The sequence below is a fragment of the Leucoraja erinacea genome, unplaced genomic scaffold (assembly GCF_028641065.1).
Source record: "Leucoraja erinacea ecotype New England unplaced genomic scaffold, Leri_hhj_1 Leri_446S, whole genome shotgun sequence".
In the NCBI taxonomy this organism is placed as follows: domain Eukaryota; kingdom Metazoa; phylum Chordata; class Chondrichthyes; order Rajiformes; family Rajidae; genus Leucoraja; species Leucoraja erinaceus.
The window spans coordinates 1-116,548 of record NW_026576347.1 but is presented as its reverse complement, the minus strand read 5'-3'; the positions used below and the strand labels follow the sequence as shown (position 1 = coordinate 116,548).

The 116,548-nt window shown below is 48.8% G+C and overlaps 2 protein-coding genes across 13 annotated transcripts; one reads left to right on the top strand and one right to left on the bottom strand.

Moving 5' to 3' along the window:
* Positions 1-3,012: 3,012 nt before the first annotated feature.
* On the bottom strand, positions 3,013-20,345 carry wdr46 (WD repeat domain 46; the record flags this gene model as incomplete). Its single annotated transcript, XM_055630589.1, has 9 exons — positions 20,304-20,345; positions 17,042-17,122; positions 15,801-15,913; positions 14,128-14,215; positions 12,608-12,669; positions 11,486-11,590; positions 8,278-8,428; positions 6,432-6,567; positions 3,013-3,112 (listed from the first exon to the last, which is right to left on the bottom strand). Coding segments are annotated over exons 1-9 (857 nt in total), but the record flags the coding sequence as incomplete, so codon positions are not given.
* A 30,143-nt stretch (positions 20,346-50,488) lies between these two features.
* On the top strand, positions 50,489-93,606 carry LOC129693843 (uncharacterized). 12 transcript variants are annotated; one of them, XM_055630591.1, is made up of 22 exons: positions 50,489-50,561; positions 53,778-53,835; positions 56,484-56,601; positions 60,051-60,172; positions 61,052-61,203; positions 62,450-62,497; positions 62,807-62,839; positions 64,676-64,699; positions 66,266-66,334; positions 67,289-67,321; positions 69,766-69,789; positions 71,372-71,440; positions 72,395-72,427; positions 78,695-78,763; positions 79,718-79,750; positions 81,601-81,633; positions 82,241-82,309; positions 83,264-83,296; positions 85,665-85,688; positions 88,920-88,982; positions 90,232-90,285; positions 92,377-93,606. In XM_055630591.1, the coding sequence occupies exons 1-22, from the start codon at positions 50,497-50,499 to the stop codon at positions 92,423-92,425; spliced, it is 1,275 nt and encodes a 424-aa protein (XP_055486566.1). In that variant the 5' UTR covers positions 50,489-50,496; the 3' UTR covers positions 92,426-93,606. The 12 variants fall into 12 exon arrangements, with proteins under 12 accessions (XP_055486566.1, XP_055486565.1, XP_055486567.1 ...); XM_055630590.1 differs by having other exon boundaries at positions 92,374-93,606; XM_055630592.1 differs by lacking the exon at positions 64,676-64,699 and having other exon boundaries at positions 92,374-93,606.
* The last annotated feature ends 22,942 nt before the right edge of the window (positions 93,607-116,548 follow it).

Sequence of the window (116,548 nt, the reverse complement as noted above, 5' to 3'; positions counted from 1 at the left end):
TCTGTAATCCACAATTTGAGATCTGTAAAGAAAAAAAATCACATGTGGTTTATTGGTTTTTAAAGGTTGCGTCAGATTTTTTAATAAAGGCCATTTTGGTTTCACCATGTAGAAATTACAGCTGTGTTTATACATATTCCCCCTATTTCAGGGCACCATAATGTTTGGGACACATGGCTTCACAGCATTTGTAATTGCTCAGGTGTGTTTAAATGCCTCCTTAATGCAGGTACAAGAGAGCTCTCAGCACCTTGTCTTTCCTCCAGTCTTTCCGTCACCTTTGGAAACTTTTATTGCTGTTTATCAACATGAGGACCAAAGTTGTGCCAATGAAAGTCAAAAAAGCCATTATGAGACTGAGAAACAAGAATAAAACTGTTAGAGACATCAGCTAAACCTTAGACTTACCAAAATCAACTGTTTGGAACATCATTACGAACAAAGAGCACTGGTGAGCTTACTAATCGCAAACGAACTGGCAGGCCAAGGAAGACCTCCACAGCTGATTACAGAAGAATTTTCTCTATAATAAAGAAAAATCCCCAAACATCTGTCCGACAGATCAGAAACACTCTTCAGGAGTCAATGACCACTGTCCGCAGAAGACCTCATGAACAGAAATACAGAGGCTACACTGCAAGATGCAAACCATTGGTTAGCCGCAAAAGAAAAAATAGGATGGCCAGGTTACAGTTTGCCAAGAAGTACTTAAAAGAGGAACCACAGTTCTGGAAAAAGGTCTTGTGGACAGATGAGACGAAGATTAACTTATGTCAGAGTGATGGCAAGAGCAAAGTGTGGAGGAGAGAAGGAACTGCCCAAGATCCAAAGCATACCACCTCATCTGTGAAAGACGGTGGTGGGGGTGTTATGGCCTGGGCATGTATGGCTGCTAAAGGTACTGGCTCACTTATCTTCATTAATGATACAACTGCTGATGGTAGTAGCATGATGAATTCTGAAGTGTATAGACACGTCCTATCTGCTCAATTTTCAAAGCTAAAAATGGTCAATTCTTGAATGGCCAAGTCAATCACCCGACCTGAACCCAATTGAGCACGCCTTTTATAAGCTGAAGAGAAAACTGAAGGGAACTAGCCTCCGAAACATGCATAAGCTAAAGATGGCTGCAATACAGGCCTGGCAGAGCATCACCAGAGAAGACACCCAGCAACTGGTGATGTCCATGAATCACAGACTTCAAGCAGTCATTGCATGCAAAGGATATGCAACAAAATACTAAACATGACTACTTTCATTTACATGACATTGCTGTATCCCAAACATTATGGTGCCCTGAAATGGGGAGACTATGTATAAACGCTGCTGTAATTTCTACACGGTGAAACCAAAATGTATAAAAACGGCCTTTATTTAAATCTGACAATGTGCACTTTAACCATGTGATTTTTTTTCTATTACAAATCTCAAATTGTAGAGTACAGAGGCAAATAAATCAATGACGGGTCTTTGTCCCAAACATTATGGAGGGCACTGATTGGTGATGATCAGCCATGATCACATTGAATGGCGGTGCTGGCTCGAAGGGCCAAATGGCCTCCTCCTGCACCTATTGCCGATTATAGCTCTTGGGGTGAAAGGAATAAAGGGTTAGAAACATAGAAAATAGGTGCAGGAGTAGACCTTGCGACCCTTCGAGCCTGCACCACCAATCAATATGATCATGGCTGATCATCCAACTCAGTATCCTGTACCTGCCTTCTCTCCATACCCCGTGATCCCTTTAGCCACAAGGGCCACATCTAATTCCCTCTTAAATATAGCCAATGAACTGGCCTCAACTACCTTCTGTGCCAGAGAATTCCAGAGATTCACCACTCTCTGTGTGAAAAATGTTTTTCTCATCTCGGTCCTAAAAGATTTCCCCCTTATCCTTAAACTGTAACCCCTTGTTCTGGACTTCCACAACATCGGGAACAATCTTCCTGCATCTAGCCTGTCCAACCCCTTAAGAATTTTGTAAGTTTCTATATAATCCCCTCTCAATCTCCTAAATTCTAGAGAGTATAAACCAAGTCTATCCAGTCTTTCTTCATAAGACAGTCCTGACATCCCAGGAATCAGTCTGGTGAACCTTCTCTGCACTCCCTCTATGGCAATAATGTCCTTCCTCAGATTTGGAGACCAAAACTGTATGCAATACTCCAGGAGTGGTCTCACCAAGACCCTGTACAACTGCAGTAGAACCTCCCTGCTCCTATACTCAAATCCTTTTGCTATGAAAGCTAACATACCATTTGCTTTCTTCACTGCCTGCTGCACCTACATGCCTACTTTCAATGACTGGTGTACCATGACACCCAGGTCTCGCTGCATCTCCCCTTTTCCTAGTGGCCACCATTTAGATAATAGTCTGCTTTCCTGTTTTTGCCACCAAATGGCCTCCTCCTGCACCTATTGCCTATTATAGCTCTTGGGGTGAAAGGAATAAAGGGTTAGAAACATAGAAAATAGGTGCAGGAGTAGAGGCCATTCGACCCTTCGAGCCTGCACCGCCAATCAATATGATCATGGCTGATCATCCAACTCAGTATCCTGTACCTGCCTTCTCTCCATACCCCCTGATCCCTTTAGCTACAAGGGCCACATCTAACACCCTCTTAAATATAGCCAATGAACTGGCCTCAACTACCTTCTGTGCCAGATAATTCCAGAGATTCACCACTCTCTGTGTGAACAATGTTTTTCTCATCTCAGTCCTAAAAGATTTCCCCCTTATCCTTAAACTGTGACCCCTTGTTCTGGACATCCCCAACATCGGGAACAACCTTCCTGCATCCAGCCTGTCCAACCCCTTAAGAATTTTGTAAGTTTCTAAAAGATCTCCCCTCAATCTTCTAAATTCTAGCGAGTACACGCTGAGTCTATCCAGTCTTTCTTCATATGAAAGTCCTGACATCACAGGATATGGGGAGAAAGCAGGAACGGGGTACTGATTTTAGACAATCAGCCAAGATGATATCACTTCCGCCTCTCCCCCCCCCTACTCACAAGCCACTCTTGTCCACTGCGACGGCCCGGACCCCTCCTTTGTGACAAAGCATCTTCACCAGCGGCTCCTTCACATTGGGACTCCACAGCGTCACCGTACCTGGGCAAGGGGGGAGAGGGGGGTTAACGGGGTTAACGTTGAGGTGGGGGGGGGGGGGGGGGGGTTAACTTGAGATGGGGGGGGGGGGGGGGGGGGGGGGGCAGCGGGCGAGTTGCTGCTTCACAGAGACTCGGGTTCGATCCCGACCACGGGTGCTGTCTGTACGGAGTTTGCACGTTGTCCCTACGTGGGTTTCCTCCAGCAGTCCAAAGCCGTGCAGGTGTGAAGGTTAGTTGGTTTGGTGTCAATGTAAAACTTGTCCCTAGTGCGTGTGTAGTGTTAGTGTAGTGTTAGTGTGCGGGGATCACGGGTCAGCACGTACTCGGTGGGCCGAAGGGCCTGTTTCCGCGCTGTATCTCTAAACTGAACTAAACTCTGAAGGGTCTCAACCCGAAACGTCACCTATTCCTTCGCTCCATAAATGCTGCCTCACCCGACCCGCTGAGATTCCCCAGCATTTTTGTCTACCTTAAACTAAATGCCGTGAGGTGGCAACATCGTGAGGGGGGGCAGCGGATGGGGGGGGGGGGGGGGGGGGGGAGGGGACGGGGGGAAAGAGGAGGGGGGGGGGGCAGTCTGGGGTCAGATGGGAGCGGGGAGAGTCGAGGGGTCACTGAGTGGAGGGAGGAGGAATGGGCATCATAGTGATAGTGTGGAAACAGGCCCTTCAGCCCAACTCGCCCACACAGGGCAACATGTCCCAGTTGCACCAATCACACCTATAACCATATAACAATTACAGCACGGAAACAGGCCATCTCGGCCCTACAAGTCCGTGCCGAACAACTTTTTTTCCCTTAGTCCCACCTGCCTGCACTCATACCATAACCCTCCACCTGCGTGCCCTTGGTCCATATCCCTCCACACCTGTCCTGTCCATGTACCTGTCTAAATGTTTCTTAAACATTGGGATAGTCCCAGCCACAACTACCTCCTCTGGCAGCTCGTTCCTTACGCCAACCACCCTCTGTGTGAAAAAGTCACCCTTCAAATTCCTATTAAATCATTTCCCCTTCACCTTGAACCTATGTCCTCTGGTCCTCAATTCCCCTACTCTGGGCAAGAGACTCCGTGCATCTACCCGATCTATTCCTCTCATGATTTTGCACACCTTTATAAGTTCTCCCCTCATCCTCCTGCGCTCCATGGAATAGAGACCCATCATACTCAACCTCTCCCTATAGCTCACACCCTCTAGTCCTGGCAACATCCTCTCTGAACCCTTTCCAGCTTGACAATATCTTTCCTACAACACGGTGCCCAGAACTGAACACAATATTCTAAATGCGGTCTCACCAACGTCTTATACACCTGCAACATGACCTCCCAACTTCTAGGCTCAATATTGGGACTGATGAAGGCCAATGTGCCAAAGCCTTGTTGACCACCTTGTCTACCGGCTACTCGGCCTTCAAGGAACCATGCACCTGTACTCCGAGATCCCTCTGCTCTACAACACTACCCAGAGGCCGACCATTCACTGTGTAGGTCCTGCCCTTGTTCGACGTCCCAAAATGCAACACCTCACACTTCTCTGTATTAAACTCCATCAACCATTCCTCCGCCCACCTGGCCAATCGATCCAGACCCTGCTGCAATCGTTCACAATCGTCTTCACTATCTGCAAAACCACTCACTTCTGTATCATCAGCAAACTTTCTAATCTTGCCCTGTATGTTCTCATCCAAATCATTGATGTAGATGACAGACAGTAACGGGCCCAGCACCCAACCCTGAGGCACACCACTAGTCACAGGCCCCCAGTCTGAGAAGCAACCTTCCACCATCACCCTCTGCTTCCTACCATGGAGCCAATTTTCTATCCATTCAGCTATCTCTCCTTGGATCCCACGCGATCTAACCTTCCAGAGCAGCCGACCATGCGGATCGGAACCTTGTCGAACGCCTCACTGAAGTCCATGTACACCACATCTACATGGTCACATCTTCAATACACAATCAGATTTGTGAGACACGACCTCCCTCGTACAAAAACCATGCTGACTGTCCCTAATCAGCCCTTGCCCATCCAAATGCCCGTACATCCTATCCCTCACAACACTCTCCAGTAACTTTCCAACTACAGAAGTTAAGTTCACCGGCCTATAGTTCCCAGCATTTCCCCTGCAGCCCTTCTTGAAAAGAGGCACAACATTGGCCACCCTCCTGTCTTCCGGCACCTCTCTTGTATTCAAAGAGGGTGGAGGGGTGACATTTGGGGATGAGTGAAGGGAGAGAGGAGAGTGGGGGTGAGTCTAGGGTCAATGAGGGGAGAGAGGAGAGTGGAGGAGAGTCTGGAGTCAATGAGGGGGGAGAGGAGAGTGGAGGAGAGTCTGGAGTCAATGAGGGTAGAGAGGAGAGTCTGGGGTCAATGAGGGGGGAGAGGAGAGGAGAGTGGAGGAGTCTGAAGTAACTGAGGGGGGAGAGGAGAGTCTGGGGTCAATGAGGGGGAGAGGAGAGTCTGGGGTCAATGAGGGGAGAGGAGAGTCTGGGGTCAATGAGGGGGGAGAGGAGAGTCTGGGGTCAATGAGGGGGGAGGAGAGAGAGTCTGGGGTCAATGAGGGGGAGAGGAGAGTGGGGGAGTGTCTGGGGTCAATGAGGAGAGAGAGGAGAGTCTGGGGTCAATGAGGGGGGAGAGAAGAGAGTCTGGGGTCAATGAGGGGGGGAGAGGAGAGTCTGGGGTCAATGAGGGGGGAGAGGAGAGGAGAGTCTGGGGTCAATGAGGGGGGAGAGGAGAGTCTGGGGTCAATGAGGGGGGAGAGAGGAGAATCTGGGGTCAATGAGGGGGGAGTGGAGAGTCTGGGGTCAATGAGGGGGGAGAGGAGAGTCTGGGGTCAATGAGGGGGAGAGGAGAGTCTGGGGTCAATGAGGGGGGGGAGTGGAGAGTCTGGGGGTCAATGAGGGGGGAGAGGAGAGTCTGGGGTCAATGAGGGGGGAGTGGAGAGTCTGGGGTCAATGAGGGGGGAGAGGAGAGTCTGGGGGTCAATGAGGGGGGAGTGGAGAGTCTGGGGTCAATGAGGGGGGAGAGGAGAGAGAAGTCTGGGGTCAATGAGGGGGGGGAGAGGAGAATCTGGGGTCAATGAGGGGGGAGAGGAGAGTGGAGGAGAGTCTGGGGTCAATGAGGGGGGAGAGGAGAGTGGGGAAGGCATTTGAGCGGATGCTTGTGGAAGTGGGGGGGGGTGGGGTGAGGGAGTGCGGTGCCCTCGCTGACCACTGACCACTGCCCAGTACCCACTGTCTGGAGTGACCGGTGCCCGCACTGTACGCAGTGACCAGTGCCCACACTGTCCGGAGTGACTGGTGCCCACCTCCCTCTTACCCTGTGGGTGCCCCAGGTGGACGATGCCGTTGTGAGGGTTGTGGGTCATCACATCCAGTCGACCGGCCTTGGTGCAGATGGCGGCCACCTCCTTGCCCACCGAGATATCCAAGTACTGCAGGAACCCTGGCGCACTCTGCACCATCACGGTGGTGGGGGGGGGGGGGGGGGGGGGGGACAGGATGGGGGCACACAGGGGGCATGGAGCACACGGGCAAGACACACGTGGGGAACAGGGCACAGAGGGATGACGGGACACAGGGCAAGCACGGGATCACACGCAGCACGCACACGGGGGTGGCGCGCGGACAGAGGAATCGTGGGGGATGGGGGGTGCACAGGGAGGGGGTCACGAACACGGACAAGAAGCACACGGGGGGGGGGGGGGAGGGTGGGAGAACAAGCAGGGGGTGGGGGGGACACACACACATACGCGTACACACACACAACGCAAAAAAAAAACCACGCACAAACACGCACAAATCACAAACACACACAAACACGCACAAACACACAAACACGCACAAACACACACATACGATACGGGCAGAGATCCCAAATGCGAAGTTCAGGTGTGGAGGAGAGGAACATGTGTCACACGCAGGGAACACGATGTGGAGAACACGCAGGCAGTCGTATACACACGGAGCACACAGTCCACACACGGGTGGACAACATGGACATGTGGCACAGAACACACACACACACACACACACATGGATGGGGTGAGGGTGGGGAAGAGAGAGACACAGAGAGAACGTTAAATCATTCACCGACCAGCAGGGGACGTACCGTGGGTGAGTGAGTGAGTGAGTGAGTGAGTGAGTGAGTGAGTGAGTGAGTGAGTGAGTGTGAGTGGGTGGGTGAGTGAAGTGAGAGCGGGTGAGTGAAGAGTGAGTGACAGTGAGTGAGTGAGGGAGAGTGAGTGAGTGAGTGGGTGGGTGAGTGAGTGAGTGGGTGAGTGAGAGAGTGAGTGAGTGAGTGCTGCCGCTGCGTGAGTGAGTGAGTGAGTGGGTGAGTGAGTGAGTGAGTGAGTGAGTGGGTGAGTGAGTGAGTGAGTGAGTGGGTGAGTGAGTGAGTGAGTGAGTGAGTGAGTGAGTGAGTGAGTGAGTGAGTGAGTGAGTGAGTGAGTGAGTGAGTGAGTGAGTGAGTGAGTGAGTGAGTGAGGAGTGAGTGAGTGAGTGAGTGAGTGAGTGAGTGAGTGAGTGAGTGGGGGAGTGAGTGAGTGAGTGAGTGAGTGGGTGGGTGAGTGAGTGAGTGAGTGAGTGAGTGAGTGAGTGAGTGAGTGGGTGGGGGAGTGAGTGAGTGAGTGAGTGAGTGAGTGAGTGAGTGAGTGAGTGAGTGAGTGAGTGAGTGAGTGAGTGAGTGAGTGAGTGAGTGAGTGAGTGAGTGGGTGAGTGAGTGAGTGGGTGAGTGAGTGAGTGAGTGGGTGGGTGAGGGAGTGAGTGAGTGAGTGAGTGAGTGAGTGAGTGAGTGAGTGAGTGAGTGAGTGAGTGAGTGAGTGAGTGAGTGAGTGAGTGAGTGAGTGAGTGGGTGAGTGAGTGAGTGAGTGAGTGAGTGAGTGAGTGAGTGAGTGGGTGAGTGGGTGAGTGAGTGAGTAGGTGAGTGAGTGAGTGAGTGAGTGGGTGGGTGAGTGAGTGAGTGAGTGAGTGAGTGAGTGAGTGGGTGGGGGTGAGTGAGTGAGTGAGTGAGTGAGTGAGTGAGTGAGTGAGTGAGTGAGTGAGTGAGTGAGTGAGTGAGTGAGGGAGTGAGTGAGTGAGTGAGTGAGTGAGTGAGTGAGTGAGTGAGTGAGTGAGTGAGTGAGTGAGTGAGTGAGTGAGGGGCAGCGAGGGCTGGAGGAACTCACGCAGGTTGCCAGCAGGAAGTGGTAGGGGAGGAACTCCATGCGGAGGACATCGTTGAACTTCTTCACGCAGTGCAGCTCGATGCCCTGGTTGTCGTAGATGTGCAGCCACTTCTTCTGCGCCACCGCAAACATGGTCTCCGTGTGAAGCCACCTGAGACACACAACACAACGCACAACGTGAGGTGGGTCAGGCACGCACCTGCCAGGGCAGCGGGTGGAGCGCGCACAGGGGGGCAGTTGTCCCACGGAGATAGTCTGATACACTGGACCCACAGATATACAGCAGGGCTCGAAATTAGCTGTTGCCTGGGTGCCAATGGCAATCTACAGTCCCACGGGGCAAACTAAAAGCCATGCCATGCGCCGCCCTGGAGCTAGAGTAACTCCCTGGAGAAACTTGCTTCTTGGTTTCCTGGTCCTCCAAAAATATTCCAAATGGAATTTAAACTGGTGGTCCCACCACCACCAAAGTCCAAACTCTGAAAAATAACAGCCTATTGCATTTTAACTGTTTATTTATTGTGTGTATATATATATGGTCCATATAGACACACTGAACTTTTATCTCCTGTTCTGTATTATGTTTACATATTGTGTTGTGCTGCAGCTAGCAAGAATTTCATTGTCCCATCTGGGACACATGACAATAAAACTCTCTTGACTCTTGACTTGGACTTAAGCAAAAAAGAGCCACCTTAAATGTAGTTGCGTCTGGTTGGGTAACTATAGTAGGGTGAAGACTATTCCATGCTTTAATTGTGCGGGGGAACCCCACGGAGCAGCCAGCATGTCTGGATAGAAGAAATTGGGTGACGTTTCGGGAAGAGACCCTTCTTTAGATTTCCTCTGGTTTTAATGTTTTTAGTTTAATTTAAAGATACAGCGTGGAAACAGGCCCTTCGACCCACCGAGTCCACGCCGACCACCAATCACCCGTACACCAGTTCTATGCCACACATTAGCGACGCAAGTCAAAAGTCAAGAGTGTTTTATTCTCTCACGTTCCAGTTAGAACAATGAAATCCTTACTCGCAGCAGCACAACAGAATATGTAAACATAGTACTGTAAACAATGTTATAAACCAGAAAACTAAACTCCATACAGACAGCACCCATATTCAGGATCATTTACGGGTCACTGACAATTTTAGGCAGCAACTTTATGGCCAATGTACTGCCCCATAGTCTTGAACTGAATTAAAACATACATTAGCAGTAAAGGCGGACATAGCGTCACTTAGAGATTTAGGACTGAAAATGGAGTTTCTTTTTTTTTCAGTAACCAAAGTTATCAACGTATAATTTTGTGTGTGTTGGAAAATAAAATATAGTGGCACAGCAGGTGGCCTTGCTGCCTCACATGCCAGAGATCTGTGTTCGATCCTGTTCTCGGGCACTGTCTGTGTTGGATTTGCACATTCTCCCTGCAAGCGTGTGCGTTTCCTCCCACATCCCAAAGACGCATTGGCTTTCTAGGTTAACTTGTCTCTGTAAAATTGCCCCGAATGTGCAGGGAGTGGGTGAGGAAAGTGGGAGAACAGAACTTGTGTGAATGGGTAGACAAAACTGTTGGAGAAACTCAGCAGGTGAGGCAGCATCTATGGAGTGAAGGGAATAGGCGACGTTTTGGGTCGAGATTCTTCTTCAGACTGATGTGAGGGTGAGGGGGGGAGAGAAAAAAGGAAGAGGCAGAGACAGTGGGCTGAGTGAGACCTGGGAAGCGGAGGAGAAAGCAGGGACTACCTGAAATTGGAGGTCAATGTTCATACTACCCAAGCAAAATATGACATGTTGCTCCAATTTACGAAGGTGGGCATCACTCTGGCCATGGAGGAGGCCCAGGACAGAAAGGTTGGATTCGGAATGGGAGGGGGAGTTGAAGTGCTGAGCCACCGGAAGATCAGGTTGGTTGTTGCAAACCGAGCGGAGGTGTTGGGCGAAGCGATCGCCAAGCCTACGCTTGGTCTCACCGATGTAGGGCAGCTGAGACCTGGAGCAGCGGATGCAATAGATGAGGTTGAAGGAGGTGCAGGTGAACCTCTGCCGCACCTGGAAAGACTGCTTGGGTCCTTGAATGGAGTCAAGGAGAGAGGTAAAGCGACAAGTGTAGCATTCCCTGCGGTTGCAAGGGAAAGTGCCAGGAGAGAGGGTGGTTTGGGTGGGAAGGGACAAATTGACCAGGGAGTTACGGAGGGAGCGGTCTCTGCAGAAAGCCGACAGGGGAGAAGATGGGAAGATGTGGCCATTGGTGGGGATCCCGTTGGTAGACAAAGCTGGAGAAAATCAGCGGGTGAGGCAGCATCTATGGAGCGAAGGAATAGGCGACGTTTCGGGTCGAGACCCTTCTTCAGACTGATGTCGGGAGGGATGGGGGCGGGAAAATGAAAAGAAGAGGCGGAGACAGTAGGCCGTGGGAGAGCTGGGAATGGGAGGGGAAGAAGGGAGAAAGCAAGGACTACCTGAAATTGGAGAAGCCAATGTTCATACCCAAGCAAAATATGAGGTGCTGTTCCTCCAATATGCAGTGGGACTCACTCTGGCCATGGAGGAGGCCCAGGACAGAAAGGTTGGCTTTGGAATGAGAGGAGGGAGTTGGAGTGCTGAGCCACCAGGAGATCAGGTTGGTTATTGCGGACTGAGTGGAGGGGCCTGGGCTTGGTCTCACCGAAGTTGATCATACGCTGAATAATCCAACCAGATTTTTGTTTGGAAGTGGAAAGAGACAATAGAAATTGCATTAATTGCAACGTGTAAAAAGAGTTGAGATACTGTATTGTAATTTTGCTGCATGTCATTGTGGTATATCTCATGTCTTGATTGGTGAATATGTTCAGTTTGCGACTTTATTTGAAGCAGAAATAATATGTGAATGCTTCATTGACCATAATTCCGACTGGTTACTATGCACTTCGTCCGAGCACATTATAGCACGGGTCATGCAAGCTGTCTTAAATGACCACCTAAACTGTCATTTGGCAACCTAAAAAGCTGCCGTGGCTGCCCGGCTGGCAACAGGGAAAAAAAGTTAAGTGAAAGCCCTGTATAGTCCGATACAGTGGACCCACGGAGATACAGACTGCAGTAGTACAGTGTACAACAGGGTGGATGAACTGGACTGCAGTAGTACAGTGTACAACAGGGTGGATGGGAGGGAGGGAGGGAGGGAGGGAGGGAGGGAGGGAGGGAGGGAGGGAGGGAGGGGACATACCGAATGTCGTTGACCCGTTCCATGACGTTCATCTCACACAGCAGTCGTTTGGTGTGCCAGTCTAAAGCCGCCACATGTCCACGACGCCCAGCCAGGAGCAGGTGCCTGGGGAGAGAGAAGAGTGGGAGAGAAAGTGGGGGGGGGGGGGGGGGGGGGGGAAGAGAGACACTCGTTCTAATCAAGAATCTCTCGATCTCTGCTTTAAAAATATCCACTGACGGCCTCCACAGGCAAATAATCCCACAGATTCATCACCACTCTGACTAAAGAAATTCCTCCTCATCTTCCTGAAAACTGCCCAACGCATCACCGGTTCCTCGCTCCCCTCCATTGAGTCTGTCCAAAGCAAGCGATGTCTGCGGAGGACGCTCAGCATCGCCAAGGACCGCTCTCACCCCAACCACAGACCGTTTACCCTCCTCCCATCCGGGAGGCGCTACAGGTCTCTCCGTTGCCGGACCAGCAGGTCCAGGAACAGCTTCTTCCCTGCGGCTGTTACATTACTTAACTCTGCACCTTGGTGATTGACAGTCACCCCCCTCCCCCGGACACTCCTTCCCCCAGAAAAATTGCACTACTGCTAATGTATGTACATATATATATATTTTACTGTTCCATTATTCTATGTTGGCTCTTCTGGGTGAGATGCGAACTGCATTTCGTTGTCTCTGTACTGTACACTGCACAATGACAACAAAGATTGAATCTGAATCTACATCCTTTAATTGTGATGCCGTGCCCTCTGGTCCTGGACTCTCCCAGTGGAAACATCGTCTCCACATCCACTCTGTCCAGGCCTTTCACAGTTCAGCACGTTTCTAACCTCCACGCGAGTGCAGGCCCGCGCCGTCAAACGCTCACCGTACGTCGACCCACCCATTCCCGGGACCGTTCTCACCAACCTCCTCCGTACCCTCTCCGGGGCCAGCACACGACCCTTCCTCGGATGTGGGGCCCAAAACATCTCCACAGTGGCCGGGAGACTTTGGGGAATTCCACCGGCGGTAATCGCTGGCCCCACTCTCCCAGACACTCCTTGTTTATCCCTCTCCACCCCAACACCCAACCCCCCCTTCCCTCCCCCTCCCCCGGCTCAGGTTGCCCCCCCCCCCCAACCCTCACCTTCCGTTCCGAGTGTAGTTTATTCTGTACGGGCCGAACTGAGGAAGGTCCAGGTTGAAGTACTGCGGGCAAAGGCAGGAGGTGAGAGTTATAGGGCGGAAACAGGCACTTCAGCCCACCGGGTCCGCACCGACCAGCGATCCCCGCACACTAACACTATCCTACACACACACACACACACACACACACGGGACAATTTTAAATTTACCAAGCCAATTAATCTATAAAGCCGCACATCTTTGGAGTGTGGGATGAAACCGGAAGATCTTGGAGAAAACCCACACAGGTCACGGGGAGAACATACAAACTCCGTGCAGACAGCACCCGTAGTATGGATCGAACGCGGGTCTCTGGCGCTCTAAGGCAGCAACTCTACATATGATTATTAAGGGACACGCTAGAGGCAGGAAACATGTTCCCAATGTTGGGGGAGTCCAGAACCAGGGGCCATAGTTTAAGAGTAAGTGGTGAGCCATTTAGAACGGTGATGAGGAAACACTTTTTCACACAGAGAGTTGTGAATGTGTGGAATTCTCTGCCTCAGAGGGTGGTGGAGGCTGGGGCTCTGTATGCTTTCAAGATAGAGTTAGATAGAGCTCTTAAAGATAGCGGAGTGAAGGCAGGAACGGGGTACTGATTGTGGATGATCAGCCATGATCACATTGAATGGCGGTGCTGGCACAAAGGGCCGAATGGCCTCTACTCCTGCATCTGTTGTCTATTGTCTACCGCTGCGCCACTGTGCTGGCAAACACTCATCACACGTCACCCCAAGCACCCCCCAGGATCATTCTCATCAACCTCCTCTGGACCCTCTCCAGAGCCAATAGACAATATTGGCTCTGGAGAAGGTCCAGAGGGGGGAGGGGAGGGAAGAGGAGGGGAGGAGGGGGGAGGGGAGGGAGGAAATGGGAGTGAGGGAGGGGTGGGAAGTGAAGGGAGGGAGTGGGGGAGAAGGGGAGGGGGACTGGTGGGGAGTGCGTGAAGTGGTGAGGTGGGGGGGAAGGGAGAGGGGAGGGGGGGGGGGGGGTTTGAGATGAGTGAGACGGGTGGGGAGGTGAGGTGATGGGAAAGGGGAGAGGAGATGAGGTAGGAAGAGGGGAGGGGGAGAGATTGAGGTGGTGAGGAGGGGGAAGGGGAGGGGATGGAGGAGGGGGGGAGATGGTGTCAGGGAAGGGGGAGGGAGGGGGAGTGGAGAAGGGGGGCGAGGGGGGGGAAGGAGGGGAGGGGGGGGTGAGAAGGGGGGAGGGGATGGGTGGGGAGGGGGAAAGGGAGTGGGGACGAAGGGGAGGAGGAGGGGGTAGGGGGGGGGGGGTAGTGGGGGAGGGGAGTGGACGGGTGGGGAGGTGAGGTGAGGGGAAAGGGAGGGGAGAGTGCGGAGAGGAGATGAGGTGGGAAGGGGGAGGGGGAGAGAGATTGGGGTGGCGAGGAGGGGGAGGGGAATGGATGCGTGGGGAGGGGAGTGGAGGAGATAGTGGGAAGGTGAGGGGGTGGGGGGTAGAGGGGGGTGTGAGACCCACCTTGGCACTGCTGGTGATGTCGACCACAGAGGCAATGTCCTGTTGCAGGATCGTGCAAGTGTCCTCACCCTCATCCGCTTCCAGGAACCTGGAGATGGAGGAGCAGAGAGGTGGGGTGAGGGGAGGAGGAACACTCCCTCAGTACCGCCCCTCCCAGTGCTGTACCTACATGCTTACTTTCAGTGACTGATGTACAAGGACACCCAGGTCTCATTGCACTTCCCCTTTTCCTAATCTGACACCATATAACCATATAACAATTACAGCACGGAAACAGGCCATCTCGGCCCTTCAAGTCCGTGCCGAACACTTATTTTCCCCTAGTCCCATCTACCTGCACTCAGACCATAACCCTCCATTCCTTTCCCGTCCATATACCCATCCAATTTATTTTTAAATGATAAAATAGAACCTGCCCCCACCACTTCCACTGGAAGCTCATTCCACACAGCTACCACTCTCTGAGTAAAGTTCCCCCTCATGTTACCCCTAAACTTCTGTCCCTTAATTCTCAAGTCATGTCCTCTTTTTTGAATCTTCCCATCTACTCTCAATGGGAAAAGCTTGTCCACGTCAACTCTGTCTATCCCTCTCATCATTTTAAAGATCTCTATCAAGTCCCCCCTTGATCTTCTGCGCTCCAAAGAATAAAGACCTAACTTGTTCAACCTTTCTCCGTAAATTAGTTGCTGAAACCCAGGCAACATTATAGTAAATCTCCTCTGCACTCTCTCTATTTTGTTGACATCCTTCCTATAATTAGGCGACCAAGATTGTACACCATACTCCAGAATTGGCCTCACCAATGCCTTGTACAATTTTAACATTACACCCCAACTTCTATACTCAAATTCAGATAATAATCTGCCTTCTTGTTCTTGCCACCAAAGTGGATAACCTCACATTTATCCACATTATACTGCATCTTCCCACTCACCCAACCTATCCAAGTCACCCTGCAGCTTCAAAGCATCCTCATTGCAGTTCACACTGACACCCAGCTTTGTGTTATCCACAAACTTGGAAATGTTACACTTAATTGCTTTGTGTAAATCGTTAATATATATATACATAGGTGCACATATATATGTGTACACACTGAACGTTTTGTCTCACATTTATAATATCATTTGCAGTCCACCATGTTTACAGATTCTATTGTGCTGAAGCATGTAAGCATGTCATTATTTTATCTGGGACATCGGCCAATAAAACAACATCTTGCCTCTCACCCGTGTGTGTGTGCGTGTGTGTGTGAGTGAGCACCTGCGTGTGTGTTCATGTGTGTGGTGAGCACCTGCGTGTGTGTTCATGTGTGTGGGTGTGTGAGTGTGTGAGTGAGCGCGTGCGTGTGCATTTTCATATGTGTGGGCATGCAGGTGTGTGTGTGTTGGTGTGAGTGCGTGTGAGTGAGTACGTGTGTATTCATGTGCGTGTGTTCGTGCCTGTGCGTGTGTGTGCGTGTGTGCATGTGTGTGTGTGCGTGCATGTGTGTGTGTGAGGACGTGTGTGTGTGTGAGCGTGTGTGAGTGAGTGTGTGAGTACGTGTGTGTGTTTGCGTGTGCACGCGTGTGTGTGTGTGCGTGTGTGAGTACGTGTGTGTGTGTGAGTGTGTGAGTACGTGTGTGTGTGTGTTTGCGTGTGCACGCGTGTGTGCGTGTGAATGATCTTACCCTGCCTCCTCTGGCAGTAGTTGGTCTGATCGCGCTGCCAGCCTCTGTGCGTACTTGCTCAGCTTGTCCGCCTGCTGCAGCCGGCTCTTCGCCCTGCGGTTCTCCAGCTCGCTCTGCCGGAGGAAGCAACCAGCGGTCAGGCCCGGTTAGAGCCGGCACCGCCCCTACCCCCCCACCGCAGCACCGCGCCACACACCCCCTCATCCTGGCAGCTGAATATCTCCAACGCCCATCCAGAGAAGAAGACAAGTGGTGGTGAGCGAATGCCAGGAAAAACTAGGATTAGAGGTATGTTTGGTGAATGAAATTTATCAAGCACTTGTTAGCAGAGAACGGTGAGGGTGAGAGAAAGAGGAGAAGAGTAGCAAAGGCAGGCCAAGGAACTATAGACCAATGAGCCTAACATCAGTTGTGCAAACGTTTGTGAGAAGAGAGAATTTATCTGCATTTGTTTCGTTTAGAGATACAGCAGGAAAACAGGTCCTTTGGCCCACAGAGTCCGTGCCGACCAGCGATCCCCGCACATTAATGCTCCCCTCCACACACTAGGGATAACTAATGGGGCAATGGGGTCTCAGCCCCGTTTGGGGTTAGCAATGGTGTTAGACAAGGGGGAATTTTGTCCCCAGTCCTTTTTAATCTTTATATGGATGATCTGCCCAAACAATTGAAAGCCTGTAACACTGGGTGCATGATTGGTAATATTTTAGTGAACCATATTATGTATGCAGATGATCTTGTGATCTTTAGTCCATCTAGCGCTGGCCTGTCTCCAGCAGCTCCTTACTATATGTTCTGTGTATGGTGTGGAACATGACATTAAATATAATGCTAGTAAGACTGTAGAACCAAAGATTCTAAAATTCTAAATGTCTAAAATTTCCTGATTTTAAATTGTCTGACAATAATCTTAGTAATAATCTTAGGGGAGAGAGGGAAGGGGGAGAGGGAGAGGGGGAGGAGGGAGAGAGAGAGAGGAGGGGAGAGGGAGTGGAAGAAGGGGATGGGGAAGAGGAATTTGAGGGAGGCAAGTGGATTTGAGAGGGGGAGAAGGGGAATGGGGGGGGAGAAGGGGGTAGGGGGAGAGAGGGGAAAGGGGGGATTTGAGAGGGGGAGGAGGAGAAGGGGGAGGGGAAGAAGAGGAAAAAGGGAAGGGGGTGGGTTAGTGGAAACCCGAGGAAACTCCTCTCCATGCTCCACTGTTGCCTCCCCCCCTCCCCCCCCTCCCGAACACCACTCACCGCCGGGATGTCCCGCCCTCGCTTGTACTTCAGCAGCCGTCCCTCTGGGAGAGTGGCCGGTCGAGAGAAAGGGTCCAACTTCTGAGGAGAGAGCACGGGGTGAGTAGTGAAGTCCGGAGGTGCCCCACTGTACACCCCCTCCCCACCCCTTCACTGAGAGGCGGGAGAGTGCAAGAAATGCCCCCCTCCCTCCTCGAGCCCTTCCGCCCACACCCCTCCCTCACTCCGGCCTTACATTTCACCCCCCGCCCCCATTTCATCTTTCCTCATCTGACAGCCTCGTCTCCTTCTCACCTCCAACCTCCCTTCGTCACTTACTCCACTCACCCGTATCCACCCATCACGTTCACTTTATTTTGCACCAGCCTAGCTTAGAGATAATGCCAAAAGGAACTGCAGCGGGTATACACTGAAGAAAGGCGCAGAGTGCTGGAGTAACTCAGAGGGTCAGGCAGCATCTGTGGAGAACATGGATAGGTGACCTTTCTGGTCAGGTCTGAAGAAGGCTCCCGACCCGAAACGTCACCCATTCCTTCTTCTCCACAGATAGAAACATAGAAAATAGGTGCAGGAGTAGGCCATTTGGCCCTTCAAGCCTGCACCGCAATTCAATATGATCATGGCTGATCATCCAACTCAGTATCCTGTACCTGCCTTCTCTCCATGCCCCCTGATCCCTTTAGCCACAAGGGCCACATCTAACTCCTTCTTAAATATAGCCAATGAACTGGCCTCAACTACATTCTGAGGCAGAAAATTCCACAGATTCACCACTCTCTGTGTGAAAAATGTTTTTCTCATCTCGGTCCTAAAAGACTTCCCCCTTATCCTTAAACTGTGACCCCTTGTTCTGGACTTCCCCAACATCAGGAACAATCTTCCTGCATCTAGCCTGTCCAACCCCATAAGAATTTTAAGGAGATCGAAGATCCCCCCACAATCGTCTAAATTCTAGCGAGTACAAGCCGATGCTGCCTGATCCGCTGAGTTACTCCAGCACTTTGCGTCCATCTTCTACCCATCACCCGCCAGGCCTGATACCATCTGCACCTCTCTTTTCCAGCTTTCTTCCTCCCCCATCTGTCTGCAGATGGACCTCAAACCAAAACGTTGTCTGTCCATTCCCTCCACAGATGCTGCCCGGCCCGCTGAGTTACTCCAGCACTTTGCGTTCAGCTCAAGATACCATCTTACAGGTATCAGAGGTTATGGGGCGATGGGGTTAGGAGGCAGAGATGGATCAGCCACGATTGAATGGCAGAGTAGACTTGATGGGCTGAATGGCCTAATTCTGCTCCTATCACTTATGACCTGCAGTCTCTTGTGTCTCCCTCTACAATTCACTCTCTGTACCCCAATTTCCTCGCCTGTGTCCCCCTCCCCCCCCCCCCTCGGTTCCCCTCTTCCCCCCATTCCCTCAGTGCCCGAGGCGTCTCTACTCACCCCCGACAGTGCCCCCCTGCTGCGGCCCCGGGCCGTCGGTCCCCTAGGAGTCTGGGTGTGGGGGGGTCTGTGAGCGGTGGCCCGTCCCCGAGCCCCCCGCCTCGCCCCCCCGCCACGTCCTGCCGCATCGCCCTTCGTCTCGGGCTCGGCCCCCCAATAGCCCCTCCGCTTCTGAAAGTAACGTGGTAGCATCAGCCTCCCACCCAGTGCCTGCATTCACCCTTCCTCACCCCCCACACCACCCCTCCAAATCCCTTGTCTCCCACTCCTCTTCCTCCAACCCAGCCCTCCTCCTTGTCCCCAATTCCTCCTCTCCCCATCCACCTACTTTCCATCCGTCCTTTCCCTCCTACCCCCACTGTACATAATTCCCACACCCAAGTGCTTTCCCCCTCCCATTTATCCCTTCCCCACCCCATCCTTTTTCTCACCCCTCTCTCCCATCCATCCCCCCTCCTCCACCAACCTCCCAAAACATTTCCCCATCCTCTCCTCTTCCTCATGTCCCTCCTTCTCTCCCATACCCTCCACACTCCCTCACCTCCTTCCCCCAGTCAAGCTCCTTCTCTCTCCACCCACCAGCTCTCCCTCCTGTCTCTCCCTCTCTCTCCTCTGCGTGTGCGTCTCTCCTCCTCTCCCCCTCCCCTGTGTCTCGCCTCTCCTCTCTCACCCTCACCATCCTTCCCTCCCTCCTCTCCCTCCCCCCTTCCCCTCTCATCTTCCCACCCTCTCCCTCTCCCTCCTCATCCTCTCTCTCTCCCCCTCACTCTCCTCTCCCACCTTCCTTTCCCTTCCTCTTCCCTCTTCCCCCTCCCTCCCTCCCCCCTCTCTCTCAATCTCACCACCTTCCCTGTCATTCTCTCTCTCCCTTCCCAACCCCCCCTCTCTTTCCTCTCACCTCCCCTCCCGTGTCTCTCCCCGTCCTCCCTCCCCGTTCCTCTCTCCTCTTTCCTCTCTCACATTCTCCCCCCCCCCTCTCAGTTCTCTCCCCCACCCTCTCTATCCCTCACCTTCTTCCCCCACCCTGTCTCTCTCCCCCTCACCTTGTTTCTCCCCCATACTCTTCTCTCCCAGACTCTCTTCTCTCTCTCCCCCAGACTCTCTCTCTCCCCCACACACACACTCTCTCTCTCTCCCTCTCTCTCACTCTCTCTCCCTCACTTTCTCTCACACCCCCTCCCTCACCCAGACTCTCTCTCTCTCTCTCTCTCCCACATTCCCCCTCTCTCTCTCTCTCTATCTCTCTATCTCTCTCTCTCTCTCTCTCTCTCTCTCTCTCTCTCTCTCTCTCTTTCTCTCTCCCACACACACACTCCCTCTCTCCCCACACACTCCCTCTCTTTCTCTCTCTCCACACACTCCCTCTCTTTCTCTCTCTCCACACACACACTCTCTCACTCACCCCTCTTCCCCTCGCCGCCATCTTGTCCACGCTCTCACCGCGCGGGTCCGCGGCACCAATAAAGTTTGTTGAAGCCTCGGCCTCGTCTCCGGGGCAACGGGGCCTAGACGGCCCGGCTCATCCTCACTACTAGCCGCTCTCTCCCCCTCTCACACTCTCCCTCCAGACTCACATACTCTCTATCTCTCCCAGGCCGCTCTCTCTACGTTCTCCCTCCTCCCCCTCTCTTCTCTCTCCCCACACACTCTCTCTCTCTCTCCCCACTCTCTCTCTCCCCACCATTCTCTCTCTCCCCACACTCTCCCTCACTCCTGTCTCTCTCTCCCCACAGCTCACTAGGGGCTCTCCCCTCTCTTCTCTTTCTCCTATATCTCTCTCTCTCTGCAGCACTCCACACTCTCTCTCTCTCTCACTCACCCCTCTGCCCCTCGCCGCCATCTTGTCCACGCTCTCACCGCGCGGTGTGGTCCGCGGCACCAATAAAGTTTGTTGAAGCCTCGGCCTCGTCTCCGGGGCAACGGGGCCTAGACGGCCCGGCTCATCCTCACTACTAGCCGCTCGGCCCGTCCTCTCACTCCTAGCCCCTGCCCGCGTTGATGAACCCGCCCCGGGGGGGGGGGATGCCCAGGCCGCTCGGCCCGTCCTGTCCCTGCTAGCCCCTGCCCCAGAGGGACGGGTGGGAACCCTGGCCGCTCGGCCAGTCCTGCCTCTACTAGCCCCAGAGCCTTCACCTCGGGGCTGGGATCAAGTACCCTCTGCAGCACCCATGGGTGGGGGTGGGACTGTGTGTGTGGGTGTCTGCAGCACCCAGGGGTGGCGGTGGGACTGTGTGTGTGTCTGCACCCATGGGTGGGAGTGGGACTGTGTGTGTGTGTGTCTGCAGCACCCATGGGTGGGGGAGGGACCATGTGTGTGTGTGTGTGTCTGCAGCACCCATGGGTGGGGGTGGGACCGTGTGTGTGTGTCTGCAGCACCCATGGGTGGGGGGACTGTGGTGTGTGTGTCTGCAGCACCCATGTGTGGGACTGTGTGTGTGTCAGCACCCATGGGTGGGAGAGGGACTGTGTGTGTGTGTCTGCACCAGTGGGTGGGAGAGGGACCGTGTGTGTGTGTGTCTGCAGCACCCATGGGTGGGAGGGGGACCATGTGTGTGTGTGTCTGCAGCACCCATGGGTGGGAGTGGGACCGTGTGTGTGTGTGTGTGTGCAGCACCCATGGGTGGGGGTGGGACCGGTGTGTGAGTGTCTGCAGCAGCACCCATGGGTGGGGGTGGGGACGTGTGTGTGTGTGTGTGTGTGTCTGCAGCACCCATGGGTGGGGGGGGGACTGGTGTGTGTGTGTGTCTGCAGCACCCATAGGTGGGAGAGGGACCGTGTGTGTGTGTGTGTCTGCAGCACCCATAGGGTGGGAGAGGGGTGGGTGGTGGGAGAGGGACCATGTGTGTGTGTGTGTCTGCAGCACCCATGGGTGGGGGTGGGACCATGTATGTGTGTGTGTCTGCAGCACCCATGGGTGGGAGTGGGACCACGTATGTGTGTGTCTGCAGTAAGTGTTCGGGTGTCAGGGGCCACGGCAGGAGAATGGGATTAGCAGGGAGCGATAAATCAGCCATGATTGAATGACGGAGTAGACTCGATGGGCCGAATGGCCTAATTCTGCTGTGTCGGAAGGAACTGCAAATGCTGGTTTACACTGAAGATAGCCACAAAAAGCTGGAGTAACTCAGCGGGACAAGCAGAATCTCTGGACAAAATGGACAGATGACTTTTTGGGTCGAGACCTGTTGTGAGAGAAATGAAACTTTCACTACTCGTAATGAACTTAACTTTATTTAAGCTTTAAGCAACTTATTTCTTTAATGCATAAACTCAGAAACGTCTGGCAAACATGGCTGATTCCGCAGGCTTTTCCCGCCCAAAATACTTCGCACATGCGCACACTCCGGAAATGTCCTGCGCATGCGCACACACTAGAAGAGCTCCGCACATGCGCCCACTTCATTCTCCCGTCCTATTTATAAGTTGAGACGGTCGGGAGGTTTAATACGTCTTGATGACCGTCGCAACACTGGAGCCTCAGGAGATACCGGTGTTTCAATAGCTGGGGGTAGATATATTGCTTGGTCATCAACTTCACTCATATTGTTATTTAGATTTTCAATTTTAAAATTTCTTGTAAAAGTTTCCATAGAGGATGCTGGAAGTATTGGAGGAAATTCCCGATTAGTGTTATCAGGAAGTGACGGAGCTGATGAAGAAGATGGACATGGTGCAAGGTCACGAAGTGAGACAGTTGACTGACGTCCATCTCGATACTTGATAGTTGCATAAGAAGGGTTGACATCAGTCAGTTCAAACTTCACCAACAAAAGGTTCATTCTTATTTAATCGGACATACCGACGAAGCAACACAGGCCCAGGGCTCGTCAACCATGATGGCAGAGAAGTACCACTAGAAGAACGCCGTTTGAAGTTAAAGAACCGCTCGTGTGGAGTAGTATTTTTTTATTTTTATGAAACGACTTTTATTCAAAAAAATAAAATAAACAGAGTATTAACACAATCAAAGACTGCCTATGTTGACAGTTTACAAACAAACGATCATCAAAATAATATAACGTCAACCTTATCAACAAAACACTCGACCTCCAACGGCGACCAGCATTCACGGAAGGCCTCCAAAGTCCCCATGGACACCGCGTGTTTCATCTCCAGGGACAGGCGGGCACGGACGTAGACCCAGAAAAAGCTCAAGCAATTTAAAAAACACTTAAACAAAATTATCAAATTAAAATATTAACATTTTAATCTATAATATATTCAACCTCCTGTGGTGACCAGCGTCCACAGAAGGCCTCCAAAGTCCCCATGGACACCGCGTGCTCCTTTTCTAGGGACACGAGCTCGGACGTAACCCCGGAAACGGGACAGGCAGCCGACCGCTGTGCGGCCATCGACTGCCCGCTGCCTGGACCCGCGAATGGCCATCTTGGCCAGGCCCAGGAGCAGACCAACAGGGAGACTCCCCTCCTCCCTCCCATCCATCGCCCCTCTGTACCGGGTGCCCATAAATTAATAGCGTCGGACTAAAATGTAGTTAAAACTTGAGGAGCAGCCCTTTCAGATACTCGAACAGTGGCTGCAACCTCTCACACTCTATGTACAAATGGAACACGGTCTCTTCCTCACCGCAGAAATGACAAGCAGGGGAAGAGTCCGTGAACCGGCTCAAATACCTATTACAGGCCACGGCTTTGTGCAACTCTCTCCACCCCAGGTCCCCGATGTAAAGGGGGGAGGACTCCCTTGTAGAGAGACCTCCACGGTGGACCGCTCCCCTCGTCAGGTGTTAACACGGAGCGCCAGGGTGTGTCTGGACGGAAGACGAGGGCGAGGAAGTGGAGAGTGTGCAAGAGCAGCCTGTACAGTACGCGCCTCTCCGCGTCACAGAACGGCACGCTGGGCATCTCGGAAAGGCGGCTCATGTTGCATGGGGCCGGCTCTTGGGGGGGGGACCCGGGCCGTGGGCCCTATGAACAATTCCGACTGGGTGGGGGTAAGCTTGTCCGGAATCGCTGCATGCACACGCCTCTCCTCGACACCCACCATCACAGCCACGACACCCCCCTCCCCCTGAGGAGCAGGGCCCTGGCTGAAGGTGACCAAATTCCTGGCCTTCAGGAGGTCACGGTAAAAGCCAGGCAACTCCCGCCTATCCCACCTAGCGCGTCGACTCACGCCCGCTACCGGGAGCCGTGAGCCCTCCTGAAGGCAGCGCCCCTGGCGGAAAAAATACGTCGCCAGCACGTGCCATTTAGGAGGGTAGTCCGAGTAGACGTACCTCCGCAGGGTCCTGAGTCGGAGAGCCGCCACCTGGGTACGAACACAGACCAGCGCCTAACCACCCTCCTCCAACGGGAGACTCAGAACCCCAGCAGAGACCCAGTGGTTCCTCTCACCCCAGAAGAAGTTGACCAATCTCCTCTGTAACATGGTTATAAAACAAGAGGACGGGACCATAGTGGCCATCCGGTACCACAGCAGAGAGGCCACCAGCTGGTTTATAACTACAGCCCTGCCCCGGTAAGAGAGCACACCAAGTAGGCCTGACCAACGTCCCAGTCGGGCGATCACCTTCGCCTCCAGCTCCTGCCAGTTTGCCGGCCACCCCCCCCCCTCATTGGGACTCAGGTAGACCCCCAGAGAGAGGAGGTGCGTGGTACTCCACGCAAAACCTGCCATCTCCTCCGGCAGGGAGTCCACCTGCCACCCACCCACCAAGAGACCAGAACACTTCCCCCAATTGATCTTGGCGGAGGAAGCAGCCGAGAAAACCTGCTGGCACTCACGCATCCTCCGCAGGTCAACAGGGTCGGTGAAGATCAGAATGACATCATCGGCGTAGGCCGAGAGGACCACCTCCATCCCAGGCCCCGGTAAAGCCAGGCCTGTCAACCGCCTCCGGAGAAGGCACAGGAAAGGCTCGACACAGATGGAATAGAAACATAGAAACATAGAAATTAGGTGCAGAAGTAGGCCATTCAGCCCTTCGAGCCTGCACCGCCATTCAATATGATCATGGCTGATCATCCAACTCAGTATCCCGTACCTGCCTTCTCTCCATACCCTCTGATCCCCTTAGCCACAAGGGCCACATCTAACTCCCTCTTAAATATAGCCAGTGAACTGGCCTCGACTACCCTCTGCGGCAGAGAGTTCCAGAGATTCACCACTCTCTGTGTGAAATAAGTTCTTCTCATCTCGGTTTTAAAGGATTTCCCCCTTATCCTTAAGCTGTGACCCCTTGTCCTGGACTTCCCCAACATCGGGAGCAATCTTCCTACATCTAGCTTGTCCAACCCCTTAACAATTTTGTAAGTTTCTATAAGATCCCCCCTCAATCTCCTAAATTCTAGAGAGTATAAACCAAGTCTATCCAGTCTTTCTTCATAAGACAGGCCAACTGGCAGGAATACAGCTGGCCGGACATGGGACATCCCTGATGAACCCCCCTCTCAAAGGGAATGGGGGCCAACAGAGAGCCGTTGACCTTAACAAGGCATTGTGCAGCAGTGTATAAAAGTCGAACCCAGGCCACAAAGTTTGGTCCAAATCCGAACGCCTGCAGAGTCCCCAGAAGGTAGTCGTGCTCCACCCTGTCCAACGCCTTGTCCTGGTCGAGGGAGAGAAAGGCGACTGACTGACCAGTCCCCTGGGTCAGATGGATCAGGTCCTGGACCAGATGAATATTGTCTTGGATGGACCGGCCCGGGACTGTGTACGACTGGTCAGGGTGGATCACCTGGGACAGCACGGGACCCAGGCGATTCGCCAATGCCCGGGCAAAAGCTTTATAGTCCGTGCTGAGGAGAGAGACCGGGCGCCAGTTCTTCAAAAGGCGGAGATCGCCCGTCTTGGGCAGCAGGACAACAACTGCCCTGCGCCACCAGAAGGGCATCTCCCCAGTCGCCAGGCTCTCCCCCAGGACCTTCATATAGTCACCCCCCAGGACATCCCAGAAGGCTCTAAGGTACTCCACAGTCAGCCCATCCAGCCCTGGAGACTTGCCCCCCTTGAGCTGGCGCAGGGCACCAGTCATCTCCTCCAGAGTTAGGGGATCATCCAGGTGTTCAGCCACATCATTGCACACAGCGGGTAAGCCCTCCCACAGGACCTCTTGCGCCTCCCCACTCGATGTGCCTGCCGAGAACAGAGTCTTGTAGAAAGACCCAACCGAGGCACCAATGCTCTCTGGATCTGTGACAGAGGAGCCATCATCCGCAAGCAACTCAACAAGCTGCCTGCGGGCTCCTCGCCCCTTCTCCGGAGAAAAGAAAAAGGGGGAGGCGTGAGTAGTATTGGTAGCAGTTGACAGTAAAGATCTGATGGAGTGTAATGCATCTGGTAGAACACATTCCCACTGCTGATCTGGTATATCAGTTGACTTTAAAGCCAGTTTCCCTGCTTTTCTTCAGACCTGCTCCTATGTCTTATGGTAGGTGCTTTCAAGTTTCCTTATCGTGCGCAGGGAAAGGGGAGGAGAGGGAACTGTGGCGCAGCGGCAGAGTTGCTGCCTCACAGCGCCGGAGACCCGGGTTCGATCCCAACTCCGGGTGCTGTCTGTGCAGAGTTTGTGGGTTCTCCCCAGGACCTCCGAGACCTTCGCTTTCCTCCCACACCCCAAAGACGTATAAGTATGTAAGTTAGTTGGCTTGGTGTATGTGTAAATTATCCCTCGTGCGTGCAGGTTAGTGTTAGTGTGCGGAGATCGCTGGTCGGTGCCAACTCGGTGGGCTGAAGGGCCTGTTTCTGCGGTATCTTTAAACATGTAAAATTCTTAAAGTATTGAGACAGGTTAGATGCAGGAAAAATGTTCCCGATGTTGGGGGATTACAGAACGAAGGATCACAGTTTAAGAATAAGCAGTAGGCCATTTACCATATAACATATAACCATATAACAATTACAGCACGGAAACAGGCCATCTCGGCCCTACAAGTCCGTGCCGAACAAATTTTTTTCCCTTTAGTCCCACCTGCCTGCACTCATACCATAACCCTCCATTCCCTTCTCATCCATATGCCTATCCAATTTATTTTTAAATGATACCAATGAACCTGCCTCCACCACTTCCACTGGGAGCTCATTCCACACCGCTACCACTCTCTGCGTAAAGAAGTTCCCCCTCATATTACCCCTAAACATCTGTCCCTTAATTCTGAAGTAATGTCCTCTTGTTTGAATCTTCCCTATTTAGGACTGAGATGAGGAAAAACTTTATCACCCAGAGAGTTGTGAATCTGTGGAATTTTCTGCCACAGAAGGCGGTGGAGGCCGGTTCTCTGGATACTTTCAAGCGAGAGTTAGATAGAGCTCTTAAGATAAAGATAGCGGGAGTCAGAGGATATGGAGAGAAGGCAGGAACGGGGCACTGATTGTGGATGATCAGCCATGATCACATTGAATCGAAGGGCCGAATGGCCAACTCCTGCACCTATTGTCTATTGTATGTCCTGTCCACATCTGCCCAGCTCACCCGTTCTAAACATCTGTCCACATCTACCTATTCCATATATTCCCGTCATTCCCCCTCCCCACATCTGTGTGGTCGTCACCCACTCCCCCACCTCACACCTGCCAGTCCCATCTCCACATCTGTCCACATCTGGTCCTCACCACCTCCACCTGTTCTCTCCCCGCATCTGCCCACCCCCCCCTCAGCCCGATCTACACATCAGAATAAAGGATGTTTGGATAGGATGAGGAGATGTGTCAAAGAGTGGGAGTCTGAATTCCACAGAAGGTTGGGAGGTCAGCGGGATATTTTTAGGGCAGAGGATAGATAGATTCTAGTACGGTCAGGGTTTATATAACCATATAACCATATAACAATTACAGCACGGAAACAGGCCATCTTGACCCTTCTAGTCCATGCCGAACACATAATCTCCCCTAGTCCCATATACCTGCGCTCAGACCATAACCCTCCATTCCCTTCCCATCCATATAACTATCCAATTTATTTTAAAATGATAAAAACGAACCTGCCTCCACCACCTTCACTGGAAGCTCATTCCACACAGCTACCACTCTCTGAGTAAAGAAGTTCCCCCTCATGTTACCCCTAAACCTCAGTCCCTTAATTCTCAAGTCATGTCCCCTTGTTTGAATCTTCCCTACTCTCAGTGGGAAAAGCTTTCCCACTTTATGGGGAGAAGGCAGGAGAATGGGGTTGGGAGAGAGAGATAGATCAGCCGTGATTGAATGGCGGAATAGACTGATGGGCCGAATGGCCTAATTCTGCCTATCACTTATGAATGGCCCTACATTCTGCAGCCCACTCCTCCTGCACTCCAAAGACTTATTTGTCAATCAATTATGGTACATTGTAAATTGTCCGTGTGTCCACATCTGCGTGTGTGTGTGTGGTGTGTGTGTGTGTGTGTGGTGTGTGTGCACCTCCAAAGACGTACAGTGTTTGTCAATCAATGTGGCTGTTGTGTGTATCATTGTAAATGGTTGTGTGTGTGTGTGTGTGTGTGTGTTGGTGTGGTGGTGTGTGTGTGTGTTGTGTGTGTGTGTGTGTGTGTGTGTGTGTGTGTGTGTGTGTGTGTGTGTGTGTGTGTGTGTGTGTTTGTGTGTGTGTGTTGTGTGTATGTGTGTGTGTGTGTGTGTATGTGTGTGTGTGTGTGTGAGTGTGTGTGTGTGTGTGTGTGTGTGTGTGTGTGTGTGTGTGTGTGTGTGTGTGTGTGTGTGTGTGTGTGTGTGTGTGTGTGTGTGTGTGTGTGTGTGTGTGTGTGTGGTGTTGTGTGTGTGTATGTGGTGTGTGTGTGTGTGTCAAGTTTATTTGTCACATACACATACACATACGAGATGTGCAGTGAAATGAAAAGTGGCAATGCTCGCGGACTTTGTGCAAAAAGACAAACAGACAAACAAACTATGAACACACTACAAACAGAATCACATATTCTTTTACATATTAAATATTGTGGGCGGAAGGAAAAACGTTCAGTAAAGTTAGTCCCCTGGTGAGATAGGAGTTTACAGTCCGAATGGCCTCTGGGAAGAAACTCCTTCTCAACCTCTCCGTTCTCACAGCATGGCAACGGAGGCATTTGCCTGACCGTAGCAGCTGGAACAGTCCGTTGCAGGGGTGGAAGGGGTCTCCCATGATTTTATTGGCTCTGGAGTTGCACCTCCTGATGTATAGTTCCTGCAGGGGGGCGAGTGAAGTTCCCATAGTGCATTCGGCTGAACGCACTACTCTCTACAGAGCCTTCTTGTCCTGGGCAGAGCAATTCCCAAACAAGATGGTAATATTTCCAGACAAGATGCTGCTGAGAGGAAGCACTGGAGGATCCTCGGAGACACTGAATTTCCTCAATTGCCTGAGGTGGTAAAGGCGCTGCCTTGCCTTACTCACGAGTGCTGAGGCGTGTGATGCCCATGTCATATCCTCAGAGATGTGAACTCCCAGGTATTTAAAACAGTTCACCCTATCCACAGGATCCCCATTTATCCTCAATGGAGTGTACGTCCTCGGATGATGTGCCCTCCTAAAGTCCACGATCAGCTCCTTTGTTTTTTTGATGTTCAAGAGGAGGCTGTTGTCCTGGCACCAGAGTGCTAGATCAGCCACCTCCTCCCGGTAGGCCCTCTCATCGTTGTCTGAGATCAGGCCCACCACCACAGTGTCATCAGCAAACTTGTGTGTGTGTGTGTGTGTGTGTGTGTGTGTGTGTGTGTGTGTGTGTGTGTTGTGTGTGTGTGTGTGTGTGTGTGTGTGTGTGTGTGTGTGTGTGTGTGTGTGTGTGTGTGTTGTGTGTGTGTGTGTGTGTGTGTGTTGTGTGTTGTGTGTGTGTGTGTGTGTGTGTGTGTGTGTGTGTGTGTGTGTGTGTGTGTGTGTGTGTGTATGTTGTGTGTGTGTGTGTGTGTCTGAGTCTTTGTGTGTGTGTGTGTGTGTGTGTGTCTTTGTGTGTCTGTGAGTGTGTGTTGTGTGTGTGTGTGTGTGTTGTGCGTGTGTGTGTGTGTTGTGTGTGTGTGTGTGTTTGTATGTTGTGTGTGTGAGTGTGTGTGTTGTGTGTGTGTGTGTGTGTGTTGTGTGTGTATGTTGTGTGTGTGTGTGTGTGTGTTGTGTGTGTGTGTGTGTGTTGTGTGTGTGTGAGTGTGTGTTGTGTGTGTGTGTTGTGTGTCTGTGTGTTTGTGTGTGTATGTCAAGTCAAGTTTATTTGTCACATACACATACGAGATGTGCAGTGAAATGAAAAGTGACAATGCTCGCGGACTTTGTGCAAAAAGACAAACAACAAACAAACAAACTACAAAACAGAATCACATATTCTTTTACATATTAAATATTGTGGGCGGAAGGAAAAGGGTTCAGTAAAGTTAGTCCCTGGTGAGATAGGAGTTTACAGTCCGAATGGCCTCTGGGAAGAAACTCCTTCTCAACCTCTCCGTTCTCACAGCATAGCAACGGAGGCGTTTGCCTGACCCTAGCAGCTGGAACAGTCCGTTGCTGGGGTGGAAGGGGTCTCCCATGATTTTATTGGCTCTGGAGTTGCACCTCCTGATGTATAGTTCCTGCAGGGGGGCGAGTGAAGTTCCCATAGTGCATTCGGCTGAACGCACTACTCTCTACAGAGCCTTCTTGTCCTGGGCAGAGCAATTCCCAAACAAGATGGTAATATTTCCAGACAAGATGCTGCTGAGAGGAAGCACTGGAGGATCCTCGGAGACACTGAATTTCCTCAATTGCCTGAGGTGGTAAAGGCGCTGCCTTGCCTTACTCACGAGTGCTGAGGCGTGTGATGCCCATGTCATATCCTCGGAGATGTGGACTCCCAGGTATTTAAAACAGTTCACCCTATCGACAGTATCCCCATTTATCCTCAATGGTATGTACGTCCTCGGATGATGTGCCCTCCTAAAGTCCACGATCAGCTCCTTTGTTTTTTTGATGTTCAAGAGGAGGCTGTTGTCCTGGCACCAGAGTGCTAGATCAGCCACCTCCTCCCGGTAGGCCTTCTCATCGTTGTCTGAGATCAGGCCCACCACCACAGTGTCATCAGCAAACTTGTGTGTGTGTGTGTGTGTGTGTGTGTGTGTGTGTGTGTGTGTGTGTGTGTGTGTGTGTGTGTGTGTGTGTGTGTTGTGTGTGTGTGTGTGTGTGTGTGTGTGTTGTGTGTGTGTGTGTGTGTGTGTGTGTGTGTGTGTGTGTGTGTGTGTGTGTGTGTGTGTGTGTGTGTGTGTGTGGTTGTGTTTGTGTGTGTGTGTTTGGGTGTGTTGTGTGTGTTTTGTGTGTGTGTGTGTTTGTTGTGTGTGTTGTGTGTTTTTGTGTGTGTGTTTGGTGTGTGTGTGTGTGTGTGTGTGTGTGTGTGTGTGTGTTGTGTGTGTGTGTGTGTGTGTGTGTGTGTGTGTGTGTGTGTGTGTGTGTGTGTGTGTGTGGAGTGTGTGTGTGTGTGTGTGTGTCTGGGGGTGTGTGAGTGTGTGTGTGTGTGTGTGTGTGTGTGTGTGTGTGTGTGTGTGGTGTGTGTGTGTGTGTGCGTGTGTGTGTGTGTGTGTGTGTGTGTGTGGGTGTGTGGTGCGTGTATGTGTGGTGTGTGTATGTGTGTGTGTGTGTACGTGTGTGTATATGTGTGTGTGTGTGTGTGGTGTGGGTGTGTGTGTGTGTGTGTGTGTGTGTGTGTGTGTGTGTGTGTGTGTGTGTGTGTGTGTGTGTGTGTGTGTGTGTGTGTGTGTGTGTGTGTGTGGGTGTGGGTGTGTGTGTGTGTGTGTGTGTGTGTGTGTGTGAGTGTGTGTGTGAGTGTGTGTGTGTGTGTGCGTGCGTGGTGTGTGTGTGTGTGTGTGTGTGTGTGTGTGGTGTGTGTGTGTGTGTGTGTGTGTGTGGTGTGTGTGCGGTGGTCGGCGCGGACCCAGTGGGCCCAAGGGCCTGTTTCCACCCTGTATCTCTAAACTAAACTGAACTATCCATCTACCTGCCTAATTGCTTCTTAAACGTTCTTTAAAAGGTCTCTTTTAAATGTTGTTGTCTGTCTGAAGAAGGGTCCCGACCCAAAAAACTGTCTGTCCATTCCCTCCACAGACGCTATCTGACCTGCTGAGTTTCTCCAGCACTTTGTGTTTTCCTCAAGAGGATTTTCTTTCTCTCTCAGTGAAATTCAAGCATTGGATATCCCTACTGCAGCGAGCTGTGAAAGTGGAGTCGCTGAATATAACAGAACCAGTTCAGTGTGGTTTATTGTCACGTGTACCGAGGTACAGTGAAAAAGCTTTTGTTGCGTGCCATCCAGTCTGCCGTGCTAACCTTCTAACCACAGAGCATTCATTGAAACAAGCCCTTCGGCCCAAGAGACATCAAATACTCATTTACACTAAACGCACATAGACCGCAACAGTTGTTATACTGTTATACTGGGAAAATCAGCTTGGTACTGGACCCCAAGAAGGGGAGTTTGTGGAGTGTCTCAGTGATGGATTACACTTTTTCCACACAGAGAGTTGTGGGTCTGTGGCATTCTCTACCTCAGAGGGCGATGGAAGCCGGTTCTCACGATGCTTTCAAGGGAGAGCTAGATAGGGCTCTTAAAGATAGCGGAGTCAGGGGATATGGGGATATGGGGACAAGGCAGGAACGGGGTACTGATTGGGGATGATCAGCCATGATCACATTGAATGGCGGTGCTGGCTCGAAGGGCCGAATGGCCTGCTTCAGACTGGTTAGAGATCAGGGAAACGAGAGATAATTCATAGAAACATAGACAATAGGTGCAGGAGTAGAGGCCATTCGGCCCTTCGAGCCTGCACTGTCATTCAATATGATCATGGCTGATCATCCAACTCAGTATCCTGTACCTGCCTTCTCTCCATACCTCCTGATCCCTTTAGCCACAAGGGCCACATCTAACTCCTTCTTAAATATAGCCAATGTACTGGCCTCAACTACCTTCTGTGGCAGAGAATTCCACAGATTCACCACCCTCTGTAAAAAATGATTTTCTCATCTCGGTCCTAAAAGACTTCCCCCTTTTCCTTAAACTGTGACCCCTTGTTCTGGACTTCCCCAACATCGGGAACAATCTTCCTGCATCTAGCCTGTCCAACACCTTAAGGATTTTGTAAGTTTCTATAAGATCCCCCCTCAATCTTCTAATGGGGTTAATACCCGGGACTGTCATATGTTGAAAGGATGGAGAAGTCAGTGGATATTTTTAAGCAGAGATGGATAGATTCTTGATTAGAACGGGTGTCAGGGGTTATGGAGAGAAGGCAGGAGAATGGGGTTAGGAGGGAGAGATAGATCAGCCATGATTGAATGGCGGAATAGACTTGATGGGCTGAATGGCCTAATTCTGATCCTATTTATGACCTATGACCTATGACCTATTACTGGGCTTGTATACACTGGATGAGAGGGGATCTTATTGAAACATATAAGATTGTTAAGGGTTTGGACACGCTAGAGGCAAGAAACATGTTCCCGATGTTGGAGGAGTCAAGTCAAGTCACGTCAAGAGAGTTTATTGTCATGTGTCTCAGATAGGACAATGAAATCCTTGCTTGCTGCAGCACAACAGAACATTGTAGGCATTAATACAGAACAGATCAGTGTGTCCATATCCACAACCAATGGCCACAATTTAAAAATAAGGGGTAAGCCATTAAGAATGAAGATGAGGTGAAACCTTTTCACCCAGAGAGTTGTGAATCTGTGGAATTCCCTGTCTCAGAAGGCAGTGGCCAATTCTCTGGATGCTTCCAAAAGAGAGTTAGATAGAACTCCTAAAGATAGCTGTATCTTAAAGATAGCGGAGTCAGGGGATATGGGAAGAAGGCAGGAACGGGGTACTGATTGGGGATGATCAGCCATGATCACATTGAATGGCGGTGCTGGCTCGAAGGGCCAAATGGCCTCTACTCCTGCACCTATTGTCTGTATAGGAAGGAACGGCAGATGCTGGTTTAAACCGAAGATAGACACAAAATGCTGGAGTAACTCAGTGGGACAGGCGGCATCGCTGGAGAGAAGGAATGGGTCGAGACTCTTGTCCTTCCTGGACACATTCCCAACTTTCTGAACCTTCTGAATTTTGTAGTCGGCAGGGCAATACTCTGCATATCGCCAACTTGGACAATTTTACATTTCTTATCAAGCCAATTAACCTACAAACCTGTACGTCTTTGGAGTGTGGGAGGAAACCGAAGATCTCGGAGAAAACCCACGCAGATCACGGGGAGAACGTACAAACTCCATACAGACAGCACCCGTAGTCGGGATCGAACCCGGGTCTCTGCCGCTGCATTTTGCTGTAAGGCAGCTGTCAGAGAAGGTTCACCAGACTGATTCCTGGGATGTCAGGACTTTCATAGGAAGAAAGACTGGATGGACTCGGCTTGTACTCACTATAATTTAGAAGATTGAAGGGGGATCTTATAGAAACTTACAAAATTCATAAGGGGTTGGACAGGCGAGATGCAGGAAGATTGTTCCAGATGTTGGGGAAGTCCAGAACAAGGGGTCACACATAGTTTAAGGATAAGGGGGAAATCTTTTAGGAGCGAGATGAGAAAAAACATTTTTCTTTTCACACAGAGAGTGGTGAATCTGTGGAATTCTCTGCCACAGAAGGTAGTTGAGGCCACAGTTCATTGGCTATATTTAAGAGGGAGTTAGATGTGGCCCTTGTGGCTAAAGGGATCAGGGGGTATGGATGACACTCATTAAACTATGATGAAATAGTTCAGAGATCTACCCTTTCAACATAACCTTATAATTAAGTAATTCAGTTAATAAGCCCATTAGAATTTTTAGGCAGGTATTGCATTAATAAATACCAAAGATAATTGTGCAAGAAAGACACAAGTTACAAGGTTCCAGAGATAATTGATTAAACTAATTGCCTGTTTTTGTATTCAGCCCAATAACACAGGAAGATATATGAGGCTGGAGAAACTCAGCGGGTGCAGCAGCATCTATGGAGCGAAGGAAATAGGCAACGTTTCGGGCCGAAACCTTGGGTTTCGGCCCGAAACGTTGCCTATTTCCTTCTCTCCATAGATGCTGCTGCACCCGCTGAGTTTCTCCAGCTTTTTTGTGTAACCTTCGATTCTCCAGCATCTGCAATTCCTTCTTAAACACAGATATATGAGGCTATTTGGTTTGGTTTAGTGATACAGCGCGGAAACAGGCCCGTTTGGCCCACCAGGTCCGCGCCGACCAGCGACCAGCGATCATATACCCACTAGGGACATTTTTTACATTTACCAAGCCAATTAACCTACAAACCTGTACGTCTTTGGAGCATGGGAGGAAACCGAAGATCTCAGAGAAAACCCACACAGGTCACAGGGAGAATTTATACAAACTCCGTACAGACAGCACCCGTAGCCGGGTCTCGGGCACTGCATTCGCTGTATAAGGCAGGAACTCTACCGCTGCGCCACTGTGCACCCCAAAATGGGACGGTTTGGGCTGAAGAGGGATATGGGCCAAACGCAGGCAGGTGGGACTAGAGTAGATGGGAGCATGTTGGTCAGTTTGGGCCTGTTCCCACACTGTGTGACTATGACTCTACCAGGACAGGCACATGGTTCAGAGAGATATGGACCAAATGCGGGCAAATTCGGGTAAGCCATTTAGAACGGAGACGAGGAAACACTTTTTCACACAGAGAGTTGCGAGTCTGTGGAATTCTCTGCCTCAGAGGGCGGTGGAGGCCGGTTCGCTGGATACTTTCAAAAGAGAGGAGAGTCAGAGGATATGGGGAGTAGGCAGGAACGGGATACTGATTGAGGATGATCAGCCGTGATCACATTGAATGGCAGTGCTGGCTCGAAGGGCCAAATGGCCTACTCCGGCGCCTATTGTCCATTGTCTATTGGATGAGGGTAGATAGGGCATGTTGGTCAGCACGGGCAAGTTGGGCCGAAGGGCCTGTTTCTGTGCTGTACAACTCTATAATTGGAGTGAAGATAGATGCAAAATGCTGGAGTAACTCAGCGGGACAGGCAGCATCTCTGGAGAGAAGGAATGGGTGACGTTTCGGTTTGAGACCCATCTTCAGATTGGTGGTGGTGGTTAGGGAGGATCATTTGCTCCGACCATTTCGCTCCAACCATTGAACGTATTTTTTTGTGGAAGTTCTAGAGACCTTCTGAGGCCAGCTCTGCCAACACCACCACTGTGGTCCTCGTGGTCCTCGATTCACCTATTCTGGGCAAGACATTCCCCTTCACACTCCACCACAGACATATATAACCATATAACAATTACAACACGGAAAACAGGCCATCTCGGCCCTTCTAGTCCGTGCCGAACACTTATTTTCCCCTAGTCCCATCTACCTGCACTCAGACCATAACCCTCCATTCCTTTCCCGCCCATATACCTATCCAATTTATTTTTAAATGATAAAATCGAACCTGCCTCCACCACTTCCACTGGAAGCTCATTCCACACAGCTACCACTCTCTGAGTAAAGAAGTTCCCCTTCATGTTACCCCTAAACTTCTGTCCCTTAATTCTCAAGTCATGTCCTCTTGTTTGAATCTTCCCTACTCTCAATGGGAAAAGCTTATCCACGTCAACTCTGTCTATCCCTCTCATCATTTTAAAGACCTCTATCAAGTCCCCCCTTAACCTTCTGCGCTCCAAAGAATAAAGACCTAACTTGTTCAACCTTTCTCTGTAACTTAGTTGCTGAAACCCAGGCAACATTCTAGTAAATCTCCTCTGCACTCTCTCTATTTTGTTGACATCCTTCCTATAATTAGGCGACCAAAATTGTACACCATACTCCAGAATTGGCCTCACCAATGCCGTGTACAATTTTAACATTCCACATCAGGATGTTTCCATGAGTGGGAGAGTCCAGGGCCAGAGGCCACTGTCAAAGGCAAAAACAGGAAAGCAGACTATTATCTAAATGGTGGCCGATTGGGAAAGGGGGAGATGCAGCGAGCCCTGGGTGTCATGGTACACCAGTCATTGAAGGTAGGCATGCAGGTGCAGCAGGCAGTAAAGAAAGCGAATGGTATGTTAGCTTTCATTGCAAAAGGATTTGAGTATAGGAGCAGAGAGGTTCTAATGCAGTTGTACAGGGTCTTGGTGAAACCACACCTGGAGTATTGCGTACAGTACAGTTTTGGTCTCCAAATCTGAGGAAGGACATTATTGCCATAGAGGGAGTGCAGAGACGGTTCACCAGACTGATTCCTGGGATGTCAGGACTGTCTTATGAAGAAAGACTGGATAGACTTGGTTTATACTCTCTAGAATTTAGAAGATTGAGAGGGGATCTTATAGAAACTTACTGGACAGGCTAGATGCAGGAAGATTGTTCCCGATGTTAGGGAAGTCCAGGACAAGGGGTCACAGCTTAAGGATAAAGGGGAAATCCTTTAAAACCGAGATAAGAAGAACTTTTTTCACGCAGAGAGTGGTGAATCTCTGGAACTCTCTGCCACAGAGGGTAGTTGAGGCCAGTTCATTGGCTATATTTAAGAGGGAGTTAGATGTGGCCCTTGTGGCTAAGGGGATCAGGGGGTATGGAGAGAAGGCAGGTACGGGATACTGAGATAGCTAGAGTGCCGAAAAATCCTCAAAGTTCTCTTCATGTGTTATAATAATCATGTGCTTCGAAGAAGGTTGAAACTGAGCAGCGTAACTGGCAGGTAGACAAAAATGCTGGAGAAACTCAGCGGGTGAGCAGCATCCATGGAGCGAAGGAATAGGTGACGTTTCGGGTCGAGACCATTCTTCGGATGCGTAACTGGCAAGTCAGATTTTCTGTTCTATATTGCCAAAAGACAAATGGCAATCGTAAAACAATAAAATAAGGTTGAAAGGGTAACAGAACCTTGTCTGAAGAAGGGCCTCGACCCGAAACGTCACACATTCCTTCTCTCCAGAGATGCTGCCTGTCCCGCTGAATTACTCCATCTTTTTTGTGCCTTTAAACCAGTAGTTCCTTCCACCACATTTGCTTATCTGTGATGGGTGGAATTGGGCTGTGTTTACTCTGCTGTGTCTTCTGGAGGAGCGCAATGTACTGCAGCAGTCGGTAACCTCTGGCCCCTGGGCCGAAAGCAGCCCGTAACCCGAAATCATAGAAAATAGGTGCAGGAGTAGAGGCCATTCGGTCCTTCGAACCTGCACCGCCATTCAATATGATCATGGTTGATCATCCAACTCAGTATCCTGCACCTGCCTTCTCTCCATACCCCCTGATCCCTTTAGCCACAAGGGCCACATCTAACTCCCTCTTAAATATAGCCAATGAACTGGCCTCAACTACCTTCTGTGGCAGAGAATTCCACAGATTCACCACTCTCTGTGTGTGAAAAAAAATGTTTTTCTCATCTAGGCCTGGTCCTAAAAGATTTCCCCCTGATCGTTAAACTGTGTGTGACCCCTTGTTCTGGACTTCCCCAACATCGGGAATAATCTTCCTGCATCTAGCCTGTCCAACCCCTTAAGAATTTTGTAAGTTTCTATAAGATCCCCCTTCAATTTTCTAAATTCTAGCGAGTACAAGCCGGGTCTATCCACTCTTTCTTCATATGAAAGTCCTGACATCCCAGGAATCAGTCTGGTGAACCTTCTCTGTACTCCCTCTATGGCAAGAATGTCTTTCCTCAGATTAGGTGACCAAAACTGTACGCAATACTCCAGGTGTGGTCTCACCAAGATCTTGTACAACTGCAGCAGAACCTCCCTGCTCCTATACTCAAATACGTTTGCTATGAATGCTAACACACCATTTGCTTTCTTCACTGCCTGCTGCACCTGCATGCCTACTTTCAATGACTGGTGTACCATGACACCCAGGTCTCGTTGCATCTCCCCTTTTCCTAATCGGCCAAATCACCCGACCCGCAGGCGGATTTTTTTTCCCGTAATCATCCGGTCCGTCGAGCGCGGCCGATTGCCGACCTCTGGCCGTACCGCACGCATCCTGCGCAAAGCCGCCAACACGACCACGCACCTTCTGTGAACACGTTTAAGACAGAACTGCAGATGCGGGAAAAATCAAAGGTGGACAAAAATGCTGGAGAAACTCAGCGGGTGAGACATGCAAGAATTGCATGAGGCTGCCTCACCCGCTGAGTTTCTCCAGAGTTTTTGTCTACCTTATGTGAACACGTGACTTGATGCCTGCCATTCGAGCCGGGATCCACGTGTTAGATGTGGCCCCCCCACCCGCTCACAGACATGCGTCCCGGCCCCTATGCAGTACAAGAATGCCCACCCCCTGTGTATATATTTGTTACAAGACCATTTGGAAGAAGGAAATGTTCTTAAAGTGCCCTTTGCAAAGACAAAACATAAAAGGAAAATCTTGAGTAGATGAATCTTTGTTGCACATTCTTCTAGGTTGTTCCCAGTGACACGCTAGAGGCAGGAAACATGTTCCCGATGTTGGGGGAGTCCAGAACCAGGGGCCACACACACAGTTTAAGAATACAGGGTAGGCCATTTAGAACGGAGATGAGGAAACACTTTTTCACCCAGAGAGTTGTGAGTCTGTGGAATTCACTGCCTCAGAGAGCGGTGGAGGCCGGTTCTCTGGATACTTTCAAGAGAGAGCTAGATCGGGCTCTTAAACACAGCTACCAGACTTGGTGCCTCAGGAAGGCCGTCAGCATCGATAAAGACTCTTCACACCCTTGTAATGGACTGTTCGAACTACTTCCCTCCGGCAGGCGTTACAAGGCCTTCTACGCCCGAACCTCCAGACTCAGGAACAGCTTCATTCCCAGAGCTATAGCGGCTCTGAACCGGCCCTGCTGAGTGCCCACCCCCACCCCCCTGGACTGTCTCCCTCGGATGGTCACGTCACACAGACACATCTGCACTTTAGTCTGTTTGAACTGTTTTGACTATTTTACTGTTCTTTTTAAATCATGTTCTCAGGGTATCTAAAATCTAAATCTAAATTATTTATCTAAGTTATTTAAGTTATGACATCGGATGGAAGCTGCATACCAAATCTCGTTGCGTTTATGTGCAATGACAATAAAATATATTATTATTATTATTATTATTATTATTATTATTATTATTATTATTATTATTATAAGAGGTTTTCCCCAGTATAGGGCAGTCGGTTCTTGCGATTATCAACAGCAGCTTGTGTTCTGGGGTTGTCCCCGTAAGTTTTAAACATGCAGTAGTGCAACCACTACTTAAGAAACCTGGCCTGGATCAAACTGTTCTGGCCAATTTTAGACCCATCTCCAAGTTGCCTTTTATTTCTAAAATTCTGGAGAAAGTTGTTTATGCTCAGCTAAAACCTTTCTTGGACGAGCATAATATTTGGGAGGTTTTCCAGTCTGGGTTTGAAACTATGCATAGCACAGAGTCAGCATTGCTAAGGGTTTTTAATGACATCCTCCTAGCTAATGATTCTGGTGATTATGTGGTTCTTGTCCTGCTGGACCTATCTGCCGCCTTTGATACAGTGGACCATGGTATCTTAATATCTCGGTTACAGCACCTAGTGGGCATTTGTGGCAGTGCCCTGGGATGGTTCAGGTCCTATCTGGCAGACAGAACTATGTGTGTAAGCCTTGCTGGTTTTGAATCTTCCTCCGCTCCTCTGTCATATGGGGTTCCACAGGACTCAATTTTAGGGCCCCTGCTTTTCCCACTGTACTTACTTCCTCTGGGTTCCATTCTTAGAAAGCATGGCATCTCTTTTCATTGTTATGCTGATGATAGCCAACTATATATGCCGCTGAGGAAGGAAGATGCATCCTCCGTCAAATCACTTCTGTCTTGTCTTGAGGACATTAAGTCCTGGATGGCCCTAAACTTTCTAGGATTTAATGAAAAGAAGACAGAGGTGATATTGTTTGGTCCCAGTGGCTGCCGTGAACCTCCCCCTGTTGACTTTGGTCCCCTGGCACGGTATGTCAAGCCAACAGTTTTGGACCTGGGTTTTAGGATGGACAGTGATTTTAAATTAGATCATCAAATAGGCGCGGTGGTAAAGTCCAGCTTCTTTCACCTAAGGCAGCTGGCAAAGGTGAAGCCCATTCTTGAGCGGCAGCATTTTGAAACAGTAATCCATGCCTTTATAACATCTAGGCTGGATTACTGTAACGCACTCTATTTTGGAGTTGCTCGATCTTCACTGGCTCATCTCCAGTTGGTTCAAAATGCTGCTGCTCGCCTTTTAACCGGAACTCGAAAGAGGGAGCACATATCGCCAATTCTGGCCTCCCTCCACTAGCTCCCAGTGTACGTTCGAGTTCATTTTAAAATTCTTTTATTTGTTTTTAGATCTTTAAATGGCCTCGCCCCGCCTTACCTCTCTGAGCTGCTCCATCCATACGCTCCTGCCCGGTGCCTCAGGTCAGCTGATCAGCTGCTCCTGGAGGTACCGAGGTCTAAGCGGAAGCTCAGAGGGGATAGAGCCTTTTCTGTTGCTGCTTCGGCGTTATGGAACACCCTGCCGTTGCACATCAGACAGGTCCCCTCACTGCCCATCTTCAAAACCAGTGTTAAAACCCATTTATATTCCTTGGCTTTTGATCCTGTATGAGACTTTGCTCCTGTTTTAGTGTTTTTAATGTTTTTTTAAAATTGTTTTTACTCTCTCTTTTAATGTTTTTATTGTCGTGTAATAATTTCTTGTCCATGATTAGTGATGTACAGCACTTTGTTGCAACAGTGGTTGTTTTTAAAGTGCTCTATAAATAAATTTATTAGTATTATTATTTTTATTATTATTAAAGATAGCGGGGTCAGGGGATATGGGGAGAAGGCAGGAACGGGGTACTGATTGGGGATGATCAGCCATGATCACATTGAATGGCGGTGCTGGCTGGAAGGGCCGAATGGCCTCTACTCCTGCACCTAGTGTCTATTGTTTACTGTAAAGGCCCAGGAACATCCATGATGTTCCCGTGATGAAATAGTCAACATCTGGTGAGCGGAATGGGATTGTACGCTGAAACTGAAGGGATTATCTGCATCCTTTACGCCTCTGCACTCCATTCCTGTGTTATTGGTTAACCGAGGGAAGTACATACTGTACACCTTGAGCAATTCCATGGTGTGATGTCAAAATAACTTAATTAACCTCTTTAGTTTAGAGATACAGCACAGAAATAGGCCCATGGGCCCACTGAGTCCATATTGACCAGCGATCTCCGCACTGACACTATCCAACACACAGGGCTCTCGCTTAACTATTTTCCCCTGTTGCCAGCCGGGCAACCTTGGCAGCTTTTTAGGTTCCCAAATGACAGTTAAGGTGGTTATTTAAGACGGCTTGCATGACGCATGTGATTATGTGCTCGGATGAAGTGCATAGTTACCAGGTAGACAAAAGTGCTGGAGAAACTCAGCGGGTGCAGCAGCATCAATGGAGCGAAGGAAATAGGCAACGTTTCGGGCCTAAACCCTTCTTCAGACCAGTCCGAATTATGGTCAATGAAGCATTCACATATTATTTCTGCTTCAAATAAGTCACAAACTAAACATATTCACCAATCAAGACATGAGATATACCACAATGACATGCAGCAAAATTACAATACAGTATCTCAACTCTTTTTACACGTTGCAATAAATGCAATTTCTATTATCTCTTTCCACTTCCAAACAAAAATCTGGTTGGATTATTCAGCGAGTTGGTCTCCATTCGTCGTTTTTTTGGAATCATATGGTGCAACACAATTGTAAAAAATAACTGTTTCAGGACTGGACGAGGGTTGGTCAAGACTATAAATAATGATCTCCTTTTCTTTTCACTATTTTCTGTCTCAACTTTCTTCATTTACTCGTTTTCTTTCTTCACACACTATATATTTCACATTTTTCTATCCTTTACTATCTAACTTCTTTTTCTTATTCTCATCTTTTTTCAATGTAACAAAAAAAAAAAGAAGTTGTACATAAAATGTATTATGAAAATATATATTAGGCACTTTGGTGCCATATGACTGTGCTTACTTCTAATAAAATAAAATATTTAAAAAAAAAAAGAAAAAAAAAAAAAAAAAAAAAAAAAAAAAAAAAAAAAAAAAAAACATGAAGAATATACCACAACGACATGCAGCAAAATTATAATACAGTATCTCATCTCTTTTCACACGTTGTAATAAATGCAATTCCTATTATTTCTTTGGAGGACCAGGAAATATTGTTGGAGGACTAGGAAACCAGAAGCAAGAGTTACTCCAGGGAGTTACTCCAGGTCCAGGGAGTGATTCTGCGTTGGTTTTCAGCGGCCGGATCTCCCACAATGCAAAGGGAGGGAGAAAATGGCCGACGCCGACCAGTTGCCGTGGTTGCGCGCATGCGCAGGGCGGCCGATGATGCGCTGGCCGTGGTTGTGAACACGTGCAAGGGAAAGGATGTGCAGGCTCGTAGCAGTGTGCATGTGCAAGGTAGCCCGAGACAGAGAGTGACAGAGAGAGAGAGATAGAGAGGGGGGGGCCGCTCAGAGTTGCTTGCCAAGCAGGGCAAAATGGGACGGCTGTTAGGTTGCCCGGTGGCACTTTAGGATGCCATTGGCACCCGGGCAACTGCTAATTTCGAGCCCTGATAACAATGAATAAGAATGGAGCGGCTGGGCTTGTACACTCTGGTGTTTAGAAGGATGAGAGGAGACTGATTGAAACACGGGTTTGGACACGCTAGAGGCGGGAAACATGTTCCCGATGTGTGTGTTTTAATGCCATCCTTTCTGAGGCTGGGCAACCAGAACTGCACATCATACACCACGTGGCATTGAACCGGTAGAGTTACTGCCTTACAGCGTATGCAGCGCCGGAGATCTGGGCTTGATCCCAACTATGGATGCTGTCTGTACGGAGTTTGTACATTCTCCCCGATTTCTCGGAGATCTTCGGTGTCCAGTTTCACTCCAAAGACGTACAGGTTTGCAGGTTAATTGGCTTGGTAAATGTAAAAATTGTCCCTAGCGGGTGTAGGATTGTGTTTGTGTGCGGGGATCGCTGGCCGGCACCGACCCAGTTGGCCGAAGGGCCTATTTCTGTGCTGTATCTCGAAACTAAATTAAACAAAACTAAACCACGTGTGATCTCACAAAAGCCCCATCACAATTGCATTAGGTCTCCTGACTTCTCTGTTCAATCCCTCTTGTAATGAAGCCCAGGACACAATTGCCCAAGCCCCAATTGTTCCTGCCACCTACATGTTCCCCTTCAATGACGTGTGCACACACACCCAGCTCTCTTTCAACATCAACAATTACACAAATTCTTTCCATGCCCAAAGATATTCCTCCTTCCCTTCCGTGTGGATGTTGTGGGACTTCTCCAAACTGGACATTTTGTTACGGTCAGGGTTAGGGTAAGCGTTAGGGTTAGGGTTAGGGTTAGGGTTAGGGTAAGGGTTAGGGTTAGGGTTAGGGTTAGGGTTAGGGTTAGGGTTAGGGTTAGGGTTAGGGTTAGGGTTAGGGTTAGGGTTAGGGTTAGGGTTAGGGTAAGGGTTAGGGTTAGGGTTAGGGTAAGGGTTAGGGTTAGGGCTCTTGTGCACTATCATGTTTTGCGAGTCCTTAAGTTATGTATGTGCTCTGCGAACATGTTTGTAGTCTGTGTGGCGTCAAAGGCTCTTCTGGGTAGGGGGTCCTGGCTGGGATAGGGATGGGTATGGTGTTGTGAACGTGTCAGGGTCGTATGGGGGGATGTTTTGGTTTGTTCGGGGTGTTTTATCTGGGTTAGGGGTGATTCAGTGGTGTCTGCTGTTAGGTTTAGGTTGTAGGGTTAGGGGGGGGTTATCAGTTGTTTGGGGGGTTAGTTTTGGGTTGTTTAGGGATGGTTCGGTGAGGTTAGGGTTAGGTTTAGGGTTAGGGTTAGGGTTAGGGTTAGGGTTTGGGTTAGGGTTAGGGTTAGGGTTGGGTTAGGGTTAGGGTTAGGGTTAGGGTTAGGGTTAGGGTTAGGGTTAGGGTTAGGGTTAGGGTTAGGGTTAGGGTTAGGGTTAGGGTTAGGGTTAGGGTTTAGGGTTAGGGTTAGGGTTAGGGTTAGGGTTAGGGTTAGGGTTAGGGTTAGGGTAAGGGTTAGGTTTAGGGTTAGGGTTAGGGTTAGGGTTAGGGTTAGGGTTAGAGTTAGTTAGGGTTAGGGTTAAGGTTAGGGTTAGGGTTAGGGTTAGGGTAGGGTTAGGGTTAGGGTTAGGGTTAGGGTTAGGGTTAGGGTTAGGGTTAGGGTTAGGGTAAGGGGGTTAGGGTTAGGGGTTAAGGCCATTGGGTTCTCGTGTCTGTAGCGTTTCAATCCATATCCACTCCGCCCCCTTCCGACCAATTGATGTTTGTTTCTAGGCCCATGATCTCCAGGGACTGGATTTGGTTTAGGGTGAGGGCTGTTGTCAGATTGAGGCCCATCGCAAATTGGAGGAACAGCATCTCATATTTCGCTTGGGGCACCTTACACCCCAACGTTGACATCTCTAACTTCAAGTAACCCTTGTCTTCCCTCTCTCTCCATCCATGTCTATGTTCAAATGCCTTGTAAATGTTGTTACAGTATTTGCCTCAACTACCTCCTTTGGTAGCTTGTTCCCACAACACTGTGAAAGTTGCCCCTTGGGTCCCCCCCGTGTGTATAGGAGCAAAGTGGACCGCAGCTATTTACAATTTATATTAATGATCTAGATGAAGGGATTCAAAGTAACATTAGCAAATTTGCAGATGACAGAAAGCTGGGTGGCTGTGTGAACTGTGTGAGGAGGATGCTATGAGGATGCAGGTTGACGGACAGGTTGGGTAAGTGGGCAGATGCACGGCAGATGCAGTTCAATGTGGATACATGTGAGGTTATCCACTTTGGTGTCTAAAACAGAAAGGCAGATTATTATCTAAATGGAGTTGGGTAAAGGGGATTTGGGGGTCCTCGTTCATCAGTCAATGAAAGTAAGCATGCAGGTGCAGCAGGCAGTGAAGAAAGCGAATGGCATGTTGGCTTTCTTAACCAGAGGAGTTGAGTATGGTAGCAAAGAGGTCCTTCTGCAGTTGTACAGGGCCCTGGTGAGACCACATCTGGAGTATTGTGTGCAGTTTTGGCCTCCTAATTTGTGGAAGGACATCTTTGCTATTGAGGCACTGCAGCGTAGGTTCACGAGGTTAATCCCTGGTAAGGCGGGACTGTCATATGAGGAAAGATTGGAAAGAATGGGCTTGTATTCGAATAGAATAGAATAGAATAGTTTCTTTATTGTCATTGTAACATGAACCATGTACAACGAAAATTTAAAAATGTCAGCCAGTCAGTGCACCATTCAAACATTTCTAAAAGCTAACGATACATACAAGGTAAAATATTAAAAGATAAACAACTAAAATAAATATGATGAAAATAGCACGCATAAACACCCAACCCTCCATCCTTCTGTCAATTTCACAGTGTACCACAGTCCCTTAGTATGTCTCGCCCCTGCGTTCCTTGGCGGCTACATTTAGTGCTTTTATAGCAGTGGGGTAAAAACTGTTTTTTAGTCTGTTCGTCCTTGTCCTTGTAGATCTGTACCGTCTGCCTGACGGCAACAGTTCAAACAGGGAGTGTCCGGGGTGGGAAATGTCCTTTATGATGCTCTGGGATTTTTTGGTGCAGCGAGAACTGTGTAAGTCCTCCAAGGTAAGGAGAGGGCAGCCGACAATCCTCTGGGCGTTGTCAATGGCCCTCTGGAGCGCTTTCCTCTGAGCCGCTGTGCAGCTGGTGTACCACACGCATACACAGTATGTTAGTATGCTCTCAATGGAGCACTGATAAAAGGACAGCAGCAGTCACTGAGTGATGTTATTCTTCCTGAGCACCCTCAGGAAGTGCAGTCTCTGCTGGACCTTTTTCAGCAGCGCAGTGGTGTTCACGCTCCACGTCAGGTCCTCCTCAATATGGATTCCCAGGAAGCGGAAATCCGCCACCCTCTCTACACAGTCCCCTCTGATAGTCAATGGTACCATGTCCGTTTTATTCTTCCTGAAGTCTATTATTACTTCCTTTGTCTTTAAGGTGTTGAGGAGCAGGTTATTTTCTTCACACCACACTGTCAGCTGCTCCGCCTCATCCCGGTAGGCGTACTCGTCCCCCCCGGAGATGAGTCCCACCACCGTAGTGTCATCCGCAAATTTGACAATGGTGTTGCTGTGGTGGGCGGGGGTGCAGTCATGTGTGTAGATGGTGTAGAGCAGGGGGCTCAGTACGCAGCCCTGTGGAGAGCCGGTACTGAGGCTGAGGGCCGTGGATGTATGATGGCCCACTCTGACTCTCTGGCTGCGACCCGACAGGAAGCTATTTATCCACGTGCAGGTGGAGTGTGGAAGTCCCATGTCCCCCAGTTTGCTGGAATTTAGGATTAGATTAAATTATAAAAAGGACTGGATGCAGGAAAAATGTTCCCAATGACGAGGGAGTCTAGAACCAGGTGCCAAAGTCTAAGAATAAAGGGGAGGCCATTTAAAACTGCGATAAGAAAACAAAATTTCACCCAGGGAGTTGTGAATTTGTGGAATTCTCTGCCACAAAAGGCAGTAGAGGCCAATTCACTGGATGACATTAGAAGAGAGTTAGATAGAGCTCTAGGGGGTTGCAGAATCAAGGGATATGGGGAGAAGGCAGGCACGGGTTACTGATCAGCCATGATCACAGTGAATGGCGGTGCTGGCTTGAAGGACCAAATGGCCTCCTCCTGCACCTATTTTGTATGTTTCTGTGTTTCACCTTAAACCTCTGTCATATGGTTCTTGATTCCCCTTCTCTGGGCAAGAGACTCTGTGCGTCTACCTGATCTATTCCTCTCATGATTTTGTACATCTCTGTAAGATCACGCCTCATCCTCCTGCAGTCCAAGGAATAAAGTCCTGGCATGCCCAACCTCTCCCTATGGCTCAGTCCCTCGAGTCCTGGCAACATCCTCGTAAATCTTCCATCAACGCTTTCCAGCTTGAGAATATCTTTCTTTCCTATTGATGGTCCTTGAGATATAAGGGGTGTTGGTGAGGTCCCGACCCGAAACATCACCTGTCCATGTTCACCAGAGATGCTGCCTGACACGCTGAGTTACTCCAGCACTCTGTGAAACGTCACCTATCCATGTTCCCCACAGATGCTGCCTGACCCGCTGTGTTACTCCAGCACTCTGTGAAACGTCACCTATCCATGACAGATGCTGCCTGACCCGCTGTGTTACTCCAGCACTCTGTGAAACGTCACCTATCCATGTTCTCCACAGATGCTGCCTGACCCGCTGAGTTACTCCAGCACTCTGTGAAAAGTCACCTATCCATGTTCTCCACAGATGCTGCCTGACCCGCTGAGTTACTCCAGCACTTTGTGAAACGTCACCTATCCATGTTCCCCACAGATGCTGCCTGACCCGTTGAGTTATGGTGCAGCAGCATCTATGGGGCGAAGGAAATAGGCAACGTTTCGGGCCGAAACCCTTCTGGAAATAGGCAACGTTTCGGGCCGAAACCCGGAAGGGTTTCGGCCCGAAACGTTGCCTATTTCCTTAGCTCCGTAGATGCTGCTGCACCCGCTGAGTTACTCCAGCACTCTGTGAAACGTTACCTATCCATGTTCTCCACAGATGCTGCCTGACCCGCTGAGTTACTCCAGCACTCTGTGTCGAGCCAACACAACCCTTGCCCACCTGTCATGGGGAGCGGACATTGTTCTTCATTGGGAGTTTCCAAATGGATGAGTGTTTGTACATCAGGCATCTGGTGGCACAATATCTGAGGTTAGTCATTAAAAATCTTCTGTCGCCATTCCTCACATTCGTTGCGTGTCTCACTAAACCACAACCTTGGTCACCGCTCCATATATAGAGGCCGCTGACAAGTGGAGCTCCAGTACAGTGTGTCAACTGACAGGTAAGGTACCTGCAGGTAGCGGCAATGTACCTGTAGTCTAGGGAGTCAAGTATACAGTGTGTATATCTCTCTGTTTCGTTCTCTCTATCTCCATCTATTTCTATATCACTATCTCTTTCTCCCTCTCCCACTGTCCTCTCTCTCTCTCTCTCTCTTTCTGTTTCGTTCTCTCTATCTCCATCTATTTCTATATCACTGTCTCTTTCTCCCTCTCCCACTGTCCTCTCTCTCTCTCTCTCTCTCTCTCTCTGTTTCGTTCTCTCTATCTCCATCTATTTCTATATCACTGTCCCTTTCTCCCTCTCCCACTTCTTTCACTCCTTCTGTCCTGTCTCTCTGTCCCCTCTCTCTCCCTCTCTCTCTCTGTCTCTCTCTCTCTCTCTCTCTGTTTCGTTCTCTCTATCTCCATCTATTTCTATATCACTGTCTCTTTCTCCCTCTCCCACTGTCCTCTCTCTCTCTCTCTCTCTCTCTCTGTTTCGTTCTCTCTATCTCTATCTATTTCTATATCATTGTCTACTTTCTTCCGCTCACAGTCCCCTCTCTCTCTCTCTCTCTCTCTCTCTCTCTCACTGTTTCGTTCTCTCCATCTATTTCTGTGTCACTGTCTACTTTCTTTCTCTCTCTCTCCCCACTCTCCCCTCTCTCTCTCTCTCTCATTCTCTCTCTCTCTCTCGTTCTCTCTCTCTCTCTATTTCTCTGTTTCTATTCTCTCTATCTCTATTTCTGCTCTCTCTCTCTCTCTCTCCCTCTCTCTCTCTCTCTCTCTCTGTTTCATTCTCTCTATCTCTATTGATTTCTGTGTCACTCTCTACTCTCCCTCTCTCTCTCTCTCTCTCTCTCTCTGTTTCATTCTCTCTATCTCTATTGATTTCTGTGTCACTCTCTCCCTCTCTCTCTCTCTCTCTCTCTCTCTCTGTTTCATTCTCTCTATCTCTATTGATTTCAATGTCACTCTCTAATGTCTTTCTCCTTCTCCCACTCTCCTCTCTCATTCTCTCTCTCTCTGTTTCGTTCACTCTATCTCCATCTATTTCCATATCTCTCTTTCTCTTTCACCCGCCCTCCTTTTGCCTCCCACTCTTCCTTCACTCTCTTCCCTCTCCCTGTTGATGTCAATGGACAATGGAGGACCCGGTGTGGGGGGGACGAGTAAGGGGGGAGGGGAGAACAAAGGGGGACTTGGTGCGGGGATACTTTGTAAGAGCCCTTTATGAGGGGGGATCTTATAGAAACGTACAAAATTCTTAAGGGGTTCGACAGGCTAGATGCAGGAAGATGGTTCCCAATGTTGGCATACACCAGTCATTGAAAGTAGGCATGCAGGTGCAGCAGGCAGTGAAGAAAGCGAATGGTATGTTAGCATTCATAGCAAAAGGATTTGAGTATAGGAGCAGGGAAGTTCTACTGCAGTTGTACAGGGTCTTGGTGAGACCACACCTGGAGTATTGCGTACAGTTTTGGTCTCCAAATCTGAGGAAGGACATTCTAGCCATAGAGGGAATACAGAGAAGGTTCACCAGACTGATTCCTGGGATGTCAGGACTTTTATATGGAGAAAGATTGGATAGACTCGGCTTGTACTCGCTAGAATTTAGAAGATTGAGGGGGGATCTTATAGAAACTTACAAAATTCTTAAGGGGTTGGACAGGCTAGATGCAGGAAGATTGTTCCTGATGTTGGGGAAGTCCAGAACAAGGGGTCACAGTTTAAGGATAAGAGGGAAATCTTTCAGGACCGAGATGAGAAAAACATTTTTCACACAGAGAGTGGTGAATCTGTGGAATTCTCTGCCACAGAAGGTAGTTGAGGCCACACAGTTCATTGGCTATATTTAAGAGGGAGTTAGATGTGGCCCTTGTGGCTAAAGGGATCAGGGGGTATGGAGAGAAGGCAGGGATGGGATACTGAGTTGGATGATCAGCCATGATCATATTGAATGGCGGTGCAGGCTCGAAGGGCTGAATGGCCTCTACTCCTGCACCTATTTTCCATGTTTTTATTTCCGCCTCTACAGCCTTCCGACGAGTTTGTTGGTCTGGGGGTCTGGGGGTCTGCGGGTCTGGGGGTCTGAGGGAGGGGGGATTCGCCAGATGCGGTTGTCTCTGGAGCACACTTCCAGGGGGGGCCAGTGGAGGCAGCAAACCCCGCAATGTTTAACCGCGGCACTGCGGGGGGCTAGCAGGGATACAGTGGGCCGAAGGGCAGTGGTGGCCGTAAGTGGCACCGACTAATGACTTGTCTTTTTGTCCACACACACAGAGACCATGGTGCCTGCGATTCTCCTCTTGCTCACCCTGCTTGCCATCGGAGGCGACTGCGGGAGAAGAAGGTAGGAGCGTCTGCCTGTCTGTCTGTCTGTCTGTGTCTGTGTCTGTGTCTGTGTCTGTCTGTGTCTGTCGATGTGTGAGGTATCCCACCCCCTCCTCGGTCACCCCACACCTCGACACCCCCAGTCTACAGTTCCTCCCCACCCTGGTCCGCTTGAGTTGCCAACTGTCCTATATCAGCCCTTGTCATATAACCATATAACCATATAACAATTACAGCACGGAAACAGGCCATCTCGACCCTTCTAGTCCGTGCTGAACACATATTCTCCCCTAGTCCCATATACCTGCGCTCAGACCATAACCCTCCATTCCCTTCCCATCCATATAACTATCCAATTTATTTTTAACCGCATCATTCGATTGTTCACTTCCAGCCACATCCTTCCTGGGCCCATTTTACATCCTTTAGACTTTAGAGATACAGTGTAGAAACAGGCCCTTCGGCCCACTGTCCACCCCGTACACTAGCACAATTCCAGTACCCTTTGCCAACCTCAATACATCCAGACGTTTGTAGCCCATGTCCTGACCGAGTTTCATCCGCCCATTCTCATCTCCCTAACCGAGACATATTTTGAATTACAAATTTCCTTCATGGTCCCCACCCTCTGGCTCGGTTCCAGCTCCAAATCTCCCCCAAATTTCCAAATTACGCCCAGTCCCGTCCATCATTCCCAAATATTTTTACCTCAGCTGTGACTCTGAACTCCGTTGAGACGTGCTTGTGCATAACCTTTTTTTGTTTATAATGTTGTTTACAGTGTTCTATGTTTACATATTCTGTTGTGCTGCTGCAAATAAGAATTCCATTGTTCTGTTTGGGACAGACGACAGTAAACCACCCTCGACTCTCTCTTTACCTTGCACTATTCCATTTATCCCATATCTGTACTCTGTGCGACAGACCCACTCTCGTCTTCAGGCTGACTGCATAGCACACAACACTTTTCACTGTACCTCAGTACAGGTGATAAACTAAACTGAAGTGACTGCTGTTCTTACTTTAAGATGCTCCTCAACCTGCCCATCAGCACCTGCTCCTCTACCACCTTATTTACCTCAGCCTCAAATTCTCTTTTGAGATCAGTCTTGTCATCCCAACATCCTGTATATTGGGCTAAATCAGTTAGTCCCGTACGGGACTGCCCTTGTCCCGTATTTCACCGCTGCTACTCGGGTCGAGGGGACTGTCGGGTCGGACCCCGCCTCAACCGTCCCGACGTAGTGCAGCCCATGGAGTGCAGCAGCAGCGCCTCGCCCATGGCCCCGCGGTTGGTCGGCAGCCCGGCCAGCTGTCAGTCCGACCTTCGGACCTTCGCTGCCCGCCGACACCACCACCGCCCCTCCTTCTCACGGCCGATCATGAGTTGGGCGGGGCGCCGGACTTTGCATGCGGCCCCCGGGCCAAAACTCCTCAGCTGGCCCACCGGCTGGGCTTTGTGTACAGTCCAGCACCCGGGCCGACTCATCATTCACCCAGACACGGCCCGGTCCGTCAACCGATTGCCGTGGGGAATTTGTCCCGTATTTTGGCCTTTTGTCCCTTGTTTGGGAGTGAGGAAGTTGGCAACCTGACTGGCCCCCCCTCCCCTCCCCCCTCCCCCCCTCCTCCCCCCCCTCCCCCCCATTCTACGCCCCCTCCCCTCCCCTCCTCTCCTTCTCACCCACTCCCCCTCCCCCTCCCCCTCCCCCTCCCCTCGTCCCTTCCCACTGCCCCCCTCCCCTTCCCCGCCTTGGTCCCCCTCCCCGCCCCAGTTCTGGCCCAGAGTGGTTCTCTGTCAGAGGGTCACTGAGCTGGTGTTTATAGCGAGAGTCCCTGTTGTATTGAGGTACGGTGCAAATCACACACTGTACATCTCTCAGCGATGTGTTTCATTTGGTTTAGTTTAGAGATACAGCGCAGATACAGGCCATTCGGCCCACCAAGCCCACGGTGTCCAGCGATCACCCGCACATTAACACTATCCCCACACACACAATTTTACCAAGCCGTTTAACGGGCGGTTCACGGTGGCGCAGCGGTAGAGTTGCTGCCTTACGGCGAATGCAGAGCCCGACACCCGGGTCCAAAGACGTACAGGTTTGTAGGTTAATTGGCTTGGTAAATGTAAAAATTGTCCGTAGTGGGTGCTGCGTTGAGTTAGTGTGCGGGGATTGCTGGTCGGCGCAGACCCAGTGGACTGAAGGAACCTGTTTCCGCGCTATATCTCTAAACTAAACCAATTAACCTTCGAACCCGAACGTCTTTGGAGTGTGGGGGGAAACTGGAGCTCCAGGGGAAAACCCCACGTAGGTCACGGGCAGAAGGTGTAAACTCCGTACAGACAGCGCCCGTAGTCAGGATGGAACCCGGGTCTCTGGCGCTGTGAGGCAGCGACTATGCCGCTGTGCCACCGTGACACTCTCGTGGTACAGGGCAGATCTCAGTGCATCTTTCTTCAATGTAGTACAGGGCAGAGTGGCACAGAGTGGTGCAGCGGTAGAGTTACTGTCTCACCACGCCAGAGACCCGGGTTCCATCCTGACTACGGGTGCTGTCTGTACGGCGTTTGCACGTTCCCCCCTCGTGACCTGTGTGGGCTTTCTCCGGGCGCTCCGGTTTCTTCCCACAATCGAAAGACGTGCAGGCTTGTAGGTTAATTGGTTAATTGTCAGGATAGTGATGGTGGACAGCAGTGGTTCCCAATCTGGGGCCATATTACCCCAAAGGGGCCATGCAAATTTCAGGGGGGCCACAGAAAAATGTTGGGGGCCACAGGTTCAATGAAGGGGGGCCACAGGTTCAATGTTGGGGGCCACAGGTTCAATGAAGGGGGCCACAGAGCTACCACCCTGTTGCCTCCTAAATTTCAGTTCTAATTTTTGTGGAATAGAATAAAAAAGAATATATGTGCAACTAATAGACACTGATATATTTATGGAAGGTATTATAATATTGAAGTACTTTTTTCCGCTAATAATGTCAGGGGGGGCCACAGAAAAATTAATAGATCCCAAGGGGGCCATGAGGTAAAAAGGGTTGGGAACCGCTGGTGTACGGGGATCGCGGGTTAGCACAGACTCGGCGGGCCGAAGGGACTGTTTCCTTGTTGTACATCTCCTCAATGTGTTATTGTGGTATCAGTATGATCACACTGCTCCTCTCTGCAATGTGCATCGTGCCTTACAGCACAGTAGACATTCTACTAACCTGCCTCCCCCCCTGTTTTATCCAGACATGCCTCCCCCCAATGTCTGGAGTTCGACATCCTGTGCAAAGCTGATGATTTTGAGGTAAGGGTCGCACAAGTCTGAAGAAGGGTCTCGACCCGAAACGCCACCCATTCCTTCTCTCCAGAGATGCTGCCTGTCCCGCGGAGTTACTCCAGCATTTTGTCTCTATGGTTTAATCCAGCATCTGCAGTTCCCTCAGACCTATTGAGGGAGTGCAGCGTAGGTTTACAAGGTTAATTCCCCAGATGGCGGGACTGTCATATGCTGAGAGAATGGAGCGGCTGGGCTTGTACACTCTGGAGTTTAGAAGGATTAAAGGGGATCTTATTGAAACATATAAGATTATTAAAGGTTTGGACACGCTAGAGGCAGGGAACATGTTCCCGATGTCGGGGGAGTCCAGAACCAGGGGCCACACACACACAGTTTAAGAATAAGGGGTCGGCCATTTAGAACGGAGACAAGGAAACACTTTTTCTCACAGAGAGTTGTGAGTCTGTGGAATTCTCTGCTTCAGCGGCCGGTGGAGGCCGGTTCACTGGATACTTTCAAGAGAGAGCTAGATAGGGCTCTTAAAGATAGTGGGGTCAGGGGCTATGGGGAGAAGGCAGGAACGGGCTACTGATTGTGGATGATCAGCCATGATCACAGTGAATGGCGGTGCTGGCTGGAAGGGCTGAATGGCCTCTACTCCTGCACCTATTGTCCATTGTCTATATAATAATCAATCACATTCAGTAAAAATCTATCCAGTCAAATCGCAGTGCATAGGAGCACACCGAGCTTATCGCAGGTACAACAGGCAGTGTTTAGTCTGGTTTAGAGACACAGCGTGGAAACAGGCCCTTAGATCCACCAAGTCCTGGCCGACCAACGAGCCCCTCGTACACTAGTTCGATCCAACACAAGTTACAGAGGCCAATCGAACTACACGTCTTTGGAGTGTGGGAGGAAACTGGAGAAAACCCACGCGGTCACAGGGAGAACATGCAAACTCCGTACAGACAGCACCTGTAGTCAGGATCAAACCTGGGCCTCTGGCGCTGTGAGGCAGCAACTCTACCGCTGTGCCATCTTGCCATGCATTATTAATCTGCCACCCAGATAAGCATCCCAGAGTGACTCTTCCCACATTAGGCCGCCCCGGCATTCCCTCTCTCTCTCTCTCTATCCCTCCCTCACCCAAGTCGCACCAGCTTCTTGTTCTCACCCAACAAACAGCTAACAATGGCCTTTTCCTTTTTCAATTTTTTCATATCTTTCATTCATTGTTCTTTATCTCTTCACATCGCCGTCTATGACAATAGATAATAGGTGTAGGAGAAGGCCATTCAGCCCATCCAGCTAGCACCACCATTCACTGTGATCATCCACAATCAGTACCCCGTTCCTGCCTTCTCCCCATCTCCCCTGACTCCGCTATCTTTAAGATACAGCTATCTTTAGGAGTTCTATCTAACTCTCTTTTGAAAGCATCCAGAGAATTGGCCTCCACTACCTTCTGATGCAGGGAATTCCACAGATTCACTACTCTGGGTGAAAAGGTTTCTCCTCATCTTCATTCTAAATGTCTTACCCCTTATTCTTAAATTGTGGCCATTGGTTGTGGATATGGACACACTGATCTGTTCTGTATTAATGCCTACAATATTCTGTTGTGCTGCAGCAAGCAAGGATTTCATTGACTTATCTGGGACACATGACAATAAACTCCCTTGACTTCACTTGACTTGACTCCTCCAACATCGGGAACATGTTTCCTGCCTCTAGCGTGACCAAACCCTTAATAATCTTATATGTTTCAATAAGATCCCCTCTCATCCAGTGTATACAAGCCCAGTCATAGGTCATAAATAGGAGCAGAATTAGGCCATTCGGCCCATCAAGTCTATTCCGCCATTCAATCATGGCTGATCTATCCATCCCCCCTAACCCCATTCTCCTGCCTTCTCTCCATAACCCCTGACACCCGTTCTAATCAAGAATCTATCCATCTCTGCCTTAAAAATATCCACTGACTTCTCCATTCTTTCAACATATGACAGTCCCGGGTATTAACCCCATTAGAAGATTGAGGGGGGGATCTTATAGAAACTTACAAAATTCTTAAGGGGTTGGACAGGCTAGATGCAGGAAGATTGTTCCCGATGTTGGGGAAGTCCAGAACAAGGGGTCACAGTTTAAGGATGAGGGGGAAATCTTTTCGGACCGAGATGAGAAAAACATTTTTTTTTCACACACAGAGAATCTGTGGAATTCTCTGCTACAGAAGGTAGTTGAGGCCACAGTTCATTGGCTATATTTAAGAGGGAGTTAGATGTGGCCCTTGTGGCTAAAGGGATCAGGGGGTATGGAGAGAAGGCAGGTACAGGATACTGAGTTGGATGATCAGCCATGATCATATTGAATGGCGGTGCAGGCTCGAAGGGCCTCTACTCCTGCACCTATTGTCTATGTTTCTATGAATGATCTCTCGTTTCCCTGATCTCTAACCAGTCTGAAGAAGGGTCTCAATCTGAAACATCACCCATTCCTTCTCTCCAGAGATGCTGCCTGCCCCGCTGAGTTGAGTTACTCCAACTTTTTGTGTGTATTTCCCCAGAGTAACTATTATATTTATTTCTGGTCATCCGTCCCCCCTCCCCACCCCCCGACCCGCACCCCACACCTCTCCCCTCCCTCAATGACTCCTCTTCCTCCATTCCCAGGTACGTCGATACAACGAGTCGGTCTGGGTCGGCACGCAGGTGAACGGCAGCAATCGCCGGGCGCTCATAGAGGCCAGGAGAACCTTGAGAAAGTACACAACAGGCTCCAACGTGGAAGGTAGGCCGGAGTGGGCGCAGATTTCCCCTCCCGTACAAAGACACCAAAACGTGCGATCATAGGACCGGTGACGGGATCTAGGGAGCGGGCAGGGCCGAAGATATCCTGGTTGGGTTGCTCCTGGGCCTGACCAAGCTGGCCGTCAACTAGTCACGGCACCAGGCCGGAGAGAACTTTGCCCGAACCGGCTGCCTGGCCCTTAACCGGGGTTATGTCCGTGCCCAGGTGTTGTTAGAGATGGTTGTACGGTAGTTATTTAGTATATTTGTAAGGATTGTAACATAGTGTGTGAATAATTTGGTGTTTTTGTACTATAGTGGTGGGTGTGTTGCCACGGTTGTGTTTTGTATCGTGATAGTAATTCAATACATTATTTTTGATACAAAAAATACACGAGCATGTACGAGGCATTATTAGTAAGTTTGCAGATGACATAAAAGCAGGCGACTCCATTGTCAATGAAGGTAGTTATCAGGAATTGCAGCACGGACTTGATCAGTTGGGCAAGTGGGCTGACGAATGCCGTAAGGGCCTGTCCCACTACAGGCGACTAGGCTGTCACCACATGGTCGCCGTGGTGTCGCCTGTATGGCCGTGAGTCATCTCCTCAGCCGCTCAAACAGTCGAAGGGAATTTCTGGTCGCTGCTGGATTTTGAAATGTTCAAAGATTTTCGGCGACAGAGCGCTTGACGCCAATGAGCGTCGCTTGACTTCTCCTGACGTAGGTCGGAGCTGTCGTAGGTGGTGACTTCGGTGAACTCCATTGGAGACGCCCTACGTCAACCGGCGACAGGTGTCGACGACTGAATTGTCTTCAGTTGTCGCCGACGTTGTCATCGCTTGTCGCGGGTGGACGTAGGTTGTCGTAGGCGTGGTCGTAGGTGGACGTACTAATGGGTCGCCGGTTGTCGGTCGCTTGCATTAGCTTGACGTCCACTAGGCGGGAGCTAGCTATTCTTTACCGCCATATAAATTGTTTCACCTTTCAGATGAGAAAAAGAATTGTCTCTCAACTACTACTACCAACACTGGATTATGCTGATATTGTCTATCAGAATACATTTGATACACCTTCAAATCCAGTGTTAAAACGCATTTGTACTCCCTGGCTTTTGACCTGCCTGAGGCTTTGCTTCTGTTTGTGGTGTTTTTGATGTTTCTTTATTTTACATGTCTTTTCCTACTATTTCTTTTGATTGTTATTTTTCGTGTGCATTAACTTTTTTGTCAATGATTAGTGATGTACAGCACTTTGTTGCAGCTATGTTTGTTTTTAAAGTGCTCTATAAATAAAATTATTATTATTATTATTATTACATCTTCAACCTCTCAATGTAGTTTATGATAGTCTTTGCAGATTTATTTGAAGGTGTCCATATATAACTCACCACTGTTCTATGTACGAAACTCTAAACTGGTTATCCCCCCACGCTCGAAGATGCTACCACTGGTTCCAGTTCATCTTTAAATGCATCCACCTCAATTACCCTCCTTATTTAAAACAAGACCTATTACCATACACACCCTCATATTCACTAAGACATATTCAGCAACCCTTCTTTTTCATTCCAAGAACTAACAAAGAAATTGGGAGACGTGCATTTAAATTCAAAGCTCCTTCTGACTGGAACACTCTGTCTAGTACCATAAGAACTATTAGCTCATTTCGTCTATTTAAAAATACACTTTTACCCTTCCTTATAAAACCATGTAACTGTTTCTAGTATTAGAATCTTCGAGCTCCTTTATCAAGCTTGCTCTGTGTGTGATTTGCGCTGTAACATATAACTGTTATTATTATTGGATATGTAAAGTCAATTAACAATTGTTATAAACTATAACAAGTGGGGATGGAGGGGTTTTGGGATTGGTGTGTGGGTAGGTGGGTCAATGAGAGCCTTTATGTATGTTAACTCTTGTGCTGTATGTTCTATGTTGGACCCCCTCGAAAACGAGATGACTGCCCATCTCAAGGGGTTATCCATGAATAAACTTGTTTCAAACATTGCCATCGGGACGGGTCCAGTCGCCGATTTTTCAGCGACCCGCTACAACTATGACAGTCGCCGCAAAAAAAATCACCTAAGTGGGACAGGCCCTTCATGGAGCTTAATACAGATAATACAGTTAGGAATAATACGGTTAGGAATGATACATATTATATATCAATAAATATTAATGATCTGGACGAGGGAATTGAACACAACATCTCCAAGTTTGCGGATGACACGAAGCTGGGGGGCAGCGTTAGCTGTGAGGAGGATGCTAGGAGACTGCAAGGTGACTTGGATAGGCTGGGTGAGTGAGCAAATGCATGGCAGACGCAGTATAATGTGGATAAATGTGAAGTTATCCGCTGGTGGCAAAAACAGGAAAGTAGACTATTATGTGAATGGTGGCCGATTAGGAAAAGGGGAGATGCAACGAGACCTGGGTGTCATGGTACACCAGTCATTAAAGGTAGGCATGCAGGTGCAGCAGGCAGTGAAGAAAGCGAATGGTATGTTAGCATTCATAGCAAAAGGATTTGAGTATAGGAGCAGGGAGGTTCTGCTGCAGTTGTACAGGGTCTTGGTGAGACCACACCTGGAGTATTGCGTACAGTTTTGGTTTCCTAATCTGAGGAAAGCCATTCTTGCCATAGAGGGAGTACAGAGAAGGTTCACCAGACTGATTCCTGGGATGGCAGGACTTTCATATGAAGAAAGACTGGATAGACTTGGCTTGTACTCGCTAGATTTTAGAAGATTGAGGGAGGATAGAAACTTACAAAATTCTTAAGGGGTTGGACAGGCTAGATGCAGGAAGATTATTCCCGATGTTGGGGAAGTCCAGAACGAGGGGTCACAGTTTAAGGATAAGGGGGAAGTCTTTTAGGACTGAGATGAGAAAAATATTTTTCACACAGAGAGTGGTGAATCTGTGGAATTCTCTGCCACAGGAGGTAGTTGAGGCCACAGTTCATTGGCTATATTTAAGAGGGAGTTAGATGTGGCCCTTGTGGCTAAAGGGATCAGGGGGTATGGAGAGAAGGCAGGTACAGGATACTGAGTTGGATGATCAGCCATGATCATATTGAATGGCGGTGCAGTCTCGAATGGCCTACTCCTGCACCTATTTTCTATGTTTCTATATAATTCCTAACTGTTACTGTATGTCATGTTGTCACTTGCGGGCAGAGCACCAAGGCAAATTCCTTGTATGTGAATAAACGTATGCCAATGCCTTGTATGCCAATAAACATATTCATTCATTAATAAGTGCAAGGTGTAGCACTTTTGCCAAGTCGATTCAGGGTGAATGACAGGGCCCTTTTTACATTTGTTTAATTATACAAATACTGTACTTTCATTCAGAAAACAAAAACAAACATACAAAAGGGTAGCCGGATCAAAACTGCCATTGCAACAGTTTACAAAACAACTGACCTCATTTTTCCTCCCCCCAGGGGCATGGATTGGAAGGACAGGGCAACTGCTTACCTCCGTGGCCGAGAATGGAGAAAGGAACCTGTTCATGCTGCTTCCCACAGAGGAGCAGAACAACCCTCGAACACCCACAGACCCTCAGGTGAGTAGACGCATTGTCCCACAATACAGAAACAGGCCCTTCAGCCCAACCTGCCCATGCCCACCAACATGCCCCATCTACTAGTCCAACCTGTACACCCATCCTGTCCATGGACCTGCCCAAATGCTTTATGATGGTCCCCACCTCAACGACCTCCTCTGGCAGCTCGTTCCCTCTATCCACCACCCTTTGTGTGGAAAAAAAGTTGCTATTGAGGGAGTGCATTGTGGGTTCACCAGGTTAATTCCCGGGATGGAGGGACTGTCATATCCTGAGAGAATGGACTGGCTGGGCTCTGGAGTTGAGAAGGATGAGAGGAGATCTTATTGAAACATATGAGATTATTAATGGTTTGGACACGCAAGAGGCAGGAAATATGTTCCCGATGTTGGGGGAGTCCAGAACCAGGGGCCGCAGTTTAAGAATAAGGGGTAATCCATTTAGAACAGAGATGAGGAAACACTTTTTCACCCGGAGAGTTGTGAGACTGTGGAATTCTCCGCCTCGGAGGGCGGTGGAGGCCGGGTCTCTGGATACTTTCAAGAAAGAGCTAGATAGGGCTCTTAAAGATAGCGGAGTCAGGGGATATGGGGAGAAGGCAGGAACGGGGTACTGTGGATGATCAGCCATGATCACATTGAATGGTGGTGCTGGCTGGAAGGGCCGAATGGCCTACTCCTGCACCTATTGTCTATTGTCTATTGCCTATTATCTGAGGTTCCTATTAAATCTGTCCCCACTCTCACCTTTAACCTGTGGCCTCTGCTTCTCGACTCCCCTACTCTGGGCAAGAGACCCTGAGTGTTTACCTGATCTGTTGCCCAAGTGCCCGGAGAAAGCTGGCGAATGTTCATGTGATCTCTTGTTGCCATCCTCCAGGTGTTTATCCGACGTTTCCCGAGTATGGAGGTGTTCGTCAGGAATCTTGGGTTTGGGAATGCCGAACTGGAAAGCAGTCTCTTTAACCAGACACTCACCGATGAGGGTGCCCAGTTCAATGACACCACCTTCTTTGTATCGTTCTGCAGAAGGTACGTTACATCCTGACGATGACCAGGTAGATGACATCTAACGCCCTCCCCTCATCGATCATCTCTCTCAAATAGAAACACAGAAAATGTGGTGCTGGCTCGAAGGGCCGAATGGCCTACTCCTGCACATATAGAATGGCCTACTCCTGCACAGGAGAAGGCCAGTTGGAGCTTCTAGTCACAATCAACCCGGTCTGTCTGTGGGAATGTTGGGATTAATGATGGGATGTTCCCGATGTTGGGGGAGTCCAGAACCAGGGCCCACAGTTTAAGAATAAGGAGTAAGCCATTTGGAACAGAGACGAGGAAACACTTTTTCACACAGAGAGTTGTGAGTCTGTGGAATTCTCTGCCTCAGAGGGCGGTGGAGGCCGGTTCTCTGGATACTTTCAAGGGAGAGCTAGATAGGGTTCTTAAAGATAGCGGAGTCAGGGGATACGGGGAGAAGGCAGGAACGGGGTACTGATTGTGGATGATCAGCCATGATCACATTGAATGGCGGTGCTGGCTGGAAGGGCCGAATGGCCTACTCCTGCACATATAATCTACTGTCTATTTTCTAAAAACTGCTTACACCTCATGTTCCTCAGAGTAAATATAGAAAGGAGGTGCAGGAGGAGGCCATTCAGCCCTTCAAACCAGCACCACCATTCAATCCAATCATGGCTGATCATCCCCAATCAGTACCCCGTTCCTGCTTTCTCCCCATATCCCTTGATTCCGTTACCCCTAGGAGATAAATCTAACCCCCTCTTAATTTGCATCCCTTGAATTGGCCTCCACTGCCTTCTGTAGCAGAGAATTCCACAGATTCACAACTCTCTGGTTGAAAGTACTTATCCTCATCTCAGTCTCAAATGGCCACCCCTCAGATTCCTATTAAATATTTTCCCCTTCATCTTGAACCAAAGTCCTCTGGTCCTACTGTATGTCTCCTTGTCCTCGATTCCCCTACTCTGGGCAAGAGATTCTGTGCGTCTGTCTACCCGATCTATTCCTCTCATGATTTGATACACCTCTATAAGATCTCCCCTCATCCTCCTGCGCTCCAAGGAATAGAGACACAGCCTACTCAACCTCTCCCTCTAGATCAGACCCTCTAGTCCTGGGGATTTAATCACCTTGATGCTCTCCAAGAGCCCAACGCTTACTATTGATGGCAAGCTGCAGAATGTGTGTGGACTGTATCTCCCAGCGCTCCCGTCCCCACTCCGTACACTCTCTAACTTTGTCTCTTTCCGTTCAGAGGCCGGCGGGGACGTGCAGGACCGAGGATGAAACGTTCATCCAGCGAGTGAGTGGGGTTGGCCCGGTCTGGGGGGGTGTGGATGGGCAGAGAGGGGTTGGGGGTGGGAGAGAGGGGACGGGGCAGAGAGGGTGCGGTGAGGAGTGCGGGGGTGGGAGAGAGGGGACGGGGCAGAGTGGGTACAGTGAGGGGTTGGGGGTGGGAGAAAGGGGACGGGGCAGAGTGGGTACAGTGAGGAGTGGGGTGGGAGGGACGGGGGTGGGAGGGGGGGCGGGGGGTGGGGTGGAGAATTCGAGTGAGGGGCCGCTCGAGGACGAACGTTCGCTAATTCTTTGTCTCCTTCCCCGTCTGGGACAGGAGCAACAGTGACGAAGCATCAGATGCGTCTGGGTGAGTGTGAGCTGGGACGTGGTGTGTGTGTGTGTGTGTGTGTGTGTGTGTGTGTGTGTGTGTGTGTGTGTGTGTGTGTGTGTGTGTGTGTGTGTGTGTGTGTGTGTGTGTGTGTGTGTGTGTGTGTGTGTGTGTGTGTGTGTGTGTGTGTGTGTAAACGGGGGTGGGTAATGGACACAAGGTACCACAGTGTCATCCAACGTAGATCAGTACAGCACGGGAACAGGCCCTTCAGCCCACAATGTCCGTGCTGACCAGGATGCCAAGTTCATCTCCTCTGCCTGCAGGTGATCCATATCTCTCCATTCCCTGCATATCCATGTGCCTATCTCAAAGCCTCTTAAATGCCTCTATCATAACATAGAAACATAGGAAATAGGTGCAGGAGTAGGCCATTCGGCCCTTTGAGCCTGCACCGCCATTCAATATGATCATGGCTGATCATCCAACTCAGTATCCTGTACCTGCCTTCCCTCCATACCCCCTGATCCCTTTAGCCACAAGGGCCACATCTAACTCCCTCTTAAATATAGCCAATGAACTGCCCTCCTCAACTACCTTCTGTAGCAGAGAATTCCACAGATTCACCACTCTCTGTGAAAAAGATCCCCCCTCAATCTTCTAAATTCTACCGAGTACAAGCCGAGTCTATCCAGTCTTTCTTCATATGAAAGTCCTGACATCCCTGGACTCAGTCTGGTGAACCTTCTCTGTACTCCCTCTATGGCATGAATGTCTTTCCTCAGATTAGGTGACCAAAACTACGCAATACTCCAGGTGTGGTCTCACCAAGACCCTGTACAACTGCAGTAGAACCTCCCTGCTCCTATACTCAAATCCTTTTGCTATGAATGCTAACATACCATTTGCTTTCTTCACTCCCTGCTGCATGCCTACTTTCAATGAAAGAAGGGTCTGAAGAAGGGTTTCGGCCCGAAACGTCACCTATTTCCTTCGCTCCATAGATGCTGCTGCACCCGCTGAGTTTCTCCAGCAATTTTGTGTATCTTCTGCCTACTTTCAATGTCTGGTGTACCATGGCACCCAGGTCTCGTTGCATCCTCCTCCTCCACCACCACCCCTGGCAGCACATTCCACGCACTCAGCACCCTCTGTGTCAGAAACATCTGCCCACACATCTCCTTTAAACTTTTCCCCTCTCACCTTAAAACTCTGCACTTTAGACTTTAACATTTCCACCCTGGGGAAAAGGTTCTGTCTATCCCCTCGCACTTTGATGTAATTATATATTTTTATATACTGGTTAGCAAGCAATGAGTCCCTGAAGAAGGGCCTTGAGCCAAAACGTCACCCATTCCTTCTCCCCAGAGATGCTGCCTGTCCCGCTGAGTTACTCCAGCATCTTGTGTCTATCTTCGATTTAAACAGCATCTGCAGTTCTTTACTACAAAATAAAATCTTTTCACCGTAGCTCGAGGGCTTAAGATTAAGGTTGATACAAAATGCTGGAGTAATTTAGGATTTAACAGAAGCCTGAGGGGCATCTGAGGGTCCAGCAATCACGTCTGTCTCCTGTCCCACCCCTCTCCCTCCTCTATTTACTCTGATTATCCCCCTCCCCTCTCCCCACTCAGTCCTGAGGCAGGGACTCAAGCAGAAACGTCGACCATTCCCTTCCCTTCGATGGTGGGGAGGTGAGTGTCCGTGATGGACCGGGCATTGTCTACCCCTCTGTATAGTCTCCCTCCCTCGTTGATGGGCGTTCCAGTCCACGAGTCGGGGGGGGGGGAGGGTAGTGGGCTGGGGAATTCGAGTGAGGGGCCGCTCGAGGACGAACGTTCCCTAATTCTTTGTTTCCTTCCCCGTCTGGGACAGGAGCGACAGTAACGATGCTTCCGGGTGAGTGTGAGCTGGGACGTGGTGTGTGTTTGTGTGACCGGGGTGGGCAATGGACACAAGGTACCGCAGTGTCATCCAACGTAGATCAGTACAGCACGGGAACAGGCCCTTCGGCCCACCATGTCCGCACTGAACACGTGCATGTGATCCATATCCCCCCATTCCCTGTGCCATTGGGCCTGTCCCACTTACGCCGCTCTTTTGGCAACTAACGGCACCCGTCGTAGGTCGCCGAAAATGTTCAACATGTTGAAAATTCAGCGGCGACCAGAAAGACGCCACGATGGGTGACTGAGGAGACGACTCACGACCGTACAGGTGACATGCTGGCTACATGTCGTGGTGTGACACCTGTACGGTCGTTAGTAGTCGCCCAAAGAGTCGTACCTTGTTCTCGTCGCCGCTGAATTTTCGACATGTTGAAAATTTTCGGAGACCTGCTGCGATTATTACGGTCAGTCGCTGAAAAAATCGCGTAAGTGGGACAGGCCCTTATCTCAAAGCCTCTTAAATGCCTCTATCATATCCACCTCCACTGCCTTACAGTCATGGGCGGAAATCGCTATCAGAACATGGGGGGGACACAATGGGGGGCGGATTCCTGATGGCCGGGCGCGCGCGCATGCGCACACGCACACTCACATGCGACATCGGGAGCTGACTTGGTTGGTGACCGACTCCGAATTCCAGCAATAGCAGCTTCGTCCACCCTGAATCGTGGGGCTTGAATCGGCCCGTTAGTGGGACCTTTCATCGCCGGTGCGGCTTAAAATCGGCCGGCGGGGGCTTCAACATCGGAAGCCTCGATCACCTTGATGCAGCAGTTTGATTTTAAGCCGCACCGGACGATGAAAGGCCCCGCGAACGGGCCAATTCAGCTCTTAGAAAGCGTCTGATTCCCGATTAGATCTTTCAAAGACTACAATGTGATAAATAACACTTAAACAAATAAAACTGAAGCAAATAAAGGCAAACAGAAGAACCAACCTTGGAGAGGGGAGAGAGAGAGAGCGATGGGAAAAACATACTAAATAACGTGAGTAACCGTGAATGAGGGATTTACCTGCAAGCCAGCCAGGAAACCCATTCGACCGGATCCCTCAATGACCTAACCCGTTTAAATCCAATACCCGTTTAAATCGTTCCCATCCACCAATACATCCAATGAGTTCAAATGGCAATTGTACCTGCATCAGACAGCTTTAAGAAATTCTCCGTGAATACCTTCAGTAAGACTTGAAGGTGAAAACACAATTGGTGACACATCGTGTTAATACGATGTTAATAGAGACATTTCCCAAGCGCTTAAAGTGACTGCCGCTGTCTGGCGGAAAGCGGAGATTTTAATAGATTTTTTTCACCGAATTTCAAAATCCGGATTACAAAACATGGGGGTGGGGGGGAATTGTCCCCCACCTCTCAAAACATGGGAGGGACGTGTCCCCTGGGATTTCCGCCCCATGCTTACAGTGCTTGCTGCATCGGTGACCCAGTTTTGATCCCGACTACGGGCGCTGTCTGTACAGAGTTAACGTACGTTAACTCTCACTCTGTCTCCCCACTCAGGGACAGCAACTCAGACGAGGAGGACAGACGCAGACGCAGACGCTCGGCCGTGGCACTGAGGGTGGCGAGGTGAGTGGAAGTGACGCGCTGGGTCCGTGCTGTGTGACTGTCACACGCGTGTGAAAGGACATTGGCCACACAGATGTATAGGGTCACACACAGCACAGGGTCACGCATGTGTGTTGGGACTGGACGAAGCTGGAAAGAGTGAAGAGAAGGCCCTTCAGCTCAACTTGGCCACGCCGGCCAACATGTCCCAGCTACACTAGTCCCACCTGTCTGCACTTGGTCCATATCCCTCCAAACCTGCCTTATCCATGTACCTGTCTAACTGTTTCTTAAACGTTGGGATAGTCCCAGCCTCAACTACCTCCTCTGGCAGCTCGTTCCATACACCCACCACCCGTTGTGTGAAAAAGTTACCCCTCAGATTCCTATTAAATCTTTTCCCCTTCATCTTGAACATACAGTATATTCTCTGGTCCTCGATTCCCCTATTCTGGGCAAGAGACTCTGTGCATCTACCCAATCTATTCCTCTCATGATTTTATACACCTCTATAAGATCACCCTCATCCTCCTGCACTCCAAGGAATAGAGACACAGCCTACTCAACCTCTCCCTCTAGTCCTGGGGATTTAATCATCTCAATGCTCTTCAAGAGCCCAACGCCTACTATTGATGGCAAGCTGCTGAATGTGTGTGGACTGTATCTCCCAGCGCTCCCAAAGCTGGAAAGGGTGAAGAGAAGATTTTGTGGTGTAGAGTGATACAGTGTGGAAACAGCCCCTTCAGCCCAACTTGCCCAGGTTTGGTCTCAGAATTCATTCAGGTACCTTTAGGAAGGGGATGAGGAGTAGAGTCTTTAATCAGAGGCTGTTGAATCTGTGGAATTCTTTGCCACAAAAGGCTGTGGAGGCCGTCAGTGGATGTATTTAATGGGAGTGGGCTGGGGAATCCGAGTGAGGGGCCGCTCGAGGACGAACGTTCGCTAATTCTTTGTTTCCTTCCCCGTCTGGGACAGGAGCGACAGTGACGAAGCATCAGATGCGTCCGGGTGAGTGTGAGCTGGGACGTGGTGTGTGTGTGTGTGTGTGTGTGTGTGTGTGTGTGTGTGTGTGTGTGTGTGTGTGTGTGTGTGTGTGTGTGTGTGTGTGTGTGTGTGTGTGTGTGTGTGTGTGTGTGTGTGTGTGTGTGTGTGTGTGTGTGTGTGTGTGTGTGTGTGTGTGTGTGTGTGTGTGTGTGTGTGGGGTGGGTAATGGACACAAGGTACCACAGTGTCATCCAACGTAGATCAGTACAGCACGGGAACAGGCCCTTCAGCCCACAATGTCCGTGCTGACCAGGATGCCAAGTTCATCTCCTCTGCCTGCAGGTGATCCATATCTCTCCATTCCCTGCATATCCATGTGCCTATCTCAAAGCCTCTTAAATGCCTCTATCATATCATAGAAACATAGAAAATAGGTGCAGGAGTAGAGGCCATTCGGCCCTTCGAGCCTGCACCGCCATTCAATATGATCATGGCTGATCATCCAACTCAGTATCCTGTACCTGCCTTCTCTCCATACCCCCTGATCCCTTTAGCCACAAGGGCCACATCTAACTCCCTCTTAAATATAGCCAATGAACTGCCCTCAACTACCTTCTGTGGCAGAGAATTCCACAGATTCACCACTCTCTCTGTCTGAAAAATGTTTTTCTCATCTCGGTCCTAAAAGACTTCCCCCTTATCCTTGAACTGTGACCCCTTGTCCTGGACTTCCCCAACATCGGGAACAATCTTCCTGCATTTAGCCTGTCCAACCCCTTAAGAATTTTGTAAGCTTCTATAAGATCCCCCCTCAATCTTCTAAATTCTACCGAGTACAAGCCGAGTCTATCCACTCTTTCTTCATATGAAAGTCCTGACATCCCAGGACTCAGTCTGGTGAACCTTCTCTGTACTCCCTCTATGGCAAGAATGTCTTTCCTCAGATTAGGTGACCAAAACTACGCAATACTCCAGGTGTGGTCTCACCAAGACCCTGTACAACTGCAGTAGAACCTCCCTGCTCCTATACTCAAATCCTTTTCCTATGAATGCTAACATACCATTTGCTTTCTTCACTCCCTGCTGCACCTGCATGCCTACTTTCAATGAAAGAAGGGTCTGAAGAAGGGTTTCGGCCCGAAACGTCACCTATTTCCTTCGCTCCATAGATGCTGCTGCACCCGCTGAGTTTCTCCAGCAATTTTGTGTACCTTCTGCCTACTTTCAATGACTGGTGTACCATGGCACCCAGGTCTCGTTGCATCTCCCCTTTTCCTAATCGGCCACCATTCAGATAAGAGTCCTGTTTTTGCCACCAAAGTGGTTAACCTCACATTTATCCACATTATACTGCATCTGCCATGCATTTGCCCACTCACCCAGCCTATCCAAGTCACCTTGCAGCCTCCTAGCATCCTCCTCACGGCTAACACTGCCCCCCAGCTTCGTGTCATCCGCAAACTTGGAGATGTTGCATTCAATTCCCTCGTCCAAATCATTAATATATATTGTAAATAGCTGGGGTCCCAGCACTGAGCCTTGCGGTACCCCACTAGCCACTGCCTGCCATTGTGATAAGGACCCGTTTACTCCTACTCTTTGCTTCATCTCCTCTGCCTGCATGTGATCCATATCCCTCCATTCCCTACATATCCATGTGCCTATCTCAAAGCCTCTTAAATGCCTCTATCATATCCTCCTCCACCACCACCCCTGGCAGCACATTCCACGCACTCAGCACCCTCTGTGTCAGAAAAATCTGCCCACACATCTCCTTTAAACTTTTCCCCTCTCACCTTAAAACTCTGCACTTTAGACTTTAACATTTCCACCCTGGGGAAAAGGTTCTGTCTATCCCCTCGCACTTTGATGTAATTATATATTTTTATATACTGGTTAGCAAGCAATGAGTCCCTGAAGAAGGGCCTCGAGCCGAAACGTCACCCATTCCTTCTCCCCAGAGATGCTGCCTGTCCCGCTGAGTTACTCCAGCATCTTGTGTCTATCTTCGATTTAAACAGCATCTGCAGTTCTTTACTACAAAATAAAATCTTTTCACCGTAGCTCGAGGGCTTAAGATTAAGGTTGATACAAAATGCTGGAGTAATTTAGGATTTAATAGAAGCCTGAGGGGCATCTGAGGGTCCAGCAATCACGTCTGTCTCCTGTCCCACCCCTCTCCCTCCTCTATTTACTCTGATTATCCCCCTCCCCTCTCCCCACTCAGTCCTGAGGCAGGGACTCAAGCAGAAACGTCGACCATTCCCTTCCCTTCGATGGTGGGGAGGTGAGTGTCCGTGATGGACCGGGCATTGTCTACCCCTCTGTGTAGTCTCCCTCCCTCGTTGATGGGCGTTCCAGTCCACGAGCCGGGGGGGGGGGGGGGTAGTGGGCTGGGGAATTCGAGTGAGGGGCCGCTCGAGGACGAACGTTCCCTAATTCTTTGTTTCCTTCCCCGTCTGGGACAGGAGCGACAGTAACGATGCTTCCGGGTGAGTGTGAGCTGGGACGTGGTGTGTGTTTGTGTGACCGGGGTGGGCAATGGACACAAGGTACCGCAGTGTCATCCAACGTAGATCAGTACAGCACGGGAACAGGCCCTTCGGCCCACCATGTCCGCACTGAACACGTGCATGTGATCCATATCCCCCCATTCCCTGTGCCATTGGGCCTGTCCCACTTACGCCGCTCTTTTGGCAACTAACGGCACCCGTCGTAGGTCGCCGAAAATGTTCAACATGTTGAAAATTCAGCGGCGACCAGAAAGACGCCACGATGGGTGACTGAGGAGACGACTCACGACCGTACAGGTGACATGCTGGCTACATGTCGTGGTGTGACACCTGTACGGTCGTTAGTAGTCGCCCAAAGAGTCGTACCTTGTTCTCGTCGCCGCTGGATTTTCGACATGTTGAAAATTTTCGGAGACCTGCTGCGATTATTACGGTCAGTCGCTGAAAAAATCGCGTAAGTGGGACAGGCCCTTATCTCAAAGCCTCTTAAATGCCTCTATCATATCCACTTCCACTGCCTTACAGTCATGGGCGGAAATCGCTATCAGAACATGGGGGGGACACAATGGGGGGCGGATTCCTGATGGCCGGGCGCGCGCGCATGCGCACACGCACACCCACACGCGAGGCCCCGGTGGACGGTAACATCGGGAGCTGACTTGGTTGGTGACCGACTCCGAATTCCAGCAATAGCAGCTTCGTCCGCCCTGAATCGTGGGGCTTGAATCGGCCCGTTAGTGGGACCTTTCATCGCCGGTGCGGCTTAAAATCGGCCGGCGGGGGCTTCAACATCGGAAGCCTCGATCACCTTGATGCAGCAGTATGATTTTAAGCCGCACCGGACGATGAAAGGCCCCGCGAACGGGCCAATTCAGCTCTTAGAAAGCGTCTGATTCCCGATTAGATCTTTCAAAGACTACAATGTGATAAATAACACTTAAACAAATAAAACTGAAGCAAATAAAGGCAAACAGAAGAACCAACCTTGGAGGGGGGAGAGAGAGAGCGATGGGAAAAACATACTAAATAACGTGAGTAACCGTGAATGAGGGATTTACCTGCAAGCCAGCCAGGAAACACCTTCGACCGGGTCCCTCAATGACCTAACCCGTTTAAATCCAATACCCGTTTAAATCGTTCCCATCCACCAATACATCCAATGAGTTCAAATGGCAATTGTACCTGCATCAGACAGCTTTAAGAAATTCTCCGTGAATACCTTCAGTAAGACTTGAAGGTGAAAACACAATTGGTGACACATCGTGTTAATACGATGTTAATAGAGACATTTCCCAAGCGCTTAAAGTGACTGCCGCTGTCTGGCGGAAAGCGGAGATTTTAATAGATTTTTTTCACCGAATTTCAAAATCCGGATTACAAAACATGGGGGTGGGGGGGAATTGTCCCCCACCTCTCAAAACATGGGAGGGACGTGTCCCCTGGGATTTCCGCCCCATGCTTACAGTGCTTGCGGCATCGGTGACCCAGTTTTGATCCCGACTACGGGCGCTGTCTGTACAGAGTTAACGTACGTTAACTCTCACTCTGTCTCCCCACTCAGGGACAGCAACTCAGACGAGGAGGACAGACGCAGACGCAGACGCTCGGCCGTGGCACTGAGGGTGGAGAGGTGAGTGGAAGTGACGCGCTGGGTCCGTGCTGTGTGACTGTCACACGCGTGTGAAAGGACATTGGCCACACAGATGTACAGGGTCACACACAGCACAGGGTCACGCATGTGTGTTGGGACTGGACGAAGCTGGAAAGAGTGAAGAGAAGGCCCTTCAGCTCAACTTGGCCACGCCGGCCAACATGTCCCAGCTACACTAGTCCCACCTGTCTGCACTTGGTCCATATCCCTCCAAACCTGCCTTATCCATGTACCTGTCTAACTGTTTCTTAAACGTTGGGATAGTCCCAGCCTCAACTACCTCCTCTGGCAGCTCGTTCCATACACCCACCACCCGTTGTGTGAAAAAGTTACCCCTCAGATTCCTATTAAATCTTTTCCCCTTCATCTTGAACATACAGTATATTCTCTGGTCCTCGATTCCCCTATTCTGGGCAAGAGACTCTGTGCATCTACCCAATCTATTCCTCTCATGATTTTATACACCTCTATAAGATCACCCTCATCCTCCTGCACTCCAAGGAATAGAGACACAGCCTACTCAACCTCTCCCTCTAGTCCTGGGGATTTAATCATCTCAATGCTCTTCAAGAGCCCAACGCCTACTATTGATGGCAAGCTGCTGAATGTGTGTGGACTGTATCTCCCAGCGCTCCCAAAGCTGGAAAGGGTGAAGAGAAGATTTTGTGGTGTAGAGTGATACAGTGTGGAAACAGCCCCTTCAGCCCAACTTGCCCAGGTTTGGTCTCAGAATTCATTCAGGTACCTTTAGGAAGGAGATGAGGAGTAGAGTCTTTAATCAGAGGCTGTTGAATCTGTGGAATTCTTTGCCACAAAAGGCTGTGGAGGCCGTCAGTGGATGTATTTAATGGGAGTGGGCTGGGGAATCCGAGTGAGGGGCCGCTCGAGGACGAACGTTCGCTAATTCTTTGTTTCCTTCCCCGTCTGGGACAGGAGCGACAGTGACGAAGCATCAGATGCGTCCGGGTGAGTGTGAGCTGGGACGTGGTGTGTGTGTGTGTGTGTGTGTGTGTGTGTGTGTGTGTGTGTGTGTGTGTGTGTGTGTGTGTGTGTGTGTGTGTGTGTGTGTGTGTGTGTGTGTGTGTGTGTGTGTGTGTGTGTGTGTGTGTGTGTGTGTGTGTGTGTGTGTGTGTGTGTGTGTGTGTGTGTGTGTAACCGGGGTGGGTAATGGACACAAGGTACCACAGTGTCATCCAACGTAGATCAGTACAGCACGGGAACAGGCCCTTCGACCCACAATGTCCGTGCTGACCAGGATGCCAAGTTCATCTCCTCTGCCTGCAGGTGATCCATATCTCTCCATTCCCTGCATATCCATGTGCCTATCTCAAAGCCTCTTAAATGCCTCTATCATATCATAGAAACATAGAAAATAGGTGCAGGAGTAGAGGCCATTCGGCCCTTCGAGCCTGCACCGCCATTCAATATGATCATGGCTGATCATCCAACTCAGTATCCTGTACCTGCCTTCCCTCCATACCCCCTGATCCCTTTAGCCACAAGGGCCACATCTAACTCCCTCTTAAATATAGCCAATGAACTGCCCTCAACTACCTTCTGTGGCAGAGAATTCCACAGATTCACCACTCTCTGTGAAAAATGTTTTTCTCATCTCGGTCCTAAAAGACTTCCCCCTTATCCTTGAACTGTGACCCCTTGTCCTGGACTTCCCCAACATCGGGAACAATCTTCCTGCATTTAGCCTGTCCAACCCCTTAAGAATTTTGTAAGCTTCTATAAGATCCCCCCTCAATCTTCTAAATTCTACCGAGTACAAGCCGAGTCTATCCAGTCTTTCTTCATATGAAAGTCCTGACATCCCAGGACTCAGTCTGGTGAACCTTCTCTGTACTCCCTCTATGGCATGAATGTCTTTCCTCAGATTAGGTGACCAAAACTACGCAATACTCCAGGTGTGGTCTCACCAAGACCCTGTACAACTGCAGTAGAACCTCCCTGCTCCTATACTCAAATCCTTTTCCTATGAATGCTAACATACCATTTGCTTTCTTCACTCCCTGCTGCACCTGCATGCCTACTTTCAATGAAAGAAGGGTCTGAAGAAGGGTTTCGGCCCGAAACGTCACCTATTTCCTTCGCTCCATAGATGCTGCTGCACCCGCTGAGTTTCTCCAGCAATTTTGTGTACCTTCTGCCTACTTTCAATGACTGGTGTACCATGGCACCCAGGTCTCGTTGCATCTCCCCTTTTCCTAATCGGCCACCATTCAGATAAGAGTCCTGTTTTTGCCACCAAAGTGGTTAACCTCACATTTATCCACATTATACTGCATCTGCCATGCATTTGCCCACTCACCCAGCCTATCCAATTCACCCTGCAGCCTCCTAGCATCCTCCTCACGGCTAACACTGCCCCCCAGCTTCGTGTCATCCGCAAACTTGGAGATGTTGCATTCAATTCCCTCGTCCAAATCATTAATATATATTGTAAATAGCTGGGGTCCCAGCACTGAGCCTTGCGGTACCCCACTAGCCACTGCCTGCCATTGTGATAAGGACCCGTTTACTCCTACTCTTTGCTTCATCTCCTCTGCCTGCACGTGATCCATATCCCTCCATTCCCTACATATCCATGTGCCTATCTCAAAGCCTCTTAAATGCCTCTATCATATCCTCCTCCACCACCACCCCTGGCAGTACATTCCACGCACTCAGCACCCTCTGTGTCAGAAAAATCTGCCCACACATCTCCTTTAAACTTTTCCCCTCTCACCTTAAAACTCTGCACTTTAGACTTTAACATTTCCACCCTGGGGAAAAGGTTCTGTCTATCCCCTCGCACTTTGATGTAATTATATATTTTTATATACTGGTTAGCAAGCAATGAGTCCCTGAAGAAGGGCCTCGAGCCGAAACGTCACCCATTCCTTCTCCCCAGAGATGCTGCCTGTCCCGCTGAGTTACTCCAGCATCTTGTGTCTATCTTCGATTTAAACAGCATCTGCAGTTCTTTACTACAAAATAAAATCTTTTCACCGTAGCTCGAGGGCTTAAGATTAAGGTTGATACAAAATGCTGGAGTAATTTAGGATTTAATAGAAGCCTGAGGGGCATCTGAGGGTCCAGCAATCACGTCTGTCTCCTGTCCCACCCCTCTCCCTCCTCTATTTACTCTGATTATCCCCCTCCCCTCTCCCCACTCAGTCCTGAGGCAGGGACTCAAGCAGAAACGTCGACCATTCCCTTCCCTTCGATGGTGGGGAGGTGAGTGTCCGTGATGGACCGGGCATTGTCTACCCCTCTGTGTAGTCTCCCTCCCTCGTTGAGTGTTCCAGTCCACGACGGGGGGGGGGGGGAGGGTAGTGGGCTGGGGATTCGAACGTAGAGGGGCCGCTCGAGGACGAACGTTCCCTAATTCTTTGTTTCCTTCCCCGTCTGGGACAGGAGCGACAGTATCGATGCTTCTGGGTGATCCATGAGCTGGGACGTGGTGTGTGTTTGTGCCTATCTCAAAGCCTCTTAAATGCCTCTATCGCAGTGTCATAGAAACGTAGAAAAGTAGGTGCAGGAGTAGAGGCCATTCGGCCCTTCGAGCCTGCCACCGCCATTCAACACGATGCATGGCTGATCATATCCCTCAGTATCCTGTACATGGGCTTGTCCCACCATTACCCCCTGATCCCTTTAGCAACTAAGGGCCCCATCTAACTCCCCTTAAATATAAATGTTGATGAACAGCGGCCTCAAAGACCTTCTGTGGCAGAGAAGACGACTCACGATTCACCACTGACATGCTCTCTGTGAAAAATGTTTTTCTCATCTCGGTCCTAAAAGACTTCCCCCTTATCCTAAAACTTTTTGACCCCTTGTTCTGGACTTCCCCAACATCGGGAACAATCTTCCTGCATTTAGCCTGTCCAACCCCTTAAGAATTTTGTAAGCTTCTATAAGATCCCCCTGCATCTTACGGTCAGTCGCCGAAAACAAGCCGTAGTCTATCCAGTCTTTTATCTCAAAGTCCTGACATCCCATGACTCAGTCTGGTGAACCTTCTCTGTACTCCCAGTATGGGCGGAAATGTCTTTCCTCAGATTAGGGGGGGACACAATGGGGACGCAATACTGATGGTGGGCGGTCGCACCAAGACCCTGTACAACTGCAGTAGAACCTCCCTGCTCCTATACTCAAAGCTCCTTTTGCTGATGACTGCTAACATACCATTTGCTTTCTTCACTCCCTGCTGCACCTGCATGCCTACTTTGGGATGAAATCGAAGGGTCTGAAGATCGGTTTCGGGCCGAAACGTCACCTCGATCGCCTTCGCTCCATAGATTTTAAGCCGCACCGCTGCACCAACCCGCTGAGTTTCTCCAGCAATTTGTGTACCTTCTGCCTACTTTCAATGACTGGTGTACCATGGCACCCAGGTCTCGTTGCATCTCCCCCTTTCCCAATCGGCCACCATTTAGATAATAGTCTGCTTTCCCGTTTTTGCCACGAAAATGGTTAACCTCACATTTATCCACATTATACTGCATCTGCCATGCATTTTCCCCACTCACCCAGCCTATCCCAGGAACCCCCTTGCAGCCTCCTAGCATCCTCCTCACGGCTAACACTGCCCCCCAGCTTCGTGTCATCCACAAACTTGGAGATGTTGCATTCAATTCCCTCGTCCAAATCATTAATATATATTGTAAACAGCTGGGATCCCAGCACTGAGCCTTGCGGTACCCCACTAGTCACTGCCTGCCATTATGATAAGGACCCGTTTACTCCTACTCTTTGCTTCCCATCTCCTCTGACCTGCATGTGTGTGATCCATATCCCTCCATTCCCTACATATCCATGTGCCTATCTCAAAGCCTCTTAAATGCCTCTATCATATCCTCCTCTCCACCACCACCCCTGGCAGTACATTCCACGCACTCAGCACCCTCTGTGTCAGAAAATCTGCCCACACATCTCCTTTAAACTTTTCCCCTCTCACCTTAAAACTCTGCACTTTAGACTTTAACATTTCCACCCTGGGGAAAAGGTCTGTCTATCCCCTCGCACTTTGATGTAATTATATATGTTTTATATACTGGTTAGCAAGCAATGAGTCCCTGAAGAAGGGCCTCGAGCCGAAACGTCACCCATTCCTTCTCCCCAGAGATGCTGCCTGTCCCGCTGAGTTACTCCAGCATCTTGTGTCTATCTTCGATTTAACACAGCATCTGCAGTTCTTTACTACTAAATAAAATCTTTTCACCGTAGCTCGAGGGCTTAAGATTAAGGTTGACACAAAATGCTGAGAGTAATTTAGGATTTAATAGAAGCCTGAGGGGCATCTGAGGGTCCAGCAATCACGTCTGTCTCCTGTCCCACCCCTCTCCCTCTCTATTTACTCTGATTATCCCCCCCCTCCCTCTCCCCCACTCAGTCCTGAGGCAGGGACTCAAGCAGAAAAACGTCGACCATTCACCTTCCCTTTCGATGGTGGGGGAGGTGAGTGTCCGTGATGGACCGGGCATTGTCTACCCCTCTGTGTAGTCTCCCTCCCTCGTTGATGGGCGTTCCAGTCCACGAGCCGGGGGGGGGGGGGGAGGGTAGTGGGCTGGGGAATTCGAGTGGGGGGCCGCTCGAGGACGGACGTTCCCTAATTCTTTGTTTCCTTCCCCGTCTGGGACAGGAGCGACAGTGCTCTTCACGATGCTTCCGGGTGAGTGTGAGCTGGGACGTGGTGTGTGTGTGTGTGACCGACCGGGGTGGGCAATGGACACAAGGTACCGCAGTGTCATCCAACGTAGATCAGTACAGCACAGGGAACAGGCCCTTCGGCCCACCATGTCCGCACTGAACACGTGCATGTGATCCATATCCCCCCATTCCCTGTGCCATTGGGCCTGTCCCACTTACGCCGCTCTTTTGGCAACTAACGGCACCCGTCGTAGGTCGCCGAAAATGTTCAACATGTTGAAAATTCAGCGGCGACCAGAAAGACGCCACGATGGGTGACTGAGGAGACGACTCACGACCGTACAGGTGACATGCTGGCTACATGTCGCGGTGTGACACCTGTACGGTCGTTAGTAGTCGCCCAAAGAGTCGTGCCTCGTTCTTGTCGCCGCTGGATTTTCGACATGTTGAAAATTTTCGGAGACCTGCTGCGATTATTACGGTCAGTCGCTGAAAAAATCGCGTAAGTGGGACAGGCCCTTATCTCAAAGCCTCTTAAATGCCTCTATCATATCCACTTCCACTGCCTTACAGTCATGGGCGGAAATCGCTATCAGAACATGGGGGGGACACAATGGGGGCGGATTCCTGATGGCCGGGCGCACGCGCATGCGCACACACACACGCACACGCGACATTGGGAGCTGACTTGGTTGGTGACCGACTCCGATTTCCAGCAATAGCAGCTTCGTCCGCCCTGAATCGTGGGGCTTGAATCGGCCCGTTAGTGGGACCTTTCATCGCCGGTGCGGCTTAAAATCGGCCGGCGGGGGCTTCAACATCGGAAGCCTCGATCACCTTGATGCAGCAGTTTGATTTTAAGCCGCACCGGACGATGAAAGGCCCCGCGAACGGGCCAATTCAGCTCTTAGAAAGCGTCTGATTCCCGATTAGATCTTTCAAAGACTACAATGTGATAAATAACACTTAAACAAATAAAACTGAAGCAAATAAAGGCAAACAGAAGAACCAACCTTGGAGAGGGGAGAGAGAGAGCGATGGGAAAAACATACTAAATAACGTGAGTAACCGTGAATGAGGGATTTACCTGCAAGCCAGCCAGGAAACCCGTTCGACCGGATCCCTCAATGACCTAACCCGTTTAAATCCAATACCCGTTTAAATCTTTCCCATCCACCAATACATCCAATGAGTTCAAATGGCAATTGTACCTGCATCAGACAGCTTTAAGAAATTCTCCGTGAATACCTTCAGTAAGACTTGAAGGTGAAAACACAATTGGTGACACACCGTGTTAATACGATGTTAATAGAGACATTTCCCAAGCGCTTAAAGTGACTGCCGCTGTCTGGCGGAAAGCGGAGATTTTAATAGATATTTTTCACCGAATTTCAAAATCTGGATTACAAAACATGGGGGTGGGGGGGAATTGTCCCCCACCTCTCAAAACATGGGAGGGACGTGTCCCGTGGGATTTCCGCCCCATGCTTACAGTGCTTGCTGCATCGGTGACCCTGTTTTGATCCCGACTACGGGCGCTGTCTGTACAGAGTTAACGTACGTTAACTCTCACTCTGTCTCCCCACTCAGGGACAGCAACTCAGACGAGGAGGACAGACGCAGACGCAGACGCTCGGCCGTGGCTCTCAGGGTGGCGAGGTGAGTGGAAGTGACGCGCTGGGTCCGTGCTGTGTGACTGTCACACGCGTGTGAAAGGACATTGGCCACACAGATGTACAGGGTCACACACAGCACAGGGTCACGCATGTGTGTTGGGACTGGACGAAGCTGGAAAGAGTGAAGAGAAGGCCCTTCAGCTCAACTTGGCCACGCCGGCCAACATGTCCCAGCTACACTAGTCCCACCTGTCTGCACTTGGTCCATATCCCTCCAAACCTGCCTTATCCATGTACCTGTCTAACTGTTTCTTAAACGTTGGGATAGTCCCAGCCTCAACTACCTCCTCTGGCAGCTCGTTCCATACACCCACCACCCGTTGTGTGAAAAAGTTACCCCTCAGATTCCTATTAAATCTTTTCCCCTTCATCTTGAACATACAGTATGTTCTCTGGTCCTCGATTCCCCTATTCTGGGCAAGAGACTCTGTGCATCTACCCAATCTATTCCTCTCATGATTTTATACACCTCTATAAGATCACCCTCATCCTCCTGCACTCCAAGGAATAGAGACACAGCCTACTCAACCTCTCCCTCTAGTCCTGGGGATTTAATCATCTCAATGCTCTTCAAGAGCCCAACCCCTACTATTGATGGCAAGCTGCTGAATGTGTGTGGACTGTATCTCCCAGCGCTCCCAATGCTGGAAAGGGTGAAGAGAAGATTTTGTGGTGTAGAGTGATACAGTGTGGAAACAGCCCCTTCAGCCCAACTTGCCCAGATTTGGTCTCAGAATTCATTCAGGTACCTTTAGGAAGGAGATGAGGAGTAGAGTCTTTAATCAGAGGCTGTTGAATCTGTGGAATTCTTTGCCACAAAAGGCTGTGGAGGCCGTCAGTGGATGTATTTAATGGGAGTGGGCTGGAGAATCCGAGTGAGGGGCCGCTCGAGGACAAACGTTCGCTAATTCTTTGTTTCCTTCCCCGTCTGGGACAGGAGCGACAGTGACGAAGCATCAGATGCGTCCGGGTGAGTGTGTGTGTGTGTGTGTGTGTGTGTGTGTGTGTGTGTGTGTGTGTGTGTGTGTGTGTGTGTGTGTGTGTGTGTGTGTGTGTGTGTGTGTGTGTGTGTGTGTGTCTGTGTGTCTGTGTGTGTGTGTGTGTGTGTGTGTGTGTGTGTGTGTGTGTGTGTGTGTGTGTGTGTGTGTGTGTGTGTGTGTGTGGTGTGTGTGTGTGTGTGTGTGTGTAACCGGGGTGGGTAATGGACACCAGGTACCGCAGTGTCATCCAACGTAGATCAGTACAGCACGGGAACAGGCCCTTCGTGGGGCTTGAATCGGCCCGTTCGCGGGACCTTTCATCGCCGGCGCGGCTTAAAATCAGCCGGCGGGGGTTTCAACATCGGCAGCTTCGATCACCTTGATGCAGCAGTTTGATTTTAAGCCGCACCGGGCGATGAAAGACCCCGTGAACGGGCCAATTCAGCTCTTAGAAAGCGTCTGATTCCCGCATGGATCTTTGAAAAACTACAATGTGATAAATAACACTAAAACAAATAAAACTGAAGCAAATAAAGGCAAACAGAAGAACCAACCTTGGAGGGGGGAGAGAGCGAGAGCGATGGGAAAAACATACTAAATAACGTGAGTAACCGTGAATGAGGGATTTACCTGCAAGCCAGCCAGGAAACCCGATCGACCGGATCCCTTAATGACCTAACCCGTTTAAATCCGATACCCGTTTAAATCGTTCCCATCCACCAATACATACAAATAGTTCCAATGGCAATTGTACCTGCATCAGACAGCTTTAAGAAATTCTCCGTGAATATCTTCAGTAAGACTTGAAGGTGAAAACACAATTGGTGACACATCGTGTTAATACGATGTTAATAGAGACATTTACCAAGCGCTTAAATGTGACTGCCACTGGCTGGCGGAAAGCGGAGATTTTAATTTAAAAATGTCAAAATCCGGATTACAAAACATGACCCCACCTCTCAATTCATTCACGTACCTTTAGGAAGGAGATGAGTGGTAGAGTCTTTAATCAGAGGGTGTTGAATCTGTGGAATTATTTGCCACAGAAGGCTGTGGAGGCCGCCAGTGGATATATTTGATGCAAAGACAAATAGTTTTTTGACTATAATGGGTGTCAGGGGTTATGGGGATAAGGCAGGAGAATGTGGTTGAGAAAGATAGATCAGCCATGATTGAATGCTTGGATCTATGTGATGGGCCGAATGGTCTAATTCTGCTCCTATCACTTATGATCTCATTAACTAGAGGGCATAAGATTAAGGTTGACACAAAATGCTGGTGTAACTCAGCGGGCGAGGCAGCATCTCTGGAGAGAAGGAATGGGCGACGTTTCGGGTCGAGACCCTTCTTCAGATGTAAGATGGGGATGAGAGGCGGAGGATTTAATAGAAGCCTGAGTAGCATCTGAGGGTCCAGCAATAAAATCTTATTACCGTAGCTCGAGGGCTTAAGATTAAGGTTGATACAAAATGCTGGAGTAATTTAAGATTTAATAGAAGCCTGAGGGGCGTCTGAGGGTCCAGCAATCACATCTGTCTCCTGTCCCACCCCTCTCCCTCCTCTATTTACTCTGATTATCCCCCTCCCCTCTCCCCACTCAGTCCTGAGGCAGGGACTCAAGCAGAAACGTCGACCATTCCCTTCCCTTCGATGGTGGGGAGGTGAGTGTCCGTGATGGACCGGGCATTGTCTACCCCTCTGTATAGTCTCCCTCCCACGTTGATGGGCATTCCAGTCCACTAGTCGGGGGAGGGGAGTGGGTGGGGTGGAGAATTCGAGTGAGGGGCCGCTCGAGGACGAACGTTCCCTAATTCTTTGTTTCCTTCCCCGTCTGGGACAGGAGCGACAGTAACGATGCGTCAGATGCGTCCGGGTGAGTGTGAGCTGGGACGTCGTGTGTGTGTGTGTCACCGGGGTGGGCAATGGACACAAGGTACCGCAGTGTCATCCAACGTAGATCAGTACAGCACGGGAACAGTCCCTTCGTGAGGCTTCAATCGGCACGTTCGCGGGACCTTTCATCGCCCGGCGCGGCTTAAAATCGGCCGGCGGGGGCTTCCCATCCACCAATACATCCAAATAGATCAAATGGCAATTGTACCTGCATCAGACAGCTTTAAGAAATTCTTCGTGAATACCTTCAGTAAGACTTGAAGGTGAAAACACAATTGGTGACACATCGTGTTAATACGATGTTAATAGAGACATTTCCCAAGCGCTTAAAGTGACTGCCACTGTCTGGCGGAAAGCGGAGATTTTAATAGATTTTTTTCACCGAATTTCAAACTCCGGATTACAAGACATGGGGGTGGGGGGGAATTGTCCCCCACCTCTCAAAACATGGGAGAGACGTGTCCCCCGGGATTTCCGCCCCATGCTTACAGTGCTTGCTGCATCGGTGACCCAGTTTTGATCCCGACTGCGGGTGCTGTCTGTACAGAGTTAACGTACGTTAACCCTCACTCTGTCTCCCCACTCAGGGACAGCAACTCAGACGAGGAGGGCAGACGCAGACGCAGACGCTCGGCCGTGGCACTCAGGGTGGCGAGGTGAGTGGAAGTGACGCGCTGGGTCCGTGCTGTGTGACTGTCACACGCATGTGAAAGGACATTGGCCACACAGATGTATAGGGTCACACACAGCACAGGGTCACGCATGTGTGTTGGGACTGGACGAAGCTGGAAAGAGTGAAGAGAAGGCCCTTCAGCTCAACTTGGCCACGCCGGCCAACATGTCCCAGCTACACTAGTCCCACCTGTCTGCACTTGGTCCATATCCCTCCAAACCTGCCTTATCCATGTACCTGTCTAACTGTTTCTTAAACGTTGGGATAGTCCCAGCCTCAACTACCTCCTCTGGCAGCTCGTTCCATACACCCACCACCCGTTGTGTGAAAAAGTTACCCCTCAGATTCCTATTAAATCTTTTCCCCTTCATCTTGAACATACAGTATGTTCTCTGGTCCTCGATTCCCCTATTCTGGGCAAGAGACTCTGTGCATCTACCCAATCTATTCCTCTCATGATTTTATACACCTCTATAAGATCACCCTCATCCTCCTGCACTCCAAGGAATAGAGACACAGCCTACTCAACCTCTCCCTCTAGTCCTGGGGATTTAATCATCTCAATGCTCTTCAAGAGCCCAACGCCTACTATTGATGGCAAGCTGCTGAATGTGTGTGGACTGTATCTCCCAGCGCTCCCAAAGCTGGAAAGGGTGAAGAGAAGATTTTGTGGTGTAGAGTGATACAGTGTGGAAACAGCCCCTTCAGCCCAACTTGCCCAGGTTTGGTCTCAGAATTCATTCAGGTACCTTTAGGAAGGGGATGAGGAGTAGAGTCTTTAATCAGAGGCTGTTGAATCTGTGGAATTCTTTGCCACAAAAGGCTGTGGAGGCCGTCAGTGGATGTATTTAATGGGAGTGGGCTGGGGAATCCGAGTGAGGGGCCGCTCGAGGACGAACGTTCCCTAATTCTTTGTTTCCTTCCCCGTCTGGGACAGGAGCGACAGTGACGAAGCATCAGATGCGTCCGGGTGAGTGTGAGCTGGGACGTGGTGTGTGTGTGTGTGTGTGTGTGTGTGTGAGTGTGAGCTGGGACGTCGTGTGTGTGTGTGTGTGTGTGTGTGTGTGTGTGTGTGTGTGTGTAACCGGGGTGGGTAATGGACACAAGGTACCACAGTGTCATCCAACGTAGATCAGTACAGCACGGGAACAGGCGCTTCAGCCCACAATGTCCGTGCTGACCAGGATGCCAAGTTCATCTCCTCTGCCTGCAGGTGATCCATATCTCTCCATTCCCTGCATATCCATGTGCCTATCTCAAAGCCTCTTAAATGCCTCTATCATATCATAGAAACATAGAAAATAGGTGCAGGAGTAGAGGCCATTCGGCCCTTCGAGCCTGCACCGCCATTCAATATGATCATGGCTGATCATCCAACTCAGTATCCTGTACCTGCCTTCCCTCCATACCCCCTGATCCCTTTAGCCACAAGGGCCACATCTAACTCCCTCTTAAATATAGTCAATGAACTGCCCTCAACTACCTTCTGTGGCAGAGAATTCCACAGATTCGCCAATCTCTCTGTCTGAAAAATGTTTTTCTCATCTCGGTCCTAAAAGACTTCCCCCTTATCCTTGAACTGTGACCCCTTGTCCTGGACTTCCCCAACATCGGGAACAATCTTCCTGCATTTAGCCTGTCCAAACCCTTAAGAATTTTGTAAGCTTCTATAAGATCCCCCCTCAATCTTCTAAATTCTACCGAGTACAAGCCGAGTCTATCCAGTCTTTCTTCATATGAAAGTCCTGACATCCCAGGACTCAGTCTGGTGAACCTTCTCTGTACTCCCTCTATGGCATGAATGTCTTTCCTCAGATTAGGTGACCAAAACTACGCAATACTCCAGGTGTGTTCTCACCAAGACCCTGTACAACTGCAGTAGAACCTCCCTGCTCCTATACTCAAATCCTTTTGCTATGAATGCTAACATACCATTTGCTTTCTTCACTCCCTGCTGCACCTGCATGCCTACTTTCAATGAAAGAAGGGTCTGAAGAAGGGTTTCGGCCCGAAACGTCACCTATTTCCTTCGCTCCATAGATGCTGCTGCACCCGCTGAGTTTCTCCAGCAATTTTGTGTACCTTCTGCCTACTTTCAATGACTGGTGTACCATGGCACCCAGGTCTCGTTGCATCTCCCCTTTTCCTAATCGGCCACCATTCAGATAAGAGTCCTGTTTTTGCCACCAAAGTGGTTAACCTCACATTTATCCACATTATACTGCATCTGCCATGCATTTGCCCACTCACCCAGCCTATCCAATTCACCCTGCAGCCTCCTAGCATCCTCCTCACGGCTAACACTGCCCCCCAGCTTCGTGTCATCCGCAAACTTGGAGATGTTGCATTCAATTCCCTCGTCCAAATCGTTAATATATATTGTAAATAGCTGGGGTCCCAGCACTGAGCCTTGCGGTACCCCACTAGCCACTGCCTGCCATTGTGATAAGGACCCGTTTACTCCTACTCTTTGCTTCATCTCCTCTGCCTGCATGTGATCCATATCCCTCCATTCCCTACATATCCATGTGCCTATCTCAAAGCCTCTTAAATGCCTCTATCATATCCTCCTCCACCACCACCCCTGGCAGTACATTCCACGCACTCAGCACCCTCTGTGTCAGAAAAATCTGCCCACACATCTCCTTTAAACTTTTCCCCTCTCACCTTAAAACTCTGCACTTTAGACTTTAACATTTCCACCCTGGGGAAAAGGTTCTGTCTATCCCCTCGCACTTTGATGTAATTATATATTTTTATATACTGGTTAGCAAGCAATGAGTCCCTGAAGAAGGGCCTCGAGCTGAAACGTCACCCATTCCTTCTCCCCAGAGATGCTGCCTGTCCCGCTGAGTTACTCCAGCATCTTGTGTCTATCTTCGATTTAAACAGCATCTGCAGTTCTTTACTACAAAATAAAATCTTTTCACCGTAGCTCGAGGGCTTAAGATTAAGGTTGATACAAAATGCTGGAGTAACTTAGGATTTAACAGAAGCCTGAGGGGCATCTGAGGGTCCAGCAATCACGTCTGTCTCCTGTCCCACCCCTCTCCCTCCTCTATTTACTCTGATTATCCCCCTCCCCTCTCCCCACTCAGTCCTGAGGCAGGGACTCAAGCAGAAACGTCGACCATTCCCTTCCCTTCGATGGTGGGGAGGTGAGTGTCCGTGATGGACCGGGCATTGTCTACCCCTCTGTGTAGTCTCCCTCCCTCGTTGATGGGCGTTCCAGTCCACAAGTCGGGGGGGGGGAGGGTAGTGGGCTGGGGAATTCGAGTGAGGGGCCGCTCGAGGACGAACGTTCCCTAATTCTTTGTTTCCTTCCCCGTCTGGGACAGGAGCGACAGTAACGATGCTTCCGGGTGAGTGTGAGCTGGGACGTGGTGTGTGTTTGTGTGACCGGGGTGGGCAATGGACACAAGGTACCGCAGTGTCATCCAACGTAGATCAGTACAGCACGGGAACAGGCCCTTCGGCCCACCATGTCCACACTGAACACGTGCATGTGATCCATATCCCCCCATTCCCTGTGCCATTGGGCCTGTCCCACTTACGCCGCTCTTTTGGCAACTAACGGCACCCGTCGTAGGTCGCCGAAAATGTTCAACATGTTGAAAATTCAGCGGCGACCAGAAAGACGCCACTATGGGTGACTGAGGAGACGATTCACGACCGTACAGGTGACATGCTGGCTACATGTCATGGTGTGACACCTGTACGGTCGTTAGTAGTCGCCCAAAGAGTCGTACCTTGTTCTCGTCGCCTCTGGATTTTCAACGTGTTGAACATTTTCAGAGACCTGCAGCGACTAAAAAAATCGCGTAACATAGAAACATAGAAAGTAGGTGCAGGAGTAGAGGCCATTCGGCCCTTCGAGCCTGCACCGCCATTCAATATGATCATGGCTGACCATCCAACTCAGTATCCTGTACCTGCCTTCTCTCCATACCCCCTGATCCCTTTAGCCACAAGGGCCACATCTAACTCCCTCTTAAATATAGCCAATGAACTGTGTGGCCTCAACTACCTTCTGTGGCAGAGAATTCCACAGATTCACCACTCTCTGTGTGTGAAAAAAAATGTTTTTCTCATCTCGGCCCTAAAAGATTTCCCCCTTATCCTTAAACTGTGACCCCTTATTCTGGACTTCCCCAACATCGGGAACAATCTTCCTGCATCTAGCCTGTCCAACCTGACGAGGACAGTGCTTATTAACATAGAAACATAGAAAATAGGTGCAGGATTAGTCCATTCGGCCACTCAATATGATCATGGGCATGGCTGATCATCCAACTCAGTATCCTGTACCTGCCTTCTCTCCATACCCCCTGATCCCTTTAGCCACAAGGGCCGCATCTAACTCTCTCTTAAATATAGCCAATGAACTGTGGCCTCAACTACCTTCTGTGGCAGAGAATTCTCTGTGTGAAAAATGTTTTGATCATCTCGGTCCTTATCCTTAAACTGTGACCCCTTGTTCTGGACTTCCCCAACATTGGGAACAATCTTCCTGCATCTAGCCTGTCCAATCCCTTAAGAATTTTGTACGTTTCTATAAGATCCCCCCTCAATCTTCTAAATTCTAGTGAGTACAAGCCGAGTCTATCCAGTCTTTCTTCATATGAAAGTCCTGACATCCCAGGAATCACAGGAATCAGTCTGGTGAACCTTATAATAATAATAATAATCTTATTTATATAGAAAAAATATATTTTTAGTCATCTTGCATTGACCCCAAAGTGCTTCACATAATTACATTTACACACAGGCAAAGGTGGGTGAAGTGTCTTGCCCCAAGGACACAGCGACAGTATGCACTCCAAGCGGGATTTGAACCAGCTACCTTCTGGTCGCCAGCCGAACACTTAGCCCATTGTGCCATCTGTCGTCCCTTCTCTGTACTCACTCTAGGGCAAGAATGTCTTTCCTCAGATTAGGAGACCAAAACTGTACGCAATACACCAGGTGTGGTCTCACCAAGACGCTGTACAACTGCAGTAGAACCTCCCTGCTCTTATAAGTGAGACAGGCCCTTATGTCAAAGCCTCTTTAATGCCTCTATCATATCCACCTCCACCACCGCCTCTGGCAATGCGTTCCCTGTGAATAAAAGCTGCCCGGCACATCTCCTTGAAACTTTGCTCTTCACCTTAACCCTTACCCTCTGAGGTCAAACACAACACAGCGTCACGCATGTGCTTTTAAAAAAAAGTTTTAACCAAAAATTTGTATACAAATATTAAAATGATATATCAGTACAATAAAGTAACAAAACAGGACCCACCACCATAATACACGACAAATGATAAATTATTATACAACTATCTTAGGTAGATAAAACATGCTGGAGAAACTCAGTGGGTGAGGCAGCATCTATGGAGCAAAGGAAATGGTGACGTTTCGGGTCGAGACCCTTCATCAGAGTGGTCACAATTATCTTAGTTGTGATTTACGGTGTCGCAGCGGTAGAGTTGCTGCCTCACAGCGAATGCAGACCCCAGGTTCAATCCCGCCTACGGGCACTGCCTGTACGGCGTTTGCACGTTCTCCCCGTGACCTGCATTTCTCCGAGATGCTCGCTTTCCTCCCACACTCCAAAGACGTGCAGGGTTTGTAGGTTAATTGGCTTGGTGTAAATGTAAAAATTGTCCCTAGTGTGTGTGTGTGTGTGTGTAGGATAGTGTTAGTGTGCGGGGATCCCTGCTCAGCGCGGAACCGGTGAGCCGAAGGGTCTGTTTCCGCGCTGTATCTTTAAACTAAACCATTCCGTATCCGACCTCTCTGTCCTGGGTCTCCTCCATGGGTGACATTGGAAATTGGAGGAACAGCACCTCATATTCCGCTTGGGGAGTCTGCATCCTGGGGGCATGAACATTGAATTCTCCCAATTTTGTTAGCCCTTGCTGTCTCCTCCCCTTCCTATCTCTCCCTCAGCCCTCGGGCTCCTCCTCCTCCTTTTTTCTCTCTTCTCCCCGTCCCCCTCCACCTCCCATCGGTCTGAAGAAAGGTTTTGGCCCGAAACGTTGCCTATTTCATAGAAACATAGAAAATAGGTGCACAAGTAGGCCATTCGGCCTTTCGAGCCTGCACCGCCATTCGATATGATCATGGCTGATCATCCAACTCGGTATCCCATCCCTGCCTTCTCTCCATATCCCCTGATCCCTTTAGCCACAAGGGCCACATCTAACTCCCTCTTAAATATAGCCAATGAACTGTGTGGCCTCAACTACCTTCTGTGGCAGAGAGTTCCACAGATTCACCACTCTCTGTGTGTGAAAAAAAATGTTTTTCTCATCTCGGTCCTAAAAGACTTCCCCCTTATCCTTAAACTGTGTGTGTGGCCCCTTATTCTGAAGAAGGGTTTCGACCCGAAACGTTGCCTATTTCCTTCGCTCCATAGATGCTGCTGCACCCGCTGAGTTTCTCCAGCATTTTTGTCTACCTTAAGCTAGACTAATCCTTGTCAAGGATGCATTCACCCCCCGCGGTGCCCAGCGGTCCCGCAAATCCCCCAGGGTGCCCGCGGACAGTGCATAGTCCCTCTCTAACATCCCCCCCCCCACCCCCACCTACTCTGTTTCCCCACACAGGGACAGCAACTCAGACGAGGAGGACAGGCATAGACGCTCAGCTGCAGAGGAGCTGGACTTCATGTGAGTGGGAGAGAGGACGGGGTGAGGTGGGGTGGGTGGGGAGAGAGGGGTTGGAGGGGGTCAAAAGGTCATAAGTGATACGAGTAGTATTAAGCCATTCAGCCCAACAAGTCTACTCCAGCATTTCAATCACAGCCGAGGAATCTACATTCATACCACTGGGTGTGTAATCTGCCCATATAACCCAAATATAAGATGCTGTTCCTCCAAAATGCGTTTGGCCTCGCTGACATTGGAGGAGACCCAGGACAGAAAGGTCACTGAGGGAATGGCCATAAAGCCATGTGATAGGAGGAGAATTAGGCCATTCGGCCCATCAAATCTACCCCGCCATTCAATCACGGCTGATCTATCCCTCCCTCCCAACCACATTCTCCTGCCTTCTCCCCATAACCCCTGACACCCGTACTAATCAAAAACCCATCTATCTCTGCCTTAAAAATATCCACTGACTTGTGGCCTCCACAGCCGTCTGTGGCAAAGAATTCCACAGAGTCACCACCCTCTGACTAAAGACATTTCTCCTCATCTCCTTCCTGAAAGAAGGTCATTTAAATATGAGGCTACGACCTCTAGTCCTAGACTCTCCCACCAGTGGAAACATCCTCTCCACATCCACTCTATCCAGGCCTTTCACTATTCGACACTTTTCAATGAGATTCCCCCCTTATTCTTCTAAACTCCAGCGAGTACCGGCCCAGTGCTGACAATAACTCATCGTAGGTTAATCCACTAGATCCTGGGCTGGAGAAGTTGAGTGACGGGAATACACTAGAATTTAGAAGATTGAGGGGGGATCTTAGAGAAACTAACAAAATTCTTAAGGGGTTGGACCGTCTAGATGCAGGAAGATTGTTCCCGATGTTGGGGAAGTCCAGAACAAGGGGTCACACAGTTTAAGGATAAGGGGGAAATCTTTTAGGACCGAGATGAGAAAATCATTTTTTTTCACACACAGAGTGGTGAATCGGTGGAATTCTCTGCCATAGAAGGTAGTCGAGGCCACACAGTTCATTGGCTATATTTAAGAGGGAGTTAGATGTGGCCCTTGTGGCTAAAGGGATCAGGGGGTATGGAGAGAAGGCAGGTACATGAAACCGAGTTGGATGATCAGCCATGATCATATTGAATGGCGGTGCAGGCTTGAAGGGCCGAATGGCCTCTACTCCTGTACCTATTGTCTATGTTTCTATGTTTCTAATACAAACGTTCCCTAATTCTTTGTTTCCTTCCCTGTCTGGCGCTGTAGGTCGGGAATTGATACGAGGAGACGCCGAGCTCCTGGTCGCCAGAGGCCCAAGAGGTGAGTGGATGTGGCGCGCTGGGTCCGTGTCCGTGACTCTGTCGCACACGTGTGTGAAGGAGACATCCTCAACACGGATACACGGGGGCGACAGGCAGCACGAGGTCGCGCTTGGTTTCAGTTCTGGCTGAAGATGGCTTCTGGGTGTGGAGATGGAGATGGAGACTGCAGGTGGTGGCATGTACCGAGGAGAGGCACAAAGTAACTCAGCGGGACAGGCGGCATCTCTGGAGGAGAAAGGATGGGTGACGTTTCATGCCGAGACTAAAGTTGCCAACATTAGCCGGGACATCCCGTATATTGGTCTAAATTGGTTTGTCCCGTACGGGACCGCCCTTGTCCCGTATATGACCGCTGCTACTCGGGTTGGACCCCGCCTCACCCGTCCCAACGTAGTGCAGCCCATGGAGTGCAGCAGCAGCTCCTCGCCCATGGCCCCGCGGTTGGTCGGCAGCCCGGTCAGCTGTCTGACCTTCGAACCACCGACACCACCACCACCACCCCTCCTTCCCATGGCCAATCATCGGTTCATGAGTTGGATGGGGTGCCAGAACTCCTCAGCTGGCCCGCCGGCTGGTCTATGTGTGCAGGCCAGCACCCGCGGCCAACTCATCATTCACCCAGACACCGCCCAGTCTGTCAACGAGTTGCCGTGGGGAATTTGTCCCGTAGTTTGACCTTTTGTCCCTTGTTTGGGAGTGAGAATGTTGGCAACCCTGATCGAGGCCCTTCTTCAGACTGAGAGTTGGCAGAGAGGGAAATGAGAGAGATGGACGGCGATGTAGAGAGATACTGAACAAATAAATGAAATGATGTAAAAAAGTAACGATGATAAGGAAATGGTTTGTCCATCGTTGACTGTGAGCTATTTGGTAACAATTATCTGATAGACTATTATCTGAATGGTGGCAGATTAGGAAAAGGGGAGATGCAACGAGACCTGGGTATCATGGTACACCAGTCATTGAAAGTAGGCATGCAGGTGCAGCAGGCAGTGAAGAAAGCGAATGGTGTGTTAGCATTCATAGCAAAAGGATTTGAGTATAGGAGCAGGGAGGTTCTACTGCAGTTGTACAGGGTCTTGGTGAGACCACACCTGGAGTATTGCGTACAGTTTTTGGTCTCCTAATCTGAGGAAAGGAAAGACATTCTTGCCATAGAGGGAGTACAGAGAAGGTTCACCAGACTGATTCCTGGGATGGCAGGACTTTCATATGAAGAAAGACTGGATAGACTCGGCTTGTACTCACAAGAATTTAGAAGATTGAGGGGGAGGGATCTTATAGAAACTTACAAAATTCTTAAGGGGTTGGACAGGCTAGATGCAGGAAGATTGTTCCCGATCTTGGGGAAGTCCAGAACAAGGGGTCACAGATTAAGGATAAGGGGGAAATCTTTTAGGACCGAGATGAGAAAAACATTTTTCAAACAGAGAGTGGTGAATTTGTGGAATTCTCTGCCACAGAAGGTAGTTGAGGCCAATTCATTGGCTATATTTAAGAGGGAGTTGGATGTGGCCCTTGTGGCTAAAGGGATCAGGGGGTATGGAGAGAAGGCAGGTACAGGATACTGAGTTGGATGATCAGCCATTATCATATTGAATGGCGGTGCAGGCTCGAAGGGCCAAATGGCCTACTCCTGCACCTATTTTCTATGTTTCTAGAAGGCAGTGGAGGCCAATTCTCTCGATGCTTTCAAGAGAGAGTTAGATAGGGCTCTTAAAGATAGTGGAGCCAGGGGATATGGGGAGAAAGCAGGAGCGGGGTACTGATTTTGGATGATCAGCCATGATCGTGGCAGTGCTAGCTTGAAGGGCCGAATGGCCTTCTCCTTCACCTTCTTTCTGTGTTTACTCTGAGGAACATGAGGTCTAAGCTGAAGATAGACACAAAGTGCTGGAGTAACTCAGCGGGACAGGCAGCATCTCTGGAGAGTCTGAAGAAGGGTCTCGACCCGAAACGTCACCCATTCCTTCTCTCCAGAGACGCTGCCTGTCCCGCTGAGTTACTCCAGCATGCTGTGTCTATCGTTGATTTAAACCAGCATCTGCAGACACGAGGTCTAAGCTGTTTCTGTTTGACCTTCCAACAGAGAGATCTGGTTCATCGCGACTGGGAACTCCAACTGCCCCATCCCATGAGCCAGGCGCGGACTCATGGACGGAGAATCACGGCTTCGCTTCACGCTACACACGCTTTCCCTCGCTGCTAAACTGCACCCAGTCGCCGGCTCCCCGCGACCATCGTCTGTCGACTGTCCTCCCCAAATCATAGAGCACCAGCTCCGTGCAACATCTCCTGCCTGGATATCTCCCAGTGGCTCCGCTGTGATCCAGAACATCGGACCCAGGCAGAGGAAGGTCCGTGGCCATGAGAAGAACCAGGCCATCACTGCCCACCTCCAGTCTGGTGGCACCCCGAGTGACACTATTCAAGAGGAGAGATCTACCCGCCCCAGGGTCAACAAGCATCAGACCAGGAGACCCTGATTACATTCATCCTTGGACATTCCTGACATTTCAGATTCAGATTCAGATTCAATTTTAATTGTCATTGTCAGTGTACAGTACAGAGACAACGAAATACATTTCCCAAAGACTCCCTGCACACTCCTCCTGAATCCCCCCCCCCATACCTTGGACATTCCCAATGTTCCTTCTGGCTTCCTTGGGCATTCCCAACATTCCTCTGAGATCCCTTGGACATTCCCAACATTCCTCTGAGATCCCTTGGACATTCCCAACATTCCTCTGAGATTCTTTGGACATTCCCAACATTCCTCTGAGATTCTTTGGACATTCCCAACATTCCTCTGGGATCCCTTGGACATTCCCAACATTCCTCTGAGATCCATTGGGCATTCCCAACATTCCTCTGAGATTCTTTGGACACTCCCAACATTCCTCTGAGATCCCTTGGACATTCCTAACATTCCTCTGAGATCCCTTGGGCATTCCCAACATTCCTCTGAGATTCTTTGGACATTCCCAACATTCCTCTGAGATTCCATGGAAATTCCCAACCTTCCTCTTAGACTACTTGGACCTTCCGAAGATTCCTCCTGAACCCCTTGGACGTTGCTCCTTGGACATTCCCATTTCTCCCAGAATGCTTGGACTTTCCTGACGTCACCCCTGGACTCTGTGAAACTTCACCCCTTGGCGCCTGGATGTCAATGGGAACCTGGGCCCAACCCTGCCATCATCTGGGACCTGAGGTTTCAGCCACTGTTGCCTTCTCAAGGCCAGCACGTCACCCCCATACTGACCCAACTCTGCTTCCACTGCACAACTTTCAATAAAGCTTATACTGTTTGCATCAACGATGTCTCTGTATATCTCTGTTATAACAGTGGGTGGCAGCGGTAGAGTTACTGCCTCAAAACGCCGGAGACCCGGGTTCGATCTGACTACGGCAGCTTGTCTACACGGAGTTTGTACGTTAGTTCTCCCCGTGACCCGCGTTCATTTTCTATGAAGTCTTCGGTTTCCTCCCAGGCTCCAAAGACGAACAGGTTTGTAGATTAGACACAAAATGCTGGAATAACTCAGCGGGACAGGCAGCATCTCTAGAGAGAAGGGAATGGTCAGCATTTCCTGAGATGTTGCCTGTCCCGCTGAGTTTCTCCTGCTTTTTGTGCCTATCTTCAGTTCAAACCAGCATCTGCAGTTCCTTCCCACACAGTATGTAGGTTAACTGTTTAAGAAGGAACTGCAGATGCTGGAAAATCGAAGGTAAACAAAAATGCTGAAGAAAATCAGCGGGTGCAGCAGCATATATGGAGCGAAGGAAATAGGCGACCCTTCTTCAGACTGATGGGGGGTGAGGGGCGGGGAGAAGACAGGAAAAAGGAGGAGGAGGAGCCCAAGGGCTGATGGAGAGATAGAAAGGGGAGGAGACAACAAGGGCTAACAAAATTGGGAGAATTCAATGTTCATGCCCCCAGGATGCAGACTCCCCAAGCGGAATATGAGGTGCTGTTCCTCCAATTTCCGGTGTTGAACTGTGGACAGAATCCACACTCTCCATGCAAGAACAATCCTTCACCTGCACAAGTGGGGGATGACAGACAGACCTGCTTGTGACTGTGGGCATCCAGGCCAGTTCATCCCACACATCGTGAATGACTGCTCACTGAAGCTTTTCCCCAGTGGCATCAAAGCCCATCCACCCAGTAACTGGTGCTGTCCTGGCCTGGACGTCTAGCCTTGACCCACAACGTTAGGCTGTGCACGCCGTATGCAAGCAGGAGAAGTCCAGCATAGAAACATAGACAATAGGTGCAGGAGTAGAGGCCATTCGGCCCTTCGAGCCTGCACCGCCATTCAATATGATCATGGCTGATCATCCAACTCAGTATCCTGTACCTGCCTTCTCTCCATACCCCCTTGATCCCTTTAGCCACAAGGGCCACATCTAACTCCCTCTTAAATATAGCCAATGAACTGTGGCCCCAACTACATTCTGTGGCAGAGAATTCCACAGATTCACCACTCTCTGTGTAAAAAATCTTTTTCTCATCTCGGTCCTAAAAGATTTCCCCCTTATCCTTAAAATGTGTGACCCCTTGTTCTGGAGTTCCCCAACATCAGGAACAACCTTCTTGCATCTAGCCTGTCCAACCCCTTAAGAATTTTGTAAGCTTCTATAAGATCCCTCCCCCTCAATCTTCTAAATTCTAGCGAGTACAAGCCGGGTCTATCCAGTCTTTCTTCATATGAAAGTCCTTACATCCCAGGAATCAGTCTGGTGAACCTTCTCTGTACTCCCTCTATGGCAAGAATGTCTTTCCTTAGATTAGGAGACCAAAACTGTACACAATAGTCCAGTGTGGTCTCACCAAGACCCTGTACAACTGCAGTGGAACCTCCCTGCTCCTATACACAAATCCTTTTGCTATGAATGCTAACACACCATTCGCTTTCTTCACTGCCTGCTGCACCTGCATGCCGACTTTCAATGACTGGTGTACCATGACACCCAGGTCTCGTTGCGTTGAAAAGGTCAACAATATCTATTGCCTCATTGCATTAAGGAGGCCTGTGGAGTGATTTTGAAACCTCCAGCTAAAACCCCTGACATCCTTCACTCCTGATTTCTTGTGAAAAGCGGAAAACCTTTAACACCCTGAGCTCGATTGTCATAGATTATCATCCTGGTCATTGTTGTGATTATCTGACAGACCGCCATGAGGAAATTTAAAAGATTTAAAAGTTACAAAAATGGATTCAGCTGAAAGTTACCTTTCTCCTATAAAATTGCAAAGCCAGCAGAAAACGTTTACCCTTGACGATATTACACTAACAAGGCCAACAAAGATGTTATGTTTCCCACATGTGAGATAACAATCACAACTTAATGAATGTCTCCTCTATAATATAAAAATGAAGAGAATGTACAGACACTCTGCTCCTACCCTTGTTCTATAAGATTATAGAAACATAGAAACATAGAAATTAGGTGCAGGAGTAGGCCATTCGGCCCTTCGAGCTAGCACCGCCATTCAATATGATCATGGCTGATCATCCAACTCAGTATCCCGTACCTGCCTTCTCTCCATACCCCCCTGATCCCCTTAGCCAGAAGGGCTACATCTAACTCCCTCTTAAATATAGCCAATGAACTGGCCTCAACTACCCTCTGTGGCAGAGAGTTCCAGAGATTCACCACTCTCTGTGTGAAAAAAGTTCTCCTCATCTCAGTTTTAAAGGATTTCCCCCTTATCCTTAAGCTGTGACCCCTTGTCCTGGACTTCCCCAACATCGGGAACAATCTTCCTGCATCTAGCCTGTCCAACCCCTTAAGAATTTTGTAAGTTTCTATAAGATCCCCCCTCAATCTCCTAAATTCTAGAGAGTATAAACCAAGTCTAAACCAAGTCTACCCATTATAATGTGTGTCATTGAAGTAAAAACATCAAGATGCTTGTGATCTCCAGAAAAATAACCTTCTCATCATAACCACATACGGGCTAACACTTCCCCTCTCGGAAGAACCTGTCAATGATAAGAAGCTGTCAATCTTATGAAGCAAGAGGCAGTGCCATGCTCAGTAAGATAAATATTGCTGAATCGCTGGTTATTGAGGTATAAATGTATCTACTTAAACACTGCTCCTTTGTTTGGGCATAGTGAACCGATGGACTATATATTACATACTGTAAGAGTCACTACCACCCCCAGCTGGCGAAATAAAGAGCGTACTACTTGTTTACTGATTTTATTTGCGTTTTAGTCTGTTAAAGAAATATTGAACCACAACAAATATATTTAGATCATGCTCTCTGCATTTACTAGTTTCGTAAGAGTGTATACAAACATCGAAACACCAGATAGTAGTCGGTCTCTGGCCCCGTCAATGCTGCGAACATTTCATAACGTTCTGATTGATTGATTAACATATCAATGCCTCATGTCGCCCGAATACAGGCGCCATGTTCAGACAGACATACCAAATAGGTGATCCAATTTGGCTCCTTACTAAGGTCTGCACCACCAGCGATGCCCATGTCCAGCCATTGGATTCACTCCACTCTATGTCAAGAAATAACACATATGATCAGATAGTGCAAAAGTTTGCGAGACAGAGATATACCTAGTGTGTGCGTTTTACAGTAACTACGCCTTTGGCAAAGTGTGTCAGATAGACCACTTTCATCTCCCCCTTCAATGTACATCATTGAATATCTTCTGGTTCACAAATACAATCCAAATCCAAGCAGATATTCCGGTCATGCAATAGAAACATAGATAGAAACATAGAAAATAGGTGTAGGAAGAGGCCATTCGGCCCTTCGAGACTGCACCGCCATTCATTATGATCGTGGCTGATTGTCCCCAATCAATAACCCGTGCCTGCCTTCTCCCCATATCCCTTGATTACACTAGCCCCTAGAGCTCTATCTAACTCTCTCTTAAATCCATCCAGTGACTTGGCCTCCACTGCCCTCTGTGGCAGGGAATTCCACAAATTCACAACTCTCTGGGTGAAAACGTTTTTTCTCACCTCAGTCTTAAATGATCTCCCCTTTATTCTAAGACTGTGTGGCCCCTGGTTCTGGACTCGCCCAACATTGGGAACATTTTTCCTGCATCTAGCTTGTCCAGTCCTTTTATAATTTTATATGTTTCTATAAGATCCCCCCTCAATCCAGCCTCAATCATCTACAAAATGGGAAAAGATATCATGACATAACTATCTGCCAACATTTGCAATACCCAGTGAAACATAAACGAGTATACCCACCTTATTAACACTAATTGAGGAATTCGGCTCTTTTTCAGGATACAGAATAAATTGGAATAAAAGCGAAATTATGTCTTTAAAACCACAGGATTCGAGACACTTACTAAAATTCCCCTTCAAAATTGCAACAGAAAAATTTAAGTACCTGGGTATTCAAATTACGAGAAGACACAAATCATTATTTAGTGCCAATTTTATACCACTATTAAATAAACTGAATGATACGATTAAATTTTGGAAAACGCTTCCACTCTCATTGATAGGCAGAATTAACGCTATAAAAATGACTTTCCTACCACAATTAATATATTTGTTTCAAGCAATTCCAATATATATTCCAAAATATTTTTTCAAAAAATTAGATTCCTCTATCACTAATTTTATATGGGACTACAGAACACATAGAATTCAACGAAAGCATTTGTGCAAATCTAAAGAAGTGGGGGGTTTATCATTACCTAACTTTATATATTACTACTGGGCAGTGCATATTAAGAACATAATATACTGGCTAGATAGTTCCACTCAGCAGTTGGAGTGGATAAGAATGGAGAAAGAGGAGTGCTATCCGCACGATATAGGAACGATCCTGCTCTCACCGATAAAATTGAATAGTATAATATATAAGAAGAACCCAATTATTCACAATATAATAAGAAATTGGAAACAAATAAAAGCATCCTTGAAATTAAATAATTTATCAGTACTAACCCCACTACTGAACAACCCCGCATTCAAACCTTCTCTCATCGACAACACATATCAGCAATGGGATAGACTGGGGATTAGGAAAGTAGGGGACATGTATGAAGTGGGCAAACTGTTATCATTTCAACAATTAAAATTAAAATTTAAATTGAAGGATAATCAATATTTTAAATATATACAGGTATGTGACTTTATGAAGAAACATACACATAGATTTCAAACTATATTTTTAGATCCTTTAGAAGAAGCAATGAATATTAAGGCTGATTCACAAAAATTAATATCATACTTTTATAATAATATATTAAATAGAGAATCACCCTCAACAGAAGCATTAAGGGAAGATTGGGAACAAGAGCTAATGACAAAGATCTCGAAGGATAGATGGGAAAAATATTTGATGAACACACATAACTGTTCTATTAATGCAAGACACAATTTAATTCAATTCAAATTATTACATAGACTATATTATTCAAAAACGAGGTTGAACAAATTTTATCCAAACGTCTCTCCCAGATGCGATAAATGTTTGTTTCAAAACGCTAATATAACACACTCATTTGTTGGATGTACAAAGTTGAATAAATTTTGGAGTGATATATTTGATATATTTACAAAGATTTTCAAGTCAAGAATAGAACCCAAAACGGAATGGATTATATTTGGAATAATAGGAGAAGATTCCAATTTAAATAAAGATCAAAATGTTTTTTTTAATTATGGGTTAATAATTGGAAAGAAATTGATACTTAAATTTTGGAAAAGTACAACCACATCAACTGTTAAAATGTGGATTAGGAATATGATGGACATAGCACGCCTTGAAGAAATGAGACTCCGACTAATAGATAAATATGACCAATTCTTAAAGAGTTGGTCTCCTTTCATCGACTTTTTGGAATCATGTGATGCAGCGGTGCCGTAAGGATTGCCGATTTCAGTTCATGACGCGGATAGATCTACATCTCCGAATACAGATTTGAAAAATTCTCTTTTAAGGGGCCTTCTCTTCTATTGCTACTCTCCTCTTTCTCTCTTCCTTTTTTTATTTTTTATATACACACTTCACGTTTTTCTACTCTCTACCATCTATTTTTCCACTTTTTCCCCTTTCTATTGCTTTCTTTTTCTTGTTCTGCTTACTTCTTTCTTATAACATAAAACTAGAGGTTGTACATAGAATGGATTACGGTATTACATAGTTGGCACCTAAAATTAGGCGCCACTGTACTGTTTTGTGCTGTATTAACTTCTAATAAAATAAACAAAAAAAAAAAAATAAATAAAAAAATAAAAAAATAAAAAAAAATAAAAAAAAAAATAAAAAAAAAAAAAAAATGACCTCCCCTTTATTCTAAGACTGTGTGGCCCCCTGGTTCTGGACTCGCCCAACATTGGGAACATTTTTCCTGCATCTAGCTTGTCCAGTCCTTTTATAATTTTATATGTTTCTATAAGATCCCCCCTCAATCCAGCCTCAATCATCTACAAAATGGGAAAAGATATCATGACATAACTATCTGCCAACATTTGCAATACCCAGTGAAACATAAACTTGTCGACAGTAGACTGGTGGTGGGATCCCTTTGGATATGATGAAAGTTTTGGAGAGTCATGTGTTGTACGTAGGTATGTTACAATACTTACCTTCAGTGGCGCTGTAATTCTGCCACTGGCCGTGTGCGCGATTTTGGCGCGGTTGGCGGGGTTAAAACGCAGTTTTCTACGACCTAGTCTTGGATTATATTTTGTTGGAGTGCAAGCTTTTGCTAAAGAATCGTTCCGACAGCGTTTTGTGTGTTTAAAAAAAAAATTGCCCGACAAGTTAATCGCTGGAGTGATTTTCAGCTTCTGAAGCCATCAACGCCGACAACAGGGCCAGATTTTACATTGGGGACAGGTAAAAGAAAGTAGTTTTATTTTTATGTATAAAAATGTTTCTTAAGATGTATTTAATTCACATTTTAAGTTGCGAAACGGTGATTTTTTCCCAGTAAGAACTGGCAGTGTTTTTGCTGCCGATATGGGGGACTAAAATCACTGCAACCGCAACGTTCCAATTGATCGCGTTCCTGAAAACCCCACTCGCAAGCTGATTTAAATGGCCATTAATTTACAGGTATTAAACATTAAATTCCTTTCATTTGGCCTATAAATCCATGACAATGAGATTTAAAAATCATGTGAATTCTTGTGTGAATGTTATTAGGACACTTAGACTATTTAAAAATGTTAATCTATTCCTAAGAAATGGATAGATGTTTAGATCTAGTAATTGAATTTTGTAATTAGCTACAATTAGGTAACTAACTAATTATATGCTTTAAATGCGTCATCTAAGTAAGATTGTTTCATATATGTTTCAGAATGCTTCAATCTATGATAACTGAAATTTTATTTCAGTTCTCTTAATTTTTAAGAAAGTTATGGGCTTTTGACTGTTCTCGATCACAGCTTTTGTGTTAAGTCAATGGAAAAGTAATAGAGAACAAGATGCTAATTTCCGAGTAAATGGCCATAACCTTTTTTAATACTGAAGATACTGAAAGTGAATTAGGTGTCAAATTAAACTTCTTTTTATGCTTTATCTCATGGGATAAATTAAAGACTTGATTTTTTAATTCTCAAAATTTTGTAACATTGCTATTGTATGGGGTAAGGATCAGGGTAACTCTGTTCGTGTTGTGACTAGAACTAGGACTGACTTTTTCCATATACTATCTAAATGGCGTCAAATTGGGAAAAGGGGAAGTACAACGGGATCTGGGGGTCCTTGTACATCAGTCTATGAAGGTAAGCATGCAGGTACAGCAGGCAGTGAAGAAAGCAAATGATATGTTGCCCTTTATAACAAGAGGAATCGAATATAGGAGCAAAGAGGTCCTTCTGCAGTTGTACAGGGCCCTAGTGAGACCACACCTGGAGTATTGTGTGCAGTTTTGGTCCCCTAATTTGAGGAAGGACATTCTTGCTATTGAGGGAGTGCAGCGTAGGTTCACCAGGTTAATTCCCGGGATGGCGGGACTGTCATATGCTGAGAGAATGGAGCGGCTGGGCTTGTACACTCTGGAGTTTAGAAGGATGAGTGGGTATCTCATTGAAACATATAATATTGTTAAGGGCTTGGACACACTAGAGGCAGGAAACATGTTCCCGATGTTGGGGGAGTCCAGAACCAGGGGCCACAGTTTAAGAATAAGAATTAAGCCATTTAGAACGGAGACGAGGAAACACTTTTTCTCACAGAGAGTGGTGAGTCTGTGGAATTCTCTGCCTCAAAGGGCAGTGGAGGCCGGTTCTCTGAATGCTTTCAAGGGAGAGCTAGATAGGGCGCTTAAAGATTGCGGAGTCAGGGGATATGGGGAGAAGTCAGGAACGGGGTACTAATTGTGGATGATCAGCCATGATCACATTGAATGGCAGTGCTGCTCGAAGGGCCGAATGGCCTCTAATCCTGCACCTATTTTCCACGTTTCTATGTTTCTGGGCGATATCCTCATCAACCGATCTTTTTGATCCTTGCATTATTTGAATTCGATATTTACTATCTGAGTTTAAATCGGCTGCACTGGAAACATAATAGATTGTTCAGCCAACCGAGACCATGTCGACCACCCTATATTAATCTTGTTCATTATTCTCTACATATTTTCATTAACTCATATTTTCATTAGATTCATCTAGATGCTTGCCCCGATTGAAAGTGGCCGATTTAGTTAACAACCCAAACAAGAATCCAGTGTAACGTGTGAACGTCTCACTCATCATGTTATTCGTCATGTTATGCCGCTTTAGTTAACTTTTGTCTCCGCTTTAAAGGCATTGAAGACGTCCAAACCAGGCTCCTAATTAAGACGGTAAACATGTATCTGCTGCATAACTCCCGTAAGATTTGATCCTTTAAAACCGAGATGAGAAGAACTTTTTTCACACAGAGAGTGGTGAATCTCTGGAACTCTCTGCCACAGAGGGTAGTCGAGGCCACAGTTCATTGGCTATATTTAAGAGGGAGTTAGATGTGGCCCTTGTGGCTAAGGGGATCAGAGGGTATGGAGAGAAGGCAGGTACGGGATACTGAGTTGGATGATTAGCCATGATCATATTGAATGGCGGTGCTGGTGCAGGCTCGAAGGGCCGAATGGCCTCTACTCCTGCACCTAATTTCTATGTTTCTATGTTTCTATGATCCATGTGGAACCATATATGCAGGTTTGACGCTGGACTATTGCCAAGGTCGTTAGAGTTATAGTCATCGAGCCGTTTTGCACGGAAGCAGGGTGATCGGCACAACATGTGCGTGCCAACCAAGATGCCATATTAAAGACAGTCCCATTTGCCCGCATGTTACCCTTATCCCCTCCAACCTTCCCGATCCATATACTTATCCGAATATCTGTTAATTGCAGTTACAGTACCTGGCTCAGTTGCCTTCCCTCGAAGCTCGGTCTACAAACCAACCACCCTCTGAGCAGAAACGTTGCCCCTCGCGTTTCTATTAAACCTTGGCCACCTCACCTCCAAGCTGTCAAACAGAATCTTCAATAGCTGGGCAAGCAAAACGATTTGAGTATTTTTCATAGCATTTCATAGCAAAAGGATTTGAGTATAGGAGCAGGGAGGTTCCACTGCAGTTGTACAGGGTCTTGGTGAGACCACACCTGGAGTATTGCGTACAGTTTTGGTCTCCAAATCTGAGGAAGGACATTATTGCCATAGAGGGAGTGCAGAGAAGGTTCACCAGACTGATTCCTGGGATGTCAGGACTGTCTTATGAAGAAAGACTGGATAGACTCGGTTTATACTCTCTAGAATTTAGGAGATTGAGAGGGGATCTTATAGAAACTTACAAAATTCTTAAGGGGTTGGACAGGCTAGATGCAGGAAGATTGTTCCCGATGTTGGGGAAGTCCAGGACAAGGGGTCGCAGCTTAAGGATAAGGGGGAAATCCTTTAAAACCGAGATGAGAAGAACTTTTTTCACACAGAGAGTGGTGAATCTCTGGAACTCTCTGCCACAGAGGGTAGTCGAGGCCACAGTTCATTGGCTATATTTAAGAGGGAGTTAGATGTGGCCCTTGTGGCTAAGGGGATCAGAGGGTATGGAGTGAAGGCAGGTACGGGATACTGAGTTGGATGATCAGCCATGATCATATTGAATGGCGGTGCAGGCTCGAAGGGCCGAATGGCCTCTACTCCTGCACCTAATTTCTATGTTTCTATGTTTCTATGCGCTTCAAGAATGGCTGTTGGCATCTTCTGCAGATTGGTGCGAGGGTTACATTTTGGAAGTTTAACCGGGTTGGACCTCCACAGTAAATGTTGTGGCTTTGGGCAAGGAGTTGTCCCGTGAATGTGACCTCACATCCAGATAATGCGGTAAAGAGGAGTTTTGTTCAACCAGCTGTAATTCATTTGTCGCTGTTTTGAGTATTGAGGTTTGGATGTGAAGTTATAGTTGTACAAGACGTGGACGAGGGCACATTTGGAGTACCAGGGTTAAATGGCCTCTGCTACAGAGGGACCCAGGGCAAGTGTGGACATTTCCTAACAACATTCCAAGCAGCTAATCTTGTAAACTAATGCGTCAAATAATACAGAGAGAGTGGAAGCGCAGTCAAGGCAGGGGGGGAAACAGAGGGTATAGGTTCAAGGCGAGAGGGTTAAGCTTCAATGGCAGGGATAACTTTTTCGCTGTGAAAGTGGTGCTCTATAGAACAACTTTCCAGACGGGCCAGTCGTGGAAACTGCAAGATGACATGCAAATGGGTATTAGCTGAGATGTAGCAATGGGGCCGGCATGGACCAGTCGGGGCTTAAGGCCTATTTGCCTTCATCACTCTATGAATCAACTCCCTCCCGTTCTTAATCTCCCTACGCCACGAAACAGACATTGCGTTCACCATATCTATTCCTATGCTTGTCTGGACCTTTATATCACCAGCCTCATACTACTGTGTTCTGAGAGATAATGTCCTGGTGTGTGCAATGGCTCAATGGCTAGGGCTCTCGAGCACCGGCAAAACCCGCATATATCAGGGGACATGACATGAGAATTAAGGGACTGAAGTTTAGGGGTAACATGAGGGGGAACTTCTTTACTCAGAGAGTGGTAGCTGTGTGGAATGAGCTTCCAGTGAAGGTGGTGGAGGCAGGTTCGTTTTTATCATTTAAAAATAAATTGGATAGTTATATGGATGGGAAGGGAATGGAGGGTTATGGTCTGAGCGCAGGTATATGGGACTAGGGGAGATTATGTGTTCGGCACGGACTAGAAGGGTCGAGATGGGCCTGTTTCCATGCTGTAATTGTTATATGTTATATGGTTATCTCTCCACTCTTGCCAATTTACTGCCATCCTCCACATAATATTCTGTCTAAAACTAAAGACTTTGCTCTAAATTAGGCCTCGCGTGTGTTTTGTGGGACTGTAGCCCCCAATGTCCCAACATCTATATGTCGGAAGGAACGGCAGATGCATATAAACCGAATATGGACACAGAATGCTGGAGTATCTCAGCGGGACAGGCAGCATCCCGGGAGAGAAATCTATCCTGTCTAGACCCTTCTTCAGACCAAAGATCCTATAGCGGAGCTCTCTGCTATAGGATCTTTGCTTCAGACTGAGGGTCGCGGGAAGTGAAGGGGGAGATACAGAGATAAGGAAGCACACGTTAGGAGAACGAGATATCCAAGGGGGGGGGGGGGGATGAAATAAACTGTAGAATAGACCAGTGATAGCTAGGAGAAGGTGACAACAAAAGAAACCATGATAAATTGTAATCAGGAACAGTCAGAAGGATCTTATAGAAACACATACAATTATAAAAGGACTGGACAAGCTAGATGCAGGAAAAATGTTCCCAATGTTGGGCGAGTCCAGAACCAGGGGCCACACACAGTCTTCTCCAAAGATCTTAGAGCAGAGCGCTCTACTATAAGATATTTGGTTTATAGGGGGGTTGCATGTAAGGTCACTGGGTCATAGGGCTTGACGCACGGAGCCGTTCAATCCATCTGGAGGACATCCGTCACTTCCGGCATATGTTATTAATGCAAGAAACGCGTACTTTCCTACCTGTTAAAAACGCCAACATGTTGAATTTTTGCGCTGTAAAAAATTGTGGGAGTCGGGGTAAGTGTGAGAGACATGTACCCAACTTCAGAATTCCAAACGTGAAGCGAAATGAAGGTAAAGAGAAGCGAGAACTGAAGGGACAACAGCAGCTAAAGTGCTTGGCGAACATTGAAATTATTGGGAATTATCGCGTTTGCTCACTGCATTTCATCAACAGTAAGGCATTATTTGTGTTTTTTCTTGATTCCTTTGGTATCTAAAAAGTCTCAGAAGTGATAAATCTGGCTGTAAATTTTGCTTCAGATGCGTTTTCATTTTGTATGTAAAAGCCCACTTGGGAACCATGGGCGATTTTAACATTTTACAGCCAGATTTATCACTTCTGAAACTTTTTAGATGCCAAAGGAATCAACAAAAAACACAAATAATGCCTTAGTTGATGAAATGCAGTGAGCAAACGGCCAATGTTCGCCAAGCACTCTGGCTGTTGTTGTCCCTTCAGTTCTCGCTTCTATCTACCGTCATTTCTCCTCACTTTTGGAATTCTGAAGTAGGCTAAATGTCTCTCACGCTTATCCCGATTTCCATCATTATTTACAGCGCAAAAATTGACAATTTCAGCGGTTTTTAACGGGCCCGCTACGCTGGAAACAATGGTAAGTGCCTACCTGCAGTACATCGCGTGTACTCCAGTTGGCAACAGTACGGGTCATGGGTCGTGACCCCACTGCTGTGAAACCTCCCTATAGATGGTGCTATGGCCATGATGGGGACACATAAAGAAACCACCGCTCGCATCACAGAAAAATCCCAGAATTGTACCGTTTATCGGGAAGCTCTGGCTGCCAAGAAACTGAAGACTTGTTGCAATGACCAGAAATATGAGCTGGAAGAATTGTTGCAGGATGTGGTGAAAATTGTCAATGCTATACGCTCACAAGCAAAACAAATGCCAGCTGTTTTCTGAGCTGTGCAAGGATATGCCTGCAGATCACGTAATTCTCCTCCTGCTTTCTGAGGTTTGAGGTTGACAGGTGGAAGACTATGAATGATTACTGTCACTGAAGAATGAACTGTCCCCTGTTGTTTTCTGAGCAAGGTGACGTGAAAGAAATGCATTTTAACAATGATTTTTGGCTGGCCAAATTGTGCTTCACGACTACCTAGATTTCCAAGAAAAACTGCGATAATCAAAACCCTGAAAGGGCAGGAATGGGCAAAACCCTGAAAGGGCAGGAATGGGCTGAAACCCAATGCCATAGAAACATAGACATAGAAACATAGAAATTAGGTGCAGGAGTAGAGGCCATTCGGCCCTTCGAGCCTGCACCGCCATTCAATATGATCATGGCTGATCATCCAACTCAGTATCCCGTACCTGCCTTCTCTCCATACCCCCTGATCCCCTTAGCCACAAGGGCCACATCTAACTCCCTCTTAAATATAGCCAATGAACTGTGTGGCCTCAACTACCCTCTGTGGCAGAGAGTTCCAGAGATTCACCACTCTCTGCGTGAAAAAAGTTCTTCTCATCTCGGTTTTAAAGGATTTCCCCCTTATCCTTAAGCTGTGACCCCTTGTCCTGGACTTCCCTAACATCGGGAACAATCTTCCTGCATCTAGCCTGTCCAACCCCTTAAGAATTTTGTAAGTTTCTATAAGATCCCCTCTCAATCTTCTAAATTCTAGAGAGTATAAACCAAGTCTATCCAGTCTTTCCTCATAAGACAGTCCTGACATCCCAGGAATCAGTCTGGTGAACCGTCTCTGCACTCCCTCTATGGCAATAATGTCCTTCCTCAGATTTGGAGACCAAAACTGTACGCAATACTCCAGGTGTGGTCTCACCAAGACCCTGTACAACTGCAGTAGAACCTCCCTGCTCCTATACTCAAATCCTTTTGCAATGAAAGCTAACATACCATTCGCTTTCTACGTTGGAATGTACACAAAATTGCTGGAGAAACTCAGCGGGTGCAGCAGCATCTATGGAGCGAAGGAAATAGGCGACGTTTCGGGCCGAAACCCTTCTTCAGACTGATGGGGGGTGGGGGGGGGGGGGGGGGGAGAGGCAAGAAAAAGGGAGGAGGAGGAGCCCGAGGGCGGGGGGGGATGGGAGGAGACGGCTCGAGGGTTAAGGAAGGGGAGGAGACAGCAAGGGCTAGCAAAATTGGGAGAATTCAATGTTAATGCCATCAGGACGCAAGCAACCCAGGCGGAATATGAGATGCTGTTCCTCCAATTTCCGGTGTTGCTCACTCTGGGAATGGAGGAGACCCAGGACAGAGAGGTCGGATTGGGAATGGGAGGGGGAGTTGAAGTGCTGAGCCACCGGGAGTTCAGGTTGGTTATTGCGGACTGAGCGGAGGTGTTCGGCGAAACGATCGCCCAACCTCCGCTTAGTCTCCCCGTTGGAATGTTTTTTTAATCATTCTAACAGAATGATGTTCCAACTCCAGTGGTGATTAAACTTGATTTCACTTCCGGTTTTCTTTACATATTTGTAGGATGTTCAAAGAGTTGAATAAAATAGACACGTAAGAAATGTGTTCATTTATGTTTTTTGCTCATGTGACTATATGAACTAAATACAAAATTATACAGAAGGGAGAATAGGATGAGATTTACCACAAAACATAAGAACATTTAGTCGAGGGTGAATTAAATGTTGTGATAGACTCGTGAATAACACTGGAGTAGTTTAATGACACTGAAGATACACAAAAAATGCTGGAGAAACTCAGCGGGTGCAGCAGCGTGTGTGGAGCGAAGGAAATAGGCAACGTTTCCGTCCGAAACCCTTCTTCACACTGAAGTAGTATAAGAGCAGGGAGGTTCTACTGCAGTTGTACAGGGTCTTAGTGAGACCACACCTGGAGTATTGCGTACAGTTTTGGTCTCCTAATCTGAGGAAAGACATTCTTGCCATAGAGGGAGTACAGAGAAGGTTCACCAGACTGATTCCTGGGATGTCAGGACTTTCATATGAAGAAAGACTGGATAGACTCGGTTTGTACTCGCTAGAATTGAGAAGATTGAGGGGGGATCTTATAGAAACGTCCAAAATTCTTAAGGGGTTGGACAGGCTAGATGCAGGAGGATTGTTCCCGATGTTGGGGAAGTCCAGGACAAGGGGTCACACAGTTTAAGGATAAGGACCGAGATGAGAAAAACATTTTTCACACAGAGAATTCTCTGCCGCAGAAGGTAGTTGAGGCCACACAGTTCATTGGCTATATTTAAGAGGGAGTTAGATGCGGCCCTTGTGGCTAAAGGGATCAGGGGGTATGGAGAGAAGGCAGGGATGGGATACTGAGTTGGATGATCAGCCATGCCCATGATCATATTGAAGGGCCGAATGGCCTAATCCTGCACCTATTTTCTATGTTTCTATGTTAATAAGCACAGTCCTCATCTACGCTCTCTGTTCTCTTTTGTTTCCGCAGTTAATCTAGTCGCTATTATCATCCTGTCTCGGGGAAAGTGCGGCCTCTCTCTGTGTACAACACGTTACCTGGTGGGCATGGCGATCGCGGATCTACTCTCCGTAGTGAGGTTATTCTAGTACGCCTTAGATATTATTACTTTCGGGGACTGTATCTGGGTATTACCCCTGTCTGCAGCATTATCACTGTCCTGGTGTTGGCAGCCACGGACTGTTCTGTCTGTTTCACCGTCATGTTCACCTTTGACCAGTTTGTTGCCATCTGTAGTCAGAAATTGAAATCCAAATTCTGCACGGTGAAAACTGCAATAGTGGTTCTGACGACGACCGGCATAGGGCTTTGTGGAAGAATGCCCCTTTCTCCTTTGTCTTTCAACCTGAAGCGATAATCAATAATCTACTGTGGGATTGCAGCATCAAACCGAGTTATTACACCGAGCCCAGATGGGTGGGGTTTGACTGCATTGATAAGATTTTTATTCCAATGGTTCCATTCGCTTTCATTTACTACTTCAAGAGTTCAGAGTCTTTCCTTTGAACATCACAGAGGACACTATCAAGGTGTCCTATTTTAGGCCAACATAAACATTACAATTCGTCAGTATAAAAATTCTCATCCTATCACTGACACATTTTGGTGGCGAGTCGCTCCCGTAAGCAACTGAGGGGTCAGAGCAAGGGAGAGAATCAAAGTGACCCAGGGATTGAGAGCAGGAGGAAGTCTGTGATATTACTCTTCACTATTTCCGGCAGTTTCATTCTTCTGTGGCTGGTGTATGTGTTGCATTTCTTGTACTATAATATAACATCGCTGCAACAAATCCCACACATTACACAAGTTATATTTCAACATGTTTAAGAAGGAACTGCAGATGCTGGAGAATTGAAGGTAGACAAAAAAAGCTGGAGAAACTCAGCGGGTGCAGCAGCATCTATGGAGCGAAGGAAATAGGCAACGTTTCGGGCCGAAACCCGGATATTTGCTGTCGAGTTTAAGTTCGTGTACAGACACGTTTGTTTATGGGGTGACTCAATCCAAATTCCGGGAAGAGTTCAAGAACGGGGTGAAATATCCCCCAATGTCATTGATAAAATTAATCAATAACTCGAGTAGACTGCAGCCGGAATCAGCCAAAAACTAAAGGCCGCTGATATTTGCCACATTGTGAACCGTTATATTATTTTCTGAATTTTGTACCGCAGAAATAGGGAGGTTTCACGGCAGTCGGGTCACGACCCATTGCCACGCTTCGCCAACTGGAGTACACGCGATGAACTGCAGGTAGGCACTCGCCGTTGTTTCCAGCGTAGCGGGCCCGTTAAAACCCGCTGAAATTGTCAATTTTTGCGCTGTAAATAATGATGGAAATCGGGATAAACGTGTGAGACATTTAGCCTACTTCAGAATTCCAAAAGTGAGGAGAAATGACGGTAGATAGAAGCGAGAGCTGAAGGGACAACAACAGCCAGAGTGCTTAGCGAACATTGGCCGTTTGCTCACTGCATTTCATCAACACTAAGCCATTATTTGTGTTTTTTTTTTATTCCTTTGGCATCTAAAAAGTTTCAGAAGTGATAAATCTGGCTGTAAAATGTTTAAAATCGCCCATGGTTCGCAAGTGGGTTTTTACATACAAAATGAAAACGCATCTGAAGAAAAATTTACAGCCAGATTTATCACTTCTGAGAATTTTTAGATACCAAAGGAATCAAGAAAAAACCACAAATAATGCCTTACTGTTGATGAAATGCAGTGAGCAGACGCGATAATTCCCAATCATTTCAATTCCGATATCTGCACGGCCAATGTTTACCAAGCACTTTAGCTGCTGTTGGCCCTTCAGTTCTCGCTTCTCTTTACCTTCATTTCGCTTCACGTTTGTAATTCCAACGTTGGGTACATGTCTCTCACACTTACCCCGACTCCCACAATTTTTTACAGCGCAATAATTCAACATTGTGGCGTTTTTTAACAGGTAGGAAAGTACGCGTTTCTTGCATTAATAACATGTACCGGAAGTTACGGATGTCCTCCAGATGGATTGAACGGCTCCGTGCGTCAAGCCCTATGACCCAGTGACCTTACGTGCAACCCCCCTATATGTGTATGAAAGTCCGTAATGTAAACGCGTTTGACCTTTGTTTGGTTGCTGTTATCAAATGACTTTGCGAGGAAAGCAGTAAACGTTCCTTTGATGCACACAACTTCACAGAATTAACAGAAGGAACCGTTACTGTACTGTTTAATTATCTGATCAAACAACAAAAAAGAACACCTACTAGTATAGGGCTCTGGTGAGACCACATCTGGAGTATTGCGTACAGTTTTGGTCTCCTAATTTGAGGAGGGACATCCTTGTGATTGAGGCAGTGCAGCGTAGGTTCACGAGATTGATCCCTGGGATGGCGGGACTGTCATATGAGGAAAGATTGAAAAGACTCAGCTTGTATTCACTGGAGTTTAGAAGGATGAGGGGTTATCTCATAGAAACATACTAAATTATAAAAGGACTGGACAAGCTAGATGCAGGAAAAATGTTCCCAATGTTGGGCGAGTCCAGAACCAGGGGCCACACACAGTCTTAGAATAAAGGGGAGGCCATTTAAGACTGAGGTGAGAAAAAACTTTTTCACCCAGAGAGTTGTGAATTTATGGAATTCCCTGCCACAGAGGGCAGTGGAGGCCAAGTCACTGGATGGCTTTAAGAGAGAGTTAGATAGAGCTCTAGGGGCTAGTGGAGTCAAGAGATATGGAGAGAAGGCAGGCACGGGTTATTGATAGGGATGATCGGCCATGATCACAATGAATGGCGGTGCTGGCTCGAAGGGCCGAATGGCCTCCTCCTGCACCTATTTTCTATGTTTCTATGTTACTTATCAAGCAACTTGACCCTGAAGTCTCTCTCCTCGTTAACAACAACATTGCACTTGCAAAGATTGATACTGGTGCGAAATGTAATGTCATGTCTTTATCAGAATTTAAACAAATTCGTAATTCTGAACGTGTTGAAAACACTACGGCAATGTTTTGAGCATTCCGTATGGGGCGCTGCTCTGGCAGCAGCCATGTCAGCAGCGCGTCAGTTTTTTCAACCTTTTTTTATTTTTTAGTATGTTTTAAAGTATGTATTTAATGTTCCTTTGTGTGTTTTGTGTGGGGGGGTAAGGGGGAAACCGCTTCGGTCGCCTCCTCCATGGAGAGGCGAGTTTTTCCAGGTCGCCTCCCCCGTGGCCTAACATCAAGGATCGGCGCGGCCTTTCCCGGAGACGCGCCCGGGGCTTCAGCGGCGGGCGCAGCGTGGACTCTCGTTGTGGAGCGGGTGAGCCCTCACTGGGGCTCGCTGGAGGGGAGCGCTCCGTTTCGCTGGCCCGGGGCAGCCGGCAGCCTGAAGCCGCGGTCTGCAGAGTTCCAGCTGGCGCGGCGTCTACAGCCCGGGATCCCTCGTGGGGGACCCGGGGGAAGAAGAAGCCATCACTGCCGGCCCGCGGCCAACTTCTACCGCGGGTCCGGCATGGACTTACCATCACCCCTGGAGGGGAGCTTCGACCGCTGGCCCTGCGGTCTGCAGTGCTTCTGGCTGCGGCGGAGACTTTAAATCTCGACCGCCGGCCTGCGGCCTACAACAACTTAAAGCCGCGGTCTCCGGTGAGGAAGAGCCGATCCTGGACTGACTCTGGACTCTGGTCCTGTCCACGGGGGGGAAATGGAGGAGGACTGGCCAAATGTTGTGCCTTCTACCACAGTGATGAATGTTGTGGTGGATGTTTCTGATACAGTTTTATTGTGGTTGTGTGTTCATTATTATTGTATCGCTGCTGACAACCCAAATTTCCACCGACCCTGATTGTGTGGCAATAAATTATATCTAATCTAATCTAATATAGGGGAGAGATAATGACCCACTTGGGGAAACTGAATTGAATTGCAACGAGGAGTTGCAAGCTCACAAACGGACATTTTTCATTTTTCGGGGGATCCTGCAACTCAGCTTGCATCAATGCCTGCCAGGATCTAGGGACTGGTCTCCTTTGAGCCTGTTGCCCCTGAAATCTCTCCCACAGAGGGCTCCACTCATTGAATTGAATTGAATTGAATTGAATTTCCTTTATTGTCATTCAGACCTTACGGTCTGAACGAAATTTCGTGCCTGCAGTCATACATACAATGATACAATAATAACAACAATAAACACAAATTAACTTCCACCACAGTGAGTCCTCCAAACACCTCCTCACTGTGGTGGAGGCAAAAATCTTAGGGTTGCAGTCTCTCCCTCTGCTCCCTCTGCGCTGAGGCGATTCCCCACCGGGCGATGGTACAAACAGTCCCGCGGCTCACCGAACCCCGCGAACGGGCCGGTTCAAACACTGCGGCCCGGGGTGGTCGAAGCCGCCGCACCTCCAGTCCAGCACACGCAGCCGCCGGCCCGCGGCTGAACCCAGGACTCTGGACACCGCCGCCAGAACGTCGTCCCAGCCCCCAGACCGGATCGCCCTCACGTGAGTACCGTTCCACCCTCGGGCTGGGCCACTCCAGCGGGAGTGCCGTTCCTCCCTCGAGCAGATAATCCGACAATACAAAGAGCTATTTGAGGACAAGCTTGAGAAGCTGCCCATGAAGTACAACATCACCACTGATCCAAATGTTACACCTGTGTTCCTGGCACCATCACCGCATCCTGCAGACTCTACAATGAGCTCCAGCGGATGGTATCCCTGGGTATCGTTGCTACGGTTACTGACTCGGCCGACTGGGTTTCCACCATGGAATAGTGAAGAAATCCGAATCTGCATCAACCATAGAGACCTAAACACACAGCGGTCAAACACCCGCACTACAGAAGTCGCTGCTCAGATACGCAGTGCTTCTGTCTTCTCTGTTCTGGATGCCAAAGGTTAGCTCTGGCAGATCCCACTGGACCCCGACTCATAGAAACATAGAAACATAGAAATTAGGTGCAGGAGTAGAGGCCATTCGGCCCTTCGAGCCTGCACCGCCATTCAATATGATCATGGCTGATCATCCAACTCAGTATCCCGTACCTGCCTTCTCTCCATACCCCCTGATCCCCTTAGCCACAAGGGCCACATCTAACTCCCTCTTAAATATAGCCAATGAAGTGGCCTCAACTACCCTCTGTGGCAGAGAGTTCCAGAGATTCACCACTCTCTGTGTGAAAAAAGTGGCAATAATGTCCTTCTCAGATTTGGAGACCAAAACTGTACGCAATACTCCAGGTGTGGTCTCACCAAGACTCTGTACAACTGCAGTAGAACCTCCCTGCTCCTATACTCAAATCCCTTTGCAATGAAAGCTAACATACCATTCGCTTTCTTTACTGCCTGCTGCACCTGCATGCCTACCTTCAATGACTGGTGTACCATGACACCCAGGTCTCGCTGCATCTCCCCCTTTCCCAATCGGCCACCATCGACGACTCATCCAGTCTCACCTTTTTCGGCACCCCCTTTTGGCCGCTACACATTCCTGAGAATGCCCTTTGGTATCAACTCTGCTAGCGAGGTTTTCCAGTACATATTTGAACAATTGTTTGCGGGGGGGGGTATCCATGTGCCATCGTTGTTGGTGACGTCCAGCTTGCTGGACACGACATGGCTGAACAGGCTGCCAATCTACAAAAAGTACTAGGCCGTGCCAAACACATTCGCCGCAAGCTCAACCCTCTAAAACGCACAGAAGTCAACTATGTACACCAGTGATGGTCTCAGACTGGACCCATCCAAAACCACTGCCATCCACGACATGCCAGTCCCCATTGACGGTTCGAGTTTGCGTACAGGATGGAGGTGGAGCTGCTTACAGATCTCACAATCTCACCCTCAACATGGAGACGACAAAGGAGATGGTGATCGATTTCAGGAGGGCTGGAAAACACCATCACACTCCGCTGCATATTGATGGAGCTGCTGTGGAGAGGGTCAGCAGTGTGAAGTTCCCTGGACTCCACCTGGAGGATGACCTGACCTCTACGACCAACATTACAGCAGTGATCAAAAGAGCTCAGCAGCGGCTCCACCCTCTCCCGAGACTAGGAAAAGCAGGTCTCCCCACTGTTCATCTAATGACATAGAAACATAGACAATAGGTGCAGGAGTAGAGGCCATTCGGCCCTTCGAGCCTGCACCGCCATTCAATATGATCATGGCTGATCATCCAACTCAGTATCCCGTACCTGCCTTCTCTCCACACCCCCTGATCCCCTTGGCCACAAGGGCCACATCTAACTCCCTCTTAAATATAGCCAATGGACTGTGGCCTCAACTACCCTCTGTGGCAGAGAGTTCCAGAGATGCACCACTCTCTGTGTGAAAAAGGTTCTTCTCATCTCGGTTTTAAAGGATTTCCCCCTTATCCTTAAGCTGTGACCCCTTGTCCTGGACTTCCCCAACATCGGGAACAATCTTCCTGCATCTAGCCTGTTCAACCCCTTAAGAATTTTGTAAGTTTCTATAAGATCCCCTCTCAATCTCCTAAATTCTAGCGAGTATAAATCAAGTCTATCCAGTCTTTCTTCATAAAACAGTCCTGACATCCCAGGAATCAGTCTGGTGAACCTTCTCTGCACTCCCTCTATGGCAATAATGTCCTTCCTCAGATTTGGAGACCAAAACTGTACGCAATACTCCAGGTGTGGTCTCACCAAGACCCTGTACAAGTGCAGTAGAACCTCCCTGCTCCTATACTCAAATCCTCTATGGCAAGAATGTCTTTCCTCAGATTAGGAGACCAAAACTGTACGCAATACTCCAGGTGTGGTCTCACCAAGACCCTGTACAAGTGCAGTAGAACCTCCCTGCTCCTATACTCAAATCATTTTGCTATGAAAGCAAATATACCATTCGCTTTCTACAGGGGCACCATCGACAGTATACTGGCCTACGGCATCACTTCCTGGTTTGGCAGCTGCAAGGCTTATGAGCAAAACCAACTCAACATATAGTGAAGACAGCGAGCAGGATCATTGGTGCCCCACTCCCTTTCCTATTGGAGATCTACAAGAAGCGGAGCATCAGTAGAGCCATCTCCATCAACCAGGACCCCTACCACCCATCACACCGCACCTTCTCCATTCTGCCATCTGGGAAGAGATACAGGAGCATCAGCTGCAGAACCAGCAGGATGCTCAGCTTCTTCCCACAGGCAATAAGACTGGTTAGCGGACTGTGCCCCCTCCCCATATATCATTACACCAACACATCTAACCTCGCCCAGACTTTGACAACTAGGCACCTGGCAAAGCAACGCCACTGTCGGTCTGAAGTCTGTACTGTGTAGATGTATAACATTAAAAGTAAAATGAAGCACTGATGATCTGGGAAATCATCAAATACTGCGGGAATTACATCCCCTTCCTTCGAGAAAGCATATTCCCCCGTGGGAATGGGAATCACAACGACACGTGTCTCGGTACTGGTACATCAAAGAGCTTTCGAAAGTACTGTGCGTGGTGTGTGTGTGTGGGGTGTGTGTGTGTGTGTGTCGTGTGTGTGTGTGTGTGTGTGTCTGTGTGGGTGTGTGTAGGTGGGGTGTGTGTGTGTGTCGTTGGGGCTGTGTGCGTGAGAGGGCCTGTCGTGTAGTGGTGAGTGTGGAGAGTGTGAGTTGTCGTGTGTGTGTGTGTGTGTGTGCTGTGTGGGTTGTCGTGGTGTGTGTGGGTGTGGAGTGCCTGTGAGTGCCGTGAGGTAGTGTGTGTGTGTGCGCGGTGGTGTGTGTGTGTGTATAGTGCTAGTGTGTGCGTGCGTTGGTCAGCGCAAAAGTGTGGTGTGTGA

What these genes read in the sequence shown, in the direction of transcription:
- LOC129693843 (XM_055630590.1), top strand. Translation starts at nt 50,497, where the DNA reads ATGGTGCCTGCGATTCTCCTCTTGCTCACCCTGCTTGCCATCGGAGGC. An exon ending in GCAAAGCTGATGATTTTGAG is followed by an intron (nt 53,836 to 56,483) that starts GTAAGGGTCGCA and finishes CTCCATTCCCAG; the next exon opens with GTACGTCGATACAACGAGTC. An exon ending in GAAGCATCAGATGCGTCCGG is followed by an intron (nt 67,322 to 69,765) that starts GTGAGTGTGAGC and finishes CGTCTGGGACAG; the next exon opens with GAGCGACAGTAACGATGCTT.